This window comes from Pleurodeles waltl, chromosome 3_2, assembly GCF_031143425.1.
Source record: "Pleurodeles waltl isolate 20211129_DDA chromosome 3_2, aPleWal1.hap1.20221129, whole genome shotgun sequence".
NCBI classification, from domain to species: domain Eukaryota; kingdom Metazoa; phylum Chordata; class Amphibia; order Caudata; family Salamandridae; genus Pleurodeles; species Pleurodeles waltl.
In genome coordinates, this window is record NC_090441.1 from 170,860,146 (window position 1) to 171,004,324 (window position 144,179).

The following is a 144,179-nucleotide window of genomic DNA, read 5'->3' on the forward strand; positions in this document are numbered from 1 at the left end:
GCCTTGCATCAGTGGTGTAGGCCCCTCAACGGTAGGTCCTCTGTATCCAGATTGGTGTCACTCCTACTGGCCTTCTTGCCCCCAGTCAGTAACCAAGCTTGGAGGCAGCAAGAGCAGCCGGGAGCAGCCATGTGATCTGGCACAGTCCACGCGGCCTTCAACAGGCCAAGATGTCACGTTTTCAGGCCATGAGGGGGTCCCTATCCTTGCCAGGTTACGCGATAATGGCATGGTGGGAAAGTGGAACCCCAAGACACATAAGGCCCGCAGCGACGGGGGACACCCCGGCAGTATCACTGAGGGCCTGTAGAGGCAGGTCCATTGAGCAGTAAAGTCCTGGGACCTGCCCTCTTGCCGTAATTGTGGATCGGGTGGGATCTTGGCTGCCACCTCAGCCTCTGCATAGCCGCAGCCCACACCTGATGCATGGCCGCCAGGGTGTCATCTGGCCACTGATGCCCAAGCCCCCAACCGAGTCTCAGGGGCCCAGAGAGCAGCCCAGGGGCTCAGAGAGCAGTATGCATGGGTGATGAGACCAGATCATGGCGGAGGACATCTCAGAACATTCCTAGAGTGCATCCGCCATCTTAGTGGGCCCGGCCAGGCCCTCCTTGGCACACTTCTTTGTACTCCATGTATAATGCATACACTTCGAAACCCCCTTACCCGAACCAACCCCTTCCGAACATTTTTCACCTTTCATTGCAACCTTTCTGAGTGGTCAAAGTTGTTCTTTAAAAAAGATGGGTCAAATGCCTAAAATGTAGGGAACCATAAAACAAACTAGTGTACGTTGTTATAACTTCCTTTACCAGTATGACTAGACACAGAGGTGGCTTGATTTATGTCAATTTCTTATTCACTCCTGCCCTTCTCGCCTGCTCCCTTCTCTCACCCGGCTCAGGTACCTACTCTTCTCCTCTTCCCCTTACATCTTTTACCATGTGAAGATGCAATGTACAGGTGTAGGAAAGTACCATCTTGCCTGGCATGTTACCCCCATTTTTCACTGTATATATGTTGTTTTAGTTGTATGTGTCACTGGGACCCTGGTAACCCAGGGCCCCAGTGCTCATAAGTGTGCCTGTATGTGTTACCTGTGTAGTGACTAACTGTCTCACTGAGGCTCTGCTAATCAGAACCTCAGTGGTTATGCTCTCTCATTTCTTTCCAAATTGTCACTGACAGGCTAGTGACCATTTTTACCAATTTACATTGGCTTACTGGAACACCCTTATAATCCCCTAGTATATGGTACTGAGGTACCCAGGGTATTGGGGTTCCAGGAGATCCCTATGGGCTGCAGCATTTCTTTTGCCACCCATAGGGAGCTCTGACAATTCTTACACAGGCCTGCCACTGCAGCCTGAGTGAAATAACGTCCACGTTATCTCACAGCCATTTTACACTGCACTTAAGTAACTTATAAGTCACCTATATGTCTAACCTTTACCTGGTAAAGGTTAGGTGCAAAGTTACTTAGTGTGAGGGCACCCTGGCACTAGCCAAGGTGCCCCCACATTGTTCAGAGCCAATTCACTGAACTTTGTGAGTGCGGGGACACCATTACACGCGTGCACTACATATAGGTCACTACCTATATGTAGCTTCACCATGGTAACTCCGAATATGGCCATGTAACATGTCTATGATCATGGAATTGCCCCCTCTATGCCATCCTGGCATTGTTGGTACAATTCCATGATCCCAGTGGTCTGTAGCACAGACCCTGGTACTGCCAAACTGCCCTTCCTGGGGTTTCTCTGCAGCTGCTGCTGCTGCCAACCCCTCAGACAGGCATCTGCCCTCCTGGGGTCCAGCCAGGCCTGGCCCAGGATGGCAGAACAAAGAACTTCCTCTGAGAGAGGGTGTAACACCCTCTCCCTTTGGAAAATGGTGTGAAGGCAGGGGAGGAGTAGCCTCCCCCAGCCTCTGGAAATGCTTTGTTGGGCACAGAGGTGCCCAATTCTGCATAAGCCAGTCTACACCGGTTCAGGGACCCCTTAGCCCCTGCTCTGGCGCGAAACTGGACAAAAGAAAGGGGAGTGACCTCTCCCCTGACCTGCACCTCCCCTGGGAGGTGTCCAGAGCTCCTCCAGTGTGCTCCAGACCTCTGCCATCTTGGAAACAGAGGTGCTGCTGGCACACTGGACTGCTCTGAGTGGCCAGTGCCACCAGGTGACGTCAGAGACTCCTGCTGATAGGCTCCTTCAGGTGTTAGTAGCCTTTCCTCTCTCCTAGGTAGCCAAACCCTCTTTTCTGGCTATTTAGGGTCTCTGTCTCTGGGGAAACTTTAGATAACGAATGCATGAGCTCAGCCGAGTTCCTCTGCATCTCCCTCTTCACCTTCTGATAAGGAATCGACCGCTGACCGCGCTGGAAGCCTGCAAACCTGCAACATAGTAGCAAAGACGACTACTGCAACTCTGTAACGCTGATCCTGCCGCCTTCTCGACTGTTTTCCTGCTTGTGCATGCTGTGGGGGTAGTCTGCCTCCTCTCTGCACCAGAAGCTCCGAAGAAATCTCCCGTGGGTCGACGGAATCTTCCCCCTGCAACCGCAGGCACCAAAAAGCTGCATCTCCGGTCCCTTGGGTCTCCTCTCAGCACGACGAGCGAGGTCCCTCGAATCCAGCGACACCGTCCAAGTGACCCCCACAGTCCAGTGACTCTTCAGCCCAAGTTTGGTGGAGGTAAGTCCTTGCCTCACCTCGCTGGGCTGCATTGCTGGGAACCGCGACTTTGCAAGCTACTCCGGCCCCTGTGCACTTCCGGCGGAAATCCTTCGTGCACAGCCAAGCCTGGGTCCACGGCACTCTAATCTGCATTGCACGACTTTCTAAGTTGGTCTCCAGCGACGTGGGACTCCTTTGTGCAACTTCGGCGAGCACCGTTTCACGCATCCTCGTAGTGCCTGTTTCTGGCACTTCTCCGGGTGCTACCTGCTTCAGTGAGGGCTCTTTGTCTTGCTCGACGTCCCCTCTCTCTGCAGGTCCAATTTGCGACCTCCTGGTCCCTCCTGGGCCCCAGCAGCGTCCAAAAACGCCAAACGCACGATTTGCGTGTAGCAAGGCTTGTTGGCGTCCATCCGGCGGGAAAACACTTCTGCACGACTCTCCAAGGCGTGGGGGATCCATCCTCCAAAGGGGAAGTCTCTAGCCCTTGTCGTTCCTGCAGTATTCACAGTTCTTCAGCCTAGTAAGAGCTTCTTTGCACCAACCGCTGGCATTTCTTGGGCATCTGCCCATCTCCGAGCTGCTTGTGACTTTTGGACTTGGTCCCCTTGTTCCACAGGTACCTTCAGACAGGAATCCATCGTTGTTGCATTGCTGATTTGTGTTTTCCTTGCATTCTCCCTCTAACACGACTATTTTGTCCTTAGGGGAACTTTGGTGCACTTTGCACTCACTTTTCAGGGTCTTGGGGAGGGTTATTTTTCTAACTCTCACTATTTTCTAATAGTCCCAGCGACCCTCTACAAGGTCACATAGGTTTGGGGTCCATTCGTGGTTCACATTCCACTTTTGGAGTATATGGTTTGTGTTGCCCCTATCCCTATGTTTCCCCATTGCATCCTATTGTAACTATACATTGTTTGCACTGTTTTCTAAGACTATACTGCATATTTTTGCTATTGTGTATATATATCTTGTGTATATTTCCTATCCTCTCACTGAGGGTACACTCTAAGATACTTTGGCATATTGTCATAAAAATAAAGTACCTTTATTTTTAGTATAACTGTGTATTGTGTTTTCTTATGATATTGTGCATATGACACTAAGTGGTACTGTAGTAGCTTCACACGTCTCCTAGTTCAGCCTGAGCTGCTTTGCTAAGCTACCATTATCTATCAGCCTAAGCTGCTAGACACCCTATACACTAATAAGGGATAACTGGGCCTGGTGCAAGGTGCAAGTACCCCTTGGTACTCACTACAAGCCAGTCCAGCCTCCTACATTGGTTGTGCAGCGGTGGGATAAGTGCTTTGAGACTACTTACCACTCTTGTCATTGTACTTTTCATAAGAGAAAAATATACAAAACAAGGTCAGTGTATATACACATAGCCAAAAAGTTTTGCATTTCCTCTTTTCACTCTTTTCTAAGTGCTGAAAAGTACTTCTAAACTTTCAAAAAGTTCTTAAAAGTTTAAAAAGTTTTTTCTGTCTTTCCAAAAAGTTCTGAAAACTTTTTTCTCTTTGTCTATCACTTTAACTCTCTCTAAAAATGTCTGGCACAGGCCAAAAAGTTGAACTGTCCAAACTTGCATATGATCACCTTAGCTGGAAAGGAGCAAGGAGTCTCTGCATAGAGAGAGGTTTGAGTGTAGGGAAGAATCCTTCTTTAGAACTGTTAATTAATATGCTTAGAGTACAGGATAAGGCCATAAGTGCCCAATCTGTAGAAAAAGTAGCTAATGGTTCTCAATCTGATCCAGGGACTCCCCCAGGAAAAGGTTCAGGAAAGAAACTTCTCAGCCTGCCCATTACTAGACAGTCTAGCATAGTTGGTACAGAGGTTGAATCACATCATACTGATGATGTGCTCTCACATTATACTGGTAGCCAAGCTGTTAGGGTGCCCTCTGTAAGGGACAGGTCTCCTTCTGTTCATTCCCATCATACCTCTGTATCTAGAAATGTCCCTCCCACCCACCCTGATGACAGATTGTTGGAAAGGGAGCTCAATAGATTGAGAGTGGAGCAAACCAGACTGAAGCTCAAGAAGCAACAGCTGGATTTGGATAGACAGTCTTTAGAAATAGAGAGGGAAAGACAGAAAATGGGTTTAGATACCCATGGTGGCAGCAGCAGTATTCCCCATAGTCATCCTGCAAAAGAGCATGATTCCAGGAATCTGCATAAGATAGTTCCCCCTTACAAGGAGGGGGATGACATTAACAAGTGGTTTGCTGCACTTGAGAGGGCCTGTGCTGTACAGGATGTCCCTCAAAGGCAGTGGGCTGCTATCCTATGGCTATCATTTACTGGAAAAGGTAGGGATAGGCTCCTTACTGTAAAAGAAAATGATGCTAACAATTTCCAAGTTCTTAAGAATGCACTCCTGGATGGTTATGGCTTAACCACTGAACAGTACAGGATCAAGTTCAGAGATACCAAAAAGGAGTCTTCACAAGACTGGGTTGATTTCATTGACCAGGCAGTGAAGGCCTTGGAGGGGTGGTTACATGGCAGTAAAGTTACTGATTATGACAGCCTGTATAACTTAATCCTGAGAGAGCATATTCTTAATAATTGTGTGTCTGATTTGTTGCACCAGCACTTGGTGGACTCTGATCTGACCTCTCCCCAAGAATTGGGAAAGAAGGCAGACAAATGGGTCAGAACAAGAGTGAACAGAAAAGTTCATACAGGGGGTGACAAAGATGGCAACAAAAAGAAGGATGGTAAGTCTTCTGACAAGGGTGGGGACAAATCTAAAAATGAGTCTTCATCAGGCCCACAAAAACACTCTGGTGGGGGTGGTGGGCCCAAACCTTCCTCTAATCAGAACAAGGAAAGGAAACCATGGTGCTATTTATGTAAGATAAAAGGCCATTGGACAACAGATCCCAGTTGTCCAAAGAAAGGCACCACAGCTCCTACCACTACAACCCCTACTGCTACACCTAGTGTCCCTACTAATAGCAGTGGTGGTGGGAGCAAACCTACTAATAGCCAATCCAAGGGAGTAGCTGGGCTCACTTTTGGTAATTTAGTTGGGGTTGGTCTGATTAGGGAGACCACAGAGGCTACTTTAGTCTCTGAAGGGGCTATTGACTTAGCCACTTTGGTTGCTTGCCCCCATAACTTGGAGAAGTACAAGCAACTAACCCTAATAAATGGTGTTGAGGTCCAGGCCTACAGGGACACAGGTGCCAGTGTCACAATGGTGATTGAGAAACTGGTGCACCCTGAACAACACATACTTGGACACCAGTACCAAGTAACCGATGCTCACAACATAACACAAAGCCACCCCATGGCTGTTGTAAATCTCAACTGGGGGGGGGTATCTGGTCCAAAGAAAGTTGTGGTAGCTTCAGATTTACCTGTAGACTGTCTATTAGGGAACGATTTGGAGACATCAGCTTGGTCAGATGTGGAGTTGGAGGCCCATGCAGCAATGCTGGGCATCCCAGGGCATATTTTTGCTTTGACAAGGGCTCAGGCCAAAAAGCAAAAAGGACAGGGAAGCTTGGATCCTGGAACAATGGACCAAGTGCTCCCTAAAGCTAGGGCTAGTAGAAGCAAACCACTTCCTACTATCCCTCCCTCTACAGTGGATTCTAATTCTGAGGAAGAAGAATTCCCTCCCTGTGCAGAACCTACACCAGAGGAGCTGGAAGCAGACACTGCTGAGCTTTTGGGTGAAGGGGGGCCTGCCAGAGAGGAGCTGAGTGTGGCACAGCAAACCTGTCCCACATTAGAGGGTCTCAGACAGCAAGCTGTCAAACAGGCTAATGGGGATGTCAGTGACTCACACAGAGTTTACTGGGAGGACAACCTCTTGTACACTGAGCAAAGGGATCCTAAACCTGGAGCTGCCAGGAGATTAGTGATTCCTCAGGAGTACAGAAAGTTCCTCCTAACACTGGCACATGACATTCCCTTAGCTGGGCACCTGGGTCAAATGAAAACTTGGGACAGATTGGTACCACTGTTTCATTGGCCTAGGATGTCTGAGGACACAAAAGAATTTTGTAAGTCCTGTGAAACCTGTCAAGCCAGTGGCAAGACAGGTGGCACTCCAAAGGCACCCCTTATCCCACTGCCTGTGGTCGGGGTTCCCTTTGAAAGGGTAGGGGTTGACATAGTTGGCCCCCTTGACCCTCCTACTGCTTCAGGCAATAGGTTTATCTTAGTGGTAGTGGACCATGCCACAAGGTATCCTGAAGCAATTCCTTTAAGGACCACTACAGCTCCTGCAGTGGCAAAGGCCCTCCTGGGAATATTTTCCAGGGTGGGCTTCCCAAAGGAAGTAGTATCAGACAGAGGAAGCAATTTCATGTCTGCATACTTAAAGGCCATGTGGAAGGAGTGTGGTGTAACTTACAAGTTCACAACACCCTATCATCCACAAACAAATGGACTGGTGGAGAGATTTAATAAAACTCTCAAAGGCATGATTATGGGACTCCCTGAAAAACTCCGCAGGAGATGGGATATCCTTCTACCATGCCTCCTTTTTGCCTACAGGGAGGTACCCCAGAAAGGAGTGGGCTTCAGCCCCTTTGAACTTCTTTTTGGACACCCTGTTAGGGGTCCACTCACACTTGTAAAGGAGGGTTGGGAACAACCTTTAAAAGCTCCTAAGCAGGATATTGTGGACTATGTACTTGGCCTCAGATCAAGGATGGCTGAGTACATGAAAAAGGCCAGTAAAAACCTTCAGGCCAGCCAAGAGCTCCAGAAGCAATGGCATGATCAGAAGGCTGTTTTGGTTCAGTACCAACCAGGGCAGAAAGTGTGGGTCTTGGAGCCTGTGGCCCCAAGAGCACTCCAAGATAAATGGAGTGGTCCACACACAATTGTTGAAAAGAAGGGTGAAGTCACCTACTTGGTTGACTTAGGCACTGCCAGGAGTCCCCTTAGGGTGCTCCATGTCAACCGCCTGAAACCCTACTATGACAGGGCTGATCTCACCCTGCTCATGGCAACAGATGAGGGACAGGAAGAAGACAGTGATCCTCTACCTGATCTCTTCTCTTCCACAGAACAAGATGCTCTTGTGGAAGGGGTAGTTTTGGCAGATTGTCTTACTGCTGAGCAGAAAGATAATTGCATAAATCTCCTAGGACAATTTTCAGAACTCTTCTCCATTGTGCCAGGCACCACTTCTTGGTGTGAGCACACTATAGATACTGGAGACAGTTTACCTGTCAAAAGTAAGATCTATAGGCAGCCTGACCATGTCAGGGACTGCATAAAGCAAGAAGTTCAGAAGATGTTGGAACTAGGAGTGGTTGAGCACTCTGACAGTCCATGGGCTTCTCCTGTGGTACTGGTACCAAAACCCAATTCTAAAGATGGAAAGAAGGAAATGAGGTTTTGTGTAGACTATAGAGGCCTCAACTTGGTAACCAAAACAGATGCTCACCCTATACCCAGGGCAGATGAGCTAATAGATACACTGGCATCTGCCAAGTATCTAAGCACTTTTGATTTGACTGCAGGGTATTGGCAGATCAAAATGTCAGAAGATGCTAAACCTAAGACTGCATTTTCTACCATTGGAGGACATTACCAGTTTACTGTAATGCCTTTTGGTTTGAAAAATGCACCTGCCACTTTTCAGAGGTTGGTGAACACAGTCCTGCAAGGGCTGGAAGCTTTCAGTGCAGCATATTTGGATGATATAGCTGTCTTTAGCTCCAGCTGGGATGATCACCTGGTCCACCTTTGGAAAGTTTTGGAGGCCCTGCAAAAGGCAGGCCTCACTATCAAGGCTTCAAAGTGCCAGATAGGGCAGGGTAAGGTGGTTTATCTGGGACACCTTGTTGGTGGGGAACAGATTGCACCACTTCAGGGGAAAATCCAAACTATTATTGATTGGATTCCCCCTACCACTCAGACTCAGGTGAGAGCCTTCCTAGGCCTCACTGGGTATTACAGGAGGTTCATTAAGAACTATGGCTCCATTGCAGCCCCTCTTAATGACCTCACATCCAAGAAAATGCCTAAAAAGGTATTATGGACAGCAAACTGTCAGAAAGCTTTTGAGGAGCTGAAGCAGGCCATGTGCTCTGCACCTGTCCTGAAAAGCCCTTGTTACTCTAAAAAATTCTATGTCCAAACTGATGCATCTGAATTAGGAGTAGGGGCAGTCCTATCACAACTTAATTCTGAGGGCCAGGATCAACCTGTTGCTTTTATTAGTAGAAGGTTGACCCCTAGAGAAAAGCGTTGGTCTGCCATTGAGAGGGAGGCCTTTGCTGTGGTCTGGGCTCTGAAGAAGTTGAGGCCATACCTGTTTGGCACTCACTTCATTGTTCAGACAGACCACAAACCTCTACTTTGGCTAAAACAAATGAAAGGTGAAAATCCTAAATTGTTGAGGTGGTCCATATCCCTACAGGGAATGGACTATACAGTGGAACATAGACCTGGGAGTAGCCACTCCAATGCAGATGGACTCTCCAGATATTTCCACTTAGACAATGAAGACTCATCAGGTAATGGCTAGTCTTATTGTCCTTCGTTTGGGGGGGGGTTGTGTAGGAAAGTACCATCTTGCCTGGCATGTTACCCCCATTTTTCACTGTATATATGTTGTTTTAGTTGTATGTGTCACTGGGACCCTGGTAACCCAGGGCCCCAGTGCTCATAAGTGTGCCTGTATGTGTTACCTGTGTAGTGACTAACTGTCTCACTGAGGCTCTGCTAATCAGAACCTCAGTGGTTATGCTCTCTCATTTCTTTCCAAATTGTCACTGACAGGCTAGTGACCATTTTTACCAATTTACATTGGCTTACTGGAACACCCTTATAATCCCCTAGTATATGGTACTGAGGTACCCAGGGTATTGGGGTTCCAGGAGATCCCTATGGGCTGCAGCATTTCTTTTGCCACCCATAGGGAGCTCTGACAATTCTTACACAGGCCTGCCACTGCAGCCTGAGTGAAATAACGTCCACGTTATCTCACAGCCATTTTACACTGCACTTAAGTAACTTATAAGTCACCTATATGTCTAACCTTTACCTGGTAAAGGTTAGGTGCAAAGTTACTTAGTGTGAGGGCACCCTGGCACTAGCCAAGGTGCCCCCACATTGTTCAGAGCCAATTCACTGAACTTTGTGAGTGCGGGGACACCATTACACGCGTGCACTACATATAGGTCACTACCTATATGTAGCTTCACCATGGTAACTCCGAATATGGCCATGTAACATGTCTATGATCATGGAATTGCCCCCTCTATGCCATCCTGGCATTGTTGGTACAATTCCATGATCCCAGTGGTCTGTAGCACAGACCCTGGTACTGCCAAACTGCCCTTCCTGGGGTTTCTCTGCAGCTGCTGCTGCTGCCAACCCCTCAGACAGGCATCTGCCCTCCTGGGGTCCAGCCAGGCCTGGCCCAGGATGGCAGAACAAAGAACTTCCTCTGAGAGAGGGTGTAACACCCTCTCCCTTTGGAAAATGGTGTGAAGGCAGGGGAGGAGTAGCCTCCCCCAGCCTCTGGAAATGCTTTGTTGGGCACAGAGGTGCCCAATTCTGCATAAGCCAGTCTACACCGGTTCAGGGACCCCTTAGCCCCTGCTCTGGCGCGAAACTGGACAAAAGAAAGGGGAGTGACCTCTCCCCTGACCTGCACCTCCCCTGGGAGGTGTCCAGAGCTCCTCCAGTGTGCTCCAGACCTCTGCCATCTTGGAAACAGAGGTGCTGCTGGCACACTGGACTGCTCTGAGTGGCCAGTGCCACCAGGTGACGTCAGAGACTCCTGCTGATAGGCTCCTTCAGGTGTTAGTAGCCTTTCCTCTCTCCTAGGTAGCCAAACCCTCTTTTCTGGCTATTTAGGGTCTCTGTCTCTGGGGAAACTTTAGATAACGAATGCATGAGCTCAGCCGAGTTCCTCTGCATCTCCCTCTTCACCTTCTGATAAGGAATCGACCGCTGACCGCGCTGGAAGCCTGCAAACCTGCAACATAGTAGCAAAGACGACTACTGCAACTCTGTAACGCTGATCCTGCCGCCTTCTCGACTGTTTTCCTGCTTGTGCATGCTGTGGGGGTAGTCTGCCTCCTCTCTGCACCAGAAGCTCCGAAGAAATCTCCCGTGGGTCGACGGAATCTTCCCCCTGCAACCGCAGGCACCAAAAAGCTGCATCTCCGGTCCCTTGGGTCTCCTCTCAGCACGACGAGCGAGGTCCCTCGAATCCAGCGACACCGTCCAAGTGACCCCCACAGTCCAGTGACTCTTCAGCCCAAGTTTGGTGGAGGTAAGTCCTTGCCTCACCTCGCTGGGCTGCATTGCTGGGAACCGCGACTTTGCAAGCTACTCCGGCCCCTGTGCACTTCCGGCGGAAATCCTTCGTGCACAGCCAAGCCTGGGTCCACGGCACTCTAATCTGCATTGCACGACTTTCTAAGTTGGTCTCCAGCGACGTGGGACTCCTTTGTGCAACTTCGGCGAGCACCGTTTCACGCATCCTCGTAGTGCCTGTTTCTGGCACTTCTCCGGGTGCTACCTGCTTCAGTGAGGGCTCTTTGTCTTGCTCGACGTCCCCTCTCTCTGCAGGTCCAATTTGCGACCTCCTGGTCCCTCCTGGGCCCCAGCAGCGTCCAAAAACGCCAAACGCACGATTTGCGTGTAGCAAGGCTTGTTGGCGTCCATCCGGCGGGAAAACACTTCTGCACGACTCTCCAAGGCGTGGGGGATCCATCCTCCAAAGGGGAAGTCTCTAGCCCTTGTCGTTCCTGCAGTATTCACAGTTCTTCAGCCTAGTAAGAGCTTCTTTGCACCAACCGCTGGCATTTCTTGGGCATCTGCCCATCTCCGAGCTGCTTGTGACTTTTGGACTTGGTCCCCTTGTTCCACAGGTACCTTCAGACAGGAATCCATCGTTGTTGCATTGCTGATTTGTGTTTTCCTTGCATTCTCCCTCTAACACGACTATTTTGTCCTTAGGGGAACTTTGGTGCACTTTGCACTCACTTTTCAGGGTCTTGGGGAGGGTTATTTTTCTAACTCTCACTATTTTCTAATAGTCCCAGCGACCCTCTACAAGGTCACATAGGTTTGGGGTCCATTCGTGGTTCACATTCCACTTTTGGAGTATATGGTTTGTGTTGCCCCTATCCCTATGTTTCCCCATTGCATCCTATTGTAACTATACATTGTTTGCACTGTTTTCTAAGACTATACTGCATATTTTTGCTATTGTGTATATATATCTTGTGTATATTTCCTATCCTCTCACTGAGGGTACACTCTAAGATACTTTGGCATATTGTCATAAAAATAAAGTACCTTTATTTTTAGTATAACTGTGTATTGTGTTTTCTTATGATATTGTGCATATGACACTAAGTGGTACTGTAGTAGCTTCACACGTCTCCTAGTTCAGCCTGAGCTGCTTTGCTAAGCTACCATTATCTATCAGCCTAAGCTGCTAGACACCCTATACACTAATAAGGGATAACTGGGCCTGGTGCAAGGTGCAAGTACCCCTTGGTACTCACTACAAGCCAGTCCAGCCTCCTACAACAGGCACCTGAAAACAAAAACAAAAATAGATTTTGGGTACCAAACAACTACAGACCCATCACCTAAGGACACTTCATGGACAAGCTATCAAAATTATTCTAATAAAATAATAGCACTGGCATGAGTCATCAATAATCACTGACTTTGATTACCTCAAATAAACATTTGGTAAGAATAGGGTGGCAGCATACCTACTTTCTATAGAGTACACCATTCCACCACACTAAGCTAAAGGAGCTTCAAATTCAGGGCAGTGTGCTGAAATGGGTCTCATCCATCCACACACAGGCTCCACCTCAATACCCTCCCTTTCTTCCAATAATCAGGCATCCCTTATCATCCCAAATTCAAGCTACCCTGCTACACCTAGGCTGATGCCACCCAGATCATCCTGAAGCTGGATAAACTTATGGACATAAAGCAAAGCAAGCATAGGCCACTGCCTGCAAGTAAATGAGAACAGAATGACAACCAGCCACCAGAAACTCAAAGTATCTAAAAACAGGGATCCTAACATACTTAAGCTGGTGCACCAAATATCCTGTGGTCTAAGGATCTTGAAGCATCCCCTATTGATGGCAGGAAGACCAGAGACCCTAGTGAGATTCACCAGAGCTCTCACTAACACCCAAGGTAAATAAATACATGAAATGCTCTGTCCACTGAGAGAGCTTTTGTGTGTTTGAACTAAACTGTGCATCAATATCAGTTGTCCTGTGGTCTAAGGATCTTGAAGCATCCCCTATTGATGGCAGGAAGACCAGAGACCCTAGTGAGATTCACCAGAGCTCTCACTAACACCCAAGGTAAATAAATACATGAAATGCTCTGTCCACTGAGAGAGCTTTTGTGTGTTTGAACTAAACTGTGCATCAATATCAGTTGCTCTGTACCTGCCATATAGCTATTGCACTTGAAAGAAAATCATCATGTGTTATAGTGTGTTTATCTGGTTTAAGCTGTGTCATCTTGTTCAAAATGGGTGCGGTATCATGATGTTCATTCTTTATTTCTATTTCTCACCTGACGCTAGATGCAGCAAGATGTGAATTGTTTATTTCTGTAGAACACTGTTCTTAACGTGCTCGCTCAAAGAAACCCTTTTGTTACAGTCTCCAATGTTCTTCTTGTGAGAACAAAAGAAGGTCCAGTTTAAGCTTCCTGCGTAAATGCCAGTTCACGGTTATAGTTACTTTTCTTGTGGGAGCTCAATCCAAGGGATTGGACCTTGGTCCCCCATATATGAAATCCAACTTGTTAGAGGTGAGGTCCCACTTTATTATACTTTTTTAAGGCGTCAAATCGCCATCGATAATATATAAATATGCTTCATCCTTTAAACATGCAGCATTCCAAGTTGTTGTATAAGAAAGAATTCTGAAACATTAGTCCAAGTTATAAGTTGTAGTACTTTAATCTCAAATGATATAAAGATGGTAATGAGCACAAAAGAAAGCTTAGCCAACACGTGTTTCGCCCTCTTGTGGCGAGTCCACCTAGGGCTTTCTCAAGGCTGTAGAGGATGAAAAAGAATAAAGTGAGTAAAAAGAAACTTAATTTGTAAAAAAGAGTAATCACCTCCAGATGTGCATCCCAAGAAAGGGTGAAGAACCCTGCTGTGCTAATAGATTAAATATCATCATACAGTGAAGATATATGATGAAAAGAATACCCAAAGTGAAGGATGCATTATCATAAAAGATCCTTGTGAAGTTAGTATATATGTTTAAAAGATCATGCATTATCGTCTATAGAAGTAGCTGATGTTTATAAAGATATGACCAAAATAGTAGCCGAAAGAAAGTAAGTAAGATGATCATACATAGGAGAAATGTTAGAGAAGCAGACGATGGTGCTGGCTTTCACTTATTAAATACATGCCTACGATAATTTTTTGTGATCTTGGGCAGACAATTGTGTTAGATAAACGTACCAATGAGGATTATTTTGCGTAAATAGACAGTTTGTACAATATTCCGTAAGAGAAATATAACATAAAGCAATCTGAAACGACAAAAATATACACGAACAAACAAACGATCCAATGTTCTTCTTACCTGCACACTCTACTGCATTCATGCTCAGTTGTTCTCTATTGTTTATGTGACTAGTTTGTTCTAACACTGCCGGTCAGAAGGGGCACATCAATATTCATGTAGTGGGATTAGTGTTAAGGTTATAGGGTTATGTGACAATTTAAAATGTGAAAATTTTATTTGTGGGAGCAATGATCTACTACTAATATACCATGCTGACTTTGCAGTCATAATTTCAATGCAAGAAACCTGTATACAAACCCTTGAATGTAGGGATGAGCCAAAGGCCTTTCCTGACCTTCTACAGATGCTGTCCGATTTCTTACTAATTTTGCTGCACATTTGAGACTAAGGGCCGGATTTAGATATTGATGGACGGGTTACTTGTCACGCCTGTGACAGATATCCCGTTCGCCCAAATCTATATCCCATCATGACTTGTGGGATGTAGATTTTGGCGATAGGATATACGTCACCGATGTGAAGGAGTAACCCGTTCGCCAATATCTAAATCAGGCCCGTAGTCTATTTCGGATGGTGCCTTTTACTTTGTACTATTTCTACTGATAGCCTTCCTGGCAAATGATTTCTTTGCATTTTAAGGAGAGTGATATGGTATTTACATTTGTTATTAATTTTGTATTGTACTGTATTACATTTTATAATAGGCCTTCATGGTTTCCTACTCTCCAACTCCCTTTTTGAGTCAGTCCTTTCTTATTGATTATATTTTGAAAACCTGATGTAAATCTTTTCTCCAGGGACACTGCCTTCTACCTGTTGAGGTTAACACCGTTCTCAATCCACACCATGTTTGGGGGTGCCACTGTCATACAGATTCCCTTGGGCCCCGTGCGCCCACACCACACACACTCAGGATCTTAAGGCACATGATTCCCTTGCTGGAGTACCTTTCAACATCAGGCTGGCATCTCACTCCTCTCCCAGATAAATAATGGCACTGATATATACCTGGCTGCTCCTGCACAGACCTCAGCATATCCAATATACCACTACTAAAAACCATTGGACCTGTGATAGGGGGACACATCACTTCAGCTCTACGGGTCATTTACTGGCCCTTTAGGGCCAGAAGAATCACTTTCAAGATTATCAGCAGCATATATTGGGCAATCCATGCTGCAGATCCTGTCTTTCTGCAATGCAAGCTTCAAACCTGTAGGACCATGAAAACAAAGATGGGGCTGCTAAATAACTTTCCAAAGTACCAAAAGCCCTGCAACAGCAATGTAAAATATTGGGTACAGGCTGTCAAACTTTGGAAAACTCTCCAGGCCGAATAAGAAAGCTTCCAAAAACAATCAAGTCATGGTTGTTCTCCTACCTTTGTCAACTATGGCATTTCATGATCCACCAACCAGACCGCCACTCAGTACAAGAGAATGTTGTGGGAAGTTACACATCAGTGTATGATACATTGTATGAAAGGCTGGTATGAGAAGGTTTTAGATGACCCCCACAATAAGAGACAAGCATCAATAAATGAAATCTCAACCTCACTTTTCTGAGTGCGATAAGGATGCCTATGTGCAGCACCAGGTTCACAACAAGGTGACAGCACCTCTCTGGTCCTAATGTTGCTTACACAGATCACACACAAACTATACACTCTACAAACCATTCAAGCAAGCTCCAGCATGCACCAAAATGGGCAAGTACTGTACAACACTAAGGAGCCGGAGTGGCAGCAGCTGTACAACTACCAAACACAATGCAACTAGACGCTGGTTAGGTTTGTGCGTGTGCAAGATGATACCAGTTCCAGCAACCATCTACGTACACTGATTCTGCTGCTTTTCAGTGTCTCCTTGTGTACTCCCAGCATTGCAACTGGTGTGCTGAAACTAATACAGCCAAACCACCACTGCTAACTCTTCTGTTTCCCATTGTCCTCTTGACTCAATTTACCTGCAACACTATGTTTCCCTCTCTCCTCCCTTGTTTCAAAGTCCTGTTTTGTTGCTGCTGTACATGCCATGTTATGTCGACGGTTGCGGGTTGTGTTTCAAGAAGTGAAATTTACAATCAATGAGATGCAGTGTGCAACAAGTCTTGACGCTTGCACCTAGAAAGATACACTTTGCACCTAACATAAGGAAGAGGAATCTGAGCTTGGCGAAGCAAGACTTAAAACAATGAGAATGTACTTCAAGAAATAGAACCTACATGCAGTGAATAAGACAATGCTTCATGTAGTTACACGTATTCCCATTTAGCAATACTGCAATTGAGGCCCTATGTGGCCCTTACATCCTTAGTGCTTCCTCAGGTATATTCGTAATTGTTTAGAGCATTGTTCTGATTGGAGATCAGTTGCCACCCAGCACTGCTCCGTGAGCTCTTCTCCGTCCAGTGTAGCTGCTCCCTCCAGTCTGCAGGTGGTCTGGATATAGGAGTTCAGCCTAGGAACAGGTAGAGTCACAGAAGAAAGTAGTCTGATATTGTTCAAACCAGATATTCTATGTTACAGACGTTGAGATAAAGGAAGTTCTCAAAAATATGTCCAATCTAGGAAGTGGCTGATACATAGGTGAAATTCACTCAGTGTAAGGCGAGGCTCTTTCCAGGAGTTCCGAAAGTCCCATCTATTCTCCCGCTCATCAGGTAGAACATTATCAAACCTCTCACCGTTTTAACTTTCTGTATCTTAGGGAAGGCGACACACAAATACCTTGCTGGAAGTTACAACCGAACATGTTGCAAGACCCTGTGTCCAGGGACAATATCCTTGAGACTGTCATTGACTATTTGAAGGAGAATGCTGGCCTGTGGATGATATAGGAATAGGATGGGATGTTTTTAAGGTTTTATTAGAGGGACAAGCATAAACATTGTTTATGGAGTCAGGGTGAGATTGACACAGAAACTGAAGCTACAAGAGGAAATCTGTGTGGAGCTTAAGAAGGAAGCTTGAAGCAATATATTGCCAGTGAGGATCTTGGAGACTAAAGAAAAGCAGACCAGAGGCCTCCACCTTTTTTCTATAGGAGCTACTTCTGATGAATGAAATAGTCCTGAACTACTAATTACTTTAACCACTGTTGCTAAGGTGAACACATCAAATGCAATCACAATAGTGACCACATCTTGCAGGATTGCTAATAATGACAACCCAGACGTATGTTACACTATCAAGTGACAAAATATTGTCCCTCCAAAATATCTTGGAAGCATGTATGTAAAGATGAGTATAGATTTACTATTCTTAACTCCACATTTACCTCTGTTAAAAATAAGCATATTCTCAATATAATTAGGACTGTAAAGAATATTAAAATTACCTATGAATACTTACATTATTGATATTGACACCGTCGATATTCTGCCAGCATAGCCTAACATAAATATATACCCAGGTTACACGGAGTAGCGGACACATCAAGCCACATGTTGACCACATTTATTAAAAAGGAGACAAACACACAAGAACTTACCGTGCTAGATACAGGGAGTCTTCCAGTATGCACAAGCAGATAATAACTCGATGTTTGCCAAATACGATTTGACCCTACGGGCTAGATTTCTGCCCAATGGTTCAGTCAATCTTGTGTCCATGCTGGAGGGTGCAGTGCTCCTATCGTTGTCACCAGAACAGAGAGAACTGAATGCACTGGTTGTGTTAAATAAGCTCACGGAGGGTCCAAGCGTATGCGCATAGTAAGATTCCAGGAATAGATGACCTGCCTCCTGAGGTTTCTGTCACATTTATTGGCTCGGTTGATGGCTTTATACAATGCCTCGTAGAGAAGGATGGACTATCCCCCTCAGTCAGAAAGGCACTGATAGCAGTGGTTCCCGAGGAAGACTGAAGATTACTGCCTGGCATTGATCATTCAAGATTAAGTTGAAAATATTGGCGAGTAGGTTACTAGGGGAGCTGCCCTCTCTGGACCACCCTGAAAAGAGTGGGTTGGTACCAGGCCAAAGTATGTCCTACAATTGGAAAAGACTGGAGTTCGTGATGAAGGTCTTTCTAAACAAGGCTGGGTGTCCGCAGTGGCATCTTTATACATCAAGAAAGCATTTAAGAGTCTGAGTTGAAACAACCTCTATGAAGTACTAGATGCCATGAATTTTGGTCTGCGATGAATTAAATGGATTTAACTCCTATACTCTAGACTCACAGCTAAGGTCCTCATAGGACTAATGATCTTTAACAGCCGGCAAGAATAATAGGAGACCTCTCAGGGTCTGCCCTATCTCCTGTTTGCACTGGCTACAGATCTATTGACATACCAAGTGCAATATGCAAGTGAGCAAGGAGGCGTGAGGATGTTTAATATCCTATAGTTTATAACTCTGTATGCAAACACCCCCCTGGTCTTGTGAGATCTCTGGAGACCACTATTTGAGCGTTTTGACCACACAACTGTTCTAAAGTAGGCCCAGGTGAAAGTTCAATTATGCAGGAGTAATTTCAGTAAGTTTGTATTACGCACGTTAAGCAACATTCTAGAAATAATGCCATTAAGCCACATCACATATTTTGCAGCAAAATTAGAGAACCGGAGCGTGGGGACAGCACGACTGGCTAGAACGTGAGAGGTTGTCTGTCACTGCACTTGCGGTGCTATTTTTTCAGCCTGTAATACATCCTCATGTCCAAAATGAACACAAGGATGCACATTGCTCTAAAATATAGTGCTAAATGCCATATTTGATTTTCACGTAATTTTCCCACAATTTTTCATAATCACTCGAAAATAAATTACTCGAATTTCACACACCCACAGACTAAAGGTTAACGGGATTACTACAAACGTATTTCCTTCGAGAACGCCCAAAGAGCAGTCACTGCATGGCTTCGGAGATTGTATGAGGCAACTCGTTACAGGCAGTGATGGAGCTGCGTGTACAGATGTCCTTCTGAGAAGCTTGCCCCTCACTACATCAGAACTGCTCCCGCTCTTATTGTACTATTTCCTTAACCTCACAAACGTGCAGCCCCTTAAATGTATTAAACTCTTACACTCCCTCATGACTGAATTGATGTGGAATGATGAAAGGCTGAGGGTTGCATTTGGCAGAGTATTAATGCCACACACAGAGGGTAGACTGCAGGTCCCAAATGTATAGTTATTATTTGGTAGCCCAACTTATGTGGGTGACAGGATGGACAGATGGATTTCAACATTACAAAAAAGTGTTGTAAGATTTCTGTCCCAGGCACTGAAATTAGGCTCACTAGCTTTTTCCTTGTGGGGTGGACAATATCTACACCATGCACTGTGCAAACTGACTGCAATGGATGACGTCAAGCTTCAATGGGAGACCAACCACGCTTGACACCAGGGAACATGTTGCACAGGTGACTTGGGTCCCTCCTTTTAAGGTTATAGAATTTAACCACCTGCAGCAGACTTATTTGATTCAGAGGGGTCACAAAAAATATGTTCAGCCGCCAGTAATAACCAGCCTAGATGTGGCACAGAAGGTTAATATTTTTTATTGGGTGTGGGTGTGTCCCAGGCTAGCCTCCTTTTGGCAATAATTTACTGAGGAGATAATTTGAGCTACAGGGAGAGGGGGGCTATTTGCTCCCAATGTTTGGCTGCTTAGAAAAATGCTATGACCTTGGATAGCCCACGCAGTGTGCAGGTTTGTAGAGGTAGAGATGGTACTTGCCAAATGAAAAATTGAGATGAGCTGGAAACCCAAAAAAGGCTTCCACCGTAAAGTGTTGGAGTACTGATGCACTGGAAGTTGAGAGTAAAAGGCCATGAGTGCCAGGGCCGGTCATACACAGCTGACGTATGTCTGGGACCTGCTGCGATTCAATAAATGTCTCAGGATGATAAACCCCCAAGTCTTTTTAACTGGGAGCTGTGGAATAAGCGACTGACAAAACTGGCTTCCTGAATGTAGACCAGGGTTCAAAATGTCAGAAACTGTGGACTTCCATTTGGTCCTTGCTTCCCTCTTAAAAATGTATAAAATCCTGTCCTACCTTTACTTTTTGTCACTGAAAAGACCACACTATGCTACTTTCACATACGTTCCCTATTCCTCTGGAACTGTAGTTTGCTCATGGGACTTTCAATATTTTAATTTGTTTCTTATACATCAAAATGTTTTTGGTTTTCTGAGCATTATTAGGTCAGAATATTTAACCACAAACTCTTGGCTTCCCAATGAACACCAAATGATAACATTTCATGCAACTTGGTTTTGACAATTTAATACATACATTTAAAAAAAAAAAAAAGAATAATAGGTATTGGGGCATGCTGCTGGTTGAGCTGCCATGGTGCCAAATAGATGTGATGACCAATCCACAATTGGCAGTTGTTTCCTGTCTTCGTTTAGGCCTCCTCAAATGAAGGTGGTATCAAGTGTGTGGACTGCGGAGTGGCTAGGTCTTCAAGTGCATCAGTTACTGAAGAGCGCGAAGGTCTTGTATAGTTCTAGTTTGTCAGACACTTTTCATATCGCCTAAGATACCGAGATATCAGTGGCAAATTGTTCTGGCCAACATAAGCGTCCCAGACTGTATCAGAAAAAATCAATTGTGTCATAAGGGTTGAGAAATAAGAAGGATGGAAGAAGATAAAATTGAGGGTGAGTGGCTCACAAGTAAAAGTTCACATTCCAATACTGAATATTCTTTACTGCTGGAGGTCCATGTGTTTTTGTATGCCAACACTACTGGTGATTTACGAAAAAAGGTATACACCTCTCAAGGAGTGTGTCATGTCTTATCGATAAAGCATCTTCACCCAGCCTGGTTTCGATGATGAAGAGGATGAGTGTTTAGTTCAGTTGACAGTTTATAGGTGTGGGCAATGTCTTGCTTCGAGTTCTGCCACTTATTAGATTTCAAGTAACATGTTTTTTCAAATGTATCAGTGTGAATCTCTATGGGTGTATTTCAATGCTTTCAGTATAGGTTGACTGGATGGTGTTGATCTAAGGTATCTAATGATGGTTACATCATTCCTAATGGAGGAGCAGCAGTAGTGGGATTATGGATTCCTTTTGTCTGATAGACTGCAGCATGTTGCAGGATGTGGTCGAGGATAGCGAATGATCAGTATATTGCTCTTGTGATGGTGCTAGTGATTTTTCTGGCTGGTAGGGCAACAGAGATAGTATTGTTCATACTTCTTGCAACCCAGCAGTGAAGACTAGGAAAATGTTAATGAGTATGTCGCAATAAAGTAACTTAGTGGACATGAGATCACTTGACTGCTCTATTGATTGTTCTGGTCAGTATGAAAGCCAAGATACTACCAATGATTGCTGTTGCCAGAGAAGCAGCAGATAATTAGTGGAGAATGTCACACTGTTCAGAAACTTAGTTGGTCGTAGTTCAGTGGATCGGTCTGGCGATTGCTCTGGTTATTCTGTTGGGTGTGGCATATGGGGTGGAGACAGAAAAGGAGTTACAGTAGGTCTGTCTGCTCTATGAGCCACAGTAGTGTTTTGCAGGTGTGAGGCTGGGTAGGGGTACAGGCGTCTTCGAGGATGGTGGTGCAAGGGCTAATAGTACATAGAGGCGGTGATGTTAGTCGGGGAAGATTGCAAAAAAGTTGGAGACAGGAAGGAGGGAAAAGTATAGGAAAGAGACAGAAGAGATAAGTTTGAAAGAAAGGTTGATCTTTTAGGATGTGTTGCACCAGCGTGCGTGATTTAGGGCAGGAGAAGGTTAGTTATTAGAAGATGATTGACATTTTTAATGGAAAACTGCGGTGATCATTGAGGTAGCTGGAGTTGCAAGCTGGATGGGCTAGGTCAGGGTTCTGCAAAGTCGGTCCTGGAGAGCTGGGTCCATGCCAGATTTTTAGCATATCCACATTTAGAAAAAAGATGTTTCAGAAATCTATATTATTCTAAATGTGGATATACTAAAAATCTGGCATGGACCTGGCTCTCCAGGACCGACTTTGAAGAACCCTGGGCTAGGTCGAGGGTTGGGGTGTGCAGACCAGCCCAAGAGTGTTTTATAACATTGATGAACTGAGGTGTGTTGGTGGGTGATGTGAGAGGGTATTTGGTGGAGAGGTCATCTAGCAGAATGGTTACAGGACAGGGTTTGTTGAAGGCTAAGAGCGTCAACAATATCTATGGATTAAGGTGCTTTATTATTTAAATGTGCTTTATTTGGGTCTCCCTGACCATCTGCTTCAGCATATGAATGCTGTACAGAGCATGGAGGTCCATCTTTTACTTAAACTTTCTAGATGGGCTTCCATTTATTTGCATCTGAAAAAGCTTCACTGGCTGCCAGTCAGAAAGAGAACTGCATTCTAACCTTTGGTTTTATCCCAACGAGCATGTGATGCCACAGATCCACAGTACCTTACGGCCAGGGTGCGGCAATATTGTCCAACCCAGGCTCTGCACTCTAGCGACACCCGGTTGCTGTTGGTTACTCATTTTAAGCTGATGAGAAGATGGGGGTCCTCTTTCCTTTCCTGGCTGCTCAGGCCTAGAACTGTCTTCCTTTTTATCTTAGGAACAGATCGAATGAAAGGAGTTTTTGCAAAATGTTAAAAACTCACCTGCTTAGCTCACCCTGCTCCTGGCCCAGGAATTGTTTCTGCCTTTGTAGCACATGGACACTGAGTAGCCCTGAGCTCTACAAGTCTGGTCATTCATTCATTCATTGTTTGAGAAATAACATTAATGGAAAGTTGAGGAAAAAAAGGTGGAGTACATATGGAATGGCAGACGTGAGAGAATAGGAGGGGGGGGCACAGGGAGTTTACTGGTAGCGAGTTGACAGGCTTTGCAGTTCTGCACTGCTTTTTGTTAGCAACATTTTTGCTTTGTACACATTCTGGGTTACAGCAGAAGGAAGAATATGGTGATAATTGCTAGGTAGTTTGGAGTCTCTGTGGATTCCACCCAGCAGCGGTGGAGCAAAAGCATCATTAGATCTCTCTCAGGGAGACATACTCCAGCTCTTTTTGCTAAAGTGTGGGATCGCCAAACTGGGTTATAACCAAGGCCACTGGAATTATACGGAGGGGAGAAACAAACTAAGCAGCACAGTTAACTAAATTATGCAGTGTAATGTGGCACATTGTGGGGCATTATGACTTCACTAGTTTGTTAAAGTTAAAATTGTCTGCACCGAGGTTGCGCCATTTTAAGCATCAGTTTAGCACCTAAACGCAGGAATCAGCAAAAGAAAGGACACCGGTCACTGCATGGTGACGGGGTCACCACTACGTAGACAATATTGGGAGTGTTTGTGGCAACTTTTGATCTGTTTGAGTGACAAAAATGTTTTTGCTAAAATCTGTATTTTATGCAGAAGATGATGGATTATGCAGCAAGTGCGGCAAACCCATAATCATCAGAGGCTGCAGCAGCTGCAGAATCACAGGGCCCTGGTTTGACCACACTGGTACCCAGCACTTCCTGAGAGCAGCCACAGTGTAAAGACGAGGCCTGCAGGGGGGGGCTGGAGCAGACCCACCGACTTGCTCATTCGGAGTATGGGGCAGGCAAAGTTGCCAGGCCACTGGCTGCAGTTGTGCCTGCACTGCTGTTCCATGTTCCACAAAGTAAGGCATCCACCTACAGAGAAGATAAAGAATGTAGAAAAGGCCCGATTGTTGCCCTCATTTGTGCATTAGTATTGAAAATATTGGGCTCCCCAGAAAGTGTGTGAGCCGTCCTCCAACAGGGCAATTCTAGGCCATTTCCGGCACGGTCGGGATCTCTTTGATTTTCCAAATAAGTCTTGCCTTTGTTCTCGGAGTATTAAAAGCTCTTCCTTTGTTTTTCCTCAAGTATATTGTAAACCAAAGGGCTGTCCAAGATTGCTTGATTTCAACCCTCATGTGGCCGAGGTAGATAACTGTGAACGTCACTGCCAGGAAGATGACAAATGGTTCTTCTCTTTAATGATTCTGTGGAGCTTTTCATCCTAATCTGGCCCGAACAGTGCAAAGCCTTCAAAAGGCAGGTGTAGCGCTGCATTCTTCTGTGCAAAATCCGTAAACCAATCTCTCAGGAACATATTTACAGCACTATTGTAACTGGCATATGCCCCGCAGATTCCAACTCTCATTGCAAGATTGGGCCCAATATATCCTTTCTTTGTAGCAGATTCTGTCTTTTAGTCTGTTGGATAGTTGATCAGGTTTTCTTCCGCTGCAGAAGTCTCTCCAACCAGGCTAGCCACCAATGTAGGCCACCGATAACGATTCAAAAAAACTTCTTTCTATATCCTCCAGTGGAGAGTTTTGACCTGAATCGGGGCATACTGATCCTGTCTGGGCCCTTCCATTGCCTTAGAATAACATCAGTTACATGCTGGTGTATAGGTGAACCAGGAGTTTGTGATTTGACAAACTACCTTAATATTGGTTCAACAGAGGCTGAGAGAGGTCAGTTGATGGAAGCCCCATATTCATTCGTACACTGGAAATATACTTCCCCTTTCTTGTAGGAATAGATTCTTCCTCCTGTTTGCTTCTAAGCAACTGTTCTTCTCTGGTCTCGCCTTTTGGCAAAATCTTGCATCCCCACCAGTGCCAAGCAAAATATTCTTCCCTCAAGAGTCTGGTTCACTGGCACAATTTGATCAACAACTATATTCAAGAGGTAGGTCACAAACTGCAACCCATTACGACTGATCACAGGCAAGGTGGTTTGCTGAGGTCAGCAGACCACCATATCTATAATTACCTTTAAATATATATTTTTTTTATGCAGCCCGTTTTCCTTAAAGGAAAACGTGATGATTTAAAGAACTAATGACCAGTTACACAAACCTTTTTAGGAGTATGGAGGGGTTGCAGGGACATTTTATAGCCATGCGCATGTGCAAGCGATGCAGCTGTTTTTTTCCTCTTTTTAATTACCAGGGTTGGATTGGTAACTTAAAAGGAAAAAAGGGAAGAACACAAGTAATACATCCATGTTTCAGGGGCAGGACAAACACAAGAAGGAAAAGAACATGTTCCTAACGAATAAGAAGCAAGCAAATGAGAGTTACAATGAAGTTCAACAATGATAAGCAATGAGCAGCCTCCAAGCCCACTCTAAGATAACAATATGTATTGCAGCAGACAGCACAAGCACTGTCTTAGGAAAGACTGAAAAAAAGTGGAACGGTTTTCTTCTACCACCGGAAACCAGAAGGATCTCTAAATAATAACCAGGCAAGATACTAGAAGATCCCATCCAAGCTGGCAATAAAAAAACAGCAAACGAACAGGCTGTTTAGGAGCAGACTCAGGGGGGTTACGAGGTGTATGTGCCCCTCCCTTCCAAGCAATTCCTAGGCTGCACATCCTGCTCCCCGTTCTTCCGATCAGGTCATGAGTGCCCTTCTTGCCTACAACGGATAACTAATCTCTTCGCATCAGCTGCGATTCCTACTGCTCCTAGAAGTTCCTGCCACTCCGCATTTTATACTCACTTCAGTCAACACTACACGCTTTCGCATCCATACATACCCTGGGAGCTAATCTCTACCTGGTTGGCCTCCAGCTTTAGTCTTGCTGTTGCAGAACTATTCTGGACACGGACAACACACAAACTTTAAATTGCGCTAAATAGGCCAATTTGGACAACACACCTTGGACAGAGTGAGCACAGCCATAGACATACTTATGTGTTAGACACCTGTGTATGTACTACAGCACACAAGTCCAATCACACACTACATATACAGCATTCCACAATACACTTTAGATAGAACCTTGCATGAACACCCAGCACAGCAGATACACCACATAGTTGGGCTTCGCCGTACTCAAAACAGCACTTTCCAGCAGGACAGATCAGAACACAGAAAGACAGACGCCATCACAACATACACCCAATAAAGTGGAATATGCCTTCAGTTGTTACACCAACTGCATTCCAGACATATACTTGTGTGCGAAGGATACAGCAACCATTTTCTGGAGGACGGGTATAGTAATCCTCCCTGTTTCGACCATCAAAAGCGAAGAATATCTACGAAGAACTCACCAAAGTTCATAAAGTTATCTAAAGTTAATATATACCCGCACACACTACTTAACAAAACGTTCTTCACAAATCAAATCAGACTCCAACCTCTAAAGGTTTTTGAAAGTCACAATCGGAAAATGAAAGTGCTGCAATGTCACTGATTGGCAGATTGTGTGCCATTAAATACTAATAACATAACAATAGCAACATAGAAAAAAAGCAAGTATTCTGCTTTTATGTTATGGGCAGCTTGATTTGCTTTTGACTAACTGGTTTCAGGGGATAGAAAGTGTCGCCTTAACTGGGATTTTCTAACAGACATTCCAAAGTTCATGTAAACTGCTTTCCAGTTTATGCAGGAAAATGACCGCCGCGATAATCAAAGCAAGTTTCCAGTTTTCATAAGTCTACAGAAACATCTAGCAGTTTAAAAATAAATAAATCCTTTCAATATAATAATGGGGAAGGTGAAAAAATTAAACTACTTCATTGAGAGAAATACTGGCCGGTGGAAGCATGCACTTCTCTTCCAGCTAGCCCTCCTCTCAGAAGAATCTGACTCACCACTGACCACACAGACTGTGAGGACAAAACCTGTAGGATAATGCATGGGTGGGTACAACATCCAAAATCAATTCCGACACTGTTACCTTACCATGCACCAATCCCAAAGACTACAATTTTCCATACCAGACATGTCTCCTTCCTGCATTAGAAACAGATCTACAATGAGCAAACTATAGCAAATATAGTGTGGCTGGCAAAATGGATCAGACAGTTTGGTGTGGAAGCAGCAATGTGTGCTGAAGAACAGAACATTAGTCAAGAAAGTATGGGTCGCGAGTGAAACCAGCTGTAGGGGAAGAGTCCTGGGTGATGTGACACAGCACAAAATGTATGACAGCTTGGAAGAAAAGGCTGCTTAAGCCGCCTGGCCTATTAAAACTACCATAACTCCACTGCACACATCCTCTAGTAAAACCACTCGGCGATAGGTTACACGTGACGAAGGATTTCTGAGGCAACAAACCTTATATTTTTTCGCATAATCATCTATGGAACCCAAATTGAAAAATGAAGATAGTCGAAAATCTGGCCAGTAGCGAGATACCCATTTTATAAGCGTGCAGTTATTGCATTTGTTTTAGTTTTTTTCCCTGACACACTTAAACACACAAGTAAAAAATGATTTGTCGATCATGTCTCTAAATATTGCTAGGTGTAGTGCCCATGGGAGGCTTCAACCTAATGCGCTTGAAGAAGGCGGCACAAAAAATAAAAATTACCAAAATGTTTCTGAGGTTAAGCCACAAGTTATTTGCATTTACACATCACAGCAAGTGTCTGGTTCTCAGGAAACCATTCAACATCCTCTCTGAATAGTTCTGTCGCTCTGCTGGTGCGGACTGCTTCTCGTTATCAAACACCTGGCTTCCTACAATGCTCAAAAACTATCTTTATGGCACGTTGACAAAAATAAATTACAGTAATCTACCAACAGTGTGGCGGGCTTCTTCGTGAGATGGCACGTTGTCCTTACAACTCTTCTTTATAATCAATGCTGTTATTAGCCTGTCTTTTGCTTGCATCTGAAAGACTTTCCAATCGCCGCTCGAATGAGTAAAACCACTCGAAGTCCCTCTTTTCTCTGGTTTCTACGTAGTTCCTGATCCTCCGCATCATTTCCCACACTTCACGAGTTGAAGGTGGGACGATTTCTGGGCTGTCATCTTCTTCATCCTCCTCCTCAATGTTGTCTTCCAGCGCTGAATCCTCTGGGTCAATGCCTTCTGGGTGCTGAATCACCACCTTGCACACCTCTGGACTAGGCAACTCATCCAAGGGTTCCTTTTTGACGTTCACAATTGGATAGGAATGAAGGCATCCACTGGCTGCTAAGACCTGGCCGTTTGGCCCTGGAAGCTCTTGCTTAGTCCCAGGCCCCACCACTTTCCACAGTCCAGCCTGGGCAAAGCACTGCCGGATGGTCTCAGGTCGGACATTATTCCAAGCTGCATTCAACATGTGTGCGGCGTCTAGAATAGTAATGCTCCTTGCCAAGTCCATGGCAGACTGCGGGTCACTACCATCAAAATCGCCAATAATCTTAGTGAAGATTTGTTTCCTGTAGTTCTTCCTCAATGACCGGATGACCTCCTGGTCTACAGATTTCAGGACAGATGGTGACTTTGAGGGTAATATGACAATCTTTACATTGTCCAGGTCGCCAATGTTGTGTGCTGTGCAGTGGTCAATGAACAATAGTATTTGCCTCCCAGCCCTCCTCATGCATGCGTCAATTCCATGTACCCACTTCTGGAATATGTTAACGCTTAGTCTAGTGTATAAATCTGCCTCATACTGGACAGGAAGAGCATCCATGGTGACACCCTTAAAACACCTCGGTTTCTTTGATCTGCCAATGACTAGAAGACGCATTTTTTCAGTCCCAAAAGAGTTTGCACAGACAATGACTGTAACATATTCTCTAACCCTGTTCACAGTAGAAAGATCACGACTTTCCACCACTCGGTCAGGCATCTCTCTGAAAAATACAGCCATTTCGTCAGCCTTAAAAATGTCCATTGGGCTGTAGCTGGACAGCAGGGAGGGCAAGGTATTCAGGTACCAATTTTCCGCAGTCTGAAAGCTTGCCTCGGCCTTCTGACATCGGCTGCCAACATTGTTACGTTTCTTCCATCGGGACAGCCAGCCCGATGTTGGTTCGAATTCTACTCCCATCGCTATTGCCAAATCTCGTGCCTTCTCCATCAACATTGGTCCAGATACCGGGATACCATGCTCATGTGCAGCTGTGAACCACTGGAAGAGGGCATCCTCAATCCTAGCATCTTTGCCATCCCTTTTTCTTTTGCGGTCCTGGTTCCCACCTTTAAGCCACTCAGTCAACAAGCTCTCGCGGTTTTTTATGATGCGGCATACGCATGACACATCAATCCCAAACTCTTTTGCAAGATCCTTGCGGGCAACACCAGGGCGTGCAGACTTGGATAGCAACTCAATTTTTTTGGCTAAAGAAAGCACATTCCTTCTTAACTTGTAATCCATTGTTTTGGCAGGACTGACAGCTTTCTCACAATAGGGGAAAGAAAGATCTTAGTCTGACCTGATCCCCTTGGGCCACCATGCACAAGTTAATGATTTTATTGAACAGCTTGGTGCAGTTAGTTCAAAGAGATGGTCAAAGTATAGTGGGTGACCAGACTCCAATGCCCTAACTAAAAAACAGTGGCAATATCAAATTCAGAGATCAACACAACTCATTTTATAGGTTGAAACTCTCTATGTTTAGTTGTCATTAGCTAAAGTATTGAAGAGATGCCTACGACTTTGGATTTAAAACCAGCCCTTTAAATATTTTGGAATAACCCTCCAGTCACTAGACAGTGCATTTATAGTTTTTGAACAACCCCCTTTCAAACATCTTGTTCTAGCGCCCCGACTTCACCTTCATCCGTGAAGTTGCTTGCAAGTCTTCATTCATTACGTTTGTAGGTTGTAAACCAACTCTTTCATGACTTGACAACTCTTAGTATGGTGTGCAATAATGCTTGTACCACTGGGCAGTTGTTTAAAACTGTAACCTACTCACTGATGTACTAGTTGATTCTTCAAAGGGTACCGGCGAGTCTCTCAATGCTCGAAGTATTTAGCTAGCAATCAATACAGTCCTCTGTTGCTCAGCAGCAGCTCTTTACACGAGTCAGTAGTCCAGGATGTGTTCAGCAGATCTGTATTGGTCGCATTACAATACTGTAGCTATTGTGCAAACGGACTGAACTTAAAAGTTGCTTAAACTACAGGGCGCCTATGCACAGGGTGCAGGGCAATTTGTGAGCACATATTTAACTTGTGAGGCACTACACATCAGCATCTGATGCTTCGATGTTGCTGGTCCATTGTCTCATACCAGATGATTACACTGAAGCTTTCACTGCGTACTTTTTCTTGTTTCTAACTTCTGAGACTCAAAAGGAATATCCTTCAACGCAATTTCAACAGTCAAGCTTATCCTTCACATTTACGGCACCCGTGTGGCTCAGAATCCCTCCGAGTTCCAAGTCCTTCAACGGGGGCGCAGGGCCCAAGATAGTGGAACCTTAACATGCAATGCAGATTCGAAAGCCAACTCCCACAAGAGAGACAGATAACTGGAACCCCTCCATTTAAGCAGATCCACTAAGCAAGGCTGTTTGATAACAGTATTACATGTACGAGCAAAGTTTTTCTCGGGAAGTAGAATGAGGAGATCCTCTTCATGGTATGAGGCCTCTCAGCAATGTTAGACAAACGCCTATTCAAAAGGCAGGCAGCAGGACTCCCATAGGCTCAGGTAGTCCTTACAAAAACATGCGAGACCGCAGCGATATGGGGCCCTCAAACAAACGCAGCTAAGAGAACCCTACGAGGGATAAGCAGCTCCATCTGCAAACGCAAACAAAAAGTAATGTTCAGTCCTCTTCTCGGTGCGATCAGTTGACTGACCCAAAAGAGTCCGCAGGACACCTGAGGCATGGGGAATACCATCAACTAACAAAAGTCAGCAAAGCCCTAGGAAAGGGCCAGATCCCCTTGCAACGCCTGCCTGCAGAGGCTTAAGGCTTCAACATAGTCAAATGGCAGGACCTCGTGCTGGACAGAGGAGGACTTGAGCAGGATCACGTTCGGAAAAACAGACGGGGGTTCCGATCCTCGCCGACAGCAGACCGGAAACCCGCGATCAGCAACACCGGGCTTCACTGTGCACTCAAACGGAATGCCCCGTGCACACAAGCAAAAAATATCCGAAAATGAAAGACGGACTACACGCGTGGCCTGCCTTCTAAGGCGCAAGTGATCGGCCATCTTAGAGTGGGTCCTGGTCTGGGAGGCAAAGGGGGGATAGCAACGACACCGCGCGTCCTGCGGATCCCTCCGTAGCCGGGGAGCAGGCGCACACGATTCTAGTACTTAGCACTGGTAGCATTCAATTCTAATGATGTTTTTTCCAGAAATCTGAGGCTATGAAAAGCATCGTGCTAAGGCGACCGTGAGAAAATTATGTTTTTTATTTCTATGTCCCTGTGTCAAGCCAGTACAGCAGGCAGGTGAAACAGCTGGGCAGCGCCCGTCAACACAAGCTTACAGTTGTGTCATTGAAGCTCGCCAGGGTCTCACTAGATAGCATGTTCTTGTCACCCATTTCTGGCGAGATGTCAGTATCCGCAGGTTTGGCAGTGCCGGAAAGATTTTTTTAATCTGTTAAACAGTGTACGGTGATCTCTCGGTTGAATTGTAGGGATTTCTGAAGCAGAACCCGCCGGAAAGGGATCTCCTCCGGTACGGACACTTGTGTCAGGCGGAAGTCGGGAGTCTGCAGCGTCAGAGGGCAAGCGAGCGAACCAGAAGTGGAGTACAGCGCATGCGCACTGCGTTCTCACACCCGGAAGCGTAGCCCATCCGCCGCGGTATGCTCTGACAGCACCGGAAGTGGTGCTGCGGTCGTCCTGCGCCTGCGCGCTGGCTGTGACAGCGAGAGCGGAAGCGGGCGGCTGCTGAGCTAGGGTGGGGACCGGAGGCGGTGAAGTAACACCCGTAAAGGACAGAAAACCTGAGTTTCCCCCCAGGTCCACGTCCTCTTGCAGCCGGGACTCCTTTCCCTTCAGGGCACCTCCGAGCCTTTCCGCATCCCCCCACAGAGCGCATCTGCGAGCCCCTGCCTCACCATGATCCTGCTGGAGGTGAACAACCGCATCATCGAGGAGACCCTCGGCCTGAAGCTGGAGAGCGCGCAGGCCGGGTGAGGACAAGTGGCGGAGAGGGAGGGCCACCATGTGGGGCACACCTTGGACGGGAAGAGGGCGTGTGCACTCCTGGGAAGGAGGGCTGTTAAAGGGAGTAATGCTGCGAGGCGCTCGAGAAGTGGCCAGGGGTTAGCCCATACACACTGGTACTCTAAAGCTGGGGGTAGCAGGCTTTGTGAGGACCACTGTTCACGGATGAAGGGGTGTCTTGGTTGTAGAGATGCATTTAGATAAAAGGTTAAGCAGGATCGTGAGCCTCAACTGGCTCGTGGGTCTGTCAGTCGAAGGCCATGTTAGGTTTTTATTTGAGACGAGCACAGAGAAGAGATGCTTTTTAAAGTAGGTAGTGGTGGAAGTCTTGTTGGTAGCATGGACTAAAGCGTGCGATGGTAAAGCGCTGGGCTCGGTTGGGGCGCCCTGCTCATTTGAGTGAATGGGTGTGGTAGGAAGACACAGGTAGGACACGTTTTTTGGGCGGGGACATAGCAAATACCGGTGTAAGATTTTCATGATACCTATGAAATGCACAGGGACCAGGTGAATTGGCTATTTCAAACGAAAAGACGTCCTTCTAAGATAATTATAAAACCAAAAAAATGCTGCAAAACAGTGTTCTAACAATATTGGCTCATTCAAAATGATCCAAACAATGAAATGTCGTGCTCTTAATGGAAAGACAGAAGAAACACTGTAATCACTTCGTGGTTTCCAACTCGCCAGAAGTGACTACAGAGCTTCTTCTATAGCTGTAAAAACAAAAGAAACCACGGTGCAATGATATGCATCACCACCATTTGTGGATTCCGTCATCGGCGATATTTGCATGAAACTGCATCTTGGTTTTTATTTGGCTAGTTCCTTTACGGTGCGTAAAAATTGCGACCCTAAGCCCTGAGGAAGTTTTTTGTTGACGAAACACGTGTTTGCTGCACTTCCCATTTCTGCATTATCCATCGAATGTTATACAAGTATCCAACTGTGTATTTTTCTTGTACAACTATCTTTATGTTGCACAGCACCTAGTAATTTGACACACTGTTGGCATGATTATGGGCATCTCCTGTTTGCAGGATTCGCTTGTTTAGTTCAATGTTATTAAGTTATGTAATTTGTTTTTCCAACTTTTAAAATGGAAAACATTCTCTATGCAACCAAATAATGTAGTAAATCTTGACATTTTCTATAGCTATCAAGCATTTGGCCAATCTCGTGGAATAACTTGTGGTTGATTTGCTTGTGGTGTGCTCCAGTCTAGTATAGTATGTTATACTTGATAATTATATTGTAATTTCCATGTTTCTTTGCTGCAGCAGGAATATCATTGGTGTTGGCACCCACCTTTTATCTTTATTTGCTCATTGTTACATTCATAGGGTGGGTTGCTGCGCGTTGTTTTTGACACTGCTGCAATCTGTGATTGTTTGTATTTCAAGTCCTGATGATGATTCCTCATGAATTGTGGATCGAAACGCCCTCGACTTAAGTGCAGATACCCGTTGAAATATGATGATTTGTGAAATGAATACAAATATCAAACAACCCTCATTACTTTCCCTTAAGCACCGAGCACATTTTTCACCCGACTGTCACTTCATATATATGCACGTTGTTTTGTAACTTTTGATTATTAAAACAGTGCAACATATATTTTCTGTGTAAGTGATTGAGTAATTATCTTCTTGGGTACCATTGTTAATTTGAAATAGTACTTGTGCAAGAGCATGTGTAAGAGGGCATCTTGAATTGGCTGAAGAAGGGTCGACGCATTGTAAGCACACAATAAGAACACATACGTACTTTGGAGTAGGGAAGTGGGATCATACCCAGTAGTAATTAAATATGGCTTTGAAACAGTTCCCCACCGGGCTGTGCTCTTGCCCTTTATTGGCAAAACACTGATCAGTTTAGTAACAGTTGTCGTAAATGGCAAGTAATCAATGTAGTAGTACATGCCAGCGATCCCGTCACTGTTTACATTTAATCTTGCGTTCCCTAAGGGTACATGGTTTTTTTTTTGTGCGGTTTTGCTTCCGTACTTTTTTTATGCACCGTGACTGTATATGCCATGTCGTAAGCTGCTTTAACTCTGGGTGTCTGTCTCATTTTAGGGTGTGAGCAAGTGTTCGTGAAGTGGCACAATTTTGAGGTAGTGCTAGATTCCCACAATGCCTGACAGTGGATCATAACACTGGTGTTCACATTACATGTTTATCTAATCCCTGATCTCTTTGCAGAGCACACAGAGTGATCGTAATATTTGTGCCAAGTGTAATTAGCATTTTGTGAAAAAGTGTAACTGAGCTATACACACTTGCTAAAATATTGACAGAACCAAAGAAAATGTTTTGTTTTCAGATGTGGCTAGAGAAAGGAAGAGTGTATGTGTGGGAAAGGAGGGCCTGGTGAAGAGAAGGTGACATGAGAAATTAAATATAGAAGGACAGAGTGAAAAGGAATGACATCTGAGATGCAGAAAGTTCATTCCAGAAAGGTGCCAGGACATAGGTGATTGAGACTCTAAGCCTTAATATTTAACTCAAGCTTATATGAATTTAAACATTTTGAACTCTAATCTTTACCAACAATGTTATTGTTAGTTGTTTATCTGATATTGCTCACAAACATTGGCAAAGCCAGTACATTTTGCTTGCTTTAACTGTATGTTTTTGTTGTGTAGTATGTATGGATGCAATAACAGAAATCTCTCAGAAAGGCACCCAAAAATGTGTTGGATGGCATCCGGTGTTAAGCACAGGATTATTGTTCAATTACATACATAGGTCATCATTCTTGGAAAGGATTCCTAGTTATGCTTCTTTGACCCCCCACTCCATCCTTTTCATCCCAGTTAAAGCAGTGGATGGGAGGGGTATGACCCGAGCATTGAGGTTTGTCATGGAGAACACACATAAACAAGTGGTGTTTCGATATCTCGGGTAAGATTGTAATGAGGGACACATGGATAATATCAATGTCAAAAGTTTTATCTTTGAGAGCGTATTATAATGACAATACTGTCACCGGAAGGGGCTTGTTGTGTTGAGATATTGTATTGTAATCGTATTTATATAGCGCTTACTACCCCTGACGAGGCGTCGAAGTGCTTTTCGCTGAGTAGCATGCTACTCTGGAACCCAACAAGAATTAGTGATGGGTTAGTATTGGGAAATAATGAGTACAGTTTTAGTAGTATTATGAGTTAATTTGAGCCACGGATATGAGAGTTTGTTAGATTGACTGGAGTAATGGAGGGGTGGAGGAGGAAAGAAATCCAGAAGTGTTAATTGGGAGTATATCCTTCATTTACTCAACCCAAAGGCTTGGGATGAGTAAAGGGTGATGGAGGAGGGAAGAGTATGTGGAAGGGTTAGGGAGAGCATTGTAGCAGGGTGAGATAAATGCAGGATAATTTAGTAGGGTTGTGTGGGAGGTCACGGTAGTAGAGTGAGGTTTGGTGAGTTAGATGTGGAAGCGGAGGGAAGAGCTTAGGTAGTTATTTAGGAGATTAAAAGTAGTAGAAAGGATTTGGGATGAGTCAGAGTGAGAATGGAGCATAGTTTGATAGAGACATGACATATGATAATGGGTAGATAAGTGTGATAAGATGAGAGCAGGAGTTCATAGATATCTAGTATAATAACCCACCCAGGAGCCATGCAATGACCCACGAACATGCCAAGCACAGAAACATATACACATACATACATACATACATACATACATATATATACATACATACATACAAACACACATGAATACACACACATATATGCACATACAATTCACAATTAGAACCATGGGTAAAATATACTTAGTCAAACAGGTTTAAAGAGTGTGTGTATTTTATTATGACATAGTAGCGATACATATTTTCTAAAGAACTATACATAACTAGAAATATACACATAATCTGAATAAAATATTTATCAACATAGGCCTATGCAGTCAATAGTTGTTTGAATATGGTGTATTGATGCTGAAAGAGGGGTAATTTGTTTAGATTGACAGTAATACCCAAATCTTTTCCATTTGTTGTCATAGCACTGCCTGGTAGTGGGTTTTCTTGCTTGTTTAATTACTTCCATACATTCAGTTGGTAGTTGTAGATACCCAAATTCTATGACTTCAGGAGCCAAATCGCTAGATTGAGTATGTTGGGATTTGGATGCCTGATCTGTTGTTTGTTTCGTGTTAACAGATCTGGTCTTGTGTACCAGGGTTGACGTGCCCAAGTTGGTGCTATGATTATCAGTTTGAGCTTTGTAAGGAAATGCCTCCTTGGCATGGCCACCCCCGACTCCCCACCCCGCTGACGCCAAGTCATGATTTGAAAGTGTGCTGGGGCCCCGCCCAGATATCTTGAGATTGTGGTGTCAGAGTCTGTTTGTTGAACCTTATTTTGTCAGTTTGAAGGTGGGAGGATGTGACATTGTTTTTCCTGAGAAATCATTGATAGTCTGGAATGAGAATTTCCTGGAAGGTGAATTTAGAAGTTTTTCATGCTTAGAGTGTTAGTTTTACCTCTGCATTAAGTAGGGTAACGTTTAGTTGGGTGGGTTGGATAATCTCAAATTTTTGTATAACTAGAGGTTGTAATCTGTGACATTTTACACCAGGAAACGTGGCAGGTAGAGCCTTTCCCAAAACAAAGTACATCCTATGATAGGCCTGATCAGGTCAGTGAACTGTGATGCCACTGCGTAGCTCCAGTAAGTGAAGCCCGTCTGTCTCTGAACCCTGGTCAGTAGTTTGAGGCCCTCCTCCACCCGCAGGCTCTACCTGCGCCTCATCCCTGGTGTCTAGTTTGAGAGCTCTGCTCTTCTGCTGGGCTGCCCTCTACCCCTTTTCTCTTTTCCCCATCCTTTCTCCTCAGAGTGTGCTGTTTTTATTGTGCCTTTCGCTTTCTGCGCTTTCCTCTATCTTTTCCCTTGTTTTTACTATCATTCCTCTCATTCTCACTTCTCTCTCTCCCTGCCGCTGGTGCCCCTGCGGCCCGCCCCCCTTTTTGCGTGCCGTTTTCCGCTCCCAGCTGACCTCTCCTCCCCCATCCCTACCTAATGGCAGGTATCGCCATTGTCCACAAGAGTCCCTGCGCCTCCCCACCAGCACCTAAGACTCCACAACCAACATGGAACTCCTCCACTTCTAGATTGGAACCAACCCTAACACCACTCTGCGGGGCACCCTCATCTACAGGCTGCCGGGCCCCTTCCCCCATTCTGCGACACCATCGCTGACCTCGCCGCCACCCATGCGTTTGCTTCCAAGGACTACATACTCAGTGGGGACCTAAACTTCCACCTGGAGAACCCCAATGACAACAACTCCACAACGCTGCTCGAAAACCTCGCCAATCTTGGACAAAAGCAACTTATTACCTTGCCCACCCACTCTGCCGGACATACACTCGACCCTCATCTTTACCACCAGCAACCACATCTCCATTAGCCACATCACCGAACTCCAATGGACTGATCACCACTGTATCCACTTCACCATCAGCAAATCCCCCGACCGACACATCGCTCACCTACCTCCCTGCAGGAGCTGGAACAAGATCACCAAGGACCAGCTACTCACCAACCTCAACAACTAACCCTGCAAACCTGCCCCCGATGACCTCAACACTAACACAGCTGCCCGGGACCTCATCAACTGGATCTTAGACTGCGCCAACACGTTAGCCCCCATCAACACAAACCCTCCAACAGACGCACATCAATGAAAGCCAGTTGGTTCACCCCCACCCTCAAGGAGTCCAAACAAAACTGAAGACTCCTCAAAAGAAAATAGCGCACAGACAAGACGCTCACCAACGACAAAGCCTTAAAAAAAGCCATAAACACACACCACCAACTTATCAGGACCACCAAGAGAAACGCCTTCCAGGAACGCATCATCAACAACGCACACAACAGCAAGGAGCTCTTCGCGATCATCAGCAAACTGACCAACCCCAGAGCGAACTCCACGGACAGCCCCCACTCACAAGAATTCTGCAACAACATCTCCACCTACTTCCACTGCAAGATAGCAGATATCTACGACAGCTTCCCAGCTCAGGACCATCCCACGCCCACCACAGTCATATCCACCACTGAAGCTCCTCCAAACCTCCACCACCCTTTCTGCTGGGCCAACATCTCCGACGACGAAACCCTCAACATCATGAACTCCATTCACTCTGGCTCTCCCTCCGATCCCTGCTCCCACCACATCTTCAACAAAGCAATCAGCACCATCGCACCCAAACTCTGGCCCATCATCAACCACTCCTTCAAAACCGCCACCTTCCCAGAAATCTGTAAACACGCCGAAATCAAGCCCTTAATGAAGAAACCCACTGCAGACCCAGACCTCAAGAACATCAGGCCCATCTCTCTACTCACCTTCCCAGCTAAAGTCATTGAAATGGCTGTCAACAGACAATTCACCAAACACATCAAACTCAACAACATCCTGGACCCCTCACAGTCAGGCTTCCTGAGCAACCAGAGCTCCGGGACCCCTCCCCCCTCACAGCCACAGACGACATTCGCATCCTCCTAGACAGGGGTGAGACCGCAGCTCTCATCCTCCTTGACCTGTCCGCCACCTTCAACACCATCTCCCACCGAACTCTACGGACTCGTCTCCATGACACTGGCATCCGAGACAAGGCTCTAGAATGGATCACCTCCTTCCTCTCCGACAGGATCCAAAAAGTCCAACTCTCCTTCCCCGCCCCCCCCCCCCCCCCCCCCCCTTCAGAGGCCACCAAGATCATCTGCCTGTCTCATCAAGAAATCCCACAAACACAGCCCCACCTCCGCCCTACTGAGAGACCTGCACTGGCTCCCAATAGACAAGAGAATTACATTCAAACTTCATGCACGCACGCATACAAAGCTCTCCACAACGCCGGACCAGAATACCTCAACCAGAGACTCCACTTCTACACGCCCACCAGGCAGCTCCGGTCCGCCGACCTCACCTCCGACCCACGTGGCCACAGCCGTAGGAAGGTCCTTCTCCCACCATGCCTCCAAGACCTGGAACTCCCTTCCCATCCACCTCAGAAGATTTCCCACTCTATCGCGATTCAGAAAAGAGATCAAAACTTGGCTCTTCACCTGATCCCCTCTGTTCTTCGATGACCACTCACTTACTGTCCCTGCCACCCCCCCCGCCCCCCGCCTTGAGACCCTAGCAGGTGACTAGCCGTGCTTTACAAGTATACTGATTGATTGATTGTTAAGGTCATGAATTGGATAAGGGTCTTTCAAGCAGTGTTGATATGAGTGGTTACTTCGAGAATAAGTTTTCTGGTATTGTGCCTTTGTCCAGGTATAATGGGCTAGATAGAGTATTTGTCCCTGGAGATTAAGGCTTTCATCTGTTGTTTTCTTTGTTTCTGTAGCACATAGTCCTTGCTGCTATATCCCCGAATAAAGCATGCTGGATCCATTGGACACATGTGAACTGCTGATTTTCCGCGTTATGCATTCCTTCCAGTTCTCCTGCTACTTACTATATGTGGGCTTTATTGTCATACTCATTTGGTTGCATCTTATTCGTCGTCTTGTGTGGCCTTTCCTTTGTCTTCTTGTGTTTGTTGTTCCCCTGGATCGTGGATACATTACTTGTCTTAACACTGCTCGTTTGCCATGCATTACCTTTTTCTTTTTGTTTAAGCACCCTACAAGAGTCCATGTGTTCCCCTCTGGTGTCCCTTGTGTATTTCTCAAACCTCCTCACCATAGTCTGTCTCCCAAGTGCTTCTCCCTGCCAGCCTCACGTTCCCCTTTCTTGTCCATTTTGCTGTTCTCCCACCCGTTGCCACCATCTTGCTTGCACCTCGGATTGGTAACTAAAAAGAAAAAAGTAGATGCATCATTTTATAGGCATGCAATTGCAAAATGACGCGACAAGCCATATAGAAGGATTTTTAAAAATTAATTAGCCATGCTGAATCTGCGCAAATTGGATAAAACCATTGGCAAAGCCATTCTGTCACCAAAGTGAGACCTATTGGCTTTGTCAATGCTTATTTTGTATTTAGTTACTTTACCAAATTAGATGGGCCCCAGAGTTGTTCTTATCTAGTGCGAATGTATATTATTTTTTTAGTTCTTTTTGTTTCTGTACAGCTTTTTTGTGAAAAGGAAACACTGCTCTCGATACCTTAGCTCCACAGCAGGGATGCCAATTATAAAAGCTGACAGTTGAAGAGTGCGTGGGAAGGGTTTCTTGCTGAGTGATGGAAAATAAGGAAATCAGCGGTTTAATATATTTGTCACTTGAGTGAATTCCTTGATATTTTGGGGGGTAAACGTTTCTTTCTTTTCATTTTCATGCCACGCGGTTAAATCCACAGCGTAGGTGAAGGCAGCCAGAGTCTGCAAAGTCCGAACAGGTTAGGGCAATGTAAGGAGGACCAATCAAGCCACACAGTACACGAGTAGCGAACGAGAGATAAGTGTCTGGCATTAACAATGTCCGCCAACTGGGCGGACGGAGCGCGGAAGAAATGGGCTCTCTAAGGGTGCACTGTCCCCCCGCCCCCCGTGAACCCTCCCTGGGGTGGGGAAGCCGTTCCTCCTGCAACACCCCTAGGGGGGCGTCACCCTCGCTTTCTGGCCCCTTCTGAGTACCCACGGGGCCTTACACGCCTTTCTCACAGTGCCGTAGTTTTAAAATAGAAACCTGTAAGAGAAAAGGGAAGGGGCAAAAATCTCACGTTTTCAATGCACGCTCACGCAGTTCTGCGCAAAATGTAATTATCGAAACAAAAGAAGCATTAACTCCTACATTTAATTGTGATACGAAGTCAAACGAAGCGTGGCACTAGGACCCTTTCTTCCACACAGTGAGCTTTGAATCTTTTTCAGGCTCCCCGACTCAGATTTTCCACTGCATTTTTGGAACCATTGTTAATGTGTATGTGGCATAGCGTACATGTCAGACGTAGTGGAGTGTCTTCTAACCGCTGCACAATTAGAAGTTGCCCACAGTTCATACGTCCAGGGCATCGATCATATCACTGGACTTCACCGTCTATATATCACGTTTTCTGGGGCTGGGTTAATAACTGCAGTTTTCGGTTTCAAGCTCTCCCCTGTGTAATGTATGTTTACTGTCCGCCAATGTAAACCACTGCTGCATTTTTCTCCGAGTAGACGCATTCCACTCTGATGTCGGTCTGTTTCTTAAATGAATAATGCCTGCAGCCTTCTTCCTTCCTCCCTCCCCGCCCCCATCAGGGAGGAAGTACTGCTTCTGCTTTTTTTTTAACACGTGTGGCTCAAGCTCATACTTGTTGAGGAACTCGACAGGAATGTGAACCTGCAGATGTGCACGACCATGTGTCTCTTTGGTGATTAAACTGGGGTTGTTCTCGCCTTTACTTTGTTACGAGCTGAGCGGCGTACCGTTAAGATTTATCACTTTTTAAATCTGTACACTGAGCTTCTTTTCTGCATTTAGGAAGCATATCTATTAACACGAGCTATCATGTACGTTACAGAATAAGCCATTCATTTATAGAGTGATCATCAGACGTGTTAACACTTGCCTGTGTAGTTGGGTTTTCACTTTTGCTGATTCAAGTGTAGAACTGAGACTCGTGGGCCTTTGAATCCATCGTGCGCTTCTCAAATATGAGCCTCTGACAAAAGTATGGTAGGTGCATCGATGACTTAACATCAGTCTTTTGAATTATTCAGATGTGGGGTTTCTCTCTCTCTTTTAAAAGATAAAACAATAAGGCTGACACATCACACAATTAGTATGTTCTCATGGGATGTTATACATCTGAAAGTGCAGAATGACACATAATAACTCTTTAGAATGGCATAAAATATCTGGGATCTAATTTATATGGATACCCCGCAATTCAAGGACAGAAAACAATATATGGCAGTGCAAACATTAAAAAGAAAGGTCACTCCTCAGGGGGTAACTAATTACTATATTGTATGTCCACAAGAATGCATGGAGTTATTTATTTTTTTGCGCCTGGCTTCAAGTATTGTTACCAGTTCTTTATAATATATAGGATAGGCTCAGGTGGCCCCACCCACAGGACTATTACTCGCACCCCATGCTGTTGCGTGAATCATTCCACCTTCTTAAAGTGCTTCAGTCAGAATGCATGAGCAATTATTTTATCGATCTGAAAAATACAGGTTCGATGGCATCTGTCGCTGTAGATACGCATGTTCTGCAATAGCTCGCCATCTGGTGTTGGGCCGGAGTGTTACAAGTTGTTTTTCTTTGAAGAAGTCTTTCGAGTCACGGGACCGAGTGACTCCTCCTTTTGTCTCCATTGCGCATGGGCGTCGACTCCATCTTCGATTGTTTTTTTTCCGCCATCGGGTTCGGACGTGTTCCTGTCGCTCCGAGTTTCGGAACGGAAAATTAGCTAATTTCGGAAGATTTTCGTCGGTATTGTTGCGTTCGGGATCGGCGTACTTAGATTCCACACCGCATCGAAGATCGAAGAGCTCCGGTGCCCTTCGGGGTAGTTTTTTCGATCCTCCGTCGGGGCCTGGTCGGCCCGACCGCGTGCTGAAGAACGCCGATGGAACGGACCCCGTTCCGTTTCTGCCCCAAATGCCACAATAAATACCCCTACACAGACCAACACTTGGTCTGCAACCTGTGCCTGTCACCTGAGCACAGCGAAGACACCTGCGAGGCCTGTCGTGCGTTCCGGTCCCGAAAAACACTCCGAGACCGTCGAGCCAGAAGACTTCAGATGGCGTCCGCTCCGACAGCCCAACGGGAGTTAGAGGAACAAGAAGAGGAAGGTACCTTCTCGATCCAAGACTCAGACTCCGAAGGTTTCGACGATACACAAACCGTGAGTAAGACGTCGAAATCCACTCAGAGGAACATTTACAAGGCCCAGGGGACGCCACTGCCACCAGGCCATGGCTCGACCCATAAATTCGGTGACCGACCGTCGGCACCGAAAAAGGCCCAAACAGTGCCGAGATCGTCCGACTCCGGTCGAGACACCGGCACGCAGCCTTCTCGGGACCGAGAAAGTGCTGGAGACAAGCCTCGACACCGAGATGCCGGTGTGGACACGGCTCGACGCCGAGACAGCGGCACCGAAACAGATCGACGCCGAGAGGTTTCGGCCCCGAAAAGGAAAAAAGTCACCTCGGAGCCGAAAAAACACGCAGACAAAGTTTCGATGCCGAAACAGACTGCAAGCGACCCAGCTTCAGGCTCTTATACAGAAGAGCACTCGCTAACCTCCCAAATGCAGAAGCATAGGTTTGAGGAAGAGCTACAAGCAACTGATGTGGACCATACGCAAAAGCGTATCTTCATTCAGCAGGGGACAGGAAAAATAAGCACCCTTCCCCCCATTAGGAGAAAGAGAAGGTTGGAGTTCCAGACGGAACAAACACCACAACCAAAAGTGGTGAAAAGAGTTACACCACCACCCTCTCCTCCGCCCGTGATTAACGTTTCACCAGCACAAACTCCATCACACTCCCCAGCTCACACCACCATGAGCCAGGGTGACCAAGATCAGGACGCATGGGACCTATACGACGCCCCAGTGTCAGATAACAGTCCGGAGGCATACCCTACAAAGCCATCTCCACCAGAGGACAGCACTGCGTATTCTCAAGTGGTGGCTAGAGCAGCACAATTTCACCACGTAAGCCTCCACTCAGAACAGGTCGAGGATGATTTCTTATTCAACACACTCTCCTCCACCCACAGCTCATACCAAAGCCTGCCTATGCTCCCTGGTATGCTCCGGCACGCAAAAGACATCTTTAAGGAGCCGGTCAAAAGTAGGGCAATCACACCAAGGGTGGAAAAAAAGTATAAGCCGCCTCCTACGGACCCGGTTTTCATCACTACACAGCTGCCACCAGACTCTGTCGTTGTAGGAGCAGCTAGGAAAAGGGCCAACTCTCACACATCTGGAGATGCACCACCCCCAGATAAAGAAAGCCGCAAGTTCGATGCAGCTGGTAAAAGAGTCGCAGCACAAGCTGCAAACCAGTGGCGCATCGCGAACTCCCAGGCACTACTTGCGCGCTATGACAGAGCCCACTGGGACGAGATGCAACATCTCATTGAACATCTGCCCAAGGACTTACAAAATAGGGCAAAACAAGTGGTTGAGGAGGGACAGACCATCTCCAACAACCAGATACGCTCCTCCATGGACGCTGCAGATACAGCTGCACGGACAATTAATACATCTGTAACTATCAGAAGGCATGCATGGCTCCGAACGTCTGGATTTAAACCAGAGATTCAACAAGCAGTTCTCAATATGCCTTTTAATGAAAAAGAACTGTTCGGTCCAGAAGTGGACACAGCGATTGAGAAACTCAAAAAAGATACGGACACTGCCAAAGCCATGGGCGCACTCTACTCCCCGCAGAGCAGAGGGAATTACAGCACATTCCGTAAAACGCCCTTTCGAGGGGGGTTTCGGGGTCAAAGCACACAAGCCAGCACCTCACAAGCCACACCGTCCAGTTACCAAGGACAGTATAGAGGAGGTTTTCGGGGACAATATAGAGGAGGGCAATTCCCTAGAAATAGAGGAAGATTTCAAAGCCCCAAAACCCCTACTACTAAACAGTGACTCACATGTCACTCACCCCCTCCACACAACACCAGTGGGGGGAAGAATAGGTCATTATTACAAAGCTTGGGAGAAAATCACTACAGACACTTGGGTTCTAGCAATTATCCAACATGGTTATTGCATAGAATTTCTACAATTCCCTCCAAACATACCACCAAAAGCACAAAATTTAACAACACACCATTCCAATCTCCTGGAGATAGAAGTGCAGGCACTATTGCAAAAGAATGCAATCGAATTAGTGCCAAACACACAAATAAACACAGGAGTTTACTCACTGTACTTTCTAATACCAAAGAAGGACAAAACACTGAGACCAATCCTAGACCTCAGAGTAGTGAACACTTTCATCAAATCAGACCACTTCCACATGGTCACACTACAAGAAGTATTGCCATTGCTAAAACTACACGACTACATGGCAACTTTAGACCTCAAGGATGCTTATTTCCATATACCAATACACCCATCGCACAGGAAATACCTAAGGTTTGTATTCAAAGGAATACATTACCAATTCAAGGTACTGCCTTTCGGATTAACAACCGCACCAAGAGTCTTTACCAAATGTCTAGCGGTAGTCGCTGCACACATAAGAAGGCAGCAAATACATGTGTTCCCATATTTGGACGACTGGCTAATCAAGGCCCATTCGTTCATACAGTGCTCAAATCACACAAATCAGATCATACAAACCCTCTTCAAACTCGGGTTCACCGTCAACTTTACAAAATCCAACATTCTGCCGCGCAAGGTACAACAATACCTAGGAGCCATAATAGACACATCAAAGGGAGTAGCCACTCCAAGTCCACAAAGAATTCTAAATTTCAACACCATCATACAACGCATGTATCCAACACAAAAGATACAGGCAAAGATGGTATTACAACTCCTAGGCATGATGTCTTCATGCATAGCCATTGTCCCAAACGCAAGACTGCACATGAGGCCCTTACAACAATGCCTAGCATCACAGTGGTCTCAAGCACAGGGTCACCTTCTAGATCTGGTGTTAATAGACCGCCAAACTTACCTCTCGCTTCTCTGGTGGAACAACATAAATTTAAACAAGGGGCGGCCTTTCCAAGACCCAGTGCCACAATACGTAATAACAACAGATGCTTCCATGACAGGGTGGGGAGCACACCTCGATCAACACAGCATACAAGGACAATGGAACGTACATCAAACAAAACTGCATATCAATCACCTAGAACTTCTAGCAGTTTTTCAAGCACTAAAAGCCTTCCAACCAATAATAGTTCACAAATACATTCTCGTCAAAACAGACAACATGACAACAATGTATTATCTAAACAAGCAGGGGGGGACGCACTCCACGCAGTTAAGCCTGCTAGCACAAAAAATTTGGCATTGGGCAATTCACAACCAAATTCGCCTAATAGCACAGTTTATACCAGGGATCCAAAATCAACTCGCAGACAATCTCTCTCGAGATCATCAACAGGTCCACGAATGGGAAATTCACCCCCAAATTCTGAACACTTATTTCAAACTCTGGGGAACACCTCAGATAGACTTGTTTGCGACAAGGGAGAACGCAAAATGCCAAAACTTCGCATCCAGATACCCACACAAACAATCCCAAGGCAATGCCCTATGGATGAACTGGTCAGGGATATTTGCTTACGCTTTTCCTCCTCTCCCTCTCCTTCCTTACCTGGTAAACAAACTCAGTCAAAGCAAACTCAAACTCATATTGATAGCACCAACTTGGGCAAGGCAACCCTGGTACACAACGCTGCTAGACCTATCAGTGGTACCCTGCATCAAATTGCCCAACAGGCCAGATCTGTTGACACAGCACAACCAAAAGATCAGACACCCAGATCCAGCATCGCTGAATCTAGCAATCTGGCTCCTGAAATCCTAGAATTCGGGCACTTACAACTTACCCAAGAATGTATGGAAGTCATAAAACAAGCCAGAAGGCCATCCACCAGGCACTGTTATGCAAGTAAATGGAAGAGGTTTGTTTGCTACTGCCATATTAATCAAATACAACCATTACACACAACTCCAGAACATGTAGTGGGTTACTTGCTTCACTTACAAAAATCTAACCTAGCTTTCTCTTCCATTAAAATACACCTTGCAGCAATATCTGCATACCTGCAGACTACCTATTCAACTTCCCTATATAAGATACCAGTCATTAAAGCATTCATGGAGGGCCTTAGGAGAATTATACCACCAAGAACACTACCTGTTCCTTCATGGAACCTAAATGTTGTCCTAACTAGACTTATGGGTCCACCTTTTGAACCCATGCACTCCTGCGACATACAGTTCCTAACCTGGAAGGTGGCATTTCTCATCGCCATTACTTCCCTAAGAAGAGTAAGCGAGATTCAGGCGTTTACAATACAGGAACCTTTTATACAACTACACAAAAATAAAGTCGTCCTAAGGACCAATCCTAAATTTTTGCCAAAGGTTATTTCACCGTTCCATCTAAATCAAACAGTGGAACTTCCAGTGTTCTTTCCACAGCCAGATACCGTAGCTGAAAGGGCGCTACATACATTAGATGTCAAAAGAGCATTGATGTATTACATTGACAGAACAAAAAACATCAGAAAGACTAAACAACTCTTTATTGCATTTCAAAAACCTCATGCAGGAAACCCAATTTCAAAACAAGGTATAGCCAGATGGATAGTTAAATGCATCCAAATCTGCTACCTTAAAGCTAAACGACAGCTGCCCATTACACCAAGGGCACACTCAACCAGAAAGAAAGGTGCTACCATGGCCTTTCTAGGAAACATCCCAATGCAAGAAATATGTAAGGCAGCCACATGGTCTACGCCTCACACATTCACCAAGCACTACTGTGTAGACGTGTTATCCGCACAACATGCCACAGTAGGTCAAGCTGTATTAAGAACATTATTTCAGACTACTTCCACTCCTACAGGCTGATCCACCGCTTTTGGGGAAATAACTGCTTACTAGTCTATGCAGAACATGCATATCTACAGCGACAGATGCCATCGAACTGAAAATGTCACTTACCCAGTGTACATCTGTTCGTGGCATCAGTCGCAGTAGATTCGCATGTGCCCACCCGCCTCCCCGGGAGCCTGTAGCAGTTTAGAAGTTACCTTCAATTATTTATATATGTATCATCTCAACCTTAAATAGGTGCATACTTAGTCACTCCATTGCATGGGCACTATTACTACAATTCAACTCCTACCTCACCCTCTGCGGGGAAAAACAATCGAAGATGGAGTCGACGCCCATGCGCAATGGAGACAAAAGGAGGAGTCACTCGGTCCCGTGACTCGAAAGACTTCTTCGAAGAAAAACAACTTGTAACACTCCGGCCCAACACCAGATGGCGAGCTATTGCAGAACATGCGAATCTACTGCGACTGATGCCACGAACAGATGTACACTGGGTAAGTGACATTTTCATTACTCATCACCTGTTTGCTATATTCGATTCTCAACACCACAATTGATGGACAAAGTTATGCACATCCTTTTTTGTTTATATCATTGAACTGAACTGAGATACGTTGGTATATTCCTTATAGTGCATGGTCCTGATAAGTGTCAATATTTTAGCGCGTGCCGAAACATGTTGATGCGTTACTTATGACATGAAGAGTAAAACAGTATCTTTTTAGCTGATTAATAGGAATACATGTTGTAGGCGGGCATACACAGTGTAGCTATAGCACAGCAGATGAATAGGAGTGCTTCCCCGAGTGTTGGATAGGGCGCCATATAACGAATCATGCCACACTCTGTGGGCAAGGGGTTCAAGCACCTATGATGTGATGCCATAAGGAAAGTAGTACAATAGCATACAGTGTCTCCCATCAACATATCTAGTAACGTTTTTTGCTATGATACCTGTTTGTCTTAAGTGTAGTGGATGTACATTTGGGGGGCTACAAAGAGCTTCATTAACTTATATCCTTTAATTTCCCTTTTAGAGTGATGAAATAGTCTGAGAAGAGTACCAGTTCTAGCCCTACATATGTCTTAAATCTTCAGTTTCACAACAAATGTTTTTTATTGCAACCAATAAACACTGGGTTCCCGATAGATGATAGAGAAAGGCATTTCTCAATAGCAGAAGAAGCACAGCTTTTTGTTTAATTTAATTTCTAGTTGCTGTCCACTTTAGATGTTGGACGTTTTTGAAGGGGCTTTTTAATCCTTCTGTTCCTGATCACGTTGCTTTTGAATAAAATGTCCATAAATGTCTCATAATCAACAACGTTTTCAATATTATTATTATTATTAGCATTGTTTACTGTGGAGGAGATGTAGTTAGCCTCAGGTGTGTCAGGGCACCGCCGTAAAGGGAAAAAAAAAACATTTTCAATGTAGGGCAAAATAAGTGCAACAGAAATATGAGTCGTGGTGTGCAGTGCATATAACGTTGCAGGCATTATTGATAACCTGTTCAAACATATAGGGGGTCATTACAACCCTGGCGGCCGGCGGTATGTTGGCGGTAACACCGCCAACAGGCTGGCGGTGTTCCGCCAGCAATTATGACCGTGGCGGAATTGCCACGGCCATACCGCCGGCCCCTCCACTTTCCCGCCAGGATTCCGCCTGGCGGTCATAATCCCCAGGGCAGCGGTGCCAGCACCGCTGCCATGGGGATTATGAGTCCCCGACTGCCGGCCTGTCCATGACGGTACACACCGCCATGGAAAGGCTGGCGGTAAGGGGACTTGGGGTGCCCTTGGGGGCCCCTGCACTGCCCATGCACTTGGCATGGGCAGTGCAGGGGCCCCCAGGCATAGCCCCGTCGCGCATTTCACTGTCCGAATTTCGGGCAGTGAAATGCACGACGGGTGCTACTGCACCCGCTGCACATCAGCATTGCCGCCGGCTCTGTTACGAGCCGGCTGCAATGTTGATGTGACATTTCCGCTGGACCAGCGGACGGTAATACTGTTACCGTCCACTGGCCCAGCGGAAATGTCATAATAGGGAGACAGAAATACCGCTGGCAATGGCGGTATTCTGTCTCCCGCGGCCTCGGCGGTCTTGTGAAAAGACCGCAGAGGTTCTAATGACCCCCATAATGTTTTACAGGATGTAGAAACAGGTGTAAGGGCCATCATGTCTTTGTAGAGGACAAGAAATTACCACCAAAGATTTATACAACATTTAAGTTCAAGATTCTTGTAAGTTTGTCAGTATTCATGAAATAATGATCTTCAATTCAAGTTTACTAGTCACTGGTGCGCGCAGAGCATACATGAGATTGTGCATTGTATGACCGCATCCTGATTAAACCCAGAGCCCTGTCAAAGTGTTCCTGCTATCCTTTTCACTTCGATTTGCACTTTGGAAGCCTCCTTAGAACTTGTCACCATTTGGCGTGCATGTTCGTGCAATTAAAATTTGGAGACATATGAAATGATGGTATGTTGCCATATACAGTCTATAAACCATCTAAACTCCCTACAATCTTAATCTAGAGTGCGTTCTAAAACTATCATTCTAAAAGAATATTAAGCACCAACCCATTTGAGAAAATACAATACCAGATTATAACAGCATCCTAATTGAAACTGCACATCCGCCGCATATCCACAGCTCTTAAACGACTGATACCAGGACAGCTGATAACAGAAAAACATTTTCTAGCATCTGTTGTTCAAAAGTTATATACATTAGTGGATGTTGCTGTCAAAAACTGATAAAGAGGCCTATTTTTGTGGTGATACCAGATAATCATTTTAATTCATGGTGAGGAAAATTTCAGTGTAGAAGGTCTGGAGCGTGTGGGATGCCCCACTCAGCATTATGAAATACAAGTAGTATTATCCAAGATTGCTGAAATAATCTGCAAAGAGGTGAGGTTTGTATTCAACCCCACCCACAAAGTTTTCAGTGGCTTCATCCGTCCATGTATACACATATATGCTCACACACATGAACATCAGTACATTATTTTGCCAGAAAGTAAAAGAAAGAAGCACCCCAAGATTTCTGCCGATGCCTTCATGTTAACACATCGACAATCCTTTGTAATTTTGTTTTTAATAAACTTTGCACCATTGTAAAGCAAATTAGCTCTGGCAAAGTCAATAGCTCAGCGCCTGGGTATTAAATGTGAAATATTGCATGACCAATGGGTTATGATGTTTCCTTTAAACTAAGCAAGACAACAGTTACAAAGTCAATAGGGCATGCCTTTTGGACTGGGTGAATTTGACAATATTTTTGTCAGTGTTGGGTCATAAAGGCAAAAACAACGAACACAAGCACAATTGCTTGAAAGCATGTAGGTGTCACAAAGATGTTGCCTAGTGTGATGACGTGTGCGTATGCATGACTTGGTCGGAATTTTTATTTTTTTTAATTTTTTTTTATTATTCACCCTTCCAAGATGGTGCAAGCCGATTGAAGTCGCAAATTAAAACAAATAATAATAATAATAAATGAGCTTGAAAACCCTTTTAAAATAAAAAAAAAGGAGCAGCCTGTTTGCAAATAGTGGCCAGCCTCTAAAACGTTTCCCTGAGGACCACCACAGGGAGGTGGGGTGAATAAAAACAACAAACACCAAAAAGACGAGATTAGGAGATCAGTGGACAAACTGGGGGTTTTGGGAATGAGCAAGCTACATGGGGCACATCACAGCGGTGTTAGAGGGCGGAGTGATCGCATGAGAGAAACAATAAAACACATGCCCTCATTGAGTATTGAAAGAAAAAGAAAAAAATAGTTCTCTGGACGTGATCAGTGGAAGTACAGGTATTCCAATCGAAAATATTATAAAGAAACTGTGCTCTGGAGATGGGACAGCCATAAGAAGATGAAGGGAAGCCACTGAATAAGAACCAGGCAAATGTATGACAAGAAATCCAATCAGTGATAAGTACTGGACTGGCGCTAAGCCCACAGAAAGATTTTGGTACTGTCAACCAAAGGTCCTTAGGCAGCAGAAGCTAAAAGCTGTTTGTAGTCGAGATTTAAAATGGCAGTCCTGCCTTACCTTAAAAAAAAAATAACTTCTTGTTTTCCCAGTCTGATCGAGTGATGCCTTTAGAGTCAGAAAGTTTGTCACATCTGTTAATAATTCAAGGTTGATGGTGGGAAAAATGTTAGTTTCAGCAAATTCAACATGAACTGCACGGAACAGTGGCCACAGATTATTTAAGCAAAAAGTGTTTTATAGGCACAGGTTGGCCTGATTTGTCTATGACCACTGAAGTGTGACATGCTTTGAAGATAAATTTATATCGGCTGTATGCCCTGTGCCCTTGTACAATGCATGCTTGGTGCCAGCTGCTCGTAAGTGGGCAGAAGAATGCTAAATATTGTCACGTGACTAAAGTTGTTTAATCAATTGATTTCCAGGAGCACTAAATGTACCTCGGAGATATTGCTGCCATTCATAGGAATTTGTTTGAATTCTCGCTGTCTCGTTTGGATGTAATACGGTGGCTTTTCAGAGTTCAAACCACCTTATTGCCCCATGTGCTACTGATTCCTGAGTCAAATATTGTAGGTCAACACAAATATTTTTAGGATCAACCACTTTCATTTGATTAGAAATCAACGATATATATGCACAAACAAAATCATTATGTATTACAACACAAAACGTGTATCTTGATTCCATTTATTTTCAGTCTGATAATCAGAAAATTGTTTGAAGCTTAATATCTCTTGCTCTCAGCAACTCATCTTAAACTTTCCTTCTCTTTGTCACCAATCATCTCTTATCCTCTCATCCGTTCTCTTACCACTTCCAACTTTCAACCCAGTCCACTGTTACCTCTCTGCCATCATACCTGCACTCCTCTCCCTTTTCAATCCACTTGTCAACAACCTGTTGCCTTGCTTTTCCTCTCTCGCTGACCATTCCCTGTCGCACAGAGTTCCCCCCTCAACTATCCGTATCCCGGAATGCCGTCCTTGGGCTCTGTGCCGTGCAGATTCAGCATACTATTCGATATGTGAAGTTTATCAGCCTAAGGGGTCTGACCCCGTGTGGTGCTGGTCTCCGAACACAGATATGTAAACTTACCCAGTAGAATCCTTCTTTGGATCTCAGCGCACGTGCCCCTGGCATGGCTTGGTGGACTACTGTTTTCCCATGAATACAGCAACGCCCCAGATTGTTCTACTATGCTTTCAAAGTCTGTAAAGCAGCAAACCTTGTATTAATGGTGAACTGATAGTCCTGTGCACCCTTTCAAGAAATCTCATTGCCCTTTTTCTTTTTCCTATTTAGTTTTGTGGCTTATTACGGTCCACGGAACTCATCCCTTTTGCCTTTCCTGTTCATTGTTTTAATCTGCCTCTGTCCAATACATCATATTATTTACAGTTCACGTTTGATGACACCCAGTTTCTTCATAGACTTGGGTGGGGTTAGGATCAACTGCCTATATATTTCCTAGATGCATCTCGGCCATTAGCGACTGGATGGATGAAATTGGGCAGATGTACAAATTGAAAAGAAAACTGTTTTGGGGGTACATTGCACTGATAAGTTGCAGAACGGCACATTTGGCCTTTTTCCATTGGTATATGCCCCATGTTCATCTCCGCTGTTGAAAAACATGTGCTTAGAATTGGGCTATCCTGTCCCTCTCACCTTAAGTCGTGGCTTTGGTCAGCGTCTATGTTTTTAGCAACCCCAAATGTTTAAGTAAACATTGACTTCTGAAGTAAGGCATTCCTTTTTTGTTGTGACCACCACCCACTTCTCTCAATTTCATTACTTCTTGCCCACGGCAGTTCTTTTGGTATGGTGCATGCCGACATTAGCTTCGGATAGCTGTAGTTTGTTCACATTTTTGCAAATCTTCTGTGGAAAAAACATTGTTATCCTTGGCCTTTGCGTCCTTTACACGTTCCTGATGGAGAGTTACATATTTCACGTGCACAGTGTGGCACGGCACAGCAGAACTGTTAACCGGAAAACAACCTCTTTCTTCAGAAAACTTGACTATATCCCATCGTGTACTCTGAGATCCTATGTATGTATTTAATTGTCTTCTCTTTCTTGGGGGCAGGAAAGGGATTCCTACCCTTTTCTGTCTGGCTCCTGCTTCGTAGAACTCCTTTTGCTCCTCAGAGTTTGAAGTGTCGTTGTACTGTTAGAAAAAGAGTGAAGATCTAATTGTTCCCCAGACATCCTCAGTCCATGCCCACACATGTGGTAAGCAACAGGAAGCATCTCTTAGGAACTGCAGTACGGTCCCTGTCCACGCATGTGGTAAGCAACATGAAGCAGCTCCTGTGATTGGAGTTCTGGTAACGTGCCCACCCTGCTATTGGCATTTCCTCAACAGGTCTTTTTCAGTTTGGGTTAGTACTAATAAGCCATTTTCTAACATTCCAACCTGAATTTAAGCTGCTCTGTTTTTCTTAACTTTGGTATACTGAGAAGAAAAAAGTTTTGGGAGTTTATTGCAATGATGCACAGTTTTAGGTTCCAAATGCAGCTATGTAACTGCATTTTATGCTGGCAGTGAAATGGAGTAAGTTCATAAGCTTCTGTAAAAAGCGTATTTGAGATGTATGTTAGTTGAGAGCAATTTCTTACCTAAGACTCGAGGTAACATATCTAAACACATGGTAATGTCATTTTCTAAAGTGCACCATTCTCCAGTTTGGTACCTGAGCACGGAACAAAATATCCACAAATAGAGCAGGTGTGGATTAAGCCAAGTTTTTACAGATTCTTTGTGGACATCATAATCCATTAAAGGCCACTCCTTCCCTGAGTGGTGACCCCACCTCGCACTCAACAAAATGTATAAACAGCATATTGCATTCTGCGTATATTTGTATACACTATAGGAAGTACTCATTTAGCACATTGTTTGCAATTGTATTCACTTAGTGAATAATTGTTTTTATTACCCAACGTATTGCTACCTGGTCTATTGACCATAAAAAAGGTGAAAGGCCGAGGTATCGTTTCCAGGATTCAGACCCATACCCTGAAGGCTATGGGTCTGAATCCTGAATTTCATCATCTCGCCGATGAGAACTTCAGTCATTAGCTATTTCAATAGGTAATCCTGGATCATCGCGAAGTCTGGTACTAAAATCATCTCTCTTTGAGAACAGGTACGTGTGACAGTAGCGTCTTGGTCCAGTTTAAATAACTGTTAAACCAGTTGCTAGGTTGCAGGCTCCTTCCTGCATTAATATTCTCAATTCCTACTTTCCTCTCTTGTGGTCCATCCTTTTTCTCTTCTCCTGGACTACGTCATCCATCTCTGCTGTCTCAGACTGAGTTCCATTAATAAGCTGTAATGAAGAAACGTGGCACGGATCAAGCAGTTTCTCAAAATGTGTTTCTAAAATGACTCATCAGCCAAGTTTGCAGTTCTTTGTGTATTCATATAATTAGCATAACGTTATTAACATAAGTGGGTGCAGTAAAAATCAAAAGGGAGAGATGGGGACTGAAGGTTCTTTCAAAAAGCTCTACATGCTGAATAGGCTCAGCACCATAAAGGTTCAGTGCATATAGAACACAGGACTCCTAAATGTTGAGCAGCCCAGTCATATTGCAAAGAGGCACAGTATATGATTCTGGACGTGACATTTCTATGGTGCACCAGTGACAGGGATTGCTGCTGCTTGAAGCCCTCTCTCTCTTTGTATGGTGCACTGTACATTCTTCTCCAGCTTGGTGAATAAATTAAGCATCCTGTTTTCGGATCCATTCTGTTATAAACCGTTCTGTTTATTTGTGGTTCCTGGCTTTTAGACAAAATGTTTTTCATCCTGCCCCTACGAGCACTTTGCAGTCACTTTGCTTTAGACTGATGGTTTTGGGTTTCTCCTGCTCACATGCACTTGTGCACTGGGCTTGCAAAATATTTTGTGAATAAAAAAAAGAATCTTAAAGTAGCTTAGAACTCGCCCCTTACTTATCTGAACGTACCATTGTCTTAATCCAACGTCGATCAAATTGATGTGCTTCTGATCGGCCAGCACGTAGTCTGATTTCACTTCCTGCTGTCTGCTGCTTTGCCGCCCATGCCATCATGTGGAGCCGGGACCAAGTACTCCTTCCGGTCAGTGCCGTTGGCTACTGGCCAGTGTCCTTCTACTGACCATATGCTTTCTAAGGTGCTTTTTGTGGCACTCCTCCCACAGATTCTTATCTTGGATGCTGTGCCGCAGTTTTATTCTCTGGGATCAAATGCAGCCCATCCAGTGCCTCGACCCCCACAGCCTCCCGTCGGACAGGAACCTGAGCCCTGCGGGTGCAGCAAGAGAGATGCTGAATCCCCACAGGTAAAATCAGTTCAGCCGAGAGCCACATCGCCCAGAGAAACTCCAGGAACAGCCCAAGCCTCGGACGCTTTGAGCACCACCGACTGAAATCCAATTTAAATATTGCTGTAAGCAACTCTTCGCAGTCAACGTTTTTCCCTGTAAAAAATCCTTATTACACCAGGTTTCAAAAACGAGTTCTATCATAATTGGTGAAAAAAAGATGCAAGCAAGAAAGGTGCCACAAAGATGAACTTTTTCTACTTTCTCCTCCTTTTTAGTTAATCACTCTATAGAAATTGGATGTAAAACAATAGCCCCCCAACATGCGTGGAGTGCGAACCACAGCTTGCCTCAAGCTACAGTATGGCTTTCATTTATATACAAATGCGAGCTTTAAAAAGACGGACAGTGCTGAAATGATGGCTTTAGGTGGGGAAACCAGCTAAACTAGTGTATGTTTCCTGCATTTCAATTTTAACTAGGAAGGAACATATTATAAACTTTTAGCAACCATATCATTTTATTGCTTAAAACTACAGTACGTGCAAAGCAGGAAACCGAAACGTGGGCAGAAATATCTGCAGTTAGTCCCCAACAGTTTCATATAATTTCACATTCTCAGCTCTGTGACTGCTGTGTCCTGGGATGACCAGAAACATGCAAGGATGATCAAAGGCCAGTAGAAACATCAAGTAAGCCTAAACGGGGCTAAACTACGGCAATAGGGCACCTAAGTGTACTTTAATCCTGTTCTAATACAAGCTAATTTAGGGGCACAGAAGGTTGTTCGTTTTCACCGTTGATTCCAGGACCCCTGCAAGCACTGAATAGAAATTGCTTCCTTTTCTTTTGCAATGCCTAATAATCAGGTTAGCTAGCAGCATGGAATGCAATAAAAAATTAATATAAAAATAATAACAAAGCTAAAAGATGTTAGATAGGCAAAATATATTGCCTTTGCCAATGCTTGTTTGATACAGAGTCCCTTGAAGGAATTTGCAGTGCTCTTATTGAGTACACCTTACATCAAACCAGTTTCAGAGGGACACAACACAGCTTGTTCAAGAAAGACCTTTTCATAGGGTTTATGAAAAAATGAGGTGAGCAAGAAGAAGGCACAATAAGTGCCACTGCTTATCTTGCTGACTTCGCCCAAATCAAAAGATGGTTGTTCCCTTACTTTGTAGTAGTGCGGAAAGTGTCATGGTGCCGTTAGTTGTATTCACCATATCAGTCTGTATAGTACATATAGGATTTCTTAAAGCAGGTTGAAAACTCATTATTGCAGTCATAGTCCTTGCAGTGTCAGAATTAATAATAGTAAGAGTAGCAGAAGTAGTTGGGGCGGTAGTAATAACCTGGACTGGTGAAGTGAAACGAGCAGCAGTAGTAGTTTTCTAGTTGTCTTAATATTTGTTGTTAAGATGTATGTGAGAGTACTATTGGTACCTCGATTATTAATTGTGGAGTTCCTTTTAGCCTTTCCTTTGAATGAAAGTTGTTGATTTTTTCCAGAGTTGTATTCTAAGTAGTTGAAATGGTACTTTGAAAGTGACTCCATGTAACGGGCCTCTGAATATTGAGCTGCATTTTATAAGGGGTTATTGAACCGATTAATAGTATTTTTACAAGTTTGGTCATACCTCGTCATCAACCTGGCGGGAGATTGAGGTGGTCATTTCTCCTGCCTGCACAACATACCTCTTCCTATTCCAGCGTGCTGTGCTGAACGTGGGCTTCTGTTTTTACTTCCTAGAACGAGACTGTGGTTATCGGCTAGTATTTGTGGGAGTTGTTCATTACTGCAAGGGTCCCTGGGCCTTTGATACTAATACATTGAAAATGGAGAGTCGACATATCCTTTGTACACTTGACTGTTCAGAGGTAACGGGGTCAATCAGTGAGGGCTCATATAAGGGGAGCGTGAATATTGGAATTGTAAGTGATTCAAATTGAATGTCTATTCAGTGTTCTATTTTTGAGAAGGTTGTAAGATTTTATTTAAGGTTCAAGATATAGTACAATTAAAATCTTACAGTTACTTCTTGGCTGTATTTTACAACACATTTAAAATGAATTCCTTTGTTAATGTACAAAATCGCCAAATAAGGACTTGCATAGTCTCCTAGGAAGTATGGTGTGCAGTTGATAGTCAGTGCCATGCATAAATGTCCGAAGTGAGGCCTGTTTTAGGGAATGCTCGAGAGTTGTGGGAAGACTGGGATAGCACCGTTTTGGAAAGCAGTGAATCTGTGATAATGATAAAGATCCTTTGATTGCCACAGTTTGCGCAACCTGCTGAGTCAGGTTTAGAGTTTGGGATCCCATGAATATGAGCTGTGGTTGAAAGTGCAGTCCTCATCTCTGGGAGTTAAGCTGCACCCCCAGGATATTAGAATTGTCTCTTAACCATAGTTGTAGAACATAGTAAATGATGACCACAGGAACCCACCCTGAGAAAAAGTTCCCTCTGGCCACTTAGTAAAGTTTTATTATAAGATTATTACTTGTGGGCATGTTCAAGGCATTGGAGCCACGTAATGCGAAGAGGCTCTGTTGCGCATTGAGATCAGCGTCCTATCTCTTTAATGAGCCCCCTCACACACACACACACACACACACACACACACCTAACCTTGGTCTAAACCCTCCCTAGCCTGAAAAAAGTTATTGAGTCACACATCTGATTCACAGGTAGAATGTAATGTTTTACCTTTACATGATCATGACTCCAAATAAAATTGTAACTATTGCTTGGTATGTGTAAAACAATTGTGAGTGTAAGTCTGTATGATTCTTATCTGACAAGCACATGGTGTTAATGCGTACAGGCATGGTTTCTGCTCTCAGTCTTCGTCTATTCTCTAGATTCACAGCATCGTCTTGACATGTATTGGTGCAATTACCTCTTCTGTGAGTCTTGTCTCTGTCTGCAAGGCCTTGGCATTTGGAGGCTTAGTTCTTTCCCATGGGGGTAGACTTCCTGTCTGCATGGTCCTGTAGTGCAGAGGTGCGTATGTATCCGAGTCTAGCATGAATGTCTTTGTGATCTTGACGTGTACCTGCAGGTCTGCACCACGAGCAGGTTCTAGTGCGTCCTGCTTGGCTTGTTACCTGGACGCTGTCCCAGCAAACTCTAATCCCTTAAGGTAGAAAGTTATATTGATTTCCAGAGTTAGGACACCCCGGTGCTGTGTGGTAGTTCTTACACATGTTCTTCTCTCTCTCTTTTAGGAACAAGCCAGAAGCTGTTGAAGTGACATTTGCAGGTACATTCCTTTCAAAATCATTGCTTTCTTTCTTTTAACACTAATGCTTTGAAAAGTAAAATGCAACACAAATGTTTACACGCGCATGTCGAGCTCTAGTGCCGATGTTCATCTCATCTTGTTGAATTAAAGGATGAAGGCTCGCTACCTGAAAATATGCCTATAGAGAGTCTTGTAATGGAAATTGTAAGGTCATCTTGTTTTGCTTAGCTGTGTGGTCAACCCTGCCCCACAAGTTGGTGCACATTTTTTGTATCGGCAATTCCCCAGACCAATTACTTTCACTGCAAGCAGACGGATGACTCATTTCCATATTGATTTATAATGAGCCTGCTTTGGAATATTAGATCAATATGACTGTTTTTTTTTCTGTTTTTTTTTCTCTCCATTTACTGCACATAACTAATACCACTTACAAGTGTCGCTGGACTTTAAGTGTCCAGCTAGCAGTACGCGTTTCATGCAGTGCACACTTTGGGCTTCATTAACTGTTTCATCAGCTTTGCTTCAGCACCCTAAGGTGTTAGTGTGCTAGAGTAAAGCTTTCCCATGCAAGCATCTCAAACACTCTAGTCCAGTGGTTCCCAACCTGTGGTCCAGGGACCCCTGGGGGTCCGCGAAGCCTTCTCAGGGGGTCCGCAAGAGCCTAGAAAATTAAAAAATATTAACAAATATTGACAAATTAGGTCCCCAGCTTCCAGTAGTGACTCAGGCAGGGGTCCCCGGATTCCCATGATGATTCAGTGGGGGTCCCTGGGTTCCATTAATGTTAAAGTGGGGGTTCACAGAAATCAAAAGGTTGGGAACCACTGCTCTAGTCTGTGCGTACTAGCTTTCTCGCACTATGTGGAAATGTTTGGCGTACAGAGAGTGTGAGGTGTTAAAAACATACAGAGAGCTTTGAACACGTGAACAGTCTTGTGCTTGGACACGCCTCTATATGTGCCTCATGCCTCTTCACTATTCATTTAAGTTCAGATGTCCCCCTGTGCTTCAGTGTCTGTCGATGTCTCCCACGCACTGTCCAGATGCCCCAAGATGCTGCCATGTCTCTTCCTGAGCCCTACACTCTCCACCTCTTTCCTTGTGTCCATCGCTACGTAACACATTTGTACCATGTGCCGCCAACCTCGTATGGGTGAACAGGAGCTAGAGGGTTTTGTGACATTTGTGAATCCTAGAAGGCATGTGGGTAGTGCTAAGTTGCGTTGGGCAGAGAACCGTTCCCGGGACATACCAAGCTCCCATGGAAATCACCACCAAGGCAAGGCCTCATCTGCCCTAAGTTTGCATTGTCAGCGATATGAGTACGATGCTGAGTTCAATCAATCAATCAAGGATTCATAGAGCGCACTAATCACCCGTTAGGGTCTCAAGGCGCGGGGGGAGCTACTGGTCGTAGAGCCATGTCTTGAGGCGTTTCCTGAATGTCAAGAGGTCTTGTGTCTGGCAAAGGTGGAGCGGTTATGCAGTGTGCTCAATATCCAGTACTTTATGGGGCTCTCCTTTGAAGCTATGAACTCCAGGGAGGAGTTCGGAGCAAGGAGGTTGATGGAGAGCTGGAAACAGCTTCCCTCCATGTGCAGCAAGCTATGCCCTGTAAGCTGTGTGGTTTCACTAAGCTGGAGATTATGCTGTCTGTGTGCATTAGTAGTGAATATGTATTCCTGTGCGCCCCACGCTGCAAACTACCTCCCACATAACAACTTGGAAGAACTTAGGGTGTTCATTAAGGGCCCCTGAAAGGCACTGTCTTAATATGAGGCAGGTGCTGATTATCATTCCAGCAGCCACTACTAGTGTTTCTTTTCTGGGCTAAAACTCTTAGGATGGGGTGTAGGGGCTAACAGGGAAGGTCGTCTCTGCTGCTTAAGCTGGCGTAGATACACATCCCTTATAAAGTTATGTTGGCACAGCAAAAACTGGAATTGTTTTGTGGCACAGAAATAGTCTCCGACTCTCTGCCTCCATAACTTGAAAATATCAGAAATATTGTCAAGTCCATCATTTCAAAATGTCACACAGTCGATTCACAGCAAGAGTTGTATCAAATATTGGATGCCAGCCACTTAAATCTGTACAAGGATGGACCTTAAAGATTCCCAGGTGTGCCTAGATCCTCTGCATCTGTTATCGGAAATGAAAGATTAATGAACTCGTGGCTTTGTGTCCCAAACTTAACGAGAAGATAAATAATATTTACAAAAATGTTCAATAGGATCAGTGATTTTTTTGTAGTCATTGTCTGTTCTCAATCTTACTGTGCATAGAAAATGCTGATATGCAATGGCGTCCACATAGTTGCACCGGTGCCTCCTTTCTGTGCAGTCATCACATTGCACAGACTCTGCATCCTGCTGACTGGAGAGCAGCCCATCCAGAAGTGATGCTCTTCTGAGTCTACCCTGGTTCTTGTGTCAGTGAGTGGCTGTGTTTCCAGCCTCCACCATATACATGGGGAAAGCGAAAAAACACACCAAACCATGCACTAACCTCCAATTGACTTTGCCGATCCTTCCGAACTGACTCACGAGAAGGGCATTCAGGATGGTCACCGTCCACTAAGAACCATAACCAAGTCCGCGGCTAATTTTTCTGGTGGGAAAGTGGGCACAGAAAAACATGCGTCTTCTCTGCCTGGAAGTCGAGCTGTTCGGAGTAATGACCTCCAACAGACGTTTGGGATGCTCTAGTTTAGTGTGTTGCTTGCATCAGATTTCCAAATGGCAGGAAGTTGCGAGTATTGCTCAGAGAGTTTGTCCTTAACACCTCTTCTTCCCTTGCAGACTTCGATGGAGTCCTTTATCACATTTCCAATCCCAGTGGAGACAAAACGAAAGTCATGATCAGCATATCTTTGAAGTTCTATAAGGAACTACAGGAGCACGGTGCTGACGAGGTGAGTGCTAAGATGTCTACTCTAGTGAAGATGTTGCACCAGTAAATTGGGTCTGGGATGCAAGTCCTTATATTGGCATGAAGTGTGATTTTGAGGCTATGGCAAGGATGAGGTTAAGGAACGTTTCATGGTCCTGGAGTTGCAATGCTGCTGTTCTGGTCATATTGACTGCAATGCTGGGTCCTTCCTCTGGGTAAGTAGTGCAGTTATATTGGACAGGAATCTTGACTAGATTTGCCCATTCCAGATAGAGTGTGAATCTGCTAGTGAGCCGGGAGGAGATTATTGAGGGTACCTCAAGGACTATATCTAGGTTAGGTAGTAGTGGTGTATATATTTGGTTGGCTTGTATCATGGGGAAGTTGTTGGAAAACTGGTAAAATATTGTATATTAACATGCTGATAAATCTGGCATGTTTTTTGGCTGCCTCAGTGGGAACACTCACCTGGAGTTTCATGGGAAGATTGACTTTCAGGCGATAGGTACATAATATTTTCGCAAATCTATGAAAGCTGTATTCAGCTTGGAAAATTCCCTGGCAATGAATGACTGGTGTATATGTCTGAATTCGATGTACTATGAAAAACTGTAGGCTGGCCGCTGTTAGTACTGCTTTTTAATGTTCAATACATCACTATATATTCTAGGCATTTAAAGAATGTTATGTTAAATGAATATTTTTTTAACCAACACAGGGGTAAAGGGCAGAAGGTGGCACACCTAACTCAGACTCCTCATACAGGGAAACATGCTCACATTTTAGTTGAAAGTTCATGATTAGTCTGAGAAAAGAGGAAGACTTGGAGAGAAGCTAATCTTACAGCATAGGTAGTCAAGCAGTGAGTATTGGGAAGGCCCAGTGGGTTAGGAGTTTTAAACTATGAAAGAGTATGGAAGTAAGATATGTCGAGAAGGGGAAGTTAACATGGATTCTTTGGAAACCCACGGTATTTTTGTGTCCCCAACAGTTCTTGAGCAGCAGAGGAAGCAATGGGCGATTATTGTTAAACAGGCGGCTTAAATCACATTTGAATGCCAGTCAAAGTGTGGCGATGAGCTGCCCTCGTGGATGAAGTGGCACGCTGATGGGTGCCAGCTGTTACTGGGGGCCTTGGGCTCCAGGGACATGTTGGTTTCACTCAGATTATTTAGTTGTGCTTCCACTGAAGAGTACTTGTAGCGCACTTTTTGACTTGTGGCAAATCTTTTATTCAATATGATTAAGTTGGTTATTGTGGCAAGCCAATGATCATGGCTATAGATCGGATCTATTTATTATTAAAATTTTATGCAAAGCAGAAGTTAACAGCATTAATCATTTAAGGATAGATTGTTATTTCTCTATCATAAAGCCACCAAAAAGGTATTTTGCTGCATGGAATCTTACCGATTACTGTGGTAGGCAAGGGTTTCAGTATTGATGTGCCCTCCACTCTGACAAACACTGGGGGGTTTCAGTGTGATATTTCTTGTTGAAACCTATTGAGAGGGGTCATATACTGTTTTTAAAACTGCATTTCTACATATTTTTTTTTTTTTAAATCTGTTTGTGTGATGGTTGCCAATATGTGTTGGTTAAGGTTAAAGTCAATGGTAAACGTTTTAGGCCTTATAGATTAATTGCAAAAAGTCTTGCCATATTTCATAGGTTTGATCTTATTATGAAACACCAGTAGGCCTGGCCTACTTATTGTGAAAAGCATGTGATAAAGGAACAGCCTTTTAAGGGTGGATTGTTCTAACCCTGCGCTAAATCTAGCATGCAGGTATTTTGTTGCTATAAATCTCACAGATTACCATAGTAGGCAGCAGTTTTGGTGCTGGCGACCCACCCAAATAAACCATTGTAATACAAGAAATGCACTAAGATACAATAATCCTTATTAGTCTATTTTAGAAGAGAGCAATTTGATTTTCCAACTTTACATTTGTAATTTCTTTGACTGAATGCCTATTGGTTGCCCTGTGGGAAAACTTGCACTCAGTACATACAGCAGGCCTTAGTTGATTGTAGTGAAAGAGCCATTGTAATAATTATAGGCCTGATTAGGCACAGGGAAAAATCATGTCAAATTCCATTGATCTGATCTGTTTATTAGGAAAACATTATGACAAAGACAGTAGACCTGCTTTGTTTATTGTGAACAACGTGTTAAAGCCAATAGGCCTCTAACAGTGGATTGGTATCACACTAAGTTACATGCTGTAACAGGTATTTGGTTATGTGTAATCTCAGATGACCATAATAGGCAAGTCTTTTAGTAATGGTTACCCGCTCTTATACACCAGAGTAAATCATTTTCACTGTAATGATTATTGTTAGGCCTGTTTGAATGGAGTTGTATATTGTTTTACCAATTGTAATACTGTACATGTTTGTAATTTAATTATATGTATGTATGATGGTTGCCAGTTAATGAACACCTCAATAGGCATGTATTGGTTATAGTGGCAGGCCAGTGCTAAAGGCTATAGGGCCTATTACTTTACTGGGAAACATTATGACATTCCTAGGGAGTGATGAAAAGTTATGATCAAGCAAGTAGACCTGACTTATTGTAAAACACTTGTATTAAAGGCAGTAGGGTTTTAGGGGTGGCTTGTGATTACACTAGGCTAAAGCCTGTAGGCAAGTACTTTGTTATACTGAATATTACAGATTAGCGTATTAGGCAAGAGTTTTGGTGCCCCACCTGAACAAATCGTCAGGGTAGAAGATTTGATGTATGATAATCCTTATTAGGCTCTGTTGGTAGTGATTTTATATTGTTTTGAGAACTGTAGTTTTATGCATATTTGTAATTGTATTACAGTGAACTTGATGGATGCCTTGTGGGAAAGTTTATGATAAACACAATATGTCTGAGTTGGTCATGGTGTTAAGCCAAAGAAAAAAGCTATAGGACTGAATGCTTACTATGAAAAGTTACAATAAAGGCAGTAGGCTTGATATATTGATTGTGAAAAGCTTGTGCTAAAGTCAGTAGGTATTTAAGGCTGGATTGTTAGCCGAATGTCATTTACACTCTGCTTTCATCCATAACAGCATACTGCTTGGGAAAATGACTCCTTCCTCATCATCACTAGCTCTCTGGCCTTGCCTTGAATTACTTCAGTTTCTAATCATATTTGCTCACCCGCCTGAAAATGTGTGTGTCTCAGTGTCAGGGCTGGTAGTCCAGTCTTTTGGTTTTCATTCTCATTCTGTAGGTCCCCTTTCATTTCTGTGCTTATCAACGTTTTTTTCTTTTTTAATTTTTCTCAAGAGGTACTTACCACTCTCTAGGCAGCCCTAATGGGTCACCTGTTTCCTGCTCAAGTCATCTTCAGTGTGTCACATCCCACGTGGCCACTTTCTCTAAACCATGCAAGTGCTCTGGAATGCTGTTGTCTATAGTGTATTGTAACAATAGCCTCTGTAGAATACCCTGCTATTTTAGTTTCGTTGTTGCAGGCAAAAGCGTGCCGTCTTTAGGTACAGCATGATGTATTTTTCTACTTGCATTCTCATAATTTATCATGTATATTTTGAGAGTGTGTGTTTTATTGCAGGTGTGTCAGAGGGTGAATACAAGCATGAGCCAGTGGCTGCATGAATCAGTCAATCAATCAGTGCTTATACAGTGCTACTACTCACCCGCTAGGGTCTCAAGGTGCTGGTGGGGTGAAAAAGTGTACCGTTCACTGATGAGGTGGTTCTTAAAAAAACAATGTCTTCAGTTCCTTCGTGGAGCTGAGGAGGGAGGTGGTTTGTCTGATGTAGATGGGTAGGGCATTCCAGGTGGTGGTGGCGAGGTAGGAGAAGGAGCGCCCTCCTGTTCTGGTTTTCTCGATGCGGGTCTGTGAGAGAGAGCTGGGCTGAGCGTAGGGCCCTGTGGGGTATGTGGAGGTTGAGCCGCTGGTTCAGGTAGGCTGGTCCGGTGTTGTGGAGGGCTTTGTGTGCATGGGTGAGGATCTTGAAGGTGATTCTTTTCTCTATGGGAAGCCAGTGCAGTGTACGCAGGTGTTGCGAGATGTGGCAGTGTTGCGGACCAGTCTGGCGGCGGTGTTCTGGATGTTTTGTAGCTGAGGGAGGGTCCCTGTGGAACTCTGCAGGTGGTGGGTGTGAGGTCTGCAAGGAAGGGGTTGTCCCACTTGTTGAGTTCTGCCGGAGACGAAAGATTGGATCCAATCGAGGGCTTTGTCTCTGATGCCGGCTTCGTGGAGTCTTCGTATCAGTGTGTAATGGGAGACTGTTTCGAATGCCGCTGAGAGGTCTAGCAGGATGAGTGCCGCTGTCTCTTCCTTGTCCAGCAGGGAGCGGATGTTGTCTGTTGCAACCAGAAGGGCTGTTTCGGTGTTATGGTTTTTCCTGAATCCAGATTGGGAGATGTCAAGGATGTTGTGGTCTTCTAAAAATGAGGCGAGTTGGCTGTTGACCGCTTTTTCGATGACTTTCGCAGGAAAAGGGAGTAAGAAGATGGGCCTGATGTTTTTGAGGTCGGTGGGGTCTGCCGAGGGTTTCTTGAGGAGGGGGGTTGATCTCTGCGTCTTTCCAGTCGTCGGGAAGGTGGCGCAGCTAGTGAGTGGTTGATGGTGAGGTGGAGCTAGGGAGTGATGGTGTTTGCTGCTCTGTTGAAAATGTGGTGGGGGCATAGGTCCGTGGGGGCCCCGGAGTGTATGGTCCTCATTGTTCACAGAGTATCTTTGGTGGTGAGGGGGGTCCAGGTGGTGATTTGCTGGTTTGTTGGTGTCAGGTTTTGATAGCGGGGGTTCTGCACATGGGTTGTCCTTGCTGAAACTGTCGTAGACGGTCTTGATTTTGTAGTGGGAGTAGGTGTTGAGTCTGTCACAGAGGTCCTGTGAGGGTGGGATCTCCGTTGTTTCACTGTTGGGTTGGGCAAACTCCTTGATGATGCTGAAGCGTTCCTTGCTGTTGTGTGCGTGTGAGGAGATTCTGTCTTGTACAGCTTTCTTCCTGGTGTTTCTGATGAGTTGGTGATGTGCGGTGGTGGCGGCTCTGAAGTTGCTATGGGCTTCTGTGAATTTGGAGTTTCTCCAGATTTTCTCGAGGCGGTGACAGGTGCATCTCGGTTCCCGGAGTTCGGGGGTGAACCAGCTGGCTTTCTTGGCGTGGGTGCTGCTGTTCTTTTTAAGGGGGGCTATGGTGTTGGCGCAGTCGGGGATCTATTTGTGGAAGGTGCGTGCTGCATGGTTTGGGTCGTCGTCGTGTGCGATGGCAAGGGCGGCAGTGAGGTGATCGTCAGTGATTCTTGTCCAGTTTCTATGTGATGGTTTGTGTTGGGGTCTGATGACAGTGGGTGTGTTGAAGGTGAAGTGGATGCATTGTTGGTCTGTCCATGGGAGTTCTGAGGTGTGATAGAAGGTAGCAGAGGTTCCTGTTGTGAAGATGGGATCATGAGTGCAAAGATAAGTGACAGAGCATGCATTTTGACTTAGTGAGTGCCTAAACCCATCAATGACACAAAAGCTACTTTCATTCAGAAGCCAGAACTATTGGCATTGCCAGTTCTTATTCTGCTGTCAAACCAGACCTAACATGGAATGTACGATAACCCTACTCTTCTCTGGTAGCACTACCAGAATTTGTAATTCACTTGCACCGCTCTACATACAATCTCCTATGTGATAACCTTGAAGTAGAAGCTTAAACTTATTTTCAAAACACAGACGTCTATTATCCACTAAAGACTCCCAGGGTTGCTTTCACATTTTTCTTCTTCCCCCAGTGACTCTCTTTCACCTCGATTTTGCCCTGCCGGTATCTTTTATTGTATACTTTCTTTCCATACTATTGTTTATTGTGTTTCTCAGTACTCACAAAGTTAAGTTGTTATCTTCTGTTGCTTACGCTCCTTTAGCTTCGCCATATTTTATTTGTAAAGAACTCTAACGCCTTTAGGTATGTCTGCTCTAAAAATATGCATACATAAATCATTAAAAACATGTGGCTCCCCTGCCTTTTGTGGCCGACAAAGGTAGCACTAGAACTGCACTGTAATCTGTGTCGAGTTCCCGTGGGCGGGCCCCTTTTAATACAAGCCCTTTTATGGCTGCAATAAAAGGACCTTGAGAAGTGCATACGGGGAGTTTGACTCAGTTCCTGTGTGTGTTTTTACAGAATATCTCACTGCGGTTGAAGCAGGCTGGCTGACATAAGGTTACTGCAGTGGCCCCGTTTTTGGCTTCTTAGCAGACCATGGAGGAGGAAAGGGAAGTGGGCACCTCTGTGCCATTCAACAAAATTCAAAGTTATGCAAATTCCCGTTGATTAACTTGTCATAGTTTTAATGTTGACAGTCAGTGTTCTGTCTGCGCTCCCATGTGCACTGATGGACTTGGAGCAAAGTTCCTATTCTGACACTTTTTTTCAGTTGCTGAGCTTCCCAAAAAAAAAAAAACCACAGACTTCTTAAATACAATTTGAAGGTTTTGAAAAAAAAATAAGATTAAGAGCACAGTTAAAGGGAGACACATTAATTTCTTTTGCTTCGAAATCATTTAGTCCACCCCCACCAGAACATATTCAGCTTTGGGAAACTGAGTGATTGTATCGTACCTGCAACGTGATAGATGAGTGAAGCATGTCTCCGGTGAAGAGTGCACTCTAGGATGTAGCCTGTTTGGCTTCCTGATATTACAGTTCGGTTGGAATACCCCCTTCACTATGAGCTTCCGTGGCAGCCTGCCAGCATTCATGTCTATGCCAGCCGACTTTGACATTTAACTGTATCTCGTATCTAGATTTCTTTCCATTGCTGCTTCACCTTGGCAGATTGGTGTATGCATGTATCTAACGGGCCCACAGGGCTTTCATTTCCATACGTTTGGTGTAGTGCCCTCTTTAGCGAGCCTAGTTCCCCTTTGTTTCTACAGAAATGGCGGCATTTTCTACTGAACGCCTATTGTTTGCATCCCTGTATCTGGGTCTATCAGCGGTTTAATGCTGCTCCACAGAAGGGCTCTCAGCAGTGTTTTATGACTGGTGCTGTGCTAACGATTGGTGTCTTTTGTGCACATAAATGAGGCAGGATATGGGTAACTTGAAAGACTACCTGTCTCGGTCTTACTAGGTTATGAAATCACTTGTATCCCGTGTTTGCTGAGCGGGTTTGTATAGGTCACTTGCAACATAACGTTGTCAGTTGCTTAATTAGCTGTCTTGACTTGTCTTTATTACAGAAGGGAGCTCCAGGATCCTAAAAATGTTGCAGAACTGGGAGAGATTTCAAAGTGTAATGAAAACAGCAAGAACGTAATGAACATGTTTTTTTGTTTTGTTCTTTCCAGGTACTGAAGAATGTGTACGGCAACTTCCTAGTTTCCCCTGAACCAGGTGAGACTTATTCTGCCTCTAGATCTGTTTCCCACATAAAGAATATACAAAGTTTCATCACCGGACACTTACTTTTTTCATGGCCTTAAATGTAAGAGTTTTAACAGAGCAAGCCATTTCTAGCTCAGTCTACCTTCAGGGGAATCTATTAGATGGTTTGTGGGCTTTCGTAAAGCGTTCAGTACATGGTCTTCTTTCGTCCACATGCTCGAAGTATTGTGCCCATTATATGAGCCTTTGTGTCAACACTCGGCGACACCCTATATGTGTATGTACACTCACACACATCTTCTAGCTTTCTTCTTCTTGAACACTTCTGTTTAACTAGCCTCTCAACCCATCACCTGACTGTAGTCTTCCAGAAAACCAACAAAAGAACCGTGACATGCTCTTTAAATCATGTTGCATACCTCTGCCCCTCTGAAATGTGACACATTGAACCGTATCATCTCAGACCGCCTGCTCCCAAAATCTAAAAAAAATACAAAACTCATTGGTATACCAAAAAGCTCAGCTTCAGATTAAAAAGCAACTTCAAGCCCAAGATTCACCGTAGGACACGGACTATCAAACACCGCGTTTTGTGCCTTCTGTCCCCCACTCTACTACATATAGTCGAATCTGCCATCATAAGTGCTTGTTTGGGAAACTGGGGTGATAGTGTGAAGAATATGTACAGATCTTTCTGAGAAGAATAGAATTCTTATGGTCATAATGCCAGAAAAAGACTTGTCTATGTTGCAGTACTGTTTATTCTGTTGGTGTGTTAAATAGTGAAGAACTAACCCCGAAGGGCAGCATGATATATTACTTGGGACAAGAAGAGTATTTGCCTTGTGTGCTGGTTACAGATGCACATGTGGAAGATTAAAAAACAATCTATAGATATGGGAGTAACAGCAGAATAAGCACTGATCTACATACTGCAAGTAATGGAAATATTAAGTCTCCAACTTCACTCTGTAGTGGCTCACCTCTAGCCTAGCCATCCACCACTACTAGTTCCTTCAGATGAGAAGGTCAGGATTCCAGTAACTTTCCGTCCCTGGTTGAGTACCTCATTACAGGAAGTGCTGCAGTATAAAATGAGAACTAAGATTGAGTTTGCTACTTGGATAAAAGGAAGAAAGCTCAGAAAAAAAGCAGTTTGTCTCTTGCATTGAAAGTCATCAGAGTAGTTGAGTTGGTAATGGAGACAATCGTAGATAGGTGTTGAGCAGGATAAAATCATTGGAACCTGAAAAGAGGTCCACCATGGAACGTAGAATGGACAAGTCCTTCAGAGTCTACAGTTAATTAACGCACCCAGCTGGAATAAAGAATAGGATAAATATTATATATCAAAAGAGGAAAGAATATGTGTTCAGCTACAGTGCAGTTGGGCATCAGTCACCGGGCAGTGCAGCCATCAGCTTCGGACAATACTTCACAAATCTGTCTCAGTACAGTGATGGGCAACTAGACACTGTCAGGGCATGCACAGCAAATCAGTTAGCCATTCCCTGTGTTTTGGGTTGTCGGGCTATCTCGAGTTTTGGAGGATGCTCATCTTTGACAACATTGGAATTAAAAAAAACAGCGAGGTGATGGATGGAATGCTTCAATTAATCTCAGCCACTGGCAATCGCTCAGGGCCACATCCCAAATTAATTAAAAAAAAATTCCACCATGCCACCTCGTTTTGGACCCAGCCAGAAGCAAATCAATCTTGATCCTGTTCCGGTTTCACCCTAGTTAGGACCCTACAGCCAGATACAGCTTGGTTCCAGTGGCTCAGTGAGCCTGGGACCCATATCTGGGCATACCTGGCAGACTTAGAGCGGCAAATGCAAAAACAACAAGATGATTGATGGAATGCTTGAGTTAATCTTATCCACAGACAGTCGCCCATTACCTCCAACAATTATTAGCAGACCCACATTTACAAAGGGGTACTTTGAGAGTTATTATATTTGGAGTATTCTGTCTTCTCTCGCTTCAAGATAGTATTGTGCGTTTTGCAGCATTTGGAGCTATCTTGCATGTTAAATATGAGGTGAGCTACTGCTCTTCATACACTGGTGAGCACTTCGTAGTTTAAACCAGGATGGCACTAGTGGTTGTCTAGTAAGTTGCCTGCTTGAATTCTCCTAGGCAAAAACGCATATGGTGGCATTCACCACATTACTGCACGGTGTTCTGGAGTTAAGAAAAACCTGCCTCAAATTGTCGTCCCCTCAGATTCTACTCTAGTAGTAAAATCTACTTTCCCTGAATCTGAGAAGCTTTCTTTAGGTTATTTTTTTTAGGCAGCCATTCATGGTGTGATTATAGTCCACTTATCTGAGCTTGAAAATGGGAAGCCCACTGAAACCACCCTAGGGCATCGCATTTTTTTTGGTTGTCTGATAAGTCTTTGACGTGAGTGTCGAGCTGTGTTGTAATGCAGAGTTTTAGTGCGGATGCTCACTACTACTTTGGATTGCATTTTTTCAGTGGCATTGCTCATGCAGATTATTTCAAGGCGATGCTCCGAGAGAGAGGAAATGGTAAGACTAAACACAAGATTGTCGTTTATCTACAAAATCTCCCTTGTTGCAGCTCCTGCAATTTGTATATTTCTACCTCTTCACTGAACTGTGTTATTTGCATAAGTTTGAATGCTCGCTCCTGCATTTTTTTGTGTGGGTGTTTTAGTCTTTTCTGCAATTAAAATATTTAGGCATAATTGTACAGGTGCAATCTATTGAAAATGTGTCTGTTAAAATGTGTTTTTTGTCCCTTCCTAGGATACAATGTCTCCTTGGTTTATGACCTAGAAAACGTTCCCACAAATAAGGATGCAGTGATCCACCAAGCGGGCATGCTGAAGCGCAACTGTTTTGCATCTGTGTTTGAAAAGTATTTCAAGTTCCAAGAAGAGGGGAAGGAAGGTGAAAAAAGAGCAGTCATCCACTATAGAGACGACGAAACCATGTAAGTGTTAGCTGTCCATCTGTCACACACCTACTGGCATTCTCTTGTGTGTGTCTTGTAGGGGTGACAGGTTCAACCGTTGTCCATCTTTCCATTGTATATACTGAATACCACTTCAACCCATAAATTCAAACAATAAGCGAGAGGCCTGATGGTAGGACACTATGTCCACCATACAGATGCCTCCATCATATGGGGATTTTAAGTATTTTGTCATGGTCATGTGTGTGGGTTGTGTGGGGTTGTTCTCCCTTTAGAAGCTCCTAATAAACAATTTTGACCTTCCTGAAAAAAAGGCAGGATAAAGATGATGGTGCAGTTATGGAGGATGTACAAAATCTTTGCTAGGTAGATCATTTTAATGCTTGCTATTTACAGCAGAAGAGGAGTCCAAATCACCAGATTTCACGTCAACGAGTCAGTAAGGGGAAAATGTTGGTAGACAAGCAGTGCTCTGGAGAGTTTGAGAACTACATTTCCAGATATTTCAATGTCTTGATTCCACCCTAAGATCATGATCCCATAGTGTCTCAGCGCAGGTTCCCTAAACTGAATGGATAATGCCACTCAGATAGGTCTAGAATCTCTGAATAAATTTGTCAACCAAGGAAAATGAAAGGTCATCCACATATAATGAAACTTAATCCTCCAGCGACCTTTGGTAACCCCCATGTCTTATCATCCCCCACAGCCACTGGGCTAGGGTGTCAACGGCAGTAGCGAATAAAAGAGGGGAGAGTGGGCAACCTTTTTGTGGGTGCTCCTCTCAAAGGGAATAGGTCAAGACAGTATTCCATTCACGTAGACCCTTACTTGTGTACATAATAAATGGATCGAAGATTGGTAATGCGCACCCACTCCAAATCTGTTGAGAGTCCTGAAAAGGTATTCAGAATCAATTAACAACACAGATAAGGGACCCAGGATGCCTGGAGCAAGAGACAAAGCTTTCTGGATAGTTCTGAGATGTTGCTCATGGATCTGCTCAACATAACCACATTGTGTTTGCTGCAAAATAGACAATGCATCAGGGGAAGTAGCCGACTGCCCAGCACCTTTGCAAGGATTTTCCAGCTTCAGATAATTGATGACGACTCCTGTGCATAGCCTTTTAGTTCAGGAGTTTGCGTAGCGTCATGTGACTGTAATAGTCAACCTGTTTCTGTCATGTAGAAGATCATAGTTTTCTCAAAGACTGAAAGTAAGTGCTTGTTTTGCTCTATTTGTACCAGTTAAAATAAAAAGTTACATGAAATATCTCTCAAGGGCTGATTCTTTTTTAATACCCTAATGTACCCCAAGAGTGTTGTACACCCATTAAACCAATGTTTGCCCCAAATACCTACATACTTGAACAAAACAAATGCCCCGCCAGCATACCCATGCCAACACACCTTTGTCTTGCTGGAGAAGAATGAGTTTTTTGCTAACCACTGGACTCTTATGAGTAGATAATGTATTTTATGCACTGTTAGGTGTTCTTTCATCCAATAGCTGATTTTTTTTGCAGCAATAATCTATGAATAATTCAATTCAGAGTAAATTACTTGTCTTACGTTTGCCCTTGAAGGTACGTGGAGTCTAAAAAGGATCGAGTCACAGTGGTTTTCAGCACAGTGTTTAAGGATGACGACGATGTGGTGATTGGCAAGGTCTTTATGCAGGTATGGAAAGTAGAACTCTTGGGGGTTCTCTAACTTTACCCACTTTATCCCCTTAAAGATCATTCAGACGTTTCTCTTGAAAATATTCAAATTGCTCCTAGCCTGAAAGTTTGCTCTGTTTGCAAGAGGTTGGCCCATAGAAATCCTGAAATAATTAAGCACCTTTTCTATAATGTGTCAACTGCCAAATAATCTGCTAATTTCAGCAAACTGGTTTTCTATCTTTTCGGGAATATTGTTAATAATCCATTTTAAATAAACCACAGAAGACATTAATTATTTGGTCCTGCTTAATTTATTTGAAACTGGAGACATGCCAATAGCAGTTAACAAACTGCTACCTGTTCAGAGTTGGTCTAATAATGGAGTGGCATTGCACTACTCTGTTGGAACTGATTATGCATATATAACATATTTTACATACTTTGGTTTACCCATTCTACCACAATTAAAAAATAAGAAAAAAATCAAAATGATTTTGGGGTTTTAAAGTTGTAAAGCAAACAAAAAATAACGCTACTGACTAATCACTGTGTAAAGATGGCACAATGCAAACATATGGGAAACCAGAAATAAGAAAAGGCATTACCAGCAAAAGTAAACTTTACATTTTTTGAGCCAAAGAGCAAGAAAATAAATCACAGATACTCAGAAATTCCACTTCACAAATTTAGACGTCTTTTGTTGGTGCTCCCAGCTAGCCATGAACATTTTTATAACTAATAACAGATGGCCCATTTGAAAGTCAATGTTAACAGCAGGTAAGGCAGCTTTAGTTTGTAGGTTTCGCTACCCTAGATGCAGAGTTTTACCTTTCCAGATTTGTAAATGGAAACACCTGAAGTTGTAAGGTTGTTCTACCACAAAGCCATGCCAAACAGATCCAGCTCACCGTTAGTGAGCATTCTGTGTCATGATCCCAGCATTCCAGTTATTGCAGTATTCATCTCAGATCAGCAGCTTTTATCTCTACTTGCATGATCCTCACCCTAGTCAGACCTCAAAGGTGAGGTTCTGCAGATGGCAAAGTTTCAAGCAGACTTGATCATGAATTCCTTTTAGAATAGCTCAGGTAAACGGTCAGTCTTTCCACAAGCCTTTTGAACCAGAATAATTCAGTTGCAAGGTCTGTACAATTCATCTAGTATTTATTGCCCTTGCAAAAGAAACCTGGGTGTCTTGTCTGTTCTGAGCTCCAGTAATGTGCATGACCGTTTTAAAAAACGCAACTTTGTCAACCGGCCAGTGTTAATTCAGTCACTACCACACACACCTATTAGTTTTACCTTTCTGTTATGTCCTTAAAATTCATTGAGATTTGGCTTGCTGTACTAAACGTTTGGAAAGAAGTTCAGATGGTGGAAGAGGGGAGAGTGGGCAACCTTGTTGTGGGTGCCCCTCTCAAATGGGATAGGTCAAGACGGTATTCCATTCACGTAGACCCTTGCTTGTGTACTTAATAAATGGATATAAAATTGGTAATGTGTACCCACTCCAAATCTGTTTAGTGTCTTGAAAAGGTATTCAAAACCAGTCAACAATATAGATAAGGGACCTAGGATGCATGAAGCAAGAGAGTTCAGGTGTTTGCCTAGCATAATGTAAATATAGTTATCCTGTTTCTGTCATGTAGAAGATCATAATTTTGAAAAAGACAAAGTAAATGCTTGTTTTGCTCTATTTGTATCAGTTAAAATAAAATGTTACATGAAATATCTCAAGGAATGATTCTTTTTTAATACCCTAATGTACCCCCTAAACAAATGTTTGACACGAAATACACCTATGTACTTGAACAACTCTACAAGTCATTAAAATATTCACCAGAACTACTTTTTCTCCAAGAACATATTCCTTGTGTTATCGGGCAAGCAATACAACCATTATGTGCTTCCCTGGAGTTAACAGATCTGTGCAAGCCTCTCAGAAAGGACTTCTCCGCAGCAGTCCTTCACACATAAAATACCATAGAATAATGCTTAGCAGACCTTCCTGCATTGTCCTCTAAGATATATTCACCTGCTACTGCGAGCAGATTCTTACCAGCAATTAGAATAAGTTGATCGGCTTTCCTCCCTGTCCAAAAGTACTTTCTTTAGTCTCCTACCTGGCTGTGAAAAAGTATTCATTAATAGTTAAAATTAGAAGTCTGTTTGAGAAATTGTGCATTTAAGTCCAGTCAGTACATGTACTAAAATAATCATACCATTCACTACCACAATGCCTGAGAAGTTTACTAGCTATGATTTAACCCTTTAGCTGCTAGGCCTTTTCCCCTTGGAAAGCTAAGCCCTTTTTTGGCTATTTGGAGTAGTTCGTGCTTAGGCCTCCCTAATTCTTTTTCCAGATAAGGTATCCAATCCAAATCTGCGTCCTTGTTTACCAACATCCTGTGGATCCCAAAGGTACTAGGGGATTGTGGATTTCCCTTGAGGGGACTGTGAAAATAGCCAAAACATAGCAAAATTCGTTTTTTTTTGGGGGGGGGGGAATAATAGGAAAAAAATACTCTACAAAAAAACTTCCGTATTTTTTGGCCTAAAAGTGGCATCAGCAAAGGGCTTGCTGTGCTAATGTTTTTTTTTTCTTTTCTTTTTTTTTAAATCACAGTTTTTTGCCATTTCTCAGCGAGGTAGCCCGTTTTTCCTAATTTTTGTACTTCAAACCTACTTCCAGTTTGTATGGGAAACCAGGGTGAAACCTATGGGTGATCTGGGAAAGTTATTTGTTTCTAAAAAGTAGACCGAGTTCTAAATTCAGCAAGTGGTCATTTGTGTAGATCCCTCAAGGTTTTCCCAAACAAACTAACTGTTGAAATACAAAAATATTGAAAAAGAGTATGAAAAAACTGTCATTTGTGACAGCATTTTCATTTGTAACGTCTTGTGACAATGGGTGATTCACAAAAGCAATATACCATTGTGCCTGCCAGGCTCAACTGTTTGTGGGGGATATATAGGCTTTGTAGGTTCTCCAAGATCCCAAGGAACCCAGAGCCAACAACTGATCTGCACCTTACAATGGTTTTTCATTGTGTACCGTGTATAGAATAAATCCCATGATAAAATATAAAGAGTGAAAAAAGGGTATGAAAGAAACCTATCTATCTCTGAAATAGACACCATATACAGGGTTTGGGAGCAGTGGTTATTTGTACATCTCTGAATTTGTGGGCACCTCTATTACCATGTGATTCAGAGGGTATTTATCAGAAGGGCTTATTTCTTACACACTGCCTTCCTTTGAAAGGCACAAATGCAGAGTGATACAATTGCAAATAACAGATGTTCTACTGTTCTGTATTCCCATGTCGCCCAATAAAAATGGTATCTCACTTGTGTGGATAGGCCTAGTGCCTGCGACAGGAAAGAGCATTGTTCTTTCAAAGTCTTTTGGTCAAAGAAAATATATATATATCTTAAGATGGGCTTAGAACCCGCCCCTTAATTTCCTGAACTTACATTTGGCTTATTCCAACATTGCTGTAATATACCTGCTTCTGATTGAACAGCATGTTGTCTGCTATGACTTCCTGCTTTGCTTTGCAGTCCGTTCCGTTGTGTGGAGCCTGGGCAAAGTACAGCTTCCAGTCACTGCCAGTGGCTACTGACTAGTGTCCTTCCGCTAGCTATTCGTTGTTTTGCAGGTTCTTTTTTTTTTTCTTCAGTTACAGCCAGCACTTCGTAGGTCACATTCATATTCTAGACACTTGAAGGTCTGTCTCCCCTTTCATCGTCTTCGTTTGCCCCATCACTTGTCATCCTCCATTGTCTTGCTGCTACCCTTCCCTTTTGTTCGTTTTCTCATCCTTGCATGTTTACTTTGCCTCCACCCACTGTTGTTGCTTACCCCATAACAACCAGCCCACCCCCTCCTGTTCTTGCTGGGTTCGGACCACCCACCTCCTCCCACCTGTGGTTTTTGCCCTCTCACTGTTGTTTGCTTCGCCCAGTCATGCCCTCCACTGTCTGGCAGCCCCACTTCCCTGTTGTTCGTTTCCCCCCCATTGCTTGCCGTTTTTTTGCTACACATCAGCCCTCCACTATCTGTTGTTGCTTGCCCCATGCCAACCAGCCCACCCCCTCCCATTCTCGCTTGGTTCATCCCACGCACCCACTCCCTCCCATTGTAGACTATTTCTGTCGCAGCAGAAGCGTGCATTGTCTTCCTCAGTGGGGTTGTGCTGGACACAACTCAAACAACCCTCCACTCCTTGAATCCATGGTTATTGCTGCTCGCGGGTGAGATAGCTTGGCAGGATAATGTATCTGCGGAATAAATCTGCAGGAAACTGTTACATGTTCAACTGTTACCCTGCATACACAGTGGTCTAGTTAGTGTGCTTGTAACTGGAAACGATTCTCGCAGATGTTTCATTCCAGTACTCTTGCTTTTCCATACAGCTGCTTTTGGCATCAAGTGGTGGTGTGCTTATAACTAGAATGCCATGCACGCAATGCTCTCCATGCGAGCTTGCAAATCTAGATGGGTGTATCACATGCACTTTTTCCTATGTTTTTTCACTCTTGTACAAAATGGTGCCCGTTTCCATCTAGAGCCGGGAAGCCTCTGTTGCCCTGTTATACGGTGTTTTCCTCCACGACCCACCAATGAAACAAACACAGCGTTATATTTGGCATCCTCAGTGACCTGCAAGGACAGAGGGGCTGGTGTGAATAGTACCAGTCCTTCCTCTTGCTGAGCGCTTATATTTCCATGTGTTTCTTCACTGTTACTTATTTGAGTTAGGAAGTCTACCTTCTGTGCACGCATTTTCCATATTTACTATGCAGTTACATTATTCACGCGTACGCTTGTATCTATGTGCCTGTCTTTTACCACTCTACCAGGGAATTGTTTTACTGGTAGGCCCATAGGACTGGACCTCATTACTACTGCTGCATTTTGTCATGCATTAAATCCTCTTTATTTGTGGCATCACACTACATTGCAAAGTTCCAAAATTAGTATGAAAATTCGTTTTAAACTCAATCATCAGAAATACCATGTACTAGTTAGAGATCTAATAGTAATATTTTTTTAAAAATACAGTGTTTGCATGTGAATAAACAATGTATTGCAACACTCATGTCTCATAAGGATGTTTACAAGTGTTTCATATATATTGTCCTTGATTTTTCACTTTTTTTCTTTGTATGTACACTGTCTAAGAGCACTTGATCTATGTGCCAAAATGTGAGTGAAATACTAGCACTGGAGCTGGGATCCAAAGTAGAATTTACAGTGTGAAACATTTAAGAATTCCTTTGCTTAAGTTCTTTGACACATCAGCTGTGTGTGTCAAACATTGACCCCCAGTTCACAGCAATATAAAAAGTAGGTTTGTAGAGCTCGGTCCAACTTTAAAGTAGTATTTGGACCCTTTCTCAGAAACAGAAAGTAGCCATATAATGGGTTTATTGCCTGTAATTACTACAAGAGTAATAGTTTGATGCCAAGAAACAAGCCTATGCAAGATATGTTGTTTTTTCCAAGTCTTTTTAGACATGTTGCTGTGCAACATGGCTTAAGGTAAAGAATAAAATACCATTACGCAGTCAGAGTTGACCTGGCCGTAGAGCTATTATTTTCTTTACTTTAAGTCCTCAAAATGGCAGCTGTGCAACATGTCTAAAACTGTTGACAAAGCTAATAGGTGAAACCCATTGGCTTTGCCAATGCTTCTTTCCACTGAAAACGGGCCCTTTTTTCAATATGGGTAGCTGTGAAATTTGGGCCATAGCTCAGCAATCACCTAGGGAAATCTAGCAACCCCGTGCATTTCTTTTAAATTAAACACACAGGAATGCAGGGTGGGGAAGCTCTGTGGCTCCCATCAGTTTTTCTTTTTTAGATAAAAAACCTTTGCAAACCGCTAAGTTTGACTATAAAACACAGATTTTCCTCACACTTCTGTGAGGAAAACTTCTGGAATCTGTGGGTAGCCACAAGTTTCCTACCACCCATCATTATGCCAAGTCTCCCAATAAAACTGACACCTCACTTATGTGGGTAGGGCTAGTACCCGAAAGGAAAGGCCCCAAAATGCAACATTAACCCAGCCCATGTTTCCACTGGATACTGACTCTTTTTTGATGTGTGGCTAGCTGTGGATTTTAGGCCCTAGCTCTGCCAGCACCTAGCGAAATGTAGCAAACCAGTACATTTTTTTAAACCTGTACACCTAGAGGTATTATGGGTGGGATGGCTTGTGTGGCTTCCCCCACTGTTTCCTACCCAGAAGCCCTTGCAAACCTCCGAGTTTGAGTAAAAATAAAAACATAGTTTCCTCACATATCTGTGATGGAAAGTTCTAGAATCTGCTGGAAGCCACAAATTTCCTATCACCTACCATTCCCCCAAGTCTCCAGATAAAAATAGTACCTCACTTGGTGTGGGCTGGCCTAGTGTCAGTAACACGAAATACCCAAAAACACAATGTGGAGACATCAATATTTCCTGTCACAAGAATGATCTGGGAAGTAGCAGCATTTTTTTTGTGCCAGGGTTTGACAGCCACCCAGGGAAACCTTCCAAACCCAGCCATTTCTGAAAACTAGACACCCAGGGGAGTGCAGCGTGGTATGCCTTGTGTGGATCCCACAACGTTTTCTTACCCAAAATGCCCTGCAAACCTCAAACGTTTCTTAAAATTGCATGTTTCCCAGCTTGTGAGCAGTGACATTGGGTGGGTCCTAAGCCTTGCATTCTCTTTTGCTTTGGCTGCCCAGGACAGATTGCCCATTATCTTCAGCCTCACCCAAATACGTTGGCCACACTACTTGAGACAGTCATCTGGATGGTGTTTAATACTGATACAGGCCTGGTCAAGCACAACTAGTCTCTTTACCCCAAGCATAAAATGCCATGAGCCCACTAATCCCTACATGATCTTGAAAACCCTTCATAAGAATCCACTGTGGATAGAACAGAATTTCTGAAGCTCACAAGAACTAATATTATTAGACAGCATAATATAGTTATGTCTGATGTTTCTCCTGTTGACTCCACCGTGTTACGGGTTGTATCCTAGAATAATAGATATACTCAAAGTAGCAATTTAACTCTACGTATATCACTGGTGCCCTTGTTAGCAATTTAAAGAGCCATCTCTTGTTATGAAAGTTTGCTGATTCAACTTTGTTGGTTTAGTAGTGTTTTTATTGTTCTGATATGCTGTATTTTGCTTCATTCAAATTACCTGTAGCATTTGGTTTTTCTATTTTACCAACCCTATGACCACGGGTAATTGTGAGGTAGTTGTTCCTCTGGATTGCCGGACATTTAAAAAGAAACTGCAATTGGATGTACATAATTTTCCCTTATCATTACATGCCTGTAAAATTCTATAAGTACAGCCTGCCTGACTGTTTATTAGGGGATGCATAGCAGCAGAGGCTTGATAAGTTATCAATTATAATAACTGCTAAGTGTAGGCGTAGGAGTTTGGTAGATGGGGGCAGGCGGAATATTGAACTGATCTTCCGAGTCGTTTAACTACACTCATGCCATATAAATAGCCATCCAGAATAAAAGAAGACTATTTTGGTTGTAGTAGTCTCATCAGGGTAATGGTGTGCTCCATCATAAGTTAATGTTACATTATCTCATTGATTATTTGTATAGCATAATTCTCTCTCCAGATGTTCAGTGGAGTAAAAGAAGAAAGAGTACCTGAGGGAAGGGGGAGAGCAGGAAGAGGAATGAGGGAATATGTTATGCTGGTGGTTTGTAGACAAGTCATGTCTCCTTTGTACCACTTTGAAGCAATGAAAAGGAACAGATGATGAAGGAAAAGAGGAACGCGGGACATAATGATGTGTCAGGTTAAATGTGTTTACACAGGTTAAGTCACCCACTGAAGTGGAAGGAGGCTGGGCCCACTGTCATCCCTTGATTTCTCCCGCTTTCACCCTCTCGGGTCTCTAGATGGCCAGTCATAGAGATGAAGCAGCTTCTGTGTTTTGTTTTTTATTGAGGGGTTTCTCAAAAGGCTACCCACCACCCATCACTGACAGTAAAAGCACTTATCTTATGCTGAATACTGGCAGCTAGCCTGCTTCTAAGTGCTTCCAGTTTTACCTATATGGAAACTAATGCACTATCTACACCCTGTAGCTAGCTTGGACCAATTTCAGAAATTGACTCCTCAGCAATTTGTCAAACATTCATCACAGCAAAGATCTGAAGTAGGTGCAGCTTAACACATATTGTTCCATACAATAGCTAAATGTATGAATAAATACTGTAGCACCTCTCTGTCACAATGAATACAAGATGTTCTGAACGGGCAGTCGTTGAAGTTCCTGGTGGGAAAATGCCTCGTTACTTTAGAACAGAGTGGACACTAGTGATTTTTCATCATTTTCTTTAGAGATGGTCTCTGCTTCTCTGGAACCTCACATTGCTTTTGCCCATGTGTTTCTAAGCAGCCTTTTCATGGTGTTGTGGTTGTGATAGTAGAACTTTCCCAACCAGTGTCCTTGTTTCCCTTCAGAGGTGGATGGTCACTCTGAAATACTCACCCTACAGTAGGCAGTCCTGGATCCCTCCGCATGAGTCCACAGTACCCAATGCTAAAGTCCTCCGAGCATGAATGTCTTCTTGCATCCTTTTCTACTTCTTTGCACATAGAACATAGTAGTTGGGCCCCCCGCATACTCTAACTGTACCACATAGGACGTCAGTGATGGGAGCACAAACCATTTATAGGTGCACAAACGTTCTGTAATTGGTAAGAGAAGGTAGCCCTGCTAGGACTGAACCGTTTTTCCCTAAAAAACAAAGGAAGTGTGTCATCAGTTTAAGATTTTTATCGCTTTAAATTACAATGTGTAGTATTTCATATTTAGTTTGTTGAGAATGTGAGGCAAGGACCCGAACCCCTGATTTATAGATGTTGCAAGAATGTGCCATGTTTTCACAGTATTGATTTTCCTGCTTAGATAATTGGGAGGCACTAGCTAATAGTTATGAGGTGATAGCCAGGACCTACAAATGAGGTGTCCCAGCATTCCCCCCAAAATCAAGGGTTAGGAGTTTTAGAATAATCACGTCAGTGGTGACTTCAAACAAGGGTGATTTCGGCTATTACCAAAAATACATTTAGACCCGAGGTCAAGCCGTACCTATATATGGTTACATAGTGAGGGGAGATGTATAGCTCTTAGGAGGTCATTAGAGCTCATGCTTAAAGATGGCAGCCTAAATAAGCAAACACATTCCATTGGAAAACCTAACTCCTGTCCTATGTTTCACTCAGGAATTTAAAGAAGGTCGACGTGCCAGCCACACAGCGCCACAGGTTCTATTCAACCACAGAGAACCCCCGCTAGAGCTGAAGGACACCGATGCTGCAGTGGGTGACAACATTGGGTACATCACCTTTGGTAAGTGGGGCTGACATGAAAGTTACCTTCTTTCAGCCTTCAGTTGCAGTTGAAATAAGCACCAAATGTCCATTGTAATTAGCAATAAAAACATTTCATAAAAGTAATTACCGTTCCTTGGAACAGTAGCTATGTCCTTGTTCAGGAGTGAAAACTGCATAAGAGATTGGCATGAGTATGTAACCTTTTTTGACTGTCCCATCAGAAAGAGTTTAAATGTTGTCAGTCTGCAACAGTCACCAATTATTTTTTCTTCTGTCTGTGCAGTGGTCTAAATCATCCTGTTTCCCCTTACAAATGAGAATTTCCTATATAAAACCAGATAATTTGATCCCTATAGTTATCTGTACTCTGGGCATCGGTTGCCACAAGTGATCTTGGTGCCTCAGTGTCTAACCTACTAATCAATGGCACCTACTCTCTTCTGCGGAAACGAAATCTAGCATATCTACAGCCCCAGAATCTACATTGAGTTATTTGTTCACTGTTTATTTTATGTAATGTTTGGAGCAAGGTTTGGCTTAGCATTATATTTCATTACATTAATGTATGCAACAAAACTTTCAGGTGAGAATCCCAAACCATGGCCTGTACTCATTTGGTGTAGCTTTGATGTTCTCGTATGTGTCTGCCCGTAGGAAGGTTAACAGTACACAAATCGCATCACATAAATACAAGGAAATGTAGTCTTTGGACTAAGTTACTTCTTTTGTAACTGACATTGGCACGCGACCAAACATTACGTAAGGGTGGGCAAATTACTTTATGTGCCGCTGCGTAACATTTTAAATGTTAATTGTACGATGTAAAGGTCTGGGGTATAACACATTGAACTGTACAGTGTGTGGTCTTGTAATGTCCTGGGTACATGTTCCTTTCCAGTCATCACACCCTGGTTTATGGAGCATTTTCTCGAAGATTGTTCTTACACACAACAAAACTCCTGGGTCTGTGTCAGAAGACTGAAGGTGTCTGGATACAGAATAACACTGCTGAGAAAAAGCATTCCTTTAAAAGGGCAGTTTTCTCACGCACCATTGGTGGCATCCTTCATCATAGGGAATCTCCTCACACCGTGATACCCAGCCACGGTGCGGGCCACACACGCCTCACTAAGAGAGGTACAGTGGGTACCCTACGAAGAGCTAGGTGTAAAAGGGTAAGCAGAGCATGACGAGAGAAGAAAAAAAGTGTGGTGATTAAAACTGGCTTCAGAGACCGCAGGCAACTCTTCGTTCGTGCGCCCCTGGGTCAGGATTAAAAAGAATCGCATTGCAGGAAAGATGAAACCTGCTAAAGTGTGGCAACAAAGTAGCAGAAACGTTTTTCAAAGAACCATACTCGCTGATTTACTTGTGCAGAACCTCATGTTTTAGGCGCTCTTCCTGAAAGAATGTCTTTTTTATCAAATGCTTCACTGTTGCTTGGAGAGAGATCAATGCTGAGGAAAAAAAAAAAAGTCTTCCAATCAGTTGTAAATAATGAATTTTTGGAGCAAGGTGTGCCAAAAAGAAATAGTCTGCAAAAGCCAGTGTATACCAAATCCATTATCAGTGTTGTGCATAATGAATCATTTCGGTTTTCTATAGTCATGTAATCTCTCATGGGTTTCTGAAGATTTACGTAACCTACAATGTTTTTCACCTACTGGAATTAGCTGAGTCGTCCATTATGCAAAGTTCACTACCACTTGAAACCAGTGGGGAACTGAATGGGGTATCAAGTTCATTTGTTGGAGAACAATTAGATATAGATAATGCAAAAGGATAATGTTTTGTCCTGTTTCTTGATGTAGAGCACTTGCGAACCTTAAATCATCCTTGTAAATTAAGTTTCAACGAAGGGAATATCACAACCCATAAAGATAGATGTGAGTGGTTCCTTGGAGGGACTCAAGTTCTGAGATGAATGGATGCAGTGGTCGAAGACTGTCCTGTCTTGTACCGCCACAGAGAGCGATGTAGATTAAACATTGACAGTGAATGAATAGGCATGACTTGCACTAGTGTTTTGTTGTCAAAGTTACCAATCTTCACTAAGTTGCCATTATTTTCCATGTATGAATCCGAAATCTCTTAGTGGCCCAGTCTCACTAACCATGAGCCAATAGGAACCTGAGTAATTTTATAATATATTTTCACAACTGTACTTTGCTACGGATCTCTGATATTTAGCAGTTATGAGCAAAAATAAATTTGTCTAATGACACACAATGTGGCTCAAATAATTCACCAAGCCAATCTACAGACAAGCTCATTTAGTAGCCAAGAGGTCAAATAAATTGAAATATGTTAAGTGTAAAAAGGTGTTCACTCTTAGCTCTTTACTGGTTCCCCTTATGGCAAGCATCACATCCAAAATACTTTCATCCAACAGAAGACCATCCTTCATGAAAGAGGCCTAACTAGCCTAAGACCTGTCTGGTAACTCACTCACGCCGTATGGATGACAAACCTGAAGATTCACACGGCAGAGAAAGAACAAATAAGAGGCAAATTTTCGTTCTGTATAACCATCATCTTCATTGAATTTAACTTATCATTAACCATTCATCTGCTTCTAACCACCCTCTCCTGTCATTCAGGAAAGAACTAAAAACCATCTAGAAATACTTGAAGTACACCTGAAGTAAACTTCACTCACCTTCTCCCAGCCTCACCTCACTCACATTCTCCCAGCCTCAGTTCACCCCTCTTTTGCCTTCGTCTCTCAGTGTATGGTCTGTGTGCAGTTTTGTTCCTCCTGCACTGTTGAAGTAGGTTTTGTAAGCACCAGTATGTGTTTAAGTTAGCCAAAAAGGGCCAGAATTTAAACATTGTGTTCTTAGGTGCCACGTTACAACACCTCTTTGTTGTTGCCTCAGTGCACGCACACATTTCTGAGCGTGGCTTCTTTTGGTCTGTTTGTCACCTTAGTGACTGTCCTGGTAATATGGTCAGCACTCCTTTCTTAATCAAAAATTCATATGTAAAAAGGGGCGTAGGTTACGTAGAACAGCTCACCGAAGTGTAGTTTTATAAACTGCTTATGGTTATCGAAGGCCTGCTAAACCCAAGTTATAAGAGACAGCTGTAGCAGTAAGTGCTGTCTGCACCAAGGGCAACAATAAGCTTTCCAAGCTGAGCCTCAGTGAGCATTTAGGTAGCAATTTCACACGTATGTCAATCTTTTGGGAGGGACTTCCACCACTGTCATGCCTGTTATGCCAGAGTTGGTAGTTTTTTTGCCATACTTCCCCTCAGTGTGTCAAGCATGAACAGTCAAGACTACTGTTATGCCAGGGGTAGCAACAAATATGTTGTTCCAGAGTACTAAGGGGCCATCATTTTTCGAAAGTCGCTAATATTCAGATGTTAGTCATGCCACAATAATGTCATGACTTCCCCAAATATGTCAAGCAGATCTCCACTACGACCAGACCACGTCAGCAGCCACAAATATGGCAATTGGGCACCATTATGTCAGGGATAAACAAATCTATGGATCAGTGCATTAAGTGTACACACTGAGGGTCACAGTTATGCTACCTGTCCCCATCAACATATGTTAGATATGTATACATGCAGGCAAATGAACTTACACAAGGACACACTTTATCTCTTACACTTACTCGCACATATGCATGATAACTTAGCCAAACACACACATGCACAGTCGTTCCCATGCACATACATTGACACATGCACACAGCCATTTAATCTCACAGCTCCTCTCCTCATTTACATTGGTGGCATCATTGCCAGATGCAGCGTGATATGTGAGCTGCAGCCACAGCACTAGGACACTTGGTGCCAGGACTAACGAGATGGAAAGATGCTGGTTGAATCGATCTGCTTGATGATGCTTATCAATTACACCGAGCGGGGTGTGCAGGGGAGAAATTGGGGCTTCAATGGGAGAATTGCAGGGAACAAGAAAGCCAGGACCAGGTGGAGACAGAAAGTGGTGAGGACAGGTACACACAGGCAGCAATGACTGCTTTATGCTGTATTTTTCAAAGATCCCATTCCCTCTACTCATTGGATGATTCTTCCAATGGTCTGCCAATGAGGGAAGCTGACAGGTAGGTGGAGATGTGACTCAGCTGTTGCCGGGGCTCGAGCAAGTCTCTTTAGCACACTTTATCTGGGACTTGCTTACTCTTTTGGCAGTGCATGTGTGCCCTCAAAACTGCTTCACAGACTTCCACTAGACTGGTGGATTGGGTTGTACGTAAAGGTATCACTTCTTGTATGCCCTGTATTTATGTACAGTGCCCTGCTACCCTTCTAATGCCAGCCTCAAAAACTCCACTGTGGACAAGCCACCCAAGGGGAGTAGTCGCTTAGATTTATTCAGCAAAGTATCTACATGGACAAACCTACGTACCTTTTTCAGCAGTTAACTTTAGTCTGATGCTAGTCCTGACGGAAAAGGGGAAAAGACATAGCTGAAGAAACTAGTTTATGTATGGTACCATGTTCTCATCAACCTCCAACAGGTGAAATTCAATAGTGAGTGTTCTTTTCTATAGCATACTGATCTGAGGCGGAATCCATGCTGGAGAAGGAGAACTTACCTCTTTCCAGTAGTTCTCCATAAGTATCCTCCTAAGATTCTTGTGTGGTACACCGCAGCTTCCAGGAGTGGATACGTGGCATGAATCTTTCAAATCTGCTCAAGAATAAAAGTTCCTGCATAGCATTTTGGGTGTTGCTTCAATAAAGTGACAGCGTTTTGGTAAACCATATGCACGTCAGTGCATGACTTATGTAAATTAAAAAGGTGCTAACGGATCTTCCCCCAAATGTAATTAGAAAGCTAACTCATATTAATCCATAGAGGATATGCATGGTGAAACCTCTTTGTAGAGGTAAATAGGTTCTCAGTATACGTTGTCATAATGTGTGTAGTGCATTCTGCTGCAATGTACTTTGAATCTCAACATGGCACACTAAAGCGTTTGGTGCCTTCAGACGATACCCTTGCACAGGCTTTTACTCACTGATTCAGATGCCCGATCCCTTGAACATTCGATGCTGTCCCCTTGCACAGGCTCTTACTGACTGATTCCGATTCCCGATCCCTTGAACATTCGATGCTGTACCCTTGCACAGGCTCTTACTGACTGATTCCGATGCCCGATCCCTTGAACATTCGATGCTGTACCCTCGCACAGGCTCTTACTCACTGATTCAGATGCCCGATCCCTTGAACATTCGATGCTGTCCCCTTGCACAGGCTCTTACTGACTGATTCCGATTCCCGATCCCTTGAACATTCGATGCTGTACCCTTGCACAGGCTCTTACTGACTGATTCCGATGCCCGATCCCTTGAACATTCGATGCTGTACCCTCGCACAGGCTCTTACTGACTGATTCCGATGCCCAATCCCTTGAACATTCGATGCTGTACCCTCGCACGGGCTCTTACTGACTGATTCAGATGCCCACTCCCTTGAACATTCAATGCTGTACCCTTGCACGGGCACTTACTCACTGATTCAGATGTCAGTTCCCTTGAACATTCAGTGTTGTACTCGTGCACAGGCTCTTACTCACTGATTCAGATGCCCGTTCCCTTGAACATTCAACGCTGCATCCTTGCACGGGCTCTCACTCACTGATTCAGATGCCCGTTCCCTTGAACATTCAATGCTGTACCCATGCACAGGCTCTTACTGACTGATTCAGATGCCCGTTCCCTTGAACATTCGATGCTGTACCCTTGCACAGGCTCTTACTGACTGATTCAGATGCCCGTTCCCTTGAACATTCGATGCTGTACCCATGCACAGGCTCTTACTCACTGATTCAGATGCCCTTTCCCTTGAACATTCGATGCTGTACCCTTGCACAGGCTCTTACTGACTGATTCCGATGCCCGATCACTTGAACATTCGATGCTGTACCCTCGCACAGGCTCTTACTGACTGATTCCGATGCCCAATCCCTTGAACATTCGATGCTGTACCCTCGCACGGGCTCTTACTGACTGATTCAGATGCCCACTCCCTTGAACATTCAATGCTGTACCCTTGCACGGGCACTTACTCACTGATTCAGATGTCAGTTCCCTTGAACATTCAGTGTTGTACTCGTGCACAGGCTCTTACTCACTGATTCAGATGCCCGTTCCCTTGAACATTCAACGCTGCATCCTTGCACGGGCTCTCACTCACTGATTCAGATGCCCGTTCCCTTGAACATTCGATGCTGTACCAATGCACAGGCTCTTACTGACTGATTCAGATGCCCGGTCCCTTGAACATTCGATGCTGTACCCTTGCACAGGCTCTTACTCGTTGATTCAGATGCCCGATCCCTTGAACATTCGATGCTGTACCCTTGCACAGGCGCTTACTCGTTGATTCAGATGCCCGTTCCCTTGAACATTCGATGCTTTACCCTTGCACAGGTTCTTCGTTCTGAGATTTTAGACTTGGTGTAGTTGACAAGTTTACCTAGTGTTTTGTATCTTCTGTTTCCCAGTGCTCTTCCCCCGCCACACCAACGCCAATGCCAAGGACAATACCATCAACCTGATCCACACGTTCCGGGACTACCTGCACTACCACATCAAGTGCTCAAAGGTATGTTCACAGCATTAAGGACAGCGCCTGCCTGATAAGGTCGAGAGGTGGGATCCAGGTTTTGCTGTCTGATTTGTGTGCCTGGGGTTGAAAAATTAATTGGATTCTGTGTGATGTTGTTTTGATGTAACCAACATATCCTGCTCCATGTGGAATTAAAAGGCAGATGATAAAGTATTACATCTGGTTCCACAACTAAACCTGGCCAATGTAATACATGAGTTTATGGATCGAAGGCGAGGCTAATCTGCACTGTTTCTTTATATGTGTTACTATAAGCCATAACCGTGCTTGGACCGCGTGTCGAACATGTGGTAGGGTTGCCACTCGCCCATGTCGTTAGGACCGAATGTTTCCAGTTTTCAACTTTTTTTGTTGCAAAGCTGTGTCATTCTGATTAGCTCAATGGAAGCAAACAAAACAGCAACTCCTGAAACCTATTTGCTTAATACATAGAGGTCCAAGATAGGTAACATGCCTAAAGACATTAATTTTGTGGCAGTGTTAATAAGTGCAATTAATACTTCTCTATTGCCTCGTTCTACTGCTGAGACAGGGCTTAATGTAGAGTGTCTTATCCAAAGGTTATTTAATGTGGTCTGCCTATTACAACACGTAGTAAGCACTTGCGTTTTATCAGTATTAGTTAATGAAAACACCTTTTAATTATATTTTCACCTGTTTGTTCATTTTGCTCATTCATCTCCAGCATTTTTTATTTTTTTAAATTATTTCCTTCCTTCGTGGTGCAGTAAGGCCTGATTTGTGTATTTATTCAGTCTAACCGTCAATTTAGAAATCTATTACTTTTATTAATCCAGAGATTTATTATAGTAGGCAAATTTGAGGAAAACACGTTAGAAGTGCTCGTTCATGGACAATACGGATTTGTGAGTTGAAAGAAATAAAGGGGGTGCCTGATGCGTTATGTGCTATTAATTTCAAATTAAAGTGTCAGAAAGCACATACATCATAATGAGGTTTAGAAAGATTTACACTTCCACACCATCTCTACTTTCAAGGCACTGAATTTGCTCCTGGCAATGTCAACTTTCTGGTATGTCTCGTACATGCATAGAGTTACCTACACAAATAGAGAGCTCTACGTAAGTTATTATTATTATTTTTTTTAACATGTTTTTATTAGTTTTTCAAAAGAGCCATACATTGTATTGCATACAAAAGTCATTGATATCATTCTGATATTGGTTACAGTCTGTTGTCAGACTCTCCCATGTTAAGGTCTATATATAACAAACAACTAAGAACTTGTGTGCACTTCCCGGTCCGCTAAATCTACCCAGCACTTCCGACATCTGTCGCCACTTAGGACAAAGCGTTCAGTTGCGATGTGGTTCTATTGCCGCTAGTGACGGGGGCCCTCGACGCCACGCGGGGGAGGGGAGGGGGGCAGAGGAAACAACGGGGGGAGGGGGGGCAAGATGGAAGGATGTGGCACAGTGGATCGCAGCGCTGGTGTCTACTGGTTGAATGTGCAGGCCTTTTGGCGCTGTTGGCATATGTGCGTTGGGGGGAGCTGCTGTGCTATCATTGTTGGCGAGGCATTACTGACGGATGTGTATGCATCCCCAAGTGTAGTATTGCCTTTCTGCCGGGGCTAGGCCCGCGGCCTTCCAGGCGGGTGCAGCTATCTGTGGTTCAGGGGGGTCTTTCATCGTTTTTGGCTTCTAGTCTGGAAACTAAAACGCCCCAGGCCTCGCAGCCCGCTTGTCGCAGTCCCCTACGTGCTAAATTTGTTAATACCTGATGTTCAGCGCGAGCCCAGCGAAGCGTGAGGGCAAGCCAGGCTTTTAAGTCAGGTGTATTGCGAGCCTTCCAGTTCATTGCTATCAATCTTTTGTACATTACATACGCTAGATCTACAAACCTATGCAAGTGTTTATTTCTTTTCGTCCTTGTCCTTAGTCCGAGTAGACCGGATTTAGGATTCGTGTCCAGGTTGAGCCCCGTAATTTCTGCTAAGGCTGTGACCAACCCTGCCCATTCCCCCCGTAACCACGGGCACTCCCAGACCATGTGGTAGAACTGTACTGCTGGTGTTTTGCATCTGGGACAGGCTGGGTCCGACCCGGGGAACATACGTTTGATCCTGGCTGGCGCCAGGTATGTCTGATGTAAATAATTGAACTGTGTATATCGGAATCTGGGGTTTCTTGAGACCTCACGTGTGTGGCTCAGAGCTTTTGGCCATTCTGTCCCTGAGATCGGGGTGGGCAATACGATGTTCCACCTCTCCCAAGCTTTCTGCAGGTTGTCTTCCAGGGATCTGTTCAGAAGTTTATAAAGGTTTGAGACTGCTTTTCCTTGGGGGTCCCAGTTCAGCATGTGATGCAGGGTGACTGAGATATCAGGCTCTACGTCCCCAGATGCCCATGCTTTCCTGATTGCATGACATATCGCGTGATATGCCAGGAATTGCCCCGGATTGATCTCTGTAAGGGCCTGTATAGCTTCAAAGGTCATTAGTTTCCCTTCCTCAAAGCAGTCTCCTACTGTACTTATACCCGCATCTGACCAAGTTGTAGGTGAATATGAGCCGGCTTCCACCCACCCGGGGAGCCGATCCAATGGGAGAAGCGGTGAGTAGGGTAGTTTTTTAACTCCCTTTTGGATATACTTCTTCCAGTATGTGTGTGCCGCTGTCATCAACGGGTTTATGCATGTGCTTTTAGTTTGCTTATCCAACAGCCATACTAGAATGGGAGCACCTTGGAGTCGGGATTGCTATGAAGCCAATTTAAAATCCACTGCAGCTGTGCGGCCGCAGAATAAAGCTCAAAATTTGGAGCGCCCAGGCCACCCATTGCCACCGTATGATGCAGCGTGGTGAGTGCAACCCGCCGTCTGCCCTCGCCCCACACCAATTGTAGTAGGATGGAGTTCAAGCTAGCGAAAAAGCTTTTGGGGATAATGATTGATAGGGCCGCAAAGTAATACAGCAGTCTAGGTAATATCAGCATGTTTGCTATAGCTACTTTACCCAGTGGTGAAAGTGGTAATTTATTCCAAAAGCGTACTGAGCTCTTAACAGAGGACACCGCTTTCCCCAGATTTCCATCCCTTAGGTCTTCCGCACTGTGGTAGACGTTAATCCCTAGGTATTTAAATGTATCGAAGCACCATTTTAGGTGCCCTGGTGGGGCACACTCTTGCCTTGCAGGGGGCCAGCTGGTCAGTGGGAATATACAGGATTTCCCCCAGTTAACTATTAGACCAGATACCCTTACGAACTCAGACAGCAGCGACATCACCGGGGGCAGCGACTCCTCCACTCTGCGTATGTATTTCAAGGCATCATCTGCGTATAGTGCTATGGAGTGGAGAGTACCGTTCCTTGACACCCCCCATTCTTCTTTCTTGGCACGGACACGTGCAGCTAGTGGTTCCATCGCTAAGGCAAATAGGAGGGGGGATAGGGGGCAACCCTGTCTTGTTCCCCTGCTAATCGGGAAGCTTTCTGATATTACTCCTCCCGTTTTCACCCTGGCCTGTGGGGCAGTGTAAAGAATGCGTACCCAGCTTGTGAATTTTGGACCGATACCCAGTAACTGCATAGTGGCAAACAGGAAGTCCCATTCTAATGTATCAAACGCTTTTTCTATGTCAAGCGATGTCGCCGCTTCCTCGAGTGCGGTCGGGGGGGGGTGTCACCCATCACACTCAGCAGCCTCCGAATATTTAGGAAGGTGTTACGTTTCGAGATGAATCCATTCTGGTCCTCGTGCACCAGGATATGCATGTAGGGAGCTAGTCTGTTCGCCAGGATTTTGCCAAGTGTCTTACAGTCTAGGTTTAACAGTGAGAGAGGTATGTAGGACCTGACGTCAGTGGGGTCGCGCCCCTGCTTTGGAAGGACCACTATCATTGCCTCTCATTGTGGGGGGCAGGATACCGTTGATCCCTGCTTCTTCAAACGTTTTTAGGAGATGTATGTTAAGGTGTGTCGCAAACGTGGAGTAGTATTCTGATGGCAGGCCGTCTGTCCCTGGGGCTTTATTCCCAGGTAATTGTTCGAGGGCCTTATTAAGTTCCCCTAATGTGTTGGGGGCTTCTAGTGTCTCTCTGTCGACGTGCATTAGTTGGGGCAGGGGAGAGTCTGCTAGAAAGGACTCAAGCTGTTGGATGGAGCATGATGTGCTTTTGGTGTATAATTGTGTATAATATTCCCTAAACGCATCATTTATTTTTACCTGCGTGGTAGCTATTGCGCCTGCGCCTACTCCTATCGCCCCGATTGGAGGGCACCGCCGGTCCTCCCGCAGCAGCCATGCGAGCAGCCTACCAGATCTGTCGCCTTCCGATTGTAGCCTAGCCAAGTGGTGTTTGTGATCATGAAGGCGTAATGTGGCATCGGCCTTTGCATGTTCCGCGCACGTTTCCTTCAGAGCCGTGTATGGCGTTTCATTGCGGGCAACTGCGTTTTCTAGTGCTCTTAGTTTCTTCTCCAGCTTACTAACCTCTGCGTGGAGTGTGCGCCTCACCCACCACTTTGTGTGCGTCCCACTCCAATGCTCTTAGATTTGTGGTGCCGGTATTTAATTCCCAATACTGTTTTAGCGCTGTTCTCAGTGAGTCTGTAAATGCAGGGTCGTGTAAGGCTTCCGCTTGTAGCCTCCACGATGGGATAACCTGGCGCTTCCTGCCCCAATCCAAAACTATTTTAAGCGGTGAGTGATCTGATAGTGTCTTGGCTAGGTATGCTATTCCGCTGGTCACTGTGCAAGATCTCCTGGGTGCCCCACATCAAATCTATCCTGGTGTGTACCTTATGTGGTGCTGAATAGAATGAATATTCCCTGTGTTGTGGGTGTTGCATGCGCCATATGTAATGGAGGCTCATGTTGCTAGCCCATGTTGATAATGGACGGCTGAGGTGTGTAATGACTGTTGAATGTGTGGGGGGATTTGACCTGTCCAATGCTGGGTCTGGTGTGCAGTTGAAGTCTCCTCCCCATATGGCGGGTATTTCGGGGTTCGTTAATAACGCTGGAGTGAGTGTGCTCAGGAACTAAGGCAGCGCGCTAGTGGGAGGACATACCCATATAATTGACAATTGTTTACCGTCCAGCTTACCCTCCACTACCACATACCTGCCTTCCTGATCTATCTTGTGTGATGTTTGGATAAAGGGGACATTACCTGCTATCCATATGAGGACCCCCCTCGCGAAGGTTGAATAGGATGTGCCCACAATCTGACCTCCCCATTTACTGCGTAGGTCCTGTAGGTCTGGGTCTCGCAGGTGAGTCTCTTGTAGGATTGCAATATGTGTGCCATGGCGCTTGAGTCGTGTGTGCACCCTGGACCTTTTGCCTGGAGTCCCCAGTCCCCTAACGTTCCAGGTGACTATGTCATATTTGTATGTGCTGTGGGTTGTGGATTGGGCCATGTTCAATTTGTGAGTGTGTGTCTTGCTCCCCGATTCCCGGGAAGGCCCATTGGGTCCCCTCCGCCCCCATCGCCCCCGCGGGCGGGCCCCCTACCTCCGGGCGCATGTCCTGTGTTGTGAGCAGACCGGTAGTGCACAAACTAATTGTTACCCTCTTTCCCTCCCCAACTGGATCCCAACCCCAACTGTGAACTTGCAACAAGCTACACACCCATTTTAGGTGCGAGCTGAGGTGTATCCGTATGGATGTCTGCGGGGGAGAAATGATACTATCCGGATGCGGCTCATTTTAGGGGCTCGCATCCTTCTGCAGATACGGTCTGCGAGTGGTTTGGGGCACTCCCAGGGCACGGCCATCCGCCCTCCCCCCCGCTCTACGCCACCAGCCGCGCACAATATAAGTGAAGGAGTTATCTCCAGGAGCAAATGTGCAAGGATACATGAGTTCAGGTGATGTGACCGCCCACTTCAATAGGGGGTCGCAAAGTTCAGTTCTGTACTCCGGCTGTGGCGGTTGGTCCCCCTGGGGGGATAGTTCAGTAGTGTTTGTTCAGAGTGTGTCTGCGGACCTGGGGGTGAACTCCGGGCCCCTCAGTGCCTCCGTTAATGTGGAGTCCGAGCTGATCGAGTCAGACTCCGAGCCTTCCTCTGAATGTGTCCTAAGAGACTCAAAGGAATTCTGTGTTAGCAGGGGGGTTTCTTTAAGGGCCCTGGCTCTCTCCTCTGCAGCCTGTTCCACCGTGGGTTGACCCCTGGTGTGCCTCTTGGATCGTTTCCTAGGTTTTGTCATTGACCAGTTCTCGTCGGTGCCGACTGCCTCGCGGGGGTGGGCAATGCCTTTGGCATGCATCCACGTCCAGGCATCTTCCGGTGAGGTGAACACATGGGTGCGTTCATCTGTTATTACACGTAATTTATCGGGGAACATCAATGCGTATTTTATGTCGTGTTGCCGGAGGCGTTGTTTAACTTGAGTGAAGGAGTTACGTTGCCTTTGCACTTCCTGAGTGAAGTCTGGATAAGCGTGAACAGTCGAGTCCTCGTACCTGTATGTGCCTTTGCTGCGGAACTGTTGAAGTATCGTATCCCGGTCCCTGAAGTTTAGAAACCTAGCTATCAGCGGTCTCGGAGGTTGACCCGGTGCCGGGGGGCGTCCGGGAATCCTGTATGCTCTTTCCACTGAGAAGAATTTAGATGGGGTTCCATTCAGGACCTCTTTAATTAACCAGTGTTCCAGCAGGAGCTCTGAGCTTTGATCCAGTGATTTTTCAGGAAAGCCAAGAAACCGTATGTTGTTGCGGCGGGATCTGCCCTCCGCCTCCTCTGCTCTTCTCAGCAGTGACTTTACTTCTGCATCTAGGCGGAGAATTTGTTTTTGGTTATCCGCTACCGTGGGGGCCAGTTCACTTAGCACCGCCTCCGTTGTCTTCACTTTATCAGATAATTTGCCATGGTCTACTCTGAGGATGTTCAGATCTTGCGATACTGTGTCTATCCTGGTCTCCAGTGAGGTTTTAGTGTCCATGATTGCCTGTAGTACTTTCTCGAATTGCGAGGAATGGGACATGAGCGTGGACTCCAACGACTGCAGAGAGGGCGTATGCTGCTGATCGCCAGGTGCCTGGCCGTGCATGTTCCGATCCTGATTTTTAGCTGATTTGGGCCTTCCGGCCATTTTGACTTAACTGTTGTGACCTGGTTCCTCCTGCAATCACGCGTTCACCTACGTTCACTAGGCCTTGCAAACAATGAGGGCATATATATCCCCGCGGGGCCACGCCAGTGCGCACTTCCGTTTTTGAGGTTACGGCCCTGCTGGTGGTCCTCTGGGTGAGATCTTATTCAGGCGGTCTGGTACCTCCCGTCGCTAGGTCCGCACGCGTGCTTCGAGCCCCCGGTCGGCAGCCAGCTCCAGCTCTGTGTCCTCTGTCGGTATGGAGTGGAGGAGTGACGTTCCCAAGTGTATTCGCTTGGTATGTTTCGGGCTCGCACAGGTCTTTAAGCACTGTTCCACCCTGTGGTGCAGGTCGGCTCCATTTAACAAAGGATATGGCTTAGCCTGATCCGGACCGGCCCTGCGCGTAGCTCGTCTGTGGTGGCCTCGATGTCTAGCTGCAGGCCCAGAGTCGACTCCCGGAATGGGCACGCCACGCCATCAGTCATGAGGTAGAGAGGCACCCCCAGGGGCCCACGACAGGATTCATCGTGGGCGGGAGGGGGTATTCGGTGCGAGGCAAAGGCAATGGCTCCCAATTCCCTCCGCGGCGGTCCCCGCAGCCTCCGTGTGACCGCCTCACCGTCCGGTTCTCCAACTTTGGTGCGAAACCCCACCTCAGGGGGAGACGGCGCCAGCGGCCTCCTAGAGAGGGCGCGTCTGCTGCAGCCGGGTTCGCAGCCGCCCGACAGCCCTCACAACCATGTAAAGCAGTTGGGGGGTCCAGGGAGCGGGTCCCACCCCGCTCGCGAAACGAATTCACACCTGGCCCGTTGTTGTGGTCCCACAAGGCCTTTCGCGGAGGGGGAGGCGCGTCTCTCCGCTTGTTTTCAGCTGTGGAGGGGGGCACCCGCCCGGGGCCCCTGCAGCCCCACCGTTAGTCCCCCGCTGCTCCTCGGAGCTCCCCGCACCTGGCGGGGTGGGGGGAAACTCCGGCGGCCAATAGGCGGGAGGGGGGGGGGACCGCCCAGGACGGTATAGAGGCAAAATATGGGCTTATCGCCCTCACGAGGCGGGCCACTCCTGTTTCCGCGCACCCACCTCTCGTTTAGTCTCCAGGGCAGTGTCCCGTCCGTCTCGGCCGACAAGATGGCGGCCGCAGCTCCCTGCTTCAAGCTGCTCCGCGACAGCCTCTCCGCCCGGCCTCCCGATCGCCTCCAAAGCCGTCGGCGAAGGGAGAGCGGCCCCAGAAGCGGATCCCACCTCAGGGATGTGGCAGCGGCACCCCAGGAGCGCCCCGCAAATGTTCCGTGGCGAGCCCGAGACGGAGCGCTTGATTAAGCATCCTTCCCGGTCGCCATCTTGGCTCCTCCCCCAGCTCTACGTAAGTTAACTAAAAAAGGACTTTAGAGAATGAATTCTGTTATACACACAAGAATAGTCCAGAGAAAAGAAAATCATATATACAGGAAAAACTACCAGCACAATGGTTCTACTCAATAACTTGTAAATAGTGTATTATACATTATGTTGTAATAAGTATTGGGATAAGTTAATTTGTATTCTATATATTAGGATCGGTATAATGGTATGCCCCTGCCTACCTTAGAATGTTGGCATTGGGTTGGCTGAGAGTTTGCCATAGAATGTTGGATGCTGGCGTGGCATTGTGCTGTGAGGAGTCTTTGAATAAACTGGATATTCCACTCGCTCTGTGTAGCTTCTGCAGATTCCTTTACTACAATTTCAAATGTGCTTTTGGTTAGCGCAGCCAGGAAACAAGGCTAGGGCAGAGTTTTTAAATTTTAATACATCATAATTGATAGGCAGGATTGACTATGAATGGCCACATGAGCACTTAGGCTCAGATTTAAATAGAACGTATGATTCCGGTTGTAAATATGGCTTATAGAGGTGTGGGTACAAACAAATTAACAGAGAGCCGAGTCGAGTCTGGCTGAGCTCTAACAGCCCGTGCATGAGCCCAGCCCTGAAAATGTTTGACTTGTAAACCGTCCACAAATACCATAAAAAATGTTGGTCTCTTCAAAATTCATAAAAGTGTATTTCTGTAACATGCAGAGGCGTTTCAGCATAGTACATCAGATTATATCTCTGCATTGAGAGCCATATATTGAAACTGACAGATTTTAATCATGAACTTAAAAATATTCATGCTCCCATGCCCCACCTTGACAACAATACCAGCAGTGAATTAAGAGTCAAGTCCGTTGTCATGTGAACCCTTAAGGTGACCTAAATTCCCATACAGAGCAGCATCAGAGTCTTTATCAGACCCAAGAGAGGTGCTTGTATAGCTCACCCTGAGAACTTGCGTATTTCAAAGTGCTCTCAAATGTGATGAGGAAAAAGGTAGCACAGGGAAATAAGATATTTGCCTAAGATCACACAATGTGGTCAAGCGAGGAAGCTGGGAAAAATCCCAAGGTTTTCAGATTTACATTGTGCCATTCAGCTGCTAGATGGGTATCTCTTTCCCTCTCCCTTTTATCATCAAGGGTCTTTATTTAATAGTTGGCGCATTAGATTCGAGCATGGGTGGCAGGCAGAAGCCACATGAACTCTGTTTTGGACTCGAGGGTCGAAGTGGACCTCGGGCTGAGCTAGAGAGCTCACTGGCTGGCCCACCTCTAACATGTTAAGAACAAAGGAAGTGTTTTGAATGGTACATATATACGTTGAGGTAATCTCTCTGTTGTATTACTATGGAGATTCCTTGTTGGGCTTTGCTTTTCAACATTAACAGTTGTTAGAGTATATTAGCAATGCTGTATTTTGTATGTATTGAAATGCAGGCTTATATCCACACACGGATGAGGGCAAAGACATCCGACTTCCTGAAGGTGCTGAACCGCGCTCGACCAGATGCTGAGAAGAAGGAGATGAAAACTATCACGTAAGTAGCAATGGGCACAGGGCAAAAATAATGCTGCTTCAAGACCAATACAAGATCCTCTACTGCATCGTGTTGGCTACTCCACTCTTGTTCTTTTGTCTGCAGGAAGCAATGATCATTGAGGGTAGCGCGTTTTATAAAGTGTACAGTTAGTCAAATACGTTGAGGCACCGTACAGTTTATAGGAATGGGACAAGGACAAGCTTTAGAGGACCATTACTTGGTCATCACATTAAAGGTATTTGTTTTTTGTTGAGAAGCACACATATGGGGATGCATCAGAAAATGTAGAGGGGAAGGTATTTAAATCAACTCTGCTTGGATGGATTGATTAGTAAACTATAATAAACATCAAAAGAACAGATGCAAACCATCTAGCCATTGGCTCCTGGGTGAGTTTGAAGATGAGGACAACAATCTAAATTTATTTTGATATTATTAGGTGCTAGAACCAAACCTCCCATTTTCTTCATGGAGGCAGCAAGGGCAAGAATTGCCCTTAAACAAACATTAATTATTAATGCTAAGATCGATAGTGTAATGGAAGATCTTATTGAAGGCATGCTAAAGGCTAGCCGCATTTTTAATTTAGTAGAACAGAACTGGCACTTTCCATAACCATTAGAGTGTCAGCCATACAATGAATGATCATTTTTACCTTCTACAAAATGCACAACTATTGTTACTAGTAAAGGTTTACATCCAGCGTTGAATCTCTGTAGGCTGCCCAATGATTTGTCATCCTAGCAGTGTTTCCAGGCTCCTAATAGAAATTGATAGGAGCGTGCACTATAAAAATATCCTTTACTGAGGAAAAACGTTGTGTGACAGCAAAACCTTCAATGTTGGTAGTTAGTAACTATACAGATATCTCTGGTGGCAGCAATTAACCTGATTGCCTGTCTATACCCGACCATGGTATCAGACGATTGTTCTTTATGAGGCTGAGACTCGCGCTGCGCAGGTACAGTCTTGTGTCTTAAGATAGACTTGCCTTCAAGGAAACATGCAACTCTAACTTTAAAAATCCTAACATTTCTATCATAGGAAACTAATATTGAGTCCAGTAACTAATCCTATAGTTGTTTGAATTGCTTGACAGGCTTTGAACTTATTGTTCCCGACTGCACCACTTCTATTGCAAAGTGATTGTGTATGTTTTTACCTGTAACTAGGTTGAAGAAATTTCCAATCTCATATGACAGCATTGTTATTGCGCTGAATTAATTTCTTGGAGACATTTCTGCAAGCATTGATGCCATCCAGCCTCTTCTGCTGGGTAGCCAGGCTGCTGCTTATGCGACATTTGATTAATTAGTTTCTTGCGTGTCTCAATAACTAGAAGTTGCTCCTAGGTGGTGATAGTCGTGTTGTTTAGAATTGCACACCATAAACCTTCAATATTTGCCTTCTCTGGTAGTCTGGCTTTCTCAAAGTTTTTGATCCCAATGGGTTTCAGGACTGTTGCAAGGAAGTGGGGTCATGTGGTACATTGTCGCAGGCTTTCTGTCTTGGTCATTGATGTTGCATAGACCGACTGTCCTGATTAGGTTCTGCTGCAGTAAAGTCTGCTACTTTAGGGTTAACCATCTGGTGTCCTCTCCCCTGAACTCTGGCACCATTCCTGAGTTAAACCAGATGCCCAACTCTGGGATCACTTCAGTAGTGCTATTATGATCAGACAAAACATGGTGCCCTCATGCTCTTATTAAACTCCCTCTCGTTTTCTATTTACAGAGGTCTTAGTTGCTTTCACTAAAAGGTTCACCAAGATTAATTAGTTCATCTTGTAATTGTTCTGGCTTAGGTCATAAAGAGACAGAAGCACTGACCCCTATGAAAGCTCCTATGGGACCTGTCTGTACAGATGGGTCCTGGCTAAAGGCTGGTCAGGACTACAGGCTGCATGTGTCAGAATCAAGGAAAACTGATACATCTTCCTGGTACTGCCCCCTACAGAGGACACAAGGCTTGTTTAAAGGGTTATCGTTCCCCCATCTTAGCCAAAGTAGACTTTAAAAAGGGTTATAAAACAGTCATTTCACCTGTTCAGACACAGAAGACCTAGATCCCTGAGCAGCTGATTTTTTATTCCCTTTTGGTAAGGGTACTATCTTAATCTTTTTAGATCAGTGACAGCATTTTTCTTTAGTGTTAGATCAACCCCAATATTCCACCCACCTTGGCTGTGTCAGAAGCGGGAGGTCAGGTGATTATTCTTCAGACTGTGCAGGAGTTTAGATTGTGGCAGGTGATGGATGGAAAGATACAGAGCTGCAGAAACCCAGGTTCTAAATTCCTACTTCTCAGACTGATACAACCAGACTTCTGGCACTGCACTCAGAATATCCCTGCTTTAAGCAGTATGTGTTTTTGCACATGGCAGCAGTTCATCACTTCTGAGGCGTCCATTACCTGACGTGGGGAAAATCTTCTTGGCTCTCAAGGGCTTTTCCTCCTCAGATATTGTGACAGTTTGGCCTTCATGAACTCACCTATTATGAGGGAAGGTGGGGAGGGAAAAAGTAGAGTGGGGAAAACAGAAACTTTTAGGTAACTCTGACAGACAGTGTCCAGTGGAATGGCCATGGGAGCACAAGGAGAAGAACCTAGATCTTCCATCTGACTTTTTTTCCGAGACCAGGTTGGCCTTCAAGAGCAACTGATTCTTCACCCTTTAAAGCACAATAGTTTTGAGAGTCGATCACTCCATTCAAAAGGCCTCCCGGTATAGAACTACCTTCTTATTTGTTTATTCTTCTTTTTTTTTTTAAACAGACTTTATTTAATTTTGTATAATAACATTCAAGATCGAGTCCCCCCTCGATCTTGATGACACAAGTTATGTCCATATTCTTCCATCCAAGCACAATAGTTCAGATTTGCAATAACTGCGTCTAGCATCAGTATCAGTGCTTTGCATCTCTACTTGCCTATTCTTGGGTAGACCAGCGGACCCTCCCCCGCTGGTGCGGTGCAACAGTAGGCCTAGTGTGATTTTTGAGCCCATGTGGGTGAGCAGCGTAGTCCTTATGTTACTGTTGTTTTCGTGCGTTTTTTTAGGTATGCCCTGCTGGTTTTTCATCTCTTCCTATGCTTTCTGACGGTCCTTCAGGGCCATGGCGAGTAGTTCCCAAGCTCTTGCATTTTCCAATGTTCCTGTCCCCTTGTGTGCCTCCCTACGCAGTAGGGTCCCCTCACATTCCACCCAATTCCCCAGTTCCTTTAACCAGGACGGCAAAGAAGGGCCTGTAGGGTTTTTCCATTTTCTCATGATTTCCCTCTTAGCTAATGACAGCCCCAGGTCCTGAAATCTGCTGGTGGTTTTGTTCTTAGCAGCGTGTGGGTATCAGTGTTACAAGCAATGGGCGGCGTGAGCGCGATCGGTTTTTCGATAATATCAGCAAGTCGTTTTACAACTTGTTTCCAGTACTGGTTTAGAAGGGGACATGCCCACATGTGAATAAAGGATGCCCCACCTCTTTACAGCTGTAGCAAGCTGCTTCTTGTGTGTTAAAATATCTATTGACCATTTCTGGGAACAAATATGCTCTGTGCAAAATATAGAAGTTGATGAGCCTAAATCTGGCATTCCTGGAGGTTCTGGGCATTCCATCCAGAATGCCCTCCCAATCGGAGTATGGCAATTGAGTATCAGATTTTTTTAATGACTGCTCTCCAGCACTTCTGCATGATCTTAATGGCCTGTAGGTCTATTCCAGCAGGGGCCTCAGTTCTCAGGATCAGCCCTAGAAGCGCCCGATATGTCGGAGTAAACCCATTTGTGGGCCCATCTTGTTGTTGCCTACTTGTTATCCATCTGGCCAGACACTGCAGCTGAGCTGCCCAATAGTACAATTGAAAGTCCGGAGCTGCCAGTCCTCCCTGCCGTAGTGGTCGCTGGATTGTAGTACATGCCACTCGCCGCCGCCCCCTGTCCCATATAAACGCAGTGCTAAGTGAGGTAAGCTCTTTAAAATAGTATTGGGGCACCCATAGAGATAGTGTGCCGAAGAGGTACAACAAGAGCGGTAGTGCCACCATTTTCAAGAGAGCAATTCTGCCCGTCGCTGAAATGGGCAGCGTCTGCCAAAAGGCTATAGAAGTCTTCAGGGTACGAAGGCCTACTCCGTAATTACCCTCAAACATGTCCTGAGCAGTTCGATATATTTTGACCCCCAGGTGCGATGAACAATTGGGCTCCACCTCCAAATTCCTGGGCAAGCCAACCGGGATCTCACTTTCCTCGATAAGAAACAATTTTGTTTTGGACCAATTTACCTTAAGTCCAGAGACCTCTGCAAATTGGTCCAACAGGGATTGCGCCCTCCGCAGATCTCTCCCATTGTCCCGTAGCAACAATAGCAGATCGTCACCATATAATGCAATACGCTGTATGTCCTTACCTGCTAGAATTCCCTCAAAGTGAGCTCCCAACCTGGCTAACACCGCCAAGGGCTCCATGGAGATGGCGAAGAGCAAGGGGGATTGTGGGCACCAGTATTCCCTCTAAGCTACGCGCCGGGGCGGCCGCGCGCAGTGTAATGTTTCACCGCGCAGGGGCCTTTAAAGAGCGCACAAAACAAAGGGATCTCCTGCTGACAGGAGAAGATCTCTCAATGAGCTGTGAATGAAGGCACGGAGAGGGCCCTGATATTTTCCTTCCTCCCTTCTGACTTTTATTGTTTAAGGTGTGACTCCTTCACCCCTCCTCAATTCTCGGAGGAGCTGTTTTAAAAACTGCATCAGCAGCCAATAAGATTTACACACTCTGCAAGTGGAAAAACGGGAAACATTTGTGTGGGTACTACAACTTGTTTAGTAAAAGCACACCAAATGAATAAGCTGTTTTGGTAAAACCATGTTTATATTTGAAATACCATCAATATAAAAGCCCAAGATATTCCAAGAAAACAGCGTTCTAGTCAAGCTAACTTATTTAGGGAGGTGGAGAAATGCAGTGATGAAAAAGAAAAGTTAGCCCAGCTGAATATAATGGTGATAAAAAATCTGCATCTCTGACACGCTGTCCCTGGCTAGGAGGAACATTTCCCTACTTACATTCTTAATGTGAATTAAATGGGCCAACGTATTGTTCTCTATATGCAATTTGAAAGCTGCACTCCTGTTCTTTTAAGCACATAGTGATTTCTGCACAGAATTATTCTTAATAATTACAGGAACTGTCAGGGCCGCTGCAGGGTTACTACAAGCACTTTGTGAAAACAAATCACATGAAACTAGAGGTAGGCGAGCCTACAATTAAAAGGGAGAGCTGAGCTAGAGCCAAGCCAGGTGTCTGGCTCGGATCTTAGAGCCCATGAACCAGTCGAGCCCTGAAAATGTTTGCTATGTAAATCATACAACAAACGTCAAATAAAGTAAAAATGAAGCCTCATCAACATTCAGAAGCGTGTATTTGTGTATTTCTTCAACATATTGAACCTTTGACATTAATGGTCACATAACACTGCATTGAGAAGTACTTATTAAAAGTGATGATTTTTAGACATGCACCATTAGTGAACTATGAGGCAAGAACTGTTGTCATGTAACCCCTGTAAGTGGGTAAGATTATTGTAGAGAAACATTCTAGTCTGTTAAATCAAACAGAATAGATTTTTGTGCAACTGGTAGACTGAACATGCATATTTCAAAGTGTTTGCATACAGAATAATGAAGAAAAAAGATTTGATAAAATAAAATATTCGCCTAAGATCACACAATTTAGGAGAGGAAGCCGTGATTTATCCATCATTTCTGGTTCACTTTGTACAAATCAGCCAATAAACGGGTATCTATTTGTCTTTCCATATGTTAAAGATTTGTTTTTATCTATGTGCATTTTTCTGCACTTTTTAGGTAGCAGGCCTCGACCCACATGCGTGGGAGCACTTTACATGAGCACCAGTTCACATTCATTGTTTATAACCTCAGGCAAATTAAGTGATTTACCCAGAATCATAGGCTGTTGAGCTAGCATCGTGACTCAAACCTGCTTCTCTTGTTCCAAAGTCAGCAGCTCTGGCCGTAATGCCACATCCTGGGAAGAGGGAGGCAGCCAGAAGTCACATGAAAGCTCGGTTCATTATGGGCTGGTGGTTACAACAGGACCTAAAGCTCAGCCATGCTTCAGAATCGAGCCTGCTTGAGCTTTCAGTGGCTTGTCCACCCCTTCATTAAAAAATACTCGAAAGAGAGTTAACAAGACCAAGATTGCTGGTAGGAGCAGAAGTGAATCTTGAGTATTAGTAGTTAAAAATAAGGCCCCTAAGCAGAATAAATAAAGCGAGGAGAATAGGATACAATTGAGTTTGGAAACAAGCATCTGTAATATAGCTCCAGCAAACTCTTGGATGAACGCGTGTTTTCAGAAATACTTGTATAATTCTCTATCTGTTACACATTTTCTTACGTGAGTGGCCCCAAACACTGGCGTACTTGTCTGATGTGCTTTGAATCTGCATTCTGCCCGTTCCTTCTTCCCACTATCCTCTTTGTTTCCCCCACTTTATAGAGGACCATGCTTGCTGCAGACCGCACAGGGTTGTATTTAATGGTTTCTGGGTTGCAGAGTGATGTTGGTCTAGGAATGGGTGTCTGCACAGTACTAGAATGAAAGTACTGAAGGAATGGTGGCTCCTGACTTCACAAGTCCTGATTCAAGGAAGGAAGGATTCCAGGTATACCAGAAGCCAAAAAACAAGAATAGGAACTAGCTTCAGCTTGGCAAAAACAGGCACCTGCTCCACAACACTGCTCTGCATATTTATTCAGTATTGTGCCATGCACTGCAAATCAGTTGTAGTGAGGTGGGTAGTTCTTAAATTGCGGGGTTAGGAAGACACTTTTTTCTTCCACACAGCACTCTCTCACAACAAATGCTGTCTCAGTCCCATTCCTTTGCTGTCAACTACTGTCTTTCCTGGTCGCCCCTCTGAGCAGTGTTTTCTTCTTTGCCCAGCTGTGTTTCATAGTTACAGTTGTTCCAGCTCTCGTTCTCTCTCTGTCACTGCTACTTCGCTGGCATGCTTTTTTCCTTTGCAGTCTCATTTACTTTGTGCAACAGCCTCCCACAGTTAAAGCTCTCTTATCTTCAGTCCCCCCGTCACTGCAGACTACTGAGACAGTTACACACTCAGCACAATCTCTTTCCTCTCTGTGCAGCTATCAGCCCCAAATCCCTCTGTCACTGGTGTCCCACCAGGCAGTCTCCCTTTTGTATAATGTTTTCTTCCCATAGTTTGCTTCAAACATCCTGCTTGCTTCACTGACATTGTACTTCCTTATGCCCGTTAGATCAAAGCTGCCCCATATTTTCATTTCAAGGGATGATATTGCCTTCTCCCTGGCAGTACTTCAAATCCTACAGGCTGGGCTTTATAGGTCCTATTATGTGTCTAGCTCTTACGAAAACCTTTGCCTGGGTGCCAGGTGAGGTCTGTGCCTCTCAGTACAGAGGGGAGGGTATTTCTATGCTAGTGTGGAAAATGAGTTGTTTCTTGGTGAGTGTATATGAGCTGTGTGCATGTTTGAGAGCAGGGTGAACAATATACCTGTTTGAGTACAGTGTGAGGGATGCAGCTGGTTGGGTGGAGGGTGAGGGGTGTGCCTTTGTCAATTTAGGGTGAGTGCAGGGTTAGTGATATGTATAGTGCATGCCGGAGGATGTGCGAGTCAGAACTGCATGGTGAATGGGTTTCTGTATACCTGCAGGGTAAGCTGTGTGAGTTTAGGGTCAGCAGTCTGCCTGTGTGAGAATGAAAAGTGTTCAGTCTGTAAGCAAAATGTATTTTGAGTGCAGGTTGAATGGTGTGTATTGTGAGTGTAGGGTTGACATGTACCTTTTGTGAGTATTAAATGAGTGGTTTATGAATGCAGTGTGAATAATGTTAGTGCAGGGGGAGTGGTTGTATTGGGAGTTCAGGGTCAAGGGATTGCTTGTGTAGTGTAGAATGAATGGTGTGTGTGTATGGCGAGTCGGGTCTGTGTGAGAGTAGAATGAGTGGTGTCTCGCTCTCTGTGTACAGTGAAGAATGTGCCTGAATGCAGAGTTTCAGTGTGTTTATGAGTACAGCTATGCGAGGTAAGCAAAGTGCCTAAATAGGGTAAACAATGTGTCTGCTTGAGTGTAGGGTATGTGGTGTGTCTTTCATAGTGTAGGGTGAGTGATGTGCTGTGAGTGCAGGGTGAGTATTGTGCCTTAGGCCATGTTCTCAGAGTGTAAGTGGTGTGCCTGTATAAGTGAAAGGTGCAACATATTAAAGCCAGACCTATTTCAATTCATTACTTAATTTTTAAATGTTTCGGCATGTGTCCTTTCAAGTCTCAATAGAAAGTAGTTTCATGTTTGATAGTTTCACTCAGTTGCACACACAAACTCAAGATGTGCGCACAAAAACAAGTCACTGCCGCACAAACACTAAAATAATTAGAGGGAACACTGGTGGGCACCCCTGTCTCGTGCCTCGCTCGTGAGGCGTCTAATGTAAGCTGCCGTGTTGCGTTTGGGAATAAAACCTGATTGATCGGGTGGATTAACTGGGGCATAAAAGGGAGAAGTCGGAAGGCTAAAATACTACTCAGGATCTTATAGTAGACATTCAGCATGGAGAGCGGCCAGTACGCTCCCACTTCTGATGCCTCTTTTCCTGGCTTAAGTAACAGGATAATCACTGCTTCTCTGCTAGTCTGCAGCCGGTGGCCTAGGGCATATGCCTTGTTAAACATCTTCACGAGTCTCGGAGCCAATTCTGTTGAGTAAGTACTATAAAATTCAATCGGTAATCCATCCAATCCTGGAACTTTGCCTTGGGCCATTTTCTTAATGGCCCCCAGTACTTCGGGCACAGTTATACCCTCCCCCAGTGTTACTGCTTCATAACTGCCCAGGCAAGGAACAGTGACGTCTTGCAAAAATCTAGTTCATAGGGTGGGGTCAGCTAAGGGTCAGATATGGGATAAGGTGCGGTAAAAAGCAGCAAAGTAGGCATTTATTTCTTCTTGAGTTTCCAGGGGGGCCCCGGAGCTTGAGTTTGTTTTCACTATTGAGAGGCCCTTTGCGCTGGGTTCGCAAGCCAATCGAAAAGTTCACCCGCCCGATCCCCTTCATTATGTTGCCGTGCAATAAAAGCCTTCTAATCGAAGGAGCAGAGCCGTTCTATGTGCTCCGCTACTTGCCCCCTGACCTCCTGCAGTTGCGGTTGCAGTTCTGGATGGCCTGGTCTATCCGACTCTAAAGATCGTAGTTTAATTTCTGCATCCCTAATGTCCTTTAGCAAGGTGGAGCGAACCCCAACCCATTGAGATGCAATGTCCTCTAGTCACTACCTTGAATGTTTCCCACTCTGTTTGAGAGTATGAGGCCGTGCCCCCATTTTGTGTCAAAATAATGCATTATTTGCTGTCTTGTCTTTTCCCGAAAGGTGGGGGATCATCCAGCATCTCCGGGTTCAGTTGCCAGCTTGGTATCGGTGAAAGCAGTTTCCCCCAGGACAATCTAAGCAGCACTGGGTTATGATCTGATAGTGTCTGAGCAAGATATTCGACCCCCACTATTTGGTATGGATTTCTGGGGTGCATAGGAAAAAATCTAAGCGGACATGAAGCTCATGCATGCTGGAAAAAAAGTAGTAGTCCCTTTCTAGGGGGTGAAGTGTGCGCCAGCTATCCCGGAGTCCAAAGTGTTCCTGCTATTCTGTAAGCGCCTTCGCCGCTCTGCGCGCTGGTGTGTCCAGCAAGGGGGGATGAGATAGATTCATCTCAGGATCCAGTCCGCCATTAAAATCTCCCCCCAAAACGACCCTGCTCATTAATATATGAGGTAACCGTGTAGACGATTGGTCAAAGAAGAGGGACTGACCTGTCCCTCCAGTCTGCCAATCACTGCCACATATCTCCCCTCAGGGTCCACTTCTGTGTGCACCAGTGAAAAAGGCGTGCTTGCCCGGATCCATATTAGAACTCCCCGCGCAAAAGCCGAGATTGTAGTGTAGCACAGTTGCCCTCGCCAGCGTTTCTGCAAGGCCACGCCCTCTTTGGCAGCCATGTGCGTTTCTTGCAGGAATGCCGTGTCCACCCCACGTCTCTGTAGGTATGTAAACACCTTATATCGCTTGGCCAACATTGCCCCTGACATTCCAGGAGATTATCTTATAACTTATGTGTCGTTCCATGAGGGATATAGACTTTGGGTCAGGCAGTGGACATTCTCTTCCCCCGTTGAATTTAGGGTGTCACCCCTTGCGTTCTCCAGGCAGGCCGTCGGCGATTGGCCCATGCTCTCAACAGTCTCAGGGATCGAACATCCGGCTGGGCCCTCACGTCCTCCCACGTCCTTCTTTGTCCTCCTTCTAATTACTTCTCTCCCCCTTTGAATAGGTCTGTCACTTCTTGCTAGGGTTATTGGAAGGGGGCTGGGTTTGAAGCCACCCCCTCCGATGTGCCGATCTCCCCCCCACCTCCAATCTTCGGGGCTCTCCGCTATCTCATAGGCGGCTGTGCCCCCCCTTCCCCCCCCCCCCCCCCCCAACTTTCATTAAGTCCTGGTGTTTTTTTCTTTAGTTTTTTATTGTTGGACTTCGTGGACAGAGGGGATGGGGGGCAGGTACACAGCCCCACACAAGCAGTAGTAAATGAAAAGGAGGTTGCCGAGAGAGGGCACCGCTCTACGTCTGCCGCGGGCCCGATCCTCAGAGCATGCGGGCCCGCTTCTCCCCCGCTGCGGGCCCCCCTCCCCAATGCCAGCACCCGCTCCTCACCTTTCTGCGGGCGGGCGGTGCCTCTAATGCTTCTGGCTCCTGCGCTTCACCCGAGGCACCGGCCCCCAGGACTCCTTGCGGATCCTCCCGTTTTCCAAAGTTCAGTCAAAGTGAGGTTGGGGAAAAATAGAATTTTGATACCTTAACTATTTCCCATAAGATAAATGCTGTGTCACACACACTAGATAGTGTTTTATTTGAACGGTAGTGCGAGTTATGGTCCACTGTCTTTCATAAACAGTTGGGCACCATGAGGCCACATTGATGGCAAGTGTTGTAGTACACAGTTACCCACTTTCACTATTGCAACCATGCATGTCCGTGATTTGCCAGGCTCAGATCTCAGCGCTAGAGAACATATGTTCCAGGTAAGTATTCTGTTTCATCTTTTTGCCTTACTTGAGCTAGCTAATCAAGTTGGATTTTCTTTGCTTGCTTGTCACCCTAAGCCAAAATATGCTTTGTTTTCCTGCTTTTCTCCTCTACAGGAATTACTTCTTTTCCCGGCTTTTCCCCCGCATCTCACATCAGTGCGGCAATGGTGCTAGGCTCGTCACCTCGTTGAGCAAACTAAAGGCAGACAGTGCAGTTAAGGCCAGGAGATGAGGAATCCAGATAGGTATAAAGAAATGGAGACATTGCCCCAGGTGTGGGGTTTGCTGCTACACTCAGGAAGATTTAGAAACAAAAAAGGAAGCATGCACTTCTTGCATGCAGCTTCCTTTGAGAGCACAAGCAGCTGCTTGGTTAAATATAAATAGCAGAAGAGTGAGTATCCGTTTTAGAAAGAAGATGTCCTGTGCCACTTTGGCACAGTATCAGGTATTCCATATGATTGTGGTGTTACTAGCAGTTTCTGAATGTGGGTCCTTTTTTTCCACTGGCCTCAAAGAAGAGGTCCAGGCTTATGGCTGTAGGGCAATGTGAACAAGGCAGGAGGATGAAAAACGCACAAACTTTCTTACAATGGTCAGAGCAGACTGACCTAAAGGGCACGTTTTCTTCAAAGACTAGTTCACACCAATTGTTGTTCAGTCTTACATGAGGTGCTCTCCGCACATTTATCACTGACTTTAATTGTGCTGTATTGGTGTAATTCCTATGATCCCAGGATATTTTGGGTGCGGTGTTTCCAAGGAGACAAAGCTCGCCAGAGATACTAGACACAAAGTGCATCAAAGAGCAAATTGTGTGGGTGCTTGGAATAAAAGGTTATGAGGATATTACAGATAGTACACCAAAAACTAATAGAAGCATTAACTGACTGTTTCTTAACCCTCTTTCTACAGGGGAAAAACCTTTGCAGCCCGTTGACGCTGCTCAGGGGCAGGAGAAGACGACCAAATGCTGGAGCACTTGCTACCCGATAATCGCAACATCAAGACGATGCCAGTCTTGCGCTCCCAAGTGAACAGAATACCAATCGAATCCCTTTTGTATGCCACTTTGGGAAATAAATTCAGGACGAGCTGTGCTTGCAAGGACTCGATAAGAGTAACAAAAAACAAAAAACATTAAAGTAAATTCCATTTTGATCATCTTTCTTTTCTATCTTTGTGGGTTTTTTCCAAATGCGCTTTTGCTTTTTTGCATTAAGTTGCTGGCCATGACTTTCAGTATTCCGCGCGAACATAATGCCATATATTTACATGTTTTTTTAATATTGGAGTTAAAAACTCTGTGTATCTATAAAACAAAAAAAGAATAAGACGTAAGGTTTGGGGTTATTAATAAAGCAGATCTTTCTATCTTCAGGAGGTATTATTTTTTTGTGTTTGTATTCAGTCGTTGAACAAGACTTACTAATATAGAAGTATGCAAATCTACAATGCATGCACTCCAGTTTTAAGCCCTTCTGTGTTTAACGGGCAACCTTATTTGCTGATACGGATATTTCGAAATGTACCTTGTATATGTGCCAATTTGTGGTACTTCCCACAATCCTGTTTTGGTTTGATTAGTGTGCTTACTTGCTTACTGAGCTTCAAACTCTGTCTAGGACTAAATAAGTTACCCATTCCTTCTTGCTTACGATGCTTCATCAATAGTGGTGGTTCTTCGCTGAAGCAGGTTTTTCATATATTGTAGTTAACTGATGTGACAGGAAGTGCTCACCTACAGCATGGACCGTTGAAATGATTGCATTGGGTTCTGCTGTAGTGTTGTTGGTATGCATAGCCATCAGATTCTGTGACCGCAACCGGCGAAGTGTTCTTTATCATGGGATCCTCATTGATATTCATAAAGTTGTAATATCTATGCCCACATGCATGATCATGGAACACATTATATATAAGAAGTTTCTCACCTATGTAAGTAATGTTTTATTGAACATGTTCCTACCCAAAGAAAACTCTTTATGTTCTGTTTGCAAGAAAATTTAGCTGTAAATATTTTTGACGTTACAAAGTTCTTGTGCTGCTAAGATCCTACTCTAAATATGTTTCTTTCAAAAATAGAAAATTAAGGTTCGATGGCATCTGTCGCTGTAGATACGCATGTTCTGCAATAGCTCGCCATCTGGTGTTGGGCCGGAGTGTTACAAGTTGTTTTTCTTCGAAGAAGTCTTTCGAGTCACGGGACCGAGTGACTCCTCCTTTTGTCTCCATTGCGCATGGGCGTCGACTCCATCTTCGATTGTTTTTTTTCCGCCATCGGGTTCGGACGTGTTCCTGTCGCTCCGAGTTTCGGAACGGAAAATTAGCTAATTTCAGAAGATTTTCGTCGGTATTGTTGCGTTCGGGATCGGCGTACTTAGATTCCACACCGCATCGAAGATCGAAGAGCTCCGGTGCCCTTCGGGGTAGTTTTTTCGATCCTCCGTCGGGGCCTGGTCGGCCCGACCGCGTGCTGAAGAACGCCGATGGAACGGACCCCGTTCCGTTTCTGCCCCAAATGCCACAATAAATACCCCTACACAGACCAACACTTGGTCTGCAACCTGTGCCTGTCACCTGAGCACAGCGAAGACACCTGCGAGGCCTGTTGTGCGTTCCGGTCCCGAAAAACACTCCGAGACCGTCGAGCCAGAAGACTTCAGATGGCGTCCGCACCGACAGCCCAACGGGAGTTCGAGGAACAGGAAGAGGAAGGTACCTTCTCGATCCAAGACTCAGACTCCGAAGGATTCGACGATACACAAACCGTGAGTAAGACGTCGAAATCCACTCAGAGGAACATTTACAAGGCCCAGGGGACGCCACTGCCACCAGGCCATGGCTCGACCCATAAATTCGGTGACCGACCGTCGGCACCGAAAAAGGCCCAAACAGTGCCGAGATCGTCCGACTCCGGTCGAGACACCGGCACGCAGCCTTCTCGGGACCGAGATAGTGCTGGAGACAAGCCTCGACACCGAGATGCCGGTGTGGACACGGCTCGACGCCGAGACAGCGGCACCGAAACAGATCGACGCCGAGAGGTTTCGGCCCCGAAAAGGAAAAAAGTCACCTCGGAGCCGAAAAAACACGCAGACAAAGTTTCGATGCCGAAACAAACTGCAAGCGACCCAGCTTCAGGCTCTTATACAGAAGAGCACTCGCTAACCTCCCAAATGCAGAAGCATAGGTTTGAGGAAGAGCTACAAGCAACTGATGTGGACCATACGCAAAAGCGTATCTTCATTCAGCAGGGGACAGGAAAAATAAGCACCCTTCCCCCCATTAGGAGAAAGAGAAGGTTGGAGTTCCAGACGGAACAAACACCACAACCAAAAGTGGTGAAAAGAGTTACACCACCACCCTCTCCTCCGCCCGTGATTAACGTTTCACCAGCACAAACTCCATCACACTCCCCAGCTCACACCACCATGAGCCAGGGTGACCAAGATCAGGACGCATGGGACCTATACGACGCCCCAGTGTCAGATAACAGTCCGGAGGCATACCCTACAAAGCCATCTCCACCAGAAGACAGCACCGCGTACTCTCAAGTGGTGGCTAGAGCAGCACAATTTCACCACGTAAGCCTCCACTCAGAACAGGTCGAGGATGATTTCTTATTCAACACACTCTCCTCCACCCACAGCTCATACCAAAGCCTGCCTATGCTCCCTGGTATGCTCCGGCACGCAAAAGACATCTTTAAGGAGCCGGTCAAAAGTAGGGCCATCACACCAAGGGTGGAAAAAAAGTATAAGGCGCCTCCTACAGACCCGGTTTTCATCACTACACAGCTGCCACCAGACTCTGTCGTTGTAGGAGCAGCTAGGAAAAGGGCCAACTCTCACACATCTGGAGATGCACCACCCCCAGATAAAGAAAGCCGCAAGTTCGATGCAGCTGGTAAAAGAGTCGCAGCACAAGCTGCAAACCAGTGGCGCATCGCGAACTCCCAGGCACTACTTGCGCGCTATGACAGAGCCCACTGGGACGAGATGCAACATCTCATTGAACATCTGCCCAAGGACTTACAAAATAGGGCAAAACAAGTGGTTGAGGAGGGACAGACCATCTCCAACAACCAAATCCGCTCCTCCATGGACGCTGCAGATACAGCTGCACGGACAATTAATATATCTGTAACTATCAGAAGGCATGCATGGCTCCGAACGTCTGGATTTAAACCAGAGATTCAACAAGCAGTTCTCAATATGCCTTTTAATGAAAAAGAACTGTTCGGTCCAGAAGTGGACACAGCGATTGAGAAACTCAAAAAAGATACGGACACTGCCAAAGCCATGGGCGCACTCTACTCCCCGCAGAGCAGAGGGAATTACAGCACATTCCGTAAAACGCCCTTTCGAGGGGGGTTTCGGGGTCAAAGCACACAAGCCAGCACCTCACAAGCCACACCGTCCAGTTACCAGGGACAGTATAGAGGAGGTTTTCGGGGACAATATAAAGGAGGGCAATTCCCTAGAAATAGAGGAAGATTTCAAAGCCCCAAAACCCCTACTACTAAACAGTGACTCACATGTCACTCACCCCCTCCACACAACACCAGTGGGGGGAAGAATAGGTCATTATTACAAAGCATGGGAGAAAATCACTACAGACACTTGGGTTCTAGCAATTATCCAACATGGTTATTGCATAGAATTTCTACAATTCCCTCCAAACATACCACCAAAAGCACAAAATTTAACAACACACCATTCCAATCTCCTGGAGATAGAAGTGCAGGCACTATTGCAAAAGAATGCAATCGAATTAGTGCCAAACACAGAAATAAACACAGGAGTTTACTCACTGTACTTTCTGATACCAAAGAAGGACAAAACACTGAGACCAATCCTAGACCTCAGAGTAGTGAACACTTTCATCAAATCAGACCACTTCCACATGGTCACACTACAAGAAGTATTGCCATTGCTAAAACTACACGACTACATGGCAACTTTAGACCTCAAGGATGCTTATTTCCATATACCAATACACCCATCGCACAGGAAATACCTAAGGTTTGTATTCAAAGGAATACATTACCAATTCAGGGTACTGCCTTTCGGATTAACAACCGCACCAAGAGTCTTTACCAAATGTCTAGCGGTAGTCGCTGCACACATAAGAAGGCAGCAAATACATGTGTTCCCATATTTGGACGACTGGCTAATCAAGGCCCATTCGTTCATACAGTGCTCAAATCACACAAATCAGATCATACAAACCCTCTTCAAACTCGGGTTCACCGTCAACTTTACAAAATCCAACATTCTGCCGCGCAAGGTACAACAATACCTAGGAGCCATAATAGACACATCAAAGGGAGTAGCCACTCCAAGTCCACAAAGAATTCAAAATTTCAACACCATCATACAACGCATGTATCCAACACAAAAGATACAGGCAAAGATGGTATTACAACTCCTAGGCATGATGTCTTCATGCATAGCCATTGTCCCAAACGCAAGACTGCACATGAGGCCCTTACAACAATGCCTAGCATCACAGTGGTCTCAAGCACAGGGTCACCTTCTAGATCTGGTGTTAATAGACCGCCAAACTTACCTCTCGCTTCTGTGGTGGAACAACATAAATTTAAACAAGGGGCGGCCTTTCCAAGACCCAGTGCCACAATACGTAATAACAACAGATGCTTCCATGACAGGGTGGGGAGCACACCTCGATCAACACAGCATACAAGGACAATGGAACGTACATCAAACAAAACTGCATATCAATCACCTAGAACTTCTAGCAGTTTTTCAAGCACTAAAAGCCTTCCAACCAATAATAGTTCACAAATACATTCTCGTCAAAACAGACAACATGACAACAATGTATTATCTAAACAAGCAGGGGGGGACGCACTCCACGCAGTTAAGCCTGCTAGCACAAAAAATTTGGCATTGGGCAATTCACAACCAAATTCGCCTAATAGCACAGTTTATACCAGGGATCCAAAATCAACTCGCAGACAATCTCTCTCGAGATCATCAACAGGTCCACGAATGGGAAATTCACCCCCAAATTCTGAACACTTATTTCAAACTCTGGGGAACACCTCAGATAGACTTGTTTGCGACAAGGGAGAACGCAAAATGCCAAAACTTCGCATCCAGATACCCACACAAACAATCCCAAGGCAATGCCCTATGGATGAACTGGTCAGGGATATTTGCTTACGCTTTTCCTCCTCTCCCTCTCCTTCCTTACCTGGTAAACAAACTCAGTCAAAGCAAACTCAAACTCATATTGATAGCACCAACTTGGGCAAGGCAACCCTGGTACACAACGCTGCTAGACCTATCAGTGGTACCCTGCATCAAATTGCCCAACAGGCCAGATCTGTTGACACAGCACAACCAAAAGATCAGACACCCAGATCCAGCATCGCTGAATCTAGCAATCTGGCTCCTGAAATCCTAGAATTCGGGCACTTACAACTTACCCAAGAATGTATGGAAGTCATAAAACAAGCCAGAAGGCCATCCACCAGGCACTGTTATGCAAGTAAATGGAAGAGGTTTGTTTGCTACTGCCATATTAATCAAATACAACCATTACACACAACTCCAGAACATGTAGTGGGTTACTTGCTTCACTTACAAAAATCTAACCTAGCTTTCTCTTCCATTAAAATACACCTTGCAGCAATATCTGCATACCTGCAGACTACCTATTCAACTTCCCTATATAAGATACCAGTCATTAAAGCATTCATGGAGGGCCTTAGGAGAATTATACCACCAAGAACACTACCTGTTCCTTCATGGAACCTAAATGTTGTCCTAACTAGACTTATGGGTCCACCTTTTGAACCCATGCACTCCTGCGACATACAGTTCCTAACCTGGAAGGTGGCATTTCTCATCGCCATTACTTCCCTAAGAAGAGTAAGCGAGATTCAGGCGTTTACAATACAGGAACCTTTTATACAACTACACAAAAATAAAGTCGTCCTAAGGACCAATCCTAAATTTTTGCCAAAGGTTATTTCACCGTTCCATCTAAATCAAACAGTGGAACTTCCAGTGTTCTTTCCACAGCCAGATACCGTAGCTGAAAGGGCACTACATACATTAGATGTCAAAAGAGCATTGATGTATTACATTGACAGAACAAAAAACATCAGAAAGACTAAACAACTCTTTATTGCATTTCAAAAACCTCATGCAGGAAACCCAATTTCAAAACAAGGTATAGCCAGATGGATAGTTAAATGCATCCAAATCTGCTACCTTAAAGCTAAACGACAGCTGCCCATTACACCAAAGGCACACTCAACCAGAAAGAAAGGTGCTACCATGGCCTTTCTAGGAAACATCCCAATGCAAGAAATATGTAAGGCAGCCACATGGTCTACGCCTCACACATTCACCAAGCACTACTGTGTAGACGTGTTATCCGCACAACAAGCCACAGTAGGTCAAGCTGTATTAAGAACATTATTTCAGACTACTTCGACTCCTACAGGCTGATCCACCGCTTTTGGGGAAATAACTGCTTACTAGTCTATGCAGAACATGCGTATCTACAGCGACAGATGCCATCGAACTGAAAATGTCACTTACCCAGTGTACATCTGTTCGTGGCATCAGTCGCAGTAGATTCGCATGTGCCCACCCATCTCCCCGGGAGCCTGTAGCAGTTTGGAAGTTACCTTCAATTATTTATATATGTGTCATCTCAACCTTAAATAGGTGCATACTTAGTCACTCCATTGCATGGGCACTATTACTACAATTCAACTCCTACCTCACCCTCTGCGGGGAAAAACAATCGAAGATGGAGTCGACGCCCATGCGCAATGGAGACAAAAGGAGGAGTCACTCGGTCCCGTGACTCGAAAGACTTCTTCGAAGAAAAACAACTTGTAACACTCCGGCCCAACACCAGATGGCGAGCTATTGCAGAACATGCAAATCTACTGCGACTGATGCCACGAACAGATGTACACTGGGTAAGTGACATTTTCACTATTAATGGTACAGAAAAGCACTACTCCTGTAAAAGAATGATTTGACTCCACATTAAGACTCCAAGGAACTAATCGTCTCTGTGTGCAGAGTAGTTAACTTTCCCACTTTAGTTGCACATCCTGAGCACTAGGCTCAGGCCTGTTTGTTCTTGTTGGAAATGTATCCTTTGGGAGCTTTTGGAGGTTCATTGAACAGACATGAAATTGTTTTTGGTTTATATTTGTGTTTGTTAGATTTATTCTGGGGCTTGCTAAGATTTTTTGTTAGAGGTTCCTCAAGTGGTAAAGAGTGTATGTGGAAAATTATGTTTGAGGCATGTGTGGCTATAGATACACAATCTGTGCAAACTCCTGCCATTTCATGTTGGGCCCGGATGTGTGCAAGTTGTTTTTCTTAGAAGAAGTATTTTGAGTCACAAGGTAGTGTGACTCCTCCTCTTGGTGATAATCCACATGGTCATCGACTCCATTGTTAATTTATTTTCTTTCCGCCGTCAGGGTCAGACGTGCTCCGGTTCAACACCACCTTGGTGCTCACTTTGGTTCACATGATACCTTCTCTCCGTCGGTATTGTACTTTTATTATGTTCCCCTTCTTTTCTTTGCAGGTCAGCGTTTGAATATTTTGCTTGAGCGGGTCTGATTCGAATGTGGCTCCTACTGGCCATGCGCTTCGGGCCTACTCCCTTCTCCGTTGCATCTTTTCACCATGCCTCTATGGTGATGGAACAGATGCCTTTCGGTATTGTCCTCGCTGCCACTCAAAATATCCCGGACCAATTTCCATCAGACCTGCTATCTGTTTTTTCACGCGAACAAGGCTGCCCTGGACGCCTGCTACTCCTTCCTCTCCAACAAGACTCTTCGCAACCGTCACGTTCGTCGACTGGAGATGTGATGTAAGGGTGGAGAAGATACACCAGACCTTTTCGGTCCTTGGTACGTTGAGGGAAAACAAAATCCACAACAGTCAGCTGCGGATGAAGCAGCTTTCTCCCCTGAAGAAAGTTCTGGTTCCAAATTAGAGATTAAGGACCTTCTACCTGCTTAGCAGCCTCTGAGTATGACCCCCCCTTCCGCTCAACACTGCATTCATCCTAAGCAGCCTTCATCCAAAAGGCACGCAGCCACTCTGGAACATCAGAGACAGGCTTTCGGATCGCCACTATCTTCAGGCCGTGGTCGGCATTGGATCACACCTTTGGACGCCCTGACCAGTCCTGGCCTGGCACTGAAGAAGCCTATGAAACACCTCTTTGGCACTGGCCACTCCAACACCAAGCTGACCCTGGATATTGACCTCTTCTGCCTCAGCACTGAGCGGAACACGGACGCTGTTGAGCCAATCCTCCATAAGCTGCAGAAGGAGCTCCACCTAAGACAGAAACACCTGGGTTGCATCCTTGCCCACCCTACGGGCCCTACTGCTCCACCCTGAAAACATCAGCTGACCTTCAAGGAGGCCTTGGACATTGCGGTTCCTGAAAAGCAGCGCAAGAAAGCGGATAAGGCTACCAGCCCCTTGCACCACCATCACCCCCAATCCCTGTTCCTCCACCTCCACCCTCCCCACCTCCTTCTCCAGGAGATCCCTTTAACATCACACCTTGGGGGTCTTCACACTGACACGGGTGGGTGTGGGTGGGGGTGATGGCACAGTTGGTACTCCCCCATAGGGCAGCCCATGGGACTCCTACGAAGACCCAGACCTTTACTCTGCTCGCCTCCCCTCCTGATGACTCCACATATTTCAAGAACTCATTAGTAGAACCACCTCCTTTCATAAAGTAAAACTTAACATGGAGCCCTTAAATGAGTACTTTCTTTTCAAGACGTTTACCTCCACTCATTGCTCTACTCAGTACTTTCCCTTGCACAAGCGAGCTAAGTCCCAGGCTAGCAGAGACACCCTGCCACCAGATAAGGAAAGAAAACACTTAGATGCAGCAGGGAAACCGATGGGTGCGCAGTTGGCCAACTACTGGCGCATTTCGAATTCTGTTGGTCTTCTTGTGAGATACGACCGTGCCCTCTGGGACGAAATGGAGGAGCGCCCCCGATACCTCCCTGAAGAGCATAGAAAACGCAGCCTCAATATAGTCTCTGAGGGCAAGCAAATTTCCAACACCTCTATTTGCTGTGCCCTAGACTCATCTGACACCGCTTTGAGAGGGTGAATATTAGCATTCTGCTACGCAGACTTTTATGGCTCCATATCTCTGACTTTAAGTTGGGCATTCAGCAAAACCTGCTGTACATGCCCTTTGATGGTGACCACCTTTTTGGTCCACAAGTGGACCAAGCTTTGTAAAAACATTTTTAAAAAGGATACGGATACTGCAAAAGCGATGGAGGCACTGCAAAGACCTGCTCCCTGTAGGTCAGTTCGCCACAGTCCTTTCCTTGGAGGCTCAAAACCTGCTTCCCCTGAAGCCTCCATGTCCTACCAGCACAGCCAGAGTCATCAATCCTCTTCCAGGGGTTATTTTAGCAGGTCCTAAAGGGGCAAGAATTCCAGAGGCTGAAGTAAGGGTAGCTCCCCAAAAAGAGCTACACCTGCCATCAAATCCCTGACTTACTACTTCTTCCCCAACCCCACAACACCTGTCAGAGGGCGCCTACAGGTCTTCTTTCTCACATGACTAGCTGTCACCTCAGCTCAGTGGCTGTTGGATATTATCAAACATGGTTATTGTCCAGAGCTCACTTCCACACCTGCCACCATTCCACCTTGCAAACACAGACTCTCACAGGAACATCAGTCGCTACTCAAGGAAGGTACAGGAGTGTACTCACTGTATTTACAAATACCCAAAATACCCATTACCTCTCCGGCTCATTCTGGACCTCCAGCCCCTAAACAAATGCATCCTGTCAGAGAATTTTCACATGGTAACCAGGAGGTCATTCTGCTTCTCCAGCAAGCAACTTTACGGCTGCGCTCAACCTAAAGGATGCCTATTTACACATCCCAGTACAGCCAGCTCAACGTCAGTATTTCAGACTTGTGGGCAGCGGAAGGCACTACCATTTCAAAGTGCTCTCGGTTGGGGTCACTAATGCACCTCGGGTGTTCGCCAGGTGCCTTGCGGTTGTACCTGCACACCTTCACAGGCAGGGCATCCATGTTTTCCTATATCAAGATGATTGGCTTATAAAAAGTAGAAACCCATCTGGCTTATAAAAAGTGCCACCCGTCAGCAGTGCCGCAAACACATGCAGATCACTATAGATCTATTTAATCGCATAGGGTATACTATCAACGCTACAAAATCCCACCTAAAACCCCTACAGGTCCAGCCTTACCTAAGGGCTATTCTCAACACAAAGGTAGGCTACGCCTATCCAAATTCTGCCAGGATCCAGTCCTTTCAGGCACTAATTCCCTTGTTCCAACCACATCAACAGCTCACAGTCGGGACAGTCATGGTCCTACTAGGCGTAATGGCCTCCGGCATTGCCATAGTACTGCATGCCAGACATCAGATGCATCCGTTGCAGGAATGTTTGGTCTGAGGCAGAAGGTCATTGGGGCATCTAGTGTTGATCCGCAGCAGCAATCATCACGCTCCGCAGTAGTGGAACACCAACACCCTGTTGTAAGTGCGGCCTTTCCTCAACCCTGTTCCGTAGACGATTGCCCCTTACAGGGTGCAGTGCACACTTACAGGATCGGACTGTACAGGGTCAGTGGGAGACCAAATACCAAGGTATCCACATCAATTACCTGGATATTCTAGCTGTTCACCTGGTGTTAAAGACTTTCCTACCTCAATGTTTAGGCAAGGTTGCTCTTGTTTGGACGGACATGACAGCAATGTACTACCGTCATAAACAAGAGGGGGCATGCTCTCCACAGCTGTCTCGGCTATTCCAAAGCATTTGGCATTGGGCTCTCTTCCACAAAATTAATTTGTTAGCGGAGTACCTTCCAGGGATGCACAACGATTTTGGCGACCTTAGCGGCAGCAAGTACACAAATGGGAACTACACCCTTAAGTCCTCCTCTATTACTTTCCCCAATGGGGGTTCCTACAGATGGGTCTGTTCACAGCAGCAGAAAATGCTAAATGCCTAAACTTCGCCTCCAGGTTCCCACACCCACAGTCAAGCGGCAATCCTGCACAGATGAACTGGTCAGAGATATTTGCCTACGATTTTCCTCCTCGCCCTCGTCTTCCATTTGTGTTTTGGATGTGTTGGAAGGCGCCCCTCATGTGCATCCTGGTAGTCCCCACATGGGCTCGCCAGCCATGGTTCACAACTCTGTTCAAACTCTCTCTGGTTCCACACAAGAGGCTCCTCAATAGGCCGGACCGTATCACGCAGAACCATGGAGAAATCAGGCACCCGGATCCCAGGTCCCTCAAACCTTGCAATCTGGCTCCTAATGTCATAGAATTTGGATATCTTAATCTTCCACCTGAGTGCATAAGCATTCTCAAGAAGGCCTGCATACCTACCACATGTGCCTGTTACATGGCCAATAGGAAAATATTTGTCTACTACTGTCACTCAAAACAAATTGACCCATTCAAAGCTACAGTACAAAACATTGTCTAGACCTTACAAATGTATGGGCTGGCCTTTATCTCCTTACAGTTACATCTGTCCACTGTGGCTGCCTATCGTCAGAATAGACAACACATCTCTTTCTCCAGGATACCGGTTTTTAAAGCTTTCATGGAAGATCTCAAAAGAATGAATCTTCCTCATGTCCCATCGGCACCCTCATGGAATCTTAACATTGTACTAATTCGACTCATGGGACCTCTATTTGAGCCCCTCCATACCTGTCCCCTTCAGTTCCTGAATGGATGTTCTAGCCTGCCAACAAGCTAATCTTGGTCAGGCAGTTCTCCGTACACTTTTCCAGTCTACTGCAACACCCACAGGCTAGCCACCGCTTTTAGGAGGACCGCTTTACAATCTGTGCACAGCATGTGTATCTACAGCCACACATGCCTCGAAAGAAAAATGCTACACTGTAAGCATCTGTTTGTGACATGTAGTGCTGTAGAATCACATGCGCCCACCCTCCTCCCCAGACTCCTGTGGCTATTCCAATCTTTCTCTCCTTTTTCTGTTTTCTCTTATGTATGGACATCTTTTTATATAACCCCTCCACTTCACATTTCATCCTCACCTGCTGTCCTTGAAAACAATTCAATAGTGAAGTTGATGACCATGCGCATTATCACCATGAGGAGTCACACTACCTCGTGACTTGAAAGATTTCTTAGAAGAAAAATATCTTGCACACATCTGGGCCCAACACTAGATGTCAGGAATGTGCACAGCATGTGAATCTACAGCTGTACATGCCATGAACAGATGCTTACAGGATAAGTCACATTTCCCTTCCTGGAGGTTTCACTTTGCATGAGCTTGTCTCTTAAAAAGAATGTCAGTGATAAAGGGATTCTGACAAGATAGTCTACAGCCATTGTTTGCATTTTGTTTAATTGGACCGCCATGTGTCTGGAATGGGATAAATACAGAAAGGAGCGGATGTCACTTGTTCAGTTCTTCCTACCATCTCTCTACATCCATGTGGGATCCATCAGTGCTATGGTACCATCTTCACAGTTCTGTCCACTATTAGGACCTCAAGGGATCAGATGAGACGTGAGCAGCCACTTTAAGCATTCCACTAGATTCCAGAGAAGACTAGGATTGAAGGCAAGACATTTTGCATCATCCAATAGACTGGCTTTCTGGAGCAACGGCCTAGCTTTTTGCACCATCAGGACATACACACAACAGAACTAATCAGCAGCATCACACCTGATTTTGCAACACCGCTTTAAATGGCAGAAAGACATAGGATGATGCTTGAGCATTTGGCCCACAATTCTGTATTGTGGTGGACCCCCAACTTTGGGCTGAACTAAACTACTTCCGATTCAATGCACTCCCGAAAATTGAACTCTTTAAAAAAAGATTTTGAAAAGTGGGCACTTTGGTCTTTGATCGACCGATGTCAACTGATAGATCTTTTTTACCAACCTGTACTCTGTCCTGATTGTTACCTTCTCTTTTACTGCATTTGAAATGCAAATGTGTGTTTTTTGTTTGAAGTGCTGAGGATGTGAAAAGCCTCAGTAGGCCTGAGTTTTTTCAAGATGACAGTCGGTACTTCATAAAGCACCGAAATAAATAACATAGATGGTTCTCCAAAATGGGATCCTGTAATCATAACCTAATTACCCATTAGGTTTGGAAAATGTTGCTTGTATTTCTTTTTTTTTTTCTTTTTTCTTTTTTTTTACATAAGCTAATTTTAAATTTAAAAAAAGGCAGAGGTGGTGGCAACAAACTGCTGATTCTACATATAGGTATTGTTAGAAATGGGGTCTCTAGTTGGTAGTCGGTTTGCACCCTGTCGATAGTAGGGACCCTCACTCTAGTCAGGATAAGGGAGATACCCAGCTCAGATAACCCCTGCTCCCCCCTTTGTAGCTTGGCACGAGCAGTCAGGCTTATCTCAGAAGCAATGTGTAAAGCATTTGCACATAACACACAGTAATACAGTGAAAACACTACAAAAGGACACCACACCAGTTTTAGAAAAATAGCCAATATTTATCTGTGTAAAACAAGAGCAAAACGAGAGAACTCCAAAATACAGTAATAAAGATATGAATTTTGCAAGAATTACTTAAAAATACAGTTCCTTGAAGTCAATAGCTCCGTCTGGGGTTATCACAGCATCATGAACAACAAAGATAGGAGTTCAAGCTGGCCGCCGGCCAGCTATGGTTTCGGGAAGACCCACAAGCAGTACCTTGGAAATACAGGTCGTTGTGATCCTCGCGATGAGATCCGCAGTGTGGCTTTGCTGGCGTCAGTTCCGGAGGTCGCGGGGGTCGTCGGGCCCTTGAAGTCACACTTGTTGCAGATTGAATTCCGGGCTGATGACATAGTCAGGAGCGCTGGCGTGGATGGCGTCGGGGCTGCGGTGCAAAGCGGGATGATGCAATGTGTAGTGCCCACAGGTCATGCTGCATTCAGCGGCTCGGTGACTACATTGTCGGTGATACCAGGGCTGCTGTGTGAAGCGGGGCGGTGCGACGTGCAGTGTCTCCTGGTCACAGTGCTGGCAGTGTCGTCTTTGCTGAAGTGCGGTTGTTGGTAGGCCCAAGGCGGCGGTGCAGCACAGGACGGGCTCCGTGCTGTGCCCACGGGTTGTGGTGCGGACAGAAGTGTCTGTTGACGACACCGGAGTCGATGGCGCAGGGGTCTGTGGACCGGGACTGCTGTGCGGGACGGGACTCTGCTTTGTGTACCTCAAGAGTGCTGTCCTCAGGCCACGGTCCAGGCAGAGTCATCGGTGTCAGTGTGGGGCATCATCGTCGGGGATGCCAAGCCTGTGGTGTGAGCAAAGTGATGCAGAGTGCGGGGCCCACAGTGCAAGCAGTGGCTCGTGGTGGCGGTCAGTCCAGGGTTGCCGTGCGACGTAGGGCACAACTCTGTGTGGCGTCGTCAGTTCACAGTGTAGTCAGCGGCATCGTTGAAGGCGATTTTTCTTCTGTTGCAGCACAAAACAATGCTGTAGGTAGATGAAACTGAAGTCTTTGATATCCCTGAGACTTCTAACAGGAGGCAAGCTCTACTTCAAGCCCTTGGAGAAACCTCACAAGCAGGATAGACAGCAAAGTCAATTATTTTTCCTCTTCAAGGCAGAAGCAGCTTCTGCAGGTCAACCCGGCAAAGCACACGTTGCAGAGGGGCAGTATTCCTCCTACAGCTCTTCAGCTCTTTTCCTTGGCAGAGGTTCCTCTTGATCCAGAAGTGTTCTTGAGGTGATTTAAAGTCTGGGGTTTTGGTTCCAATACTTATACCCCTTTCTGCCTTTGAAGAAAAGTCTGTTGTTTACAGGATCCTGCCTTGCCCAGGCCAGGCCCCAGGCACACACCAGGGGGTTGGAGACCATTGTGTGAGGGCAAGCACAGCCCATTCAGGTGTAAGTGACTACTCCTACCTCAACTCTAGCCCAGATGGCTTTGTGTCACTGTCTAGAGGAGATTCACAAACAGCCCAATTGTCAGTCTGACCCAGACAGGGAATCCAGTAACTGGCAGAGTCACAGAATGGTTTAAGCAAGAAAATACCCACTTCCTAAAAGTGGCATTTTCAAACTAACAATCCTAAAAACCAACTTCACTAAAGGATGTATTTTTAAATTGCCCAAGCCCAAATAGCATTAATCTTGGGTTGTGGAGGTGCCACCCAGTGTCCCAAGTACACCACTGACCCCTGCCCTATTTGGCACTCTCTGGCCTTGACAGTGAGGCCTGCGGCTTGCAGCGCCTTCTACACTTTCAGTGGTGGTGCAAGTGGTCTTCCCACCTGGAGCTGAAAACAGCAATGTCGTCAAGGTAGGCAGCACTGAAGTTTTCAAGCCCAGCCAGGACCTGATTGACCAACCTCTGGAAGGTGGTAGGGGCGTTCTTCAACCCAAAGGGTATGACCCGGAACTGGAAGTGCACCTCTGGTGTTGAGAACGCTGACCTCTCTTTTGCCCCATCAGTTAAGGTAATCTGCCAGTACCCAGACGTTAAATTAAACGTGCTGAGGAACTTGGCCACCCCCATCCGATCAATGAGCTCATCAGCTCAGGGGATGGGGTGGGCGTCAGTCTTGGTGATGCCAATGACCTCACGGTAGTCCACACAGAACCAAAGTTCTGGTGTGGCACCAGGTGCAGCAGCCTTGGGTACCCAAACCACTGGGATGGACCAAAGACTGCTGGAGTGCTCAATCACCCCAAAAGTCAACATCTTGGATACCCCCTCCTTGATGCTGGCCTTCACTCTGTCAGCTAACCTGTTAACCCTGTGTTTCACAGGCAGGCTGTCTCCAGTGTCCACATCATGCGTGCATAGATGGGTGACACCTGGAGCGAGTGAGAACAGAGTTGAACATTGTTGCAGTAACTGGCGATAGTCACTCTGCTGCTCTAGAGTCCGAGAAATGGAGAGAACCACACCTTCTACTGACCCATCCTGCTCCCTTGCAGACAGGAGCTCTTCCACCCCATCATCTGTAGCCAGAAGCATGGTTAACTCAGCCCTCTCAAAGTGGGGTTTGAGACGGTTCACATGCAGAACACTCAAGGGGTTCCTTGGAGTCTGCAAGTACACCACGTAGGTGACATCACTCTTGAGCTCCTTCACACAAATTGCCCGGTCCACTTGTCCTGTAGAGCACAAGGCTCTACTGGAGCAATGACCCACACTTTCTGGCCAGGCTGAAACTCAACCAGAGTGGTATTCTGGTCGTGCCAGCGCTTCATGTCCTCCTGGCTTGCCTCTAGGTTCTCTTGAGCAAGCTTCCTGAAGCGGGCAGTCTGGTTTCTGAAGGCCAGCATGTAGCTAAATACATCCTTGGGTAACTTCCTAGGAGCTTGCTCCCAGCCCTCTTTCACCAGACTTAGAGGTCCTCTGAACGGGTGCCCATACAACAGCTCAAAGGGGCTTAAGCCAACCCCCTTCTGTGGTACTTACCGGTAGGCAAAAAGAAGGTATGGCAAGAGGGCGTCCCACTTACGGCTCATGGAGTCTGACAGACCCCCAATCATGCCTTTCAGGCTCCGGTTGAATCTCTCAACCAACCTGTTACCTTGGGGGTGGTGAGGAGTGGTTGAGCTTGTAGTTGACCCCACATTCCTTCCACGTGGCCTTTATGGACATAAAGTTGGTACCCCGGTCAGATACCACCTCCTTGGGGAAATCCATGAGGGTAAAGATCCCCATCAGTGCCCGGGCCACAACCGGTGCCATCACTGTCCTCAGAGGGATAACCTCAGGGTACCGGATGGCATGGTCCACTAAGACCAGGATGAACCTGTTGCCCAGGGCTGTCTTGGAGTCCAGAGGCCCTACCATATCAATGCCCACCCGCTCGAAAGGGGTGCTCACGATAGGAAAGGGCTGGAGGGGGGCTTAACGTTTTCCTCCACTTTTGCCACTTGCTTTGCAAGTCTGACAGGTCCTACAGAAAGCATCTGTATTTTGTTTCTCATTTGGGGCCAGTAGAAGTGGGTAACAAGCCTGTCAAATGTCTTGCCCTGCCCCAAATGTCCTGACAGAGGCACATCATGAGGCAAACCCAGTATGAAGGCTCTTAAGGTCTGGGGTACCACCAGCACACGGGCTGCCCAGGCTCAGCAACTTTAGGCTATCCATACAAGAGACCATTCTCCCAATAGATCAGGTAATTCTTGGGCTCGGCGCCTGCTGCCTGGCCCTCGGCCTGCTGCCTAAGACCTGTGAGAGTAGGGCACACCTTCAGCTCTGCACAGAACTCTTCCCTGGTGGGACCCCCGTCTTGCTTCCAATGGGTCAGCTCCAGTAGGTCTTCCAGTTAGCCACTTGTTCTCCCTGTAGGTGCCTGGGCGTCCCCCTCGGGGTCAGCCTCCTTCCGGAACGTGGGAACTTCAGGGGTGGGTTTCCCGCACCCCTTGCCCTTTCTCTTGGCACGCACCTGGGCCACTGTTTCGGGCTCCAGGTCCTTCTGAGCACCCTAACTGGCTGCCATTGACCGAGTAGTCACACACTCCCACTCTGGTAACCCCAACTTCCCCAGGTGTGACCTGAGCTCCACCTCCTTCCAGGCAGAAGTCTCCAGGTCGTTGCCCAGTAGACAGTCAACAGGCATGGTGGGACTCACAGCTACCCTCAAGGAACCTGAGATTCCCTCCCCCCCCCAACTCAAAGGGAACCTGCGCCACCTTACACAGGTGCTCTGAGTTGTCCACTGCAACTACTTGATGGAATACACCAGGGACTATCTGCTCCTCAGACATCTGGTGACACCGGATTGTGGTCACACTGGCTCCAGTGTCTCTGAGAGCCTCCACCCTCTGCCCGTTGATGGTGACCCACTGCCTGTATTTTTAGTGTTATCAGGCATTAGGTTTCTCTGGGCCATCTCACTGTCCCCTAGTGAGACAAGGGTCATCTCAGTTGGTTTCCCACACCCACTTGGGACCAACTCCTCCCAAAGCGCTACACTGGCCAACCCCTTGGTCTACCCACCGGTGGGTGGCTGTGTCCACTTGGGACGTTTGGGATCCCCCTTCATGTGACCCACCTGGTCACAAGCAAAGCATTTACAGGGTCCTGCCTCTACAGGCTTTCCTGAAGAGGCCCATGGTTTCTTATCTCCTGGGGGGCGGGAATCTTTACCCTGGGTACTAGATTGGGGCCCTTTGGAGAACTCCTTTTGTTTACCCTTGTCCCATCCACTCTGTTGCTGGGGACCCTGACCACCTTTGGCAGAGTCTCCCCCATACACCTTCTTGTGGACCCTGGTACTCACCCAGCGGTCCGCCTCCATAGCAAGCGTCCTTGGGTCAGTCAGCTTACTATCAGTCAAGTGCTGGCTCAGCTCTCCAAAACACAGACTAGACAAGTGCTCCCATGCAATTAAGTTGTACAGCCCCTGAAAATATGCGACCTTACTTCCCTTCACCCAACCATTCAGTGCCCTGCAAAAAGAATCCACACATTCTAATCAGGTCTGTCAATCAGTTTTCTTACTCCCTCTACACTGATCCCTGTACTTGTCAGGAGTGAGACCATACCTGGTGAGAAGGTCCTCCTTCATGTCAGAATAGGTGACGTTACACCCCTTACCCAAAGCTAACAAAATGTCCCTCTGCTCCTCTGTGAAGTGGTTCCACTATCCTGCTCCCTAATTCTTCTCCAGGGCCCCATTCATGTGGATAGATGCCTCATATCCCTGAAACCACCTCTGGATATCATCTCCCTTCTTGTACTCATTTCCTACATACTTGGGAATGTGAACTATCCCATCTGAGTGCACTGAGGTATTGCTGCCCCCATTGCTGATGACGGTACTCCTCTGATCTAGCTCCTTTACTCTGAGCTCAGGGTCTAAAAGCATCTTCTTTTCCTCCATGGCTCGCTGCTCCCTTTGGTCCTCCATTTTTAACATCTCCAACTCTATCTGATGTCTCCTAGTTTCCCTCCTGCCATCCTGCTCTTCTGGAGTCCCACCCTTGGAAACACTATTGCTGCCTGATCCAGAGGGTACCTCCCCCCCTTGGCAGCTCCTGCACCCTCTGCACATCTTCCCTTGGATTTGGCTCCACAGTCTCCCCAATTGGATCTTCAGAATGCCCAGTGGCAGTTCTGGCTGCTACCCAGGCCCTCAGCGTCTTTTGTAGCTCCTCCTTTTTGGTGAGACCTCTAACTTGGACTTTGAGGCTTTTGCAAACTGACTTCAGATGCTTGACAGTATAACTGTATAGGTTTCCAACCTATCCTCCTCAAAACCAAATCCAGGGATGTAACTGATAATGCAGACTGAGACATGATGTAGTAGGATGTTCAACTTGAACTCAAGACCAAAAATAGCTCAAAGGAAAAAATCAAAAAACAACAACCTGTATGTGGTACGTAGTGGTCTGCGATATGGTAGTAGTGTACACCAATCACTGTAGGTCAAGTGCAAATGCAAGTCCAAACCTCACTGCTGACAACCAATGTTAGAAATGGGATCTCTAGTTGGCAGTCGATTTGCACCCCGTCCAAGTAGGGTCCCTCACTCTAGTCAGGATAAGGGAGATACCCAGCTCAGATATCCCCTGCTCATCCCCTTGGTAGCTTGGCACTAGCAGTCAGGCTTATCTCAGAAGCAATGTGTAAAGCATTTGCACATAACACACAGTAATATACAGTGAGAGCACTACAAAAGAATGCCACACCAGTTTTAGAAAAATAGCAGATATTTACCTGTGTAAAATAAGACCAAAACAAGAAAAACCCAACATACAGTAATAAAGATATGCATTTTACAAGGATTACTTAAAAATACAGCTCCTTGAAGTTGATAGCTCTGTCTGGGGCTATCACGGCGTCATGAACACCAAATCCAGCAGTTCAGGCCCGCCACGGCGTCGCGGGCCAACTACGGTGTCGGGAACACCCGCAGTCAGTATCTTGGAAATGCACGGCCTTGTGATCCTTGTGATGAGATCCAGAGTGCGACGTTGCTGGCGTTTGTTCCGGAGATCGGTGTGGGGGTCGTCGGGCCCTTGAAGTCACATGCGTTGCAGATCAAACTCTGGGCTCATGACGTAGTCAGGAGCGCTGGCGTGGATGGCGTTGGGACTGCGGTGCGAAGCGACGTGCGGTGTCACAGGTCACGGTGGAGGCAGCGGCTCAGTGATGACATCCTGCGGCATCTGTGAGACCAGGGCTGCAGTGTGAAGCGCGCCGTGTGACGTGCCCTGTCTTTAGGTCACGGTGCAGGCAGCGGCGGCGGCGTTGTTGCTGAAGCACTGTCATCGGTAGGCCCAAGGCAGTGGGGCGGCTCCGTGCGGCACCCACGGGTTGCAGTGCAGACAGGGGTGTCTGTTGACACTGAAGTCAATGGTGCTGGTGTCGGTGGACTGGGGCTGCGGTACATGACAGTGCTTCATGTGCCTCATGAGCGGTGTCCTTAGGCTACGGTGCAGGCAGTGGTGTGGGTGTCAGCATGGAGAGACGTTGGGGATGCCAAGGATGCGGTGTGAGCAACGCGATGCATATTGTGGGGCCCACAGGTCAGGTTGCAAGCAGCGGCTCAGTGGCGGTGAGACCAGGGTTGCGATGCGACGTGGGCGCCATCAGGTCATGGTGCAGTCAGGAGGTCCCAGTGCTGTAGGCAGATGAAACTGAAGTCTTTGATATTCCTGAGACTTCCAACAGGAGGCAAGCTCTACTTCAAGAAGTTGGAGAAACCTCATAAGCAGGATGCACAGCAAAGTCCAGTCTTTGCCCTCTTCAAGGCAGAAGCAGCAACTGCAGGCCGACCCAGCAAAGCACACACAGCAAAGGGGCTGTTCTCCTTCTTCAGCTCGTCTGCTTGGAGAGGTTCTTCTTAATCCAGAAGTGTTCTTGAGGTGATCTAAAGTCTGGGGTTTGAGTCCAATACTTATACCCCTTTCTGCCTTTGAAGTTGCCCAACTTCAAAGAAAAGTCTCTGTTTACAGGATCCTGCCTTGCCCAGGCCAGGCCCCAGACACACACCAGGGGGTTGGAGACTGCATTGTGTGAGGGCAGGCACAGCCCATTCAGGTGTAAGTGACCACTCCTACCTCCACTCTAGCCCAGATGGCTCATCAGCATATGCAGGCTACACCCCAGCTCCCTTTTTGTCACTGTCTAGAGGAGATTCACAAACAGCCAGTCAGTCTGACCCAGACAGGGAATCCACAAACAGGCAGAGTCACAGAATGGTTTAAGCAAGAAAATGCCCACTTTCTAAAAGTGGCATTTTCAAACTAAAAATCTAAAAACCAACTTCACTAAAAGATGTATTTTTGAATTGTGAGTTCAGAGACCCCAAACTCCAAATTTCTATCTGCTCTCAAGGGGAAACTGCACTTTAAGGATATTTAAAGGCAACTCCCATGTTAACCTATGAGAGAGGTAAGCCTTGCAACAGTGAAAACCAAATTTGGCAGTATTTCACTGTTAGGACATGTAAAACACATCAGTACACATCCTGTACACGTCCCACCTTTAACATACACTGCACCCTGCCCATGGGGCTACCTAGGGCCTACCTTAGGGGTGCCTTACATTTATAAAAAGGTAAGGTTTGGGCCTGGCAAGTGGGCACACTTGCCAGGTCGAATTGGCAGTGCAAGACTGCACCCACAGACACTGCAGTGGCAGATCTGAGACATGTTTACAGGGCTTCTCATGTGAGTGGCATATTCAGTGGTGCAGGCCCACTAGTAGCATTTTATTTACAGGCCATAGGCACACATAGTTCACTTTATTAGGGACTTGTTAGTAAATCAAAAATGCCGATCATGGATAAATCAATCACCAATATAGCCTTAGAACCCGCCGTAGCAGGCTCTACCGGCTATTAAAGGCCCGCTCCTGCGTTAAAGGCCCGAACCGAAGGCAAAGGCCTTTAACAAGGGGAGGGCCTTTAATAGCCGGTAGAGCCCGCTACGGCGGGTTCTAAGGCTATTAGAACATTCTGCCACTCAGGGCAGAATGTTCTATTAAATAAAACAAATTCCTCACGAAGCCCGAGGGGATTAAAATCCCCTCGGGCTCCGTGAGGCTTTGTTCACATCTCTTGCTGTGAACAAAGAGAACATTGGAATGTTGGCGCTGCAGGCTTTTACCAGCCAGTAGAAGCCCGCAGCACTCTATTGTTTTCAATGGAGCTGCCAACGTTCCAATGTTCTAATACAATTTACATAGGGAGCACTTGCACTTTAGCACCGTTCTGCTGTGGTAAATTGCAGAGACAAAAAAAAAAAACACATCCCAACACACCATAGAAACAGGACGTCAGAAGGCAAAAAGGCTCAGGAAGCACATCAAAAGATGCCAGGTCTAACAGGTATCCTTCCTAAAGGGAAAATAAGAATTGAAAACAAATGGGGCTCGATGGGCAACAGCTTGACAAAACCAGAAATGTAACACATCATATCTACTGCAAGCAGCAGCTTCTTGGTCTATAATTTTCAGTTCATCTCCATGTTTTTTGGTCTGCCATTAGCAAGGATTTTTTGAATTTTCAATAGAATTATATGTATATATAACATGCTTACAGGACATTTTTAGTCAGCCCCCTCATGCATTGATCTATCATTGACATTTTTTCTCTGCCCACTACAGCAAACAGCATCGGACAGTGGGTCAGACCACATCAACAACTGACTAAAACCACTGAGTGGTGGCATTCTGCTCTTTCACAAGGAACAAATACAACGATAAAGTATTTCCCTTCAGTTCCTGAGACTACTGGGCAATGGATGTTTTTGAAACCAAAAACATATTTTTGATTTTAGCCAATGTTTTATTTTTTATTTTTATTGACAACAACCTAGCAGATCCCCAACTTTAAAGTTTCGGAAACCATTTCAAAACAAAGGAACCATTGACAAAGCCAAAAGGCTGGTAGCCAACACAACACGTATTGGCTTTGCCCATCCTTGTGTTCAGTTCCTGTGTGGAATATTCAGGGGCACTAGAGTAGTGCCCTCAAAGCACAGGAAAGTAATATGTTTTGCCTTTTTTCCTGCTTACTGAACATATTGTAGCATGTTTTTTTGTATTTCTGCTTTTTTGTTTTTTTTTCTTGGCAAAAAAAGCCCTCCCAGTTTGTGAATGAACTTCCTGTGCGAGCACTAAATCCATATTGACCTGTGTGCAGTGTCTTCACAGCTCACACACAAAGAAACGGTGCCTTTTATGCTAATATATATCCGGAAGTGCTACACACGTGAAGGCATCCAACTCGTGCGAGTTCAGATGACAAAAAAAAGCAAGTCGCTATGTTTTAAGATTAAGGATGTCTCTATGCCTTGTGGTCCCTCCTCTGGAGAACCCCTTAGCCCGCTAAGGGAGATTCATAGGTCATCAGAAAAAACACACCTTCTCCCATTCCACATTCATGGTGAAGTGCTCCATGTTATGGCATGGATCACAAATGACCTGTACGCTACCAAGGTTGTATAAAATGTCAAACATGTTGCCACCTTTAACACTGAAGCTCACATTGGCATTGTAATTGGATTGCTACAACCTTAGGCATTTAGGGCCAGATGTATCAAGCAATTTTGCATTTGTAACCGGTGCGAGTCGCAAAATTCGGCCGTTTGCAATTGCAAAAATGCCTTTCAAGATGTATGAAAGGCATTCGCTTTGCAATTTTAAGGAATCGCAAAAAAGAGCGATTCCTTAAAATTTGCGACCCCATTTAGAGAATCGCAAATTGTGGTTCTCTAAATAGGAAATCGCAAATAGGGAATTCCTATTTGTAATTTCTAAAGCACAGGTATCAAGCATTTCCTAAATGCGAATTGGGCATTTAGAAAATGCAATTACCACCAAATCCAATTTGGTAAGCATGCGCAATTTTAAAAAATGCATTATAAATGCATTTTTTTAAATGACATTTAGCGCACACGTGCCCACAAATATTTGTTTGGGGTGCATCAAAGGGGACCCTAGGCCCCCAGCACCCTTGGGTTTGGATTGCCTAATTTGCGAATTCCTAGCTGGAATTCGCAAATTAGGTAATGCAAAACCATTCGCACCTATGGGCCTGCAGGCCCATAGGGATGAATAGAGTCCCATTCCCTAATTGCGATTCGGTAATAGTGATTGCGAATTTTAAGAAATTGCTATTACCGACTCGCAATTGCCATACATCCCATTTTGCATATCTTAAATAGTGATTTCTTAAAATTCACTATTTATGAAATGCAAACCGGGAGCTTGATACATCTGGCCCCAAGTGTCACAAAGTAATCCTAATGGATTTTTCTTTAAAAAAAAATCATAAAATGCTGCCTTTGTCCTTGAATGCTTTCTTTATTAAATGTATTTAAAAGTTGGACATTTCATTTTGGGAAGCCATAGAGAAGCTGATTCATAAGTTGTGAATTAGAGAAGATAACCATGATTGTGAACTTAGTATATAATGTAATTTTTCCGAGTTTGTGTCCGGCTCATAAGGCTAAAGTTTGTTTGCAAAGCACTTGTGAACTCAAAGCAAGACACAACTGCATGTCTGCTTTGATCCAACATCAATGAAATTCAAAACAGGGGGTTCCTTTGAAGAGTAATAAATGGTGAAATGAAATGACAAGTTTTTATTGTTTCTTCTAATTTGGTATCAGTGTAATGCGGCATTGAGATTAATTTTTTTGGGGCTCATTTTGCATATGTGGTGGGAAAACTACATTTTAAAGACTGATAACCGGTTTTGTTGTATATCTAGGGCAATATTGCTATACTCTTCCAAGTTCCTCAGAATGGGGCATGGTTAATGTGGAAATGTTGTTTCCCCATCTGAAGATGCTATGCTTTTCTCACACAGCTTCAGACAGGATTTGTGTGGAAAAATCTGCTTGGGAAAGAGTGTGTAATATTCAAAAATCGTTTTATTTAGATTCAGGTACAAACTTGTGTGCTGTAGAGTCACAACTCCTGTGTGACTGGTTTTGAGCTGCTCTGTAAAGTGCAAAAACATTTTATGAACAAAATGTGTAACAGATTTATATTTTCGATAGATGTTACACCGGTTTCAAAACTGACTTGCAGTGGTACATGAACCTTTCTCAGTGTTACTGTCCACATTAAGTACTCTAGTAATGTGACTTGGCAAATGCTTCCTCCTTGTTTTGTATCTTTAGATCTAGGGCCTTGTGTCCCTTTCTGGTGAGTTCTGTAGTCACGATTTTCTTGCAGTTATGGCGAATAGCAATAATCTATATGTTCCACCCAGGCACGCAGCCCAGATATGGGACTCAGTCATACATTAGTCCAACAGACTCAGATAATAGGTTTGTTCTTAACATATGTTTAACCAGGAATGTTTATACATCCCCATTCTAGTCATTAAATGCATTATAATATCTGTATAGAGCAGAAATCGACTTAAATGGTGGAAAGGACCAGTGTGCAGCCAAATGGTCCAAGCGAAAGCTGTCGGTACATTGATATTGCACACGGCTTCTTGAGCACTTGTGCTGCGTGAAAGGCTCTGGGTGAACAATGGTGCCCAAAGCCTGCTTTTGATGCTAGGACTTTGATTTGAAACAATGTACGAGAATGACATTTCCCCCACTGGCTATGGAATAATTGTTTTACAAACAAAAACACGACAGTACATCAATACTGTGTGTCAATTTCTCCCTCATTTGCCATCTTTGTTATCTCATTTACGTTCTTTACACGCAATCTCCTTAACACAAAATTGTAGATGTTAACAGCTTTGTTAGCACACGAAACAAAATAATTGTTCACAACAGTGTCTGTGACATTAAATCACAAAGATGTTTATATATATATATATATATATATATATATATGTTCGATGGCATGTGTAGCTGCAGATACACATGCTGTGCATTATCCTGCCATCTAGTGTTGGGCTCGGAGTGTTACAAGTTGTTTTTCTTCGAAGAAGTCTTTTCGAGTCACGAGGCAGAGGGACTCCTCCCTTTCGGCTCCATTGTGCATGGGCGTCGACTCCATCTTAGATTGTTTTCTTTCCGCCATCGGGTTCGGACATGTTCCTCTTCGATCCGTATTTCAATACGGGAAAGTTAGTTAGTTATCGGAAAATTCGACGGTATTGTTCGCGCTCGGTACCGGTTTAGTGTTAGTACATCAACACCGAAAAAAGCAGCGCTCCGGCGGCCCTTCGGGGCTTCCACTCTCCAGCAGGGCCTGGTCGGCCCGACCGCATCCATCTTCAAACCTCATGGACCGGACCCCCTTCCGCTTCTGCCCCAATTGCCACGCAAAGTATCCTTATACAGACCAACACTTGGTCTGTAATCTGTGTTTATCTCTGGAACACAAGGAGGATACTTGCGAGGCCTGTCGGGCATTTCAATCCAAGAAAACACTACGAGATCGAAGAGCTCAAAGACTCCAGATGGCATCAACACCGGCTGAGCGGATCGACGTCGAGGAAGAGGAGAGATTCTCCATTCGAGATTCGGACTCGGACGAGTCTGAAAGTGAGCAGCCGAAGACGCAGCAACAAACTGTGAGTAAACCAACCCGGCAAAGACTCACTCAAAAATAATAAATGCCAAAGGGATGCCACAGCCAACAGGCCATGGCTTAACCCGAAAACACGGTGACCAAACATCGGCACTGAAAAAGGCCTCCCAGCAGCCAAAGACATCCGACTCCGGTCGAGATACCGGCTCCGAACCATCTCGGCACCGAGAGTTCGGCACCCCTAAAGTCAAGAAGGTTTCCTCGGAGCCGAAAAAGGCTGTCCAAAAAGCTTCAGTGCCGAAACATGCAGCCTCGGAGACGAAACCAGGCTCCTATACAGAAGAGCAAGGCCTTTCAAGTCAGTTGCAAGGGCACAGATTTGAACAAGAACTGGGCATTGGAGAGCCAGACCATACCCAGAGGAGGCTGCACATACAGAAGGACACAGGGAAAATCCAAACTCTTCCTCCAATAAAAATCACGCGAAAGCTAGCATTCCAGGAGACGGAAATGCAGCCAAAAGCGAAAGTGGCTAAAGACAAAACACCACCAAGGTTCTCGCCACAGCAATCTCCATTGCATTCGGCACACCTGTCCCCGGTAGCAACACCACCAATGATGCAGTCGCCGACACACACGGGGATGACACAAGATGACCCGGATGCATGGGACTTGTATGATGCACCGGTCTCAGACAATAGTCCAGATTGCTACCCGGCAAGGCCGTCACCACTTGAGGACAGCACTGCATATATGCAGGTGGTTTCAAGGGCAGCTACATTCCATAATGTAGCAATGCATGCAGAGCCCATAGAGGACGACTTTTTGTTTAACACCTTGGCATCCACTCACAGCTCATACCAAAGTTTGCCAATGCTGCCAGGCATGTTAAAATACGCCAAACAAGTGTTCCAGGACCCAGTAAAAGGCAGAGCCATCACACCTAGGGTGGAGAAGAAATATAAACCTCCCCCAACGGACTCTGTGTTTATCACACAACAATTAACTCCTGATTCGGTAGTAGTGGGAGCAGCCCGAAAGAGGGCAAACTCCCAATCCTCAGGAGACGCACCACCGCCCGACAAGGAAAGTCGGAAATTCGATGCAGCAGGCAAGAGGGTGGCAGCACAGGCAGCCAATCAATGGCGGATTGACAATTCTCAGGCTCTACTGGCTCGATACGACAGGGCACATTGGGATGAAATGCAACATCTCATTCGGCACCTTCCCAAGGAGTACCAAAAACATGCCCAACAGGTTGTTGAGGAAGGACAAACTATTTCTAACTACCAAATACGGTCGGCTATGGACTCAGCAGACACGGCGGCAAGGACAGTGAACACTGCAGTAACCATTCGTAGGCACGCATGGTTACGGAGCTCCGGTTTTAAGCCAGAAATCCAGCAGGCTGTGCTGAATATGCCGTTCAACCAAGAACAATTGTTTGGGCCGGAGGTGGATACGGCAATAGAAAAACTCAAAAAGGACACGGACATGACCAAAGCCATGGGCGCGCTCTACTCCCCAAACAGCAGAGGCACTTTCAGAAAGCCGCACTTTAGGGGGGGGTTTCGTTCCCAAACCACAGAGCCTTCCACCTCACAAGTCAGACCCACATATCAGGTCCAGTATCACAGAGGAGGTTTTCGTGGAACATATAGGGGTGGACAATTCCCAAAGACAAGAGGGAAATTCCAGAGCGCAAAAACCCCACAAACCAAACAGTGACTTCAATGTCACAAACCCCCACCACTCAACACCAGTGGGGGGGAGACTTAACGCATATTACCACAACTGGGAAAACATAACTACGGACGCATGGGTCCTAGCCATTATCCAACATGGTTATTGCATAGAATTCCTACAATTACCACCAGGTGTGGCTCCAAGAGCACACAATATGTCCAAACAACACTTAGATCTGTTACAACTGGAAGTCCAAGCATTGTTACAAAAACAAGCAATAGAACTAGTATCCAATCATCAAAAAGGAACAGGTGTCTACTCCCTGTATTTCCTAATTCCAAAGAAAGAGAAAACACTGAGACCCATATTAGACCTCAGAACACTGAATCTTTACATCAAATCAGATCACTTTCACATGGTAACACTTCAAGACGTGATTCCCTTGCTCAAAAAACAGGACTACATGTCAACATTAGATCTCAAGGATGCATAGTTCCACATACCCATACATCCTTCCCACAGGAAATACTTAAGATTTGTAATCCAAGGTGTGCATTACCAATTCAAAGTGTTACCATTCGGGATAACAACAGCCCCAAGGATATTCACAAAATGCCTTGCAGTAGTAGCCGCTCACATCAGGAGACAGCACATTCACGTATTCCCTTACTTGGATGATTGGTTAATAAAAACCAACACTCAACAACAGTGTCTTCTACACACACAATACATCATAGAAACCCTACACAAACTAGGGTTCTCTCTAAACTACCAAAAATCACATCTACAACCGTGTCAAATACAACAATACTTGGGAGCAACACTCGACACACAAAAAGCGATTGCCATTCCAAGTCCACAAAGAGTACAAGCATTCCAAAATGTAATATTAAACACATACCCAAACCACCACTACCAAGTGAGGTTTGTAATGAAACTTCTAGGCATGATGTCTTCATGCATAGCCATTGTCCCAAACGCAAGACTACACCCTTACAACAGTGCCTAGCATCACAATGGACACAAGCACAGGGTCAATTTCAAGATCTAGTGTTGATAGACCGCCAGACACACTTCTCGCTTCAGTGGTGGAATCCTAAAAATTTAAACCAAGGGCGGCCATTCCAAGACCCAGTGCCTCAATACGTGATCACAACAGATGCTTCCATGATGGGGTGGGGAGCACACCTCAACCAGCACAGTATACCGGGACAATGGGATGTTCAGCAAAAACAACTGCATATAAATCATTTAGAACTGTTAGCAGTGTTTCTAGCATTGAAAGCATTTCAACCACTAATAGCCCACAAACACATTCTTGTCAAAACAGACAACATGACAACAATGTATTACCTAAACAAACAAGGAGGGACACACTCATCACAACTATGTCTCTTAGCACAAAAGATTTGGCATTGGGCGATTCACAATCATATTCGCCTAATAGCACAGTACATCCCAGGGATTCAAAACCAGTTAGCAGACAATCTCAGTCGAGATCACCAACAAACACACGAATGGGAAATTCATCCCCAGATACTACAAACTTACTTTCAAAGCTGGGGAACACCACAAATAGACCTATTTGCAACAAAAGAAAACGCGAAATGCCAAGACTTCGCGTCCAGGTATCCACACCCTCAGTCCAAGGGCAATGCGTTATGGATGAGTTGGTCAGGGATATTTGCTTACGCTTTTCCCCCTCTCCCACTCCTTCCATATCTGGTAAACAAATTGAGTCAAAACAGACTCAAACTAATACTAATAGCACCAACCTGGGCTCGCCAACCGTGGTATACAACACTACTGGACCTGTCAGTAGTACCTCATATCAAACTACCAAACAGACCTGATCTGTTAACTCAACACAAACAACAGATCAGACACCCGAACCCAGCATCGCTCAATCTAGCAATCTGGCTCCTGAAGTCTTAGAATTTGGACATTTAGACCTTACACAAGAATGTATGGAAGTCATTAAACAAGCTAGGAAACCTACTACAAGACATTGTTATGCAAACAAAGATTTGTTTACTACTGCCACAATAATCAAATTCAACCACTACATGCTTCCGCAAAGAACATTGTAAGCTACTTATTACACTTACAAAAATCTAAACTAGCATTCTCTTCTATTAAAATACATCTCACAGCAATATCTGCCTATCTCCAGATTACACATTCAACATCGCTTTTTAGAATCCCAGTTATCAAAGCATTTATGGAGGGATTAAAAAGAATCATACCCCAGAGAACACCACCAGTACCTTTGTGGAACCTTAATATTGTATTAACACGACTCATGGGACCACCATTTGAACCCATGCACTCTTGTGAAATGCAATACTTAGCTATTAGGAAGGCTACCTTCCAAGTTATCACATCTCTTAGAAGAGTAAGTGAAATACAAGCAGTTACTATACAAGAACCTTTTATACAAATACATAAACATAAAGTGGTTCTCCGTACAAATCCCAAATTCTTACCAAAGGTTATATCACCATTACACCTAAACCAAACAGTGGAACTCCCAGTCTTTTTTCCACAACCAGACTCAATAGCCGAAAGAGCTTTACATACGTTAGACATAAAAAGAGCACTAATGTATTACATTGACAGAACAAAACAGTTTCGCAAAACAAAACAATTGTTTGTAGCCTTCCAAAAGCCTCATGCAGGGAATCCTATATCCAAGCAAGGCATTGCCAGATGGATAGTGAAATGTATTCAAACCTGCTATATTAAGGCAAAAAGAGATCTACCTATTACGCCAAAGGCACATTCCACTAGGAAAAAAGGCGCCACAATGGCTTTTCTAGGGAATATACCTATGACAGAAATTTGTAAGGCAGCCACATGGTCTACGCCCAATACATTCACAAAACATTACTGTGTAGACAACACAACAAGCCACAGTGGGACAGGCTGTATTACAAACATTATTTCAGACAACTTCAACTCCTACTGGCTAAGCCACCGCTTTTGGGGAGATAACTGCTTACTAGTCTATGCACAGCATGTGTATCTGCAGCTACACATGCCATCGAACGGAAAATGTCACTTACCCAGTGTACATCTGTTCGTGGCATGAGACGCTGCTGATTCACATGCGCCCTCCCGCCTCCCCGGGAGCCTGTAGCCGTTATAAGTTGAATGAAAATTGTAAATTTCTAAATTTGTAAATAAATAATATACTTACTCCATTGCATGGGCACATTTACTATATTTACAACTCCTACCTCACCCTCTGTGGGGAAAACAATCTAAGATGGAGTCGACGCCCATGCGCAATGGAGCCGAAAGGGAGGAGTCCCTCGGTCTCGTGACTCGAAAAGACTTCTTTGAAGAAAAACAACTTGTAACACTCCGAGCCACGAACAGATGTACACTGGGTAAGTGACATTTTCCATATATATATATATATATATATATATATATATATATATATATATATATATATATATATATATACACACACACACACACAAAATCATTTATTGACAAAATACATCCCCATCCGTTTCTCAATGTGATATGCTATCCATGCACCAGTCTCTGGAATAGCATAAACTGCTAACTTAAAGCACCCGATATTGCTAGAGGAATAGAGTTTGAAAACTACCGGTATATGCCCCCTTGTTTAGGATTCAGACAATCTCTTTTAGTATATGCGACAATGCATTCAGTGCGGCATAAGGGGATCATTAACTCTACCTCTGGTCGTAGGTAGCCAATGTGTTTTGACCTCTGTGTGTAGGGCAAAGTTTGACCTCTGTGTGTAGGGCAAAGATATTCAACCGGGGTCATCACCAGGGCTTCTTGTTTTCACTGTGATGCGGACTCTAATGGCTTAGAGAAAAAAGATATCACGTCTTTAAGATTATTTTTTGGAAAGCTGCCTATTATAATCCTTTTAGAACATCTGAGAAATGGAA

The 144,179-nt window shown here is 45.1% G+C and overlaps 2 protein-coding genes across 2 annotated transcripts; one reads left to right on the forward strand and one right to left on the reverse strand.

Annotated features, from left to right (window-relative positions):
• Positions 1–27,286: 27,286 nt before the first annotated feature.
• LOC138286632 (tigger transposable element-derived protein 3-like) lies at positions 27,287–31,561 on the reverse strand. The gene has a single exon (XM_069227083.1). The coding sequence runs from the start codon at positions 29,253–29,255 to the stop codon at positions 27,723–27,725; it is 1,533 nt and encodes a 510-aa protein (XP_069083184.1). The 5' UTR covers positions 29,256–31,561; the 3' UTR covers positions 27,287–27,722.
• A 129-nt stretch (positions 31,562–31,690) lies between these two features.
• Positions 31,691–112,446, forward strand: ARPC2 (actin related protein 2/3 complex subunit 2). The gene is made up of 10 exons (XM_069227084.1): positions 31,691–31,986; positions 59,100–59,134; positions 61,921–62,033; positions 69,325–69,370; positions 72,139–72,325; positions 73,896–73,989; positions 83,252–83,378; positions 89,851–89,951; positions 99,832–99,932; positions 111,982–112,446. The coding sequence occupies exons 1-10, from the start codon at positions 31,913–31,915 to the stop codon at positions 112,004–112,006; spliced, it is 903 nt and encodes a 300-aa protein (XP_069083185.1). The 5' UTR covers positions 31,691–31,912; the 3' UTR covers positions 112,007–112,446.
• Positions 112,447–144,179: the final 31,733 nt, after the last annotated feature.

Coding starts and splice junctions, on each gene's coding strand:
- LOC138286632 (XM_069227083.1), bottom strand. CDS start 29,255: ATGGATTACAAGTTAAGAAGGAATGTGCTTTCTTTAGCCAAAAAAATT.
- ARPC2 (XM_069227084.1), top strand. CDS start 31,913: ATGATCCTGCTGGAGGTGAACAACCGCATCATCGAGGAGACCCTCGGC. Junction 31,987..59,099: donor CTGGAGAGCGCGCAGGCCGG/GTGAGGACAAGT, acceptor TCTCTCTTTTAG/GAACAAGCCAGAAGCTGTTG. Junction 72,326..73,895: donor TATAGAGACGACGAAACCAT/GTAAGTGTTAGC, acceptor TTGCCCTTGAAG/GTACGTGGAGTCTAAAAAGG.